The sequence below is a fragment of the Lonchura striata genome, chromosome 28 (assembly GCF_050655825.1).
Source record: "Lonchura striata isolate lonStrDom1 chromosome 28, ASM5065582v1, whole genome shotgun sequence".
NCBI classification, from domain to species: Eukaryota; Metazoa; Chordata; class Aves; order Passeriformes; family Estrildidae; genus Lonchura; species Lonchura striata.
The window spans coordinates 3,954,903-4,095,294 of NC_140730.1; the positions used below are offsets into that span (position 1 = coordinate 3,954,903).

Genomic DNA, 140,392 nt, shown 5'->3' on the forward strand with positions numbered 1-140,392 from the left:
TGCCTCATGGCTTTATGTCCAGCACTGAGCAGATCTAGCCAAGCCTAGCCAGAGCTTAGAGCCTGCTTTAAACCTGAATTGTGATTTTTTTTCCTACACTTTTCATTTTCATACAGCCTTGCCTCATGGCTTTATGTCCAGAGTCCTCCTGAGCAGCTCTCTGAGCCCTTGCTAACGAGCTCAGGGCTAGACCAAGGCTTCAGTTAACCCATTTTTCCAATTTTTTCTCCTTTTATTCCCCACATTAGTATCTCATTAGTCTATGGGTTGTTCTCCTCACTCCCACATCTGCCTTGTGTCCCTGGCTCTTCTTGATCCAAGCACATCTGTACACATCAATCCAAAAACATCATCCGTTGCATTCCCACCACTTGACATTTGCTTTTAAAAGCACTAAAATAATTTCAAATAATCCAGACTCTTCCATAGCACCACATTCTCCAATTTGCTATCAGCAAAGACTTTCTATTTAATTTTTTTTTTAACTTTTTTCACAGTGGAATATTTTAATTCAAACCACCCAGCGTTTCCTGCACACACCCTGGGAGGCAGAGCAGGAAAACAGTGGGAAAGGTCTCAAATTAACAGCATTAAAAGGGATTGATAGAAGAACAGCACTGGGTCAGGAAGTCTTGTTCTAGGCATCCATATCCCAAAGAATAAGCATGGAATTTTAGAAAAATCTATTTTTTTAATTTTTTGTTTGTTTTTTTTTTTAATTTTTTTTTTTTTTTTTTAGGAAATAATATGTTTCCTGCATTAACTACTCCCCTGGTCAAGAAGCTTCATTCCTAGCTGTTTCATTTTTTCATTTTCTTGCCCCTGACCCTCAGCTCAGGTATATCAGGATCTTTTTTACAGAAGACAATAGAGATGCATCTGCTTATGTGAGCTAAAAATCTGTCCCAAACCTCAGTCTATATTACAAACAACATTCAAAGAGATTCTTGGCAAACGAAGAAGGGAAAATAAAAGTCTTTTTGTACTGTGAAATTTCCCAGGAATAAAACAAATGCACAGTCAAAACTATTCAAATGGCATTTCGGGAGATCAGTCACAGAATGCAATAATGCATTTCTTTTTAACAAATGGAGTTTGCAAATTTTCTCTGGGTTTACAGGCTAACCTGTTCCATTGCCATCATGGGCAAACCTGATTTTGAAATTCAGTGCTGTAAGAGCCAGCTCAGTGTTCACAGAGTCCCTGGGAGGAAAGGGACAGAATTTCTCCCAGCACAACAGGGGTTAATTAGAATAATGACTTAAATAAGAATCTTACTAAGGTTCTATCAGCTCTTGAAGGCATGTTGCATGCATATGCAAGTAAGTCAGGCATACACCCACCAAAAATAATTTGATTTTTCAGAACATAAGATCAGAATCAAGTGTAGGGTCTCACAACCTTACTGGAATAAAGCAGTGCCATCCCCTGGGGAAAGCAGTCCTGAAATCAATGTGACTCAGTAAATTCCTGTACAGCACAGCCAGTCCACAGCACTTATAGCTAAATCTTGTAGCTACAAGCTTGGGCCTGATTCCCCACTGCATGGTGTGAGCAGTAAATTATAATTATTCCCACTTTTAAGGTCCTTGCCTAAAGAGTTTTACTCCTATAAATACAAAAACCTGCCCCCCATCTTCTTGTATTGCTGGAGCAGAAAATGTCTCTGCAATTGTGATTCTCTCTTGACTCTGTTTGGTGGCCCCATTACATCCACCTCAATATCAGCTTTATTCTGGTGTGCACTTGGATCATTTGCAGGCAGTGAGTAAAGACCAGTGATGCAGCTGAGACCCTCCAAAGAGGCTGGAAAATTGACTTTAGCTAGTTCCCCGGGATGATGGATATTGGCAAAGCCCTCTGGAGCAGAGGCCGAGGGGAGGCAGAGGGGCAGGGGCTGAGCTCTGCTCTGGGACAGCTCCTGGAGCCCAGCGAGGGCTGGAGCTGTGCCAGGCCTTGGCATGGAGCTCAGGGAAAGGTTCTTTCCCCCGAGGGTGCTGGCACTGCCCAGGCTCCCAGGGAATGGTGCCGGCCCTGTCAGAGCTCCAGGGATGCTCAGGGTGGGGGTGCTGGGGGTCTGTGACGGGACAGTCCCAGGGTGGGGGTGCTGGGGGTCTGTGCAGGGTCAGGAGCTGCACTGATGATCCCCGAGGGTCCCTCCCAGCTCAGGACGTTCCATGGTTCCATTCTGACTGCAAGTGGTGCAGTCCTTCAGAGAGCTGGGACTGGGCTCAGACCCAGCTGCTTCTCACTAAAGCTCTGTCTGCTTCCAAGTTCAGCCATGCCAGCTTCCCTGGCATGGATGGAATGAGGCTGTGGCACAAAGCAAACAGAGTTAGAGAGGTTGTGCTAATGAGTAAGCTGCTGTTTGTGCATCAACACCACCACTGGCAGGTGCCTCCTGGCTGTGGGGATTTATTCCAGGTGATGCTGTGAAGGACAGAACCAAGGCAGCACAGACACTGCATCCCACACAGGGCCTGCAGCAGCGAGAAAGGTCTCACAAATTAGGCAGAGCTCACCTGCAGGAATCATAGAATCACAGAATGGTTTGGGTTTGAAGGGACCTTAAAGAGCATTCAGTGCCCAGCACCTGCCATGGGCAGGGATGCCACTGACCCGAGCAGCTGCTCACACCCGTCCAACCTGGCCTAGAGCACAGGCTTGGGAATAAGCCTAAGCAAAATTAAGCCATAATAATCACAGGTGTGTCATTAGAGAGCCTTCAATAGCTTTATAAAATCAGGAAAGGATGTATTTTATCAATTTACAGATGTGTAAGCAAGGACTCTGAGAGGGAGTGGCTGGCACATTCAGACCCACACAAGCTCTGTTGCTCATGGTGCAGCAAAGGGTGATCAGGCACATTACTGGAAATGCAGGTGAAGCCAGAGGGAAGAAATGCTGATGTCTGACTCCAGTTCAGAAGTCTGAATGATTTCTTTATTATAATTATATTATAATACATTAATATGCTATTTAAAGGAGATACTAAAACTACAAACCTACTTTTTCTAACTCCCATATCTAACTCACTCACAACTTGTGACCCTCTCTGAGAGTCCAGCTCCAGGTGGGTTGGATTGGCCACCAGGCTCAAACAATCCTCACCAGAATCCAACCAAGCACTCACCCCAGGTAAACAATTCTCCAAACACGTTCCACATAGGAAAAACAAGGAGCAGAAATAGAAATTGTTTTCTCTTTCATTTCTCTCTGTGCACCTCTATGAAAAAATCCTGAGAGAGAGGAGAATGTGCCCGCCACAGAACATCTCAGGTTGAACATCTACACATCACAGCAACCACAGACAGGGGCTGCTTGTGAAAACCCTGCCCAGTTAATTTCCTGAGGATCACACAGAAAATCAGTGACAGAGAAACAGAAAAACAAAGGCTGCTGACCACAGAGCTCTCCCAGCTCTTCTCCCCATGAGGCTGATTTCAGGTCAGGCTCTGTGCTACTCTAGCAGGCTCTAGCCAGTCCCTTTTTTCAGGCAAAGTCACCCAATTTTGAGAAAACTCTTTACCTTTGATACACTCTCCATAACTGTTATTACCATGTTTGCCTCAAGATTTCTATTTGAATACTGGCTTTGCCCCTCCCTGAATCCAATTGACTTAGAGCTTTCATTTGTTTGTCTTCTTCTCCTCCTCTTGTTTTAATTAAGATGCATTTTACTAATGATCTGAAGTGAAACATGAGCACAGATTAAAAACTGGGTTAAGTAAGAAGCTGGGGTACACAAGAATCAAGGCAAGGGCTGACGTGGCTGTGCTCTTGCTCAGATATTGTGTTTTTTCCACAATAACTCAGGGTTATTTCACTAAGGGAGTCAAATTTGTTGCTCAGGCATTAATTAACCCTCTTGCTTTCCCATGAAAAGAAGCCACAGGTTCCCATGTTCCCCTTGCCTGTGGAAGCAGAGTGTGACATAATTCCCTAATAAATTCATTAGATTGCCTATTAGGTCCATCAGGGATGGGGTTGGCTCCATTCTGACCATCTGCCTGGAGACAGAAAGAGTGAAAGAATGACAATATTTTGCTGATCTACTGAAGGGTGAATCCTGTGCATCCTGGGAAGCTGCTGGAGAGAGGGCAATGGATTTGCCTTTGGGATTTCCCTCCTTTGGGGAAATCAAAATGGTTTTGTCAAGATCTGTCCCCCCTCCGTGAGCTCAATCCTGCTGCTCTAAAGTGTGAGCACAGAGGAGCAGCAGCAAGTTTAAGTGACTCTCAACCCAAGCTCAGCACTTCATATTCATCATTAAGATTCTGCAAATGCTTGTGAGAGCAAGGCTTATTTGTTGATGCCTGCTTGCAGGGGTTTATTTGTTTGAAAAGCCTAATCAGCCAACTGCTTAAATATAAAGGAAAAGGGAGAAAATATTCCAAGCTATTCAGATGAGGTGCCATGGTTTGAGTTTTGATGTCGGTGTGCAGCCAAGTGACAAATGCTGAGCCACAGTCTGGTGTAAATCCCGATGAATTCCACTAGAATCAACAGACTTCCTTCCAATTTATTCTGATGTAACAGAGAGCATGATATTTCCATTCAGATTTACATTAGATTTGTTTCCTGTTTTCCATAATTCAGTCAGTTTCCATTGTGTACAAAAGCAGCCTGGGCCAGATCTTGATCTTATTTGCATCAGATGAAAACAGTTGTTTCAAATGGAGCTCCACTGAATTTATAATTGCATAAATAAGAGCAGAATCTGATCTATTCCAAGAGAGAATTTCCCAGGGCGTTGCTGTGGGAGAACACTCCTGCTGTGGTGATCAGGTGCTTCGCCAGTGATTTCAATGGAGAAATTTCATCTCGATCCTGCAGTGAAGCCCTGAGCTTGAGCTGCTTTGCACACCCAAGGTGTAGAAGCCCCTCTTTCCTCCAGAAGATCAGCCAATATGCCAACACTTCCATCACCACCTCATGACCTGACTCACAAACCTGGATGGCCTGGGGAAAGCATCAGGATGGAGAGAGCTCAGCCTTGCTTGGCAGAAATCCTCCTCCAAAGATAGATTTCATTTGTCACACACGTTCTTTATAACCCAAGTGCTCCATGTTGACTTTGCTTCCCCCTGAGTTTCCTCCCTTGAGGCCCTTCTGAGTCCCCTTGTTCCATTGTAATTGGAATTTCAGGAGCAGTGCAGTTATTCCCTGGCAGAGCTGCCTGTTTCAGCAGCCACACTGCCACTAATAGATTGGGTTATTAGTAATAACCAGTAAGAGTGTTATTCCCAGCAACATGTCTAATCAAGTGGATTTACTCCTCCCCATTGAAGCTGCTTATTCCACTGCTAGCAGGAAAATAAGGCCATTTCAAGTCATTTATGGTGGTTGCAAAGGCCTTTTCTGAGTAGATACACAAGTTATGTTGCCATAGCTTCTAGGACTGTGAACTCAGCTCATCCATCCAGCTCACTCCTGTTCCTTGCTGTCCCCTGGGAGCCAGGATCTCCATGAGATGTGGACAGGCACTGCACTCACTGTGGGTCTCAGGTAACCCTCACAGCACTGACCTCCAGCTCGAACACTTTATGAACACAGATATTCCACCTCACTTCTCCAGGATGAGAAAACTTCATTCAGCTTCATTCTTTGTTACCCATGGCCTGGGGAAATGCAAAGCAGATCTGCAGTAAAAGCAGCTGTATCAACAAAATATCACTTTACATGGCTATGACTTGCCATTTTAAATGAAAACACACTTCTTCCATTTGACTTTTCAGGCTCCTGTGTGTTTAATTCCACAGTAAATTTAGATTCCTTTACAAATCTAAATATTTCTCTTCATTTACATTATTTAGCACATGGAAAACAGTGAGAAGAACAACTGCAATGCCACCAGTGACAGCATCACAATTACAAGGCCATCAGGATTAGGAGCCCATGATGTGGCAGACTGAAATTTCAGCATCTCTGTGCTCCTCTCTCATCACATCATCCCAGCCCCTGTGCAAAGACTGGCAATTACCCCATGGGTATGGCCTGTAGTATATAAAACAGAGCCTCAAAAAACAAGGCAATCATCAAATTTCCAGTGTGGGTGGAATGTGTCTGTTAGCTTTGCACACACACACACACACACACACACTATCAGGGCTGCCAGTGCCTAAAGGCAGCCTTACATCGAGCTGGTGCCTATAAAACACAAAGGCACAACAGATTCTCTGCCCCTGATCCTTCACAGAGCAGGAGCAGAAGCCATCACACCATAACAAAGGCTGGCATAACTACTTACTGGGGATTTTGTTCCCCACAGCTTTTATTCCACTGTGTGATTTGCATTACAACTGGAACCTAATTGTCCATTTTAGCAGGCAAAGAGCAATCTGGTACAGATTATAACATGTGAGGAAAAGCAGTGGTGTCACCAAATAGGTACCACCAGGCAAAGGCAGCCTTTGACACCAGCTGATTAAATAATTCCACTGCTGCAATTAACAGCAGCCCAAAAAAAAAAAAAAACCAGTACAGAGAGAGGAAGTCTGCTTAAACAAAAAGTGCCAGAAATCCTTTCACTGGAGTTTCCTGACAGCCCTGAGGTAGTGCTTGACAGGGACACCTGGAAGTTATCACAGCAGCCAGGTAATCACTTCTATAGGCTTTATGTATTACAGGAGGTTGAATAATATATTTTTACTAAGAAACCCGTTGCTCTTTTATAGACTAGTTAGCTACAGATTGAATTAATTGGGTTTTTTACTTAAAACACTATTACTATTGGTTAATTAAGAAAGTGCTTTTTGGTGAACAAATCTTTCTAACACATTTTGCATGTTTCCAGCACTAGGTGTAGCAAGGTGAGATAAGAATTGTTTCTCCTTCTTTTCTCTGATCTTCTCACAGACTTTTCCCAGATGGATGCCTGGGAAAGTTGTGTTTCTCTCTGCTGGCACACAAGTGACACACTCAGGGGCTGAAGGGGAGAAAGGAGCCCCTGCCAGGCTCTGCTGGTCCCACTGGGAGCCCTGGGAGGTGAAATGGCCCCAGCAGCGTGTCTGACACAGCACAGCCCAGCAGAAAGTGTTATAGAGTGTGAAAAAAGCAAAGCCTGGGGCTGAAACCCTTGAAGGAGAGCACTTCCAGGAGGGAATGTCACCCAGGCTGAGCGGGGACAATGGGACAGAGCTGCCCTGCAAGGAAATGAGGAGCAGCTGCCGTGGGCTGGAGAGTGTCTGCAAGGGTTCTGGGGAGGGAAATCCACAATGAAGTGTGTTGGAACTCAAAATGTCTCTCAGACATTTTTAGAGGTTCCAGGCCTTGGTCAGAAGCATTTGAGACCCTGGCAGGCAGCTGCAAACAGCTGTGATTTTGGGTTTGAGCCATGGAATGAGTTACCAACTTTGGAGGTGGAACAAGCAGTCACAAAGGGTTAGATAGGATAGTAAAAGTAGTTACAAAACAGAGGGGAATTTTTTTTAGTATTGTACAGGGGGGTTTTAGCACCTGTCCAGGGGGGTTTTTACTTTGTACATGGGAGTCAGAAGTTCTAAGATGGAGGAAAGTGGGCTGATCCTGTTCTTCCTCCTTCTTCTTCCTTGCCTCCATGTTCTTGGTGATGTTGGCACTCACAGGTTGGTTTAGAGTAGAAAAGCACCATTTAATATAGGTAATAGGCATTGGGAAAGAACTGTAACCATGTAACACGTAATGTACCATATAAAAGATAGAAAAGCACCATTTAATATAGGTAATAGGCATTGGGGAAAAACTGTAACCATGTAACACGTAATGTCCCATATAAGAGATATCAGCAGCCCTGGCGGGGAGAGAAGAAGCAGTTGGGGTCAGAGAGGATGTCAGGGTGTGTGTGTGCCTCTGCCTGAGCTGTGAGCAAACCACAGCAGCCCAAGGAGAAGATCTATTAGATAACTTGCAATAAACTGCCTTGAGACCCAACAACAGAGACTGCTGAGTTTTCTTTGGAAGCTTGGGCTGGACGACCAAGCCTGGTGTTCTCACAGAAGTGGCCTCAAAAGAAAGTGCCAGCCTGCTTGAGAGCCTGGGAGTTCAGGCACTGGGTTGAATTCTCCTGGATGTGGAAAAGCCGTGGTACTCCCACAGCTCTAGTGCAGACTCATTGATTAGTAGGCAGGGCAGGGAATTAAATGAGGCGGGTGAATTAAAGCCAGACTTCACAAGCTGCATCTGTTCCTCCATCCCCTCTGGAGACAACACTGATGGAGCTTTAAAAAGTGAATTTAGTGAGGAAAGCTGCCAGGGTGATGGCCCTGTGAACTGAAACATTTGATGCATGCATGTCTCAGGTACAGGAGGAGCACAGAGCAGCCACTGGGACGTGCCCCAGCCTGAGCTGCCTGACTGGAACACAGCTCCTGCTGGAGGTGACCTGCCTGGGCTTGTCTTCTGCTCCTGAAGCTCAGGAGAAGGAGCTGCTGGAAAGGCCTGGCTGCAGCTCCAAGGAGGAGGCAAACAGCAGTGCTTTGGATAATCCTGTGTGTGATGCTCCAGCAGTAGCAGGATCCCAAAGATAATCAGTCCCAACAAACAGTCCCATCCACAGAGCAGCAGGGTGAAGTTTCAAACTTCTCCATCTTGCAGGACACTCAGGACCTACCACACCTTCCAGTGCTGCTCCTTGGTCTTGTCCACACCTGTGTTCACAGACAAGGAAAACATCCATTTCACAGTAGTTCTTACTGTCAGCATCTTTTCTGGTATCCAGGCAGCTCCCCACACCAGCACAGTTAATTCAGTCATTACAGATACCCCCCTGAGCTGCAAAAAGCTTTACAGAGCTGACCAGAGCTGCCAGCTACAGGCAGGAGGTGTCAGAGTAGATCCTGGACCTAATCCAGCTAGGTCAGTCTGCCTTTTGCAGAAAAGCATAACTCCAAAGAGTCTGGCTGGTTTTGAAGGACCTAGGAAAGCAAGGAGAGACAGGACATCTGAAATAAAAGACTTATTTTTCCCCTAGGTGTGTCCAGAAGAGGATTGGAAGCATCCCTCTGCCCATTTGGTGATGCAGCATTCTTGGCCAGACTCAGGTAAACCCCCAGGGTCTCAATTCCACTCTAAAAAGTGGCTTCCACCTATTCTGACAGCAGCTGAGAGGTGTGATCCCACCCCTCAGCAAACAGAAGGATAACTGCAACCAGGAGTAAGAGGCTGCATGGGGAAAAGAGAAGAGGCAGTGTAAAACCACAGAGTAAAAAGAGATAATCCCTCTGTCTTCCCAGCACTGGGACTGGAAATGTTGGGGAGCAGCTGGAGCTGTGTCAGGGGGGTTTAATTGGATGCTGGGGAAAGTTCTTCCCCCTGAGGGTGCTGGCACTGCCCAGGCTCCCCAGGGAGCTCTCAGGGATGCTCAGGGTGGGGTTTTTGGGGTGTCTGTGCAGGGCTGATGATCCCAGTGGGTCCCTCCCAGCTCAGGGTATTTCATGATTCATCACTAAAGAGTTGCACAGTTCTATTAGCAAAGCATTAAACAAATCTCTTGCAGGGAAAAACAACACAATAAACAGGCAAGCAAAGAAAAAAACCAGTCAGTTCTTGTTCCTCAGAGCACAGCCCTTGTTCTCAAGTGTCTGGCATTGGATTGTGGCATAGAGGGAAAAAAAAGCAGAAATACCTCAAATAGATCCAGTTATTTTACCTCTTTTTCTGCTGGTCCTGTGGCTCTTTCTAGGTGGTTTGTGGTTTTTTTCCTACTCTTTGCCATGTGATGAGATGCATCATTTGAAGGACAGCAACCAAACCAGCTCTTCCTGCTCTGAAGAAAGGCAGCAGCTGCACTTAGAATAAAAGATTGTCAGGCAGATTTGAAGTGTCAATCAAAGCCTATCTCTGGAAAAAAAAAAAAAAAAAAAAAAAACACACATTAGTCCAGGCAGCTCCCCACACCACCACAGTTAATTTAGTCTTTCCAGATATCCCCCTGAGCTGCAAAAAGCCTTCCAGAGCTGACCAGAGCTGCCAGCTACAGGCAGGAGGTGTTAGAGTAGATCCTGGACCTAATTCAGCTCAGGTCAGTCTGCCTTTTGCAGAGCAAAAGACTGTGATTATCAAGCCCAGGGAAGCAAATCCTGTCTCTCAGGCTTTGTGAAGCAAACTGTACCTTTTACTAAACGAGGGGGCATGGATTTAGAACTCAGTGTGTCCCATCTCCAGTGGCACACATCCACTTTAATATCATTATTCTAATTTTAATTATTATTTATGACTACACCCAGGCACCAAGTGTGTGAGGCACTTTCCAAGCACTCAGGAAAGTACTGGCTCTGCTCCAAGAAATTCATTATTTCAGGACAGACACACAGAGGCACTGCATGGAGTGGCAGAACTGCTGACCCAACAGCACCAGGACCTGCCTTGTTGGTTGACCTTGGAAAATTCACATTTCTTCTTCCCACACATAGTCCCACCCCATTCTTTGTCCACCCCGGTTGCTTGAAAGATGTTCAGCTGTGACCTTGTTCAGGTTTTTGTCTCAGAATCTCTTTTTGTGCAAAATCCAAGCATGTTCCTGGGGGGAATGTTTTTGTTCTTTGGGAAAAAGAAAATGAAAAATTCTATTTTCCATGACATTTTTTCAGATGCTTGTGTCGGAAAAAAAAAAAGAATCAAATGTTTTCTCATGGCCAAAAAAACCCAGCAAATTCAGATTTATGGTGTTTAGTAAGAGCTGCCAGTCACTGGAATTTTCTGGGGAAAATACTGTAGAGATTAGTCAAACATCCATTTTGTTTTCCTGAAAATAAGTTTGAACCTAAAAATCAAGTTGTTCTGTGAGTAAGGAACTGGTGAAACCCGTTCTTCCTCTGATTTGTATTACAACTGCTTTTTATTTCTTCCTTTCCTGGTGCTCCCAGCTTACTGCAATATCCTCAAGGGCACCTGATGCCCCCCAGACCTTCCCAGCAAAATCCTTGGCTGCTCCAGCAGCTTTTTTGCTTTGCAGGGAAGGGGCAGCAAGTGCAGGGGTTGGTTTGAAGCTGGGCAGGAACTGATTGACCACTCATATCTAAATGCCAGCTGGTCACCTGGCTGCTGCATCCCAAAATAGGCAGGGAGCAAGAGGTGTCATTACCTTTCCTTCAATAGAATATTAACTGAAATGGCTCTCTTCTACCCAGCTGCTGTTTGTTCATGAAAATTGCAGGAATGCTGGGTCTGTGAGACCTCTCTTTTTCCATCAGATTGGGTTGAATCAGGTCAGCTGGTTCAGAAGTTATTGGAGCAGGGGGAAGTGAGGGACCAGCTGCAGATAGAAGAACACAAGGAGGCTCATTGCTGTATAAACCCTGGCTCCAAAATGAGGCAGTTTTGGTGTATCTGTGGCTCCCTGAGATCTGCTGAGCTGGTGGCTGTACCAGAGGCCAACCAGTTCCTGTCCTTTGCACACAGAGAGGCTGTCAAGCTCCAGGATTGTCTCTGGGGCACTGATCACTTTTTGCTGCACAAAGCCTGCAACCTGGAAATGGGGCTGCACTGTACAGAAAGAATTCTGGAGCCCAGACAGTCCATGACCTGAGTCATTTACACCTGGATGCACAGGCTGAAAGGGAAAAAATAATTATTTCACATGTAGGAAAACAAAAGCCAAGACCAGCAACTTACTGCAGAATCCTGAGAAGGAGTCAGAAGAGGCTCAGATGTCCCATGTCCCCATCTAGGGCCCTCCTCAGCTCCTTTTTGCTCCTCTGCCCACACAGAAATCCCCATTCCTGGGCATTTCAGGGATTCATTGCTCTCAGGAGCTGAGTCAGTCTCACCACACTCCTCTGTTGGCAGCTGGGTCCACATGGCATGCTGATGAGGAAACACTGTTTGTTGTTTTGTTTGGGTTAATTATTCATGGGCACCATGCTGGAAACGCTTGGAGCTGCTTTCTGAACTGTCCTTGAGCTGCTGTGCAGGGAGGGACTCACCAAGGCCAGGCTGCCTTTCCATGGGCAAGCTCTCTTCCATCTGCTTCCCCTCAGCCCTTGTCACACTCCCCGTCCCTCATGGCTCTGGCTGTGCTCTTTGGCATTATCTGAATAAAAAAAAAGAGGCAAACACTTGGAGCACTACAGAGATGCAATCAAAAATGGCATTTGACCAAGCAGGCACTGACCCTGACATGTGGAGAATGCAAAACTCATCCTCTGGCTGGTTTTGTTCTTCAATCCCACTATGTAACTCAGAATAAGCCACTTGCAGCGTTTCAAACCTGTTTATCCTCCCACAGAAGATGCCTTCACCCTCCTTCAGATAATCCACAACTGTCTGGGAGCCTTTTTCTCATAAGCAAGGCTCTTCCTCTTTAGTGCCTGCTCCTGGAAATCCATTTTTCATCTTCAAACAAAGGCAGTCTGTAGCTTTAGGAGCACTTTGAGAATGTTTGCAGTAAGACAGAGCTTGAGCTGCTCCCAACACATTTACCCTCAGGCATTAGTACTAAATGGTGGCTTTGTGGGGTTGTGGGTCTATCAACATCTTCTGACAGGGGTCCAGACCCTCCATAGAAGGCTGCAACTTAGCAAAGTAAAATTATTTTCTAAGTTACCCCTCTGAAACCCCTTAGGAATCACCCAGTGCTATCCCCTGGGGTCTCCAGAACAGAGCCTAAAGCTCTTTCAAGTTTGTAGGGCTACGTCTTCAGGGCTGGGATTTGCTAGAAGAGCTCATTAGTTGCACCTTGAACTGCAACTAAGAGCAGGGCTGAGTCTTTTGACTCCTGTGAATTACTGTTTGCAATTACTGTTTTCATTTTATGACAAGAAACTGAGCCTGTGCTGCAAATATTTCATCAGATCTTAGAGAATTTCAAAGTCTGTGGGGTGGGAGTTTTTGCCGTGTTCTAGCAAAGGATCAGTCTAGTGAGGCTGGTATCAGTCACTGGTTGGGTTTTCTGTAAAACCCAGAACATGATTCATATTTCAGCACTTGAAATTTCAGGGGATTTTGCTAGCCAAGGGTTTGCTGGTAGCAAACATCTGTAGCATATCTGTCCCATAAAATACCATGACACAGGAGGGAGGATTTATCCCAACTGAGCAAAATCCTCACCTGATAAAAATCAGCACAACTACAGGGAAGTCCAGTAAGCTGGGCCACATCACACCAGAAAGAAGTCTACATTAGGATGGAATTTCCCATTTCCCATTCATTAATTCTTTCCCTAGAACCAAGACAGACCCCTGGGGGGACACATCAGCTCCGTTTCATCTGCTGCAACCCCATGCAACTGCACAGGGAGGAACTCAAATCCTGTGGAGCACATTCCCTACCAATGTTTTGACAACAACTCCCTGTGTTTTTTGTCAAATTAGCTTATTGGGCTGAACAATAAGTAAATGAGCTAAATACAGGTGTGACTGTATGACCTGTGTGCTGTGAGGTGTCAGCAGAGGTAACTGCACTAATGCTTTCAGAACTTAAAAATCACTTAACTGAGGACACCAGAAGAGAGCTTGGCCCATGAATAATACACATAAATACCACCTTCAGCCACTGAGATGTAGTCAACCCCCCCAGCTGGCTGTTGCCTCAGTAACACATCTCCAGGAGGATATTTTTAAGCCAGTATTATTTATCTGGTAGGTGGAAGCAGACCTGTTAAGGCCATGCCAGGTCAGCATATGTCTAAGCATGTAGTGAAGAGCTTAATTAGCTCTCCCTGAGAAGAGAGACTCCCAGGGCTATTTAAAGGCTCGTTATCCCACCGTGAGGTGCCTCTGAGCCTGCTGCCAGGCCTCAGCTTAACAGGGCAAGGCTGGAAAAGTTGGATGGGGGTGAAAAGTCTCCCCTCCATGCTGAGGAGTAATTGCTGAGCAGCTGCAGGAGCAGGAGGGTCAATGCAAAGAGCAGGCATCACAAAACCACACTGAACCTCAGAGTAAAGAACTTACTTTGAGGTGTAACTGTGTAGATGCCATTACTTTGTTGTTGTTATTGCTAGAGGTCTAACATCATCTGCTGTGAAAAATGCATATTATATGGCTCTACACAGATAGTTACTATATGTATTATGTTATATTGATTTGTTGTGCTTTTGTAGTTAAAATGAAGACTTTAGTAGTTTAAAAAAAACATAGAGACTCTGTATGTGGGGGGGAAGTTTTTGGGTTTTTTTAGGATGAGATACTCGCTTCAAGGAACACCTAAATCTTCCAAAAGAGAGGAATTTATGGCTTCATATCAGAAGAAACTAATTTCTTCAGGCCTTGCTCAGACTCAGACCCCATGGGGATTAAAGGAAACAGTTCCCATATAACAGACAGAGTTTCTTGTTTAGAATAGAATGTATGCATAACCATGAAGGATTTATGAATATGTAACAAGTGTATTGGTTTAAGGGTGATTCCTTTGTTCACAAGGGATGCTTTTCCTGACTTAGTGTCTGAGAGCATCCAGACGTCCATAATTCTTTGCTTTTTATTGTCTTGTAATTGTCCTAACTCTAAACTTTATTACTCTAATTGTATTATTATTTTTATAACCATTTTTTTATTATTAAACTTGTAAAATTTTTTAAAAACCAGGTAATCGGTGTTTTTCACACCTGCTGTGCTTGGTGACTGCGTGCCAGGCAATGCCAGTGACAGTGAGCAGGGCTGATAGGGCAGTGATGTAGGTGTGGAGTGAGTGCCTGTCATTGGTCCTTAAGTCACCCCAAACCCAGGCAGGAGTTCAGCATCAGCCAAACTGGACCTTGTGCAAGTGGCTCACTCATAGTTTCCCTCTGCAGTTCCAAAAAAATCAGACATTTGAATGCCAAGAAGGGAATGCCACGGGCTCCCCAGGGATGGATGGGTTTGTTATTCTGACAGGAGGTAAAATATCAATCCTTGAGCAGATGGACCCTTGGAGAGCTCGACTGAGCAGCCTCTGAAGAATAAACCAGGTTCCCAAGCATGTCAAAGCTGCTGTAAGGACTGGCACTCACAGGGGGCACTGAAGCTGGATCGCAGGAGGGGGAAGAACCTGGACATGCTTATTTTAACCCAGGGGTGGCTACAATAGACAACGTGGGACCTTGGCCTGCTCTTGGAGCTGTCAGGAGCTTTTCCTAGATGAGTTGTTATGGTAACTGAGCTAATGCCCTGAGATAGATGCTTTCAGGTGGCTCCAGGCCAGAAAATCAACACCAATAGATTCCAGATAATAGACTTCTGCTGAACTCACTGCTGGCATCTACTTTATTTAACCTATTCACCAATGACCTCCTGACCTCCATTCTCCAGGCAAGCCACATATGATGAGAAAAGCTGCCTGGCCTCACTGAACCACAGCTTCCAAAAGGCTGAGGGGACCCATGTCCTGTGGCTGTAAATCAAATGTGCCTGGGACATGCTCCTGGGACATTTAGAGGACAGCTGGCCACACAATGGCCAAGGTTGTCCTGTTAAATTCTTACTCTCTAAACCTGTGTGGATACATCCAAGCATCACGTAAGGAACAGTCCCTGCCCCGTGCTGGCTCCTGAAATGCACCTGAGCCAAAAATTGCAGTGCAATGCTCCATCATTGTAACAGAGAGAAGTCCAGGCACTGCTTAATTTGTCAGCACAGACCTTGCCTGGTTGGCTGCTGGAGGAGACTGCAGGAGAGGAGCCTGGAACCCAGAACAAAGGTTCTGTCACTGTGCTTGTGCTTACACCACACACAGATCCAGCTGGAGCTGGGCAGCCACACGGGGCATGCCTAGGGATCACTCTGGATCAGCCACTGACACCCTCTGTTTGAAGAGTGAAAATGTAGGTGTTGAGTTCATGGGATGCTGCAGTACGGATGGGATTCACCAGCTCAAGGCAATATTCCTCCCACTGAACATGAAAACATGGACAATAAACAATCAGCAAGGAGCAGCTAATTCCATGTGCCACTACCCAGCCCTGCTGCTCACTGCCCCATTGTCACCATAAGGGTAAGGAATGGGTAATAAGTGACACAGACTCTAGGCCAGAAGGCTAAGAGGCTCACAGCCACCACTTCTTTTATACCCTGGTCTGATTCAGGTGGACCTGGCTGGTCATTTAATCAATACATTTCACATGATTGGCTAATTAACATGACACCTATTTGTAAGCAACCTTATGGGCAAAACAGCTTATTACCAAACACCAGGTGCAGATTGGTTAGAATTCTTGCTCTCCAGCTCCCTAAAGTCTCCCAGGCCGATTCATGGGAAAACTTATCTCGCTTTCCCTCTCTCTCTGACCAGACTACTGCATCCACATCCCAGGGGTGGTGTCCTAGGTTATAATATTGGGGTGTATTCCATTACCCCCTCGAGCTGAAATTCTTTTTTTTTTTTTTCCTTATCTTGTGACTCAGAGATAAGTCCCTCCAGGAAGACCTATTCTTTTAGCCACATGACTGATAAGATCACAGCATTCTGTTGTGAGATGCTCCGCCCAGAGGGAGGAGCCAAATGATGCCATCAAGGATATAAGCGGGTGTCAGAATCTGAGGTATTGAGATTGTAGAAAGTCTCTGTCTTTCAGCCCCATTTCCAAAGCAGAAGCCATAATTGGTCTGTGCTGGTTTCAAGGCTGTTTATTCTGTTTATCTCTCACATGTTCTGCTGCCCTGCCCAGCTCTGTCCTGCAGGGCAGCATGTGGGGCTCTGCCCTCAGTGGGATGTTACAAACATTAAATACCAGAAACTCCCTGGGCTGCATTTACAAGAACGTGCCAATATCTGTCACCTACGTTGGACAGTGTGTCCCCAGCCTGAACCAACAGAAAAATGCCAACACCACAGTGAGACATGGAGGGCATGAAGAAGGAGAAAAAGGACAAGGCACACCCAATTTCCTCCATCTTGTCCCCTTTGGACCCCTCATCTAGAATCCTAAAATTTTACTTTTGCACCCGTGCCACAATTAATTATTACTGATATCAAACGCTCAGAGCTGGTAATTCATCCTGTAAGATTGAAAACTCTTTTCCATGGACAGAGATCACAGCCAGTGTCTCTGGGGGCTCTGTCCAGGGGGGTTCCTGACCTCTGCCAGGGTCCCAAACCTGCCAGGGCAGCCAGAGGGAAGCTCTGGACTCCCACAAGCGGGGTTGTGCAGACAGCAAGGAGATCCTCTCTTCCAAGAGGAACAGCTGAGACCTTCTCTGCACTGGACCTCCAGAAGGAAACTACATCAGTATACAGGACCACTGCTTGGACAGAGCCATATCTGCTACCACTGCCCCAGCCAGCAATTGTCAGGTTGTATCTCTAACCCTGTCAGTGGTTCTTCTTTTGTGCTATTGTATGTATTTGGTTCTTTGTTCCCTTTTTTCCTAATAAATTGTATTTCTGACTTAAAGCCTCTTACTAGTTTTGCTTTTCAAACCAAGACAGGTTGCCCTGTTCATGGGTGCTCCATTGCAGCCAGCAAGGAGCTCCCAGCAGACAAAATTTGGGAAGAGTGGTGCCACTTTCAGAGCTCCCACGTCACCACCAGACCAGCTGAGCAGCTCCCTGGCTCTGGGGCCCTGCGCCGCCTCCGGAGCGAGCCAAACGGGTTCTGCCGTGGTGTGGTCCACGGTGCCAGCTCTGATCACGCCTTGGGCATTTGGGACAGCCCCTTGCATGCCCCTGGATGCTTTTACATCCATGCTGGGTGGCTGTTCTGCTCATGCCAAGACCCACTGCTGGTCTCCTGTTAGGCACTGATGGCTTCAACACCACATGCTGGCCCCTGGCCACCGAGCTGGGGCATTTCTCTGCTTGTTCATTCCCATTTCAACTGTTGCTTTGCTTGTTTTTCCCACTGGCAAACCATGTTATTGTAATATGTCACTCTCTAGGATAGAAACTGCTTTTCAGAGAGTTCTTTGCCCTGCCTCTACTGCAAGAGGATTGCAATTTCAGTCAGCACAGCAGTAATGTGATTAACAAGCTCTGCACAAAGGGGAATTGCATCCTAGGTGGATGTGATATTTGCAGTTCTGGCCAGCCCATGTGTTTTCCCAGGGTGAGAGGTCATGTTGACTGATCTCCAAAACAGCTCGCTCGAACCTTTAAACATGAAGGTCTAAATAAATGTTCAGCATTAGCTGGTATGCTGATCCCTTTCCTGCCAAGCTGCCGCCTTAAGTGCATTTTTATGACTAAGTTACAAACCCCAGAAAGTACGAGCAAGAAGTGGAAATGCTGACTTGGCCTTTGCTAAATGCCAATTATCTACAAAGGCATTAGGCAGGGAGGGGAGGATGAAAAGTAGGGTCATTTTCATGTTTTCTCTGGTTCAAAGCAAACTGTCCCGTGAGCCCATTGTAGGAACACACAGCATGCAGAGTGACCATTAATATTTATAGGCACGACACTGAGCTGCAGACCTTGGCAATCACAGCAACTCCACTTCTGGAATTAATAGAGCTCTGTTTGGCTGCCACCTTGGTACACAAGAGCAAGCAGGAGACATCAAGATTTTCAGGGAGAGCTGAAGAAGTAGCTGGGGAGGGAGCCATACTTCACCGAGTTGGTGAAACACTAAAACCAACCCTTCAATCCTCAGGACTGCTGGCCAAATGCAGCAGAATTTTCACTGTCCTCTCTGCTCCTGTGGCTCCCAGACAGTCCCAACAGTGCATGGGCTACCCCAGTTATAGTCCCCATGGTTATTCACTGTTGCCAGCTGATATAGACCAGTGTATTTCCAAAGACACTACTGGTACAACATGGATTTGTAATACCTAAAGATCTGCCTGAGTGATCTTAAGACTCAAACTGGTACTGTAATCTCAGGTACAATGGAGCCTTTTCCCACTCTGTACCCAGTGGCAGTGAGAGACAGGCATGTAAAATCCTCCAAGAGCTCTCTGTGCTGAAGACCTGGCAAGGTGCTGAGTCACAGCCTGCCTTCAGCCCAGGCCTGCCTGGCCACACATCTCAGCAATATCCAAGGGAACTATCCTACCATAGCTCAGTCATCCCATCAACCTTTAGAGAAACGTGTCCCCAGCATCTGGGCATTTACAAAAATGCCTTTGGGAGTGGGTGAGGTTGGCATAACCCAATAATCCTTTATGTCAAAAAAGAAAATCAAAGAGACATGACTACAGGTAGAGACTGGGCACTCCCCACGTTGCACCCAGCCCTGGAAAAAGCAATAGGAGGTTGGCCAAAGGTGCTAGTTTAGGAACCAGGAAGGTTTGCAGGAAATCCAAGGGGAAAAAATATTAGAAATCCCACTCCCTTTTTAATGTACTCACAAAAATTGAGCTGGGACTTTGAGCAACGGGCTCTAGATTTTCACAAATGGCCAGTGACTTCAGCTGGGCCCTCTGAACTCAGCACAGCAGGGCAGGATCTCCTGATGAGTTTTGCATTGCTGCAGTTACACCCTGCTTCTGCAGCATGTGGGAAGGAGCCCAGCACACTATGGAAACCAGGAATCTACCAACAAGCAGCAGTTTGTGCACTCCATCAGCTTAGACCCCTCCAAATCCTTTTTTACTTTCAAAAATTCAGACTGTAAAAATTAGGACAATAAATACTGGAAACAACAACAAATAGAAGTGCTTCTGCCATTAAAAACAGGTGAAAAGGAGGTGCTGAGCCAAGCTAATCACAGAACTGAAATGAGATGTTGGAGAAAAGGGCCGTGGGTGACTTGGGGTTTGCAGTTAGCTGAGTGATGTGAAATCTCTTGTGTCTGGCTGAGCTCTGAAAGGAAACGCTTTATTAAATCTTCTTTGTGTGAGATTTCAAGCTGCCTCTGGACTGGAAAATAGGACCATTCCAGTATGTGGGATATAATCAGGAACTGAAGTCTTTAGTGCAGGGTTTTCTGCAGAGGAAATTCTGATCGGCATCGACACATAACTCAGAGGGCTCAGGATTTAGAAAGATGAATTAGACACCACATACCCACAACATACCTCTTCTACCCAGTATCCCCAAAATGCTTCACAGAATTAATCATGCTGGCAGCAACAACCCAGCATTAGGAAAGACAGTGCAGGTGGGCATAAATTCACCACACTGAATCAAAAGTGTCCCGTGGGCCAGTGACTCCAAGGTCCATTATCTCAGCTTTCATCCCCACTAGAACACAGTGCTTGCCGTGATTGATCTCCCAAGCCCTGGCTCTCCTGAGAGTCTCTAGTCTCACTGTACTTTCTGCTGTGATTCAGACACATTTTGGGCAGCTGCGGCCTCTTGCCATCCCTGTCCACACTGCTTGTGCTTTGCTGTACTTCTCGTGTCACAGCAGGGCTCTGCCACCCCCAAACACCTGCAGAAAGCATTTGCTAAAAGCAGCAGGGAGACACGGGCACAACAGGACAAGTGAGAGGTTCAGAACACTCTCCCATGTCGCACAATCTCCCCTTGCCCTTTTTCTTGTCGTGTTTCTCTCTCTGTGTTTGGCCACATATCCAGGAAAATGAGACCTGACCAGAGACAGGGCAAGCAGCAACAACAAGAGTTCCTCCTCTAAACTGCTTATTTCACAGCACAGCATGTCTGGATATGAACAGCCTGGAGTCTTGATCCTGCTGGAAGCAGCAGGATTTGAGTTCCTGCCCTGCCTTCCACAAAGCCTGACAAGAAAGTGTCCCAAAGGGTTGACACACAGAGCATTCTCCTTCCTTTGCACCACCCCCACGGCAGACGAGCTCCTTGCCTACCTTTTATTGCTGACAAGGAGGAGGACAGAACCATTCTGGATATTGGCTTCTTTGAGGGTCTCGTGCTCCTCGAGCTGCCTGGAGTTGTAATAAAATGTCTTCTTCCAGGACGTGATGCCCTCCCGTACCAAGAGAGCCCGCAGGTCCATCACCGTGTCCCTGGGCCTGACTGTCAGGGGCATCATCAGGTCCTCATCAGCCAGGTGCACCTTGATGTGGTACCTCTTCCATCGAGACAGGCTCCTGCGCAGCGTGTCCATCCTCTGCAGCTCAGCAGGGCCAGCGTGGCAGAGCAGAGCATCCAGCTGGGAGACCAGCAAAGCAGGGACTGCCTCCGAAGAGGCTGGCTGCTGCAAACAGCTTAAAAAGTCCTGCCAAACCTGTTTCTCCCAGTTGCCACGCTGCATGCTTCGCATTCCAGGGAAGAGCTCACCTGGCTCCATGAGCCTGCTGGCTGGGAAACATCTCCATGAATCATTTCCACACACCCCTAAATCCCATAATAATTACAACGTCTTCAAAAGTGCTCTTCATTCCAAGGGCTGGCAGAGGACTTTTAAAGGCAGATCTCCACAGACATTAGGAACGTGGGTGCATGTGAGAAATGAATGGGTTTAGCAACCTCATGTCTCCTGCTCTGAAGAGATGCCAGCTGGGGAGAAGATCAGTTAGCAAAGCAGGCATTTAGCAACCTCACAGCTATTTAACATGGCCACTTTAATGAAGAGAAGCACAGCTGCATAGTGACAAATTCCTCACGGGGGAGAGCCAGGGCACCCTATAGAACCTGGCTGTGTGAACAACTCCCATCATTGCAGTGCAGATTCCCCCAGGAGATCTGCACTGTTACTGCTCACAAACAATCTGGGACCCTCCAGAAGGGCTGTAGGACTCATTCACTGCTCGTCATACATCTGATACTGACTCACATGAGCTCATGGTCTTGATTTCCTCTTCCTTTCAGACCGCTAATTGCAGGGATCCTGTGCAGCACACAGTGGCATCAGCACCGCTGGGCTGCAGGCACAAACAGCTGGCACAGAGGACTTCAAGTGCCAAGGGGAACCAGTCATACTTTGGAAATACAATGCCACCTCTGCGAGGAAGGAGTTGATGTCAGCCACAGGCTGTAATTGACTGATCCTGCAAGGCAGTCTGGCAGTCACAAGATGATACTTCAGAGCAAACACCATGAAGATAAGGAAGCCTTTTTTGCTCTTTTTCTCAAAAAGATCAAGTCACCCTCTTATCTTGTAGGTGACTTTTCTGCAGCCCATATTACAGGCTTTAATTCTCTCGCTCATTCTTCTCAACATAGGCCAGTATTTTCAGACCAAAGTACTGCAAGACTGTTGAGTTCAGGGTCTGCTCTTCACTAAAAAGGAGCTGCACTTGCCCAGCAGATAACAAAACAGTCTGATTTTAGATAAGGCAGCAGTCAGCTCCCACTGAGAATAAGAGGTGTCCACTCTCCCATGGGGGAACAAGGAGGATTCCACCTTTCTTCCACACCTCCCTTTTCCCTCCCCAGCACATTATGTCTCTGCCAAAACAGCAGCAAATATCTTCTTGTACCATGACCACGGGCTGTGGAGATTTCTCTGTGAGAATTGAGAAGAACTGAAGCTTCCATTGCAGCAGTTCTTTTCAGCTTGGGTCACTGTTGCAGAATTTCTGAGAGAGAGGGCATGATTTATGTCTGGAGTGAGAATTGAGCTGCCCCTCAGACCAGGCCCCTGATAAGCAGCCTTGGTGGGGCCCGGAAGCCTTTGATGCAGTGAGAATTCAGTTGTGGCACAGTTAGAAATTATGCTAAGGTGACTACAAAGTAATGAGCTATCCGAGTGTGAATTAGGGTAGAGCTGCAGTGTGAAAAGCCTGACCACCTTAAGGCAAAGGTAAACAATGTTGGTTTGCCAATGAGGGTGCCTTTGTAAACTGTAAACTGTGTAGAAGTGTATATAAACTGCCATCTTCTCTCGAATAAACGGAGAACATTGCATTAATCATATTGGTTCGAGGTGTGTTCTGTCCTGTCCAGCTTTCCTGTCTTACGAGGTTCCTAGGTCCAGGTCACTCCAAAGGTATGATTGCTTTGGTGGGGTCTGGGATGCTTGGGTCCTTGCTGTGCCACTGAGCTGCTGCAAAGGCGTGAGATGAATCATGTCATGCCTTGGTGTTTGTGTTTGCTCACCCCATGACTGCAGTGTGGTGTAACACGTGTTCCTGAAGCACCTTGTGGGAAACAGGATCTGCGTTTAGCAACAGTCATGGTTTGGGAGCATTTGAGGATGCTTGTGATGGTAAAAGGGTTTTAAAATCATGGGGATTTAAGGTTAAAAGGAAAATTAAGCTTAGTAGGCCCTGAAAAAAATAAATACCTTAGGTACATGAAGGCCTCGTACTTTGCTAGAACTGCACCTGTGTAGCTAGCGCATGATAAATGATATAATTGTTGGATGTGATGATTGTTTAGTAATTAAATATAATTACTGTTTAATCATAAGAATAATCATGAGAAACTGTGGTCAGGGACCTAAGAAAGATAATGAGAAATGCATGTCAATATATACAATAGAACAATATAAGTTTAATAATTAATATATAAGTTATATAATCATAGAATATAAAATACTTTCAGCCCGAAAGTCGTGTCAGAGTCAGATTTGGGGCTGTAGCCCTGATTCCCAGAGCTCTCAATAAAAGCACCTGCATAGAATCATATCCCGTGATTATGTGTGTTCCTGAACGCTAACACTTGGATTTACAAAAATGCCAATAACCTTGAAGACAGAACAACATTACCCCTGTGAGAGATGGAGAAATTGAGGGATAAAGCTGTTAAAACCAAGAAAAGGCGAAAGGTCAGGCTGTGGTCCCCATATCCAGGTACCTCAGTGAGGGCTCTCATTCTCAGAGAAACCCTCAAGCCCAGGGCCTGGTGATTCCTTCTCCATTGGGGTGACATTCACTTAGGGAGCCAAATTTCCTCCCTGGTGTAAAGCCAGAGTCTCAGGGGTAAAGCAAGGGTCTGATCCAATTCCAGAGCCATCCAAGGGCAGCCAGAGCTGGAACAGGCCCCAGCCACACCGTGCTCTGATGGCTCTGGCCAACAGAATTTGCCCAGGGAGTGCCAAGGGGAGCATAAGGCATCCTCACTTCAGCAGAGCCTGTCTGGAGTCAGCAAGCCCATCAGCTCCATCCTTTAGCATACGTGACAGCCTGACAGTTGCCAAATACCTCCCTCAGACACCTTTCAGACAGATCCTGTTTATTTTTAGGACAGCTCTTTCCCATCAAGGCTCAGATGCAAATCATTACAGAGAAAAGGGGGGATGGTGGCAGGAAGAAAGCAGCTATTATTTTTATTTCTTTGCCTATCATGTGGTTGCAAACTTTCCTCTTGTACCCCCATCTGCCCACACTGGGACCCTTCATTTTATGAAAAGGGATGATATCCCAGACTATGAAAGCAGGATAAGGAGAAGCATAGCACTGAAGTCAGCTTATGAAATATTGAAGCAATGAAATCCTCACGGAACACGTGAATGCCTAATGCCAGTTTCAATTAATTCTGGATTTTTCATTAAACCACTATTAAAAGCAAAAGGACAGCAGAAATAAGGGAAATTGACTTGAGCAGTATATTAAATACCTTAGTTTTGCTTGAGCATACTTTATTATCTGTCCAAAGCAATTATTTCACCAGCTTCTGATGATTTGTAGGCTAAAGACAGGTATGAGGTAAAGTTCTAGATGGTCTTTCCTCAAAATTATTTTCATTTCTGTCCCCTAGCCTGCACCTGGCACCCTGTCTCTGGTATGTCATATCTGGAGGATAAGACATGGAGTCAGAGTTCTGGGAATCTGTAATAAAGTGTCACTCTGGCATTATTTACAAATCAAATAAAAACTTGTTGACTTAAGCTTTTCCCCATATTGAGGGCAAACAAAAGACATGCAAATATTCAGAGACATTCATTAGGAAATCCTGAAAAGCAATTTAAAACCCAGGTGGGCTGTGATTTTTTTTACAGACAGAAGAAATAAAGCAACAGCATTTATAAAATGTCTCCTCTTTTGTTCTCAGAGCTTCCTCACTCCATTGACTAGAGCAAAAGAGAAACACCTGCCTAAATTAGGTGCTCTGTTAAGATGTCTCAAGATGGTTGAGATGATCTTGGGCCTTATAACTTCTCATAATGACAGAATAGAGACATTCATTTCTTAGGCAGGTGGGTTTTTGGTGGGCTTGGTTGTTTGACAGTGGCTGTTCTGCTGTTTGCTGTGCTGCTCTCCTTGAAAAGGGCAATAGAGAAGTGGGATGCTGCTCAATAAGAAAATAAAGGTTTTGCTAAGGAAATAAAGGTTTCAATATGGAAATAAAGGTTTCTTTCTTTTCTGGCAGCAATCACAGGGAACCTGAAACATCTGGGAAGAATCTGATGCCAATTCCCCTGGCAGAACCTGTTAAATCTTTGAGGAAATCACTCCGCCAGTGCTGTCGTTCTGCCAAGGCAGACCCTTTGCTGCTCCCTGAAGCCCTCTGATCCCAGGGCTTGTGGTCAGTAGTGCTGAACACTAAGGACTTTCCTCTGATGGCTCTTTGGGGACACTTTGTGTTTGGAAGCAGAGAGCAAGGGATGAAGCATGAGAGCTGACCACCCTGCTCAGGCTGACCAGACTTTACACCTGCAGTCCTACAACACTGGGTACTAAAGAGGGGCTTTTTCTCAGAGTCCCAAAAAGGCTCATGTCAGTTGGTGGGCACATTCTCAGCCCAAAACACTGTTCTCCTACTCCTTTAGCCAAAGGTTCAGAGGAAAGGCTGCAGCATTGTGAGCTCTGACACCCAAATTAGGTGCTGGGGAAGCAGGAGGCTGGGAAAGGTTCATTCACAGAGTGAACAGCTGTGCAGGCTTAACAGTGATAAAAGAAGGTTATAATCTTCACTCCAATATGCAGCTGTCACCTAATTATTCAGTTCCTCAGGTGATGAAGCAGTTTAAGGTACTGGTATTTATATTTCTGAAGTACCAGAGGCCCCAACTAGAGCTGTACCACCACATGCCAAGATGAGTAAGGCCTTTCATATCACTCAGTGCTTCTCTCCTCCTGAGATGTGCTTGGTTATGAAATGACTGGGCTCACTTTATATGTCAACTTACATCTCCAGCAAATGGACAAAGAGATAATAAACGATTAATTAATGCTTTGAGAAATGAGTAATTAAATGCAACAGCTTTTTAAGAGTCCAACGGATAAGGACAAAATATGTAAGCCCAAGTGATAAAGCTTTCTCCTGATACAATTTATCTGCAGCACACTGCTCACATCTGCAAGAGGGCTTAGAACACTAGTAACTTCTTGTGCACCAGGAAAAAAGAGCCTTTCTGTGATAGAGGAGCACTTCTCCTGGGGATTAAGACCAAATCCTCTTTGTTTAGACATTTTAAATCCAGAAAAGCTGGAAGGTGCTTACTTTAATGTGTAGGAGATATGACTGTCAAGCAGAGCCCCAGCCTCTCATCCTTGCCTGGCATGGGGGAAAGTGTCAACATCTTCTTGCCCTGCTCTAAGCCACAATCAGGAGCTCTCCATCAGCTCCACCAGTATAATAGATTTTTTTTTTTAAAGATGGTACTGTCATTCTGTCTGCTACAAATGAGGATTTCTGCCAGTAACACAGCTGAAGCCACCAAGTAAAGCAGATCCTGCTGCAAGTATCCAAATCAGATTCCAAAAGGCCCCACCACTGCTCTGGCCAACTGCCCAGCAAAAATATTGCACTACTGGGAGTTGGTGGATTGTTTGGCATGGAATTGAACTTCAAACAGGCTACAGGTTAAAAAAAAAAAAAAAAAAAAAAGTATTTATATTTAGTTTTGAAGGAGCAAACCTGCCTGGGTTTGGAACACAAATGAACCTGCAAGTTTTCTGAGCAAAAGTTGGATGTGAGTTGGTGACATTTTCTGGTGGAAAAGGCAATGTGAAGGGGAAAAAAAAATAAAAAAACTGGTAATGCACATGTTAAATGAACCAGTCAAGTGCAGACAATGGAAAAGCTGAAAAATTGATATGGAGGAAAGCATTTTGTGGTGGTAGCTATTTCTCACTGCAGTTCTTTATAACATCCCAGATAGGAAATTCATGGCCCTCAGAAGAAGTTTGTATCCTTGGGCTTTGGCCAGAGAGGGTTGGCTATAAGCTGAGAAATAAGCAAGACAACAAAATGGTGGTGGAAACAGCAAAGCAAAAGATAAATCAGTTAACTGGTGGAAGAGTAAAAAAACCACAAAATCTGCACACAAAGGAGGGCCTGGATGGAGAGACAGAGAGAATGTTTGTGCCACTGAGGACTCAGGGATGGCAGCTCCACTTCTTTCAGGCGAAACAAATTCAGGTGCCTCAGTCTTCACAAGTGAAACGGGTGGAAATAGAAGATTTGAGGCTTTAAGAGCCATTCCAGCTGCAGCACCATCATTTTCCAGAGGCTCGAGGAAGAGAGACACAATCTGTGGATCTGCATTGCCATCTAACGGCAAGGCAGAGCTGGGAGCATTGGCTGGGGCCCAGCAATGGGCTGGAAGAGTGAAAAACAAGGAGGAGACGGCCAGCAGGGATAGTCCTGTGCTCTACATGCAAATCCTGAAAGGTCTCACTGACGAAGACCAGTCCAGAGAAAAGAAGGGCAGCCAAATTCTTCTCGTAGAGGCTGATTCCTTCTTTTCCAGGATCCTCTCCATTCTGTATTAGTCAGAAATACTAGCATGGATTCAGGGTGGCATTTGCTTTCTTCTGTTGTACCCTGTTCTTCTAATGCTGGCTTCCCAAGCAGGTGTGTGTTTCTGGTATCGAGGAATTCTGCCATCCTATTCAAAACAGTGTAAAATTAATCTTCTCAGGTGTTCAAAGATCCTGCTGGGAAATGCAAGTAACTGGGATTATTAAAGAAAAGAGGTAGATTTCCCTTGGATCGAGGCACAGGAAAAGCAGATCTACTATTTTCATCACACTCAGCCCAGTGTTCATCCCTGGTCAGTAATGGATACTTAATGAGAATGTATTTCAGGTTGGCACTGGCACACACACTGAAAAGGGTGGAGGGAGAACCCACAGAGCAAAAAATTCACTGAGATGTGAGGGTTTACACATCTTGTCATTTAAAAGGAAATTTCAGGAAGAGAGATAAGTTTGATGTTCACTCTAGTGTCACCTTTTCTACTGATCCACCATATTATATTATTTCTACAAGAGAAAATTTACAAGAGAGTGGATTGTTAGGAGTTACTTATTTTAGTAAAATTAAGGAAAATGGTAAAGGGTTGTCAAAAGCTTCTTTCTTTTGCTTTGAATTGCTTGAGCCTTGATACATGCAGCTTTGTATATGAGGGGAGCTCAATCAGTGTGGAAGAGAGGAAGAAGATCTTTTATGACCAAAGTTTGGAGCAGACAAGGAGCTGCAGGAGAAACTGGGGAATATAAAGTGTCTGTTTTTCACAGCTAGAGAAATGGGCCATGTTGTGTGTCTCAGCTAACTGCTGGGCCACAAAAAAAGGAGTAAGGATTGACAGCAGAGAAAATGTTGAGACCTGCCAGACTTCAGGCCACAGGTCTGACCACCCCCAGCCTGTTCAGATGCCTGCTGTGACAAGCTTCCCATGCAGCCTGCTGCCAAAGGAATGAGCACACTCTCCAACAATCCAACTTCATTTCCTTCTGGTATCCTCTCATATTTACACACCAACCTTGCCAAGCTTTGCTCAGCCCAAACAATTCCTCAGAAAGAAAAGGAAAAACAAAGGAACTCTTACAGCCTGTAAAGCACCTTCCTGCCTGCCTGAAACAAACAATCAGGAAAAAAAAAAAAAAAAAGAAAAAGAAATGGTTTAGAGTGCTCTTCTTTCTTGGTTGCTCACTGTTTCTCAAGCTAATGAAAACCAGAGGCTGTGGGACTGACAGGATTATCATCACTGAATTCTTCAGGTGCTTCTCTCCAGTTCGTGAAGCAGGGAAGGGAAGAAGGGCATGTACCTGGTTGAAGGGCTACAGAGGGTGACATGTTTCTTGATGTTCCTTTCTAAATGTGGCTCTGAGTCACGCAACAGCGTTGATTAGAAAAATTATCTTCCTCAGCTGAAGTAGAAAGGAAAAATAATTTTATTCGATGTTTGCTTCCCCAGCCCTGAATCCAAGCCTGCCCGAGGCTGTGGCAGGAAGGGGGCTGGTGAGCTGACTGGAAAACCACTTTTGCTTCTCTCTATCATAGAGATTATGATGAGGCTGTGAGGGCAGCCACAGGAACAGCTCAAAATGCACACCTAAGGGTACAAGCAGCTGTTGTCCCGAGGAGCAGCACGCACAGCCTCGCATCAGCCTCCATTCCACAAGTTCCTACATGTGCTGGGTCAAACGGGGCTAACACAGTCCTTCCCACTCCATTGCCCTCCCTTGTGTCTTCAAACTACACCCCAAAAGCTGCTCCTCTGAGTCAGAGAGCCTGTGGCACATCCAGCCTCGTGGCACGCTGAGCACGAGGTGGAACAGCTCTGACGGCAGGATGGCAGCGGCAGCATGGCTGAGGGAAGGAAGCCCTAAAAGAGCTGTTATAAATGAAAATTTGTCTAGCCAAATTTAAAATGAAAAAATAAAATATTTATTTGCAATCAAATTCTATCTAGCCAGCCACAAGGAAAGAACAGAGCCAAGCCTGGGGTCGGCCCTGGGTGTGCAACAAGGAGTCAGCCTCAGCACAGGTTTTCCTCTATGCCCACACACCTCCATCCTGGCACAGGCGGTTTTTATAGGGAAAATTCCGCCTGAGGCTAAGGTCTCGGCAGTCAGTCTTTTCTTCCATTCAGAGTCCATAGGTTAATAAGATTTTCTTTTTTGGTGATGAAGAACAATTCAGCATCCGGAGTTGTTGAATCTCTTGATGAAATTTACAGGAACCTGCATTTACATGTATCTGCCCAAAGATTTCTGTGACATCCATCTCGGGTCGTTCAGGCGATGATCAGTGCCTGGGTGTCCTGATTCTCTCCAGACATGGCCCATCTCCTGGTGTCCCCGTATCTGTCCAGACATGGCCCATCTCCTGGTCAAGACACATCCTTTTACTTGTAAATTTGGTTTAATATACACCAGGTTTTGAACAAGGGTTGGGGGGGGGGGGGGGGCTCCTAATACAAGCGTGTATACTCTAACAAATATTTAATATCACGTATAGCATACTAGAAATGGCGCGGATTATACCTATTACACATAACAGAGCCATAAAACACAGCCAGCTGCTTGGAACAGACAGCAGCGGTGTGAGCTGGACCACTCAGCCAGCTGAGAAAAATTATTAGAGATGTGTCTTGTCCCAAAGAAATCTGGTGGGGGTCCTGTGCTCACCCTGTGCTCACCTCACTCAGCCTCGCTCAGCTCCTTGTTTTCATCCCCAAACTCCTGCAGAGCCTCTGCTGACCTCCACCAGCAAACTCCCACGCCAGGAGGGCGAGGAGAAGTGCAAATTATTGTGATTAATGTGTTTTATTGGGCTGTAATATTTCTCAAGGATTGGAAACACTGATAACACAGTGCTTCACCCCTACACCTTAAACCCGCACCAGACTGAGGTCCTGTGTGATTTTACCTTCCACTGTTCAAATCACGGAATAGCTTAAAAGTCATTGGAATTAGACTTTAAAAAATGCTCAGGAAAAAAAAGTCATTGGAATTAAATTAGAAAGACCGCCTTCCTAGAGAGACACCCGGAAAAATCACACTTAATTTCGTGAGGCGTTCAGAGGGATACAGGCGCATACCAAGTGCCAGCACTAGTTTCTACGTAAACACTGAACTTAGAGCTGTTAAAAATTCCGATTTTTTTTTTTTAACATTAAAACAAATCAAACAGAGACGAAGAAGAAGAAAAAGAAGGGGTTAAAAGCACACAAATGAAGCAAACCCCCCCGCCGCCGCTGGCGGTGCCCGGGCGGGGCCGCCCCCGCAGCCCGCCGGGAGCCGCAGTCCGCGGCCGCCGCCATCTTGGCGCCGCCTCAGCGCCGCCCCTGAGGGCTCCCGGCAGCCATCTTGGGCTGCGGGGCGGGCTGGGGTTTGTAAAATTAATTCGTTTTGATTTAAACAGCTACGACAAAGTCGTTGTCGCGTTTTAACCCCAGCTGGCTGCCGAGCACCGCGTAGCCACTCTCTTGCTCGCCCACGAGCGGAATCAAGAGAGAATCAGAAGGGTAAAAGCTGGAGAACTGCTGGGTTGGAAGGAAGGCAGTTTAATAGGGAAAACAAAAGCTGTGCGCACAAGCGAAGGAAAATCGGGAATTAATTCACTGTTTCCCGTGGGTGCTGCGCACTGCAGGAGAACAGGACCACATCCCATGGAATGGTGACATGGGAAGACAAATGCCATCACTCCAAAAGTCCCCCATTTGTTCCTCCTTCTCCCCATTTATATCCTGAGTGGGATGTCAGATGCTCTGCAATATCCTGGCTTTGTCCCCTCCCAGTCTCTCAGGCACCCCAGCTTGGTCCTGTAAGTGGCAGGAAAGGCCTTGGCTCTGTGCAAGCTCAGCAATAACAAAAGCATCACTATATTCTCAACTCTGTGTTCAGAACAAATCCAAAACACAGCCCCGTACCAGCCGCTGGGAAGGAAATGAACTCCATCACAGCCGCAGGCATTGGGCTGGTGTTGGCTTTGTGTCCGCTCTACCATCATGTTTAGCTCAATAAAGGTCAGATTTTTCCCCTAAAAGTCTCTTCCAAAGGCCTTTCAGTGCTGTGCCAGCCCAGCCCCAGAGGATGGGGAAGTTCTGGGGCTTGTGCCGAGTGTCCTGTGCCCTCATGGCGTGTACAGAGGGGCTGTGCAGGGAGCTCGGGCTGGGACGGGGCTGCAGGGACCGGAGCACGGCAGAGCTGAGCAGGGAAAGGGCACCGAGTGGTCAACGGGACCTGGATCGGGGAAAGAACTGGGCAATGTGAAGGGTGGATATCAGGAAAAGGTTCTTCCCCCAGAGGGTGCTTGGGCACTGGAGGTATTGCCCAGGGGACAGCCCCAGGGGTACCAGAGCTCCAGGAGTGTTTGGGCAACGTTCTCAGGCACAGGGTGGAATTGTTGGGCTACCAGGAGTTGGATTTGATGACCCCCATGGGACCCATCTCAGTATATTCCATGGCTCTATGCAGGTGCCAGGGTAGCTAAGTCAGAAATGGCTCTGGAAGCTGCCTTGTATCAGAATATCAGAACATCAGAGCAGTCAGGACAAGGCTGTGTGGGGCTGGGAAGCTCAGCAAGAGCTTGTGAAGGGATGGAATGGTTTTGGGGACGTGTTTAATAGAGCTGCAAAAGGAAGCAGAGCTCGTCCTGGGGCTGTTGGAGGCTCTGCTTGGTGTCCTCTGTCAGTGGAGAAATTCCTGCCCGCCCCAGAGCCTGCTCTTCCCTGACAGAGTGAAGGTGACTGCTTCATACAGCAGAAGGAGTAATTTATGGTGCTCATCAGACTGCAACTTCAAGTGTTGTTCAGTTCCCCAAGTATTTATTGAGGGAAATTTCAAGGACAGGCATTCAAACTCACTGAGTTTACCTTGAGCCTGAAGTTGACATCTAAATTTGAGCTCTGTTATGCGTTATACTATCACACATTATAGCTAGTTCCTTAACACCAGTGCTTATTTTTACAGTAAAAACCTCTGCTGTCTCATATCCTGCATATTTTTATAACTTAAATTTAGCTACCGCTTAAACATAGATTTTTTTAAAAAATTGAATTATTTATTTTATGTCTGGATTTATTTTGGAGTAACGTAAAGAGATCCTTCCCTTCATTAGCTTCATGCCTTTATTCCAGGAAGGCAGGCCATCCCCAAGATCTGCTGGGTTGGTTAATTGCTGTGCACACACAAAGGGGAGCTAATCAGCTTTTCTTCAAGCATGTGTTCATATGTCAACACTCTTGCTTCTGTCAGAAGCTTAAAAATGGAAACAGTTTTCTCTTTAAGAAAACAGGACCCAAATAAGGAGATGGAGTGGTGAAGATTCCTCTAGTGAGTCTGTTCCAGCTCATTCCTTAGAAAGGCTGTGGATGGAGCACCAGAGAAGAGGCCAATAGATCTGGGTTTTGTCCAGGGGGCTCTGGGTTTAAAGCTCTCGAAAACCACTTGTAGCTCATTTTCCCCTGTGACTTGCCTGGGTACAACTTCTTTCTCTGCCCAAGCTGTTAAAAATCTAAAATTGTAGATTCTTTTAGCTGTGTGACAGATCCAGCCTGCCCTTGAGCAAAAATGGAAGCTATCAAGAAAAAGATGCAGATGTTGAAGTTAGACAAGGAGAATGCCATTGACAGAGCAGAGCAGGCTGAGACGGATAAGAAGGCAGCTGAGGACAAATGCAAGCAGGTAAGTGGAAATAAAATCACTGGCTGTGTGTGTGCTGTGGAAATAAGTGTGACAAAATACTGTGTGGCAATGTTCTGATTCAGAAAGCAAAATAATTGGAAGTCAGTTTTCTGTTAATCTTCTTTTGAAGTTTTTTGCCTTTTTGTTATGGTTCTAGCCAGGACTGGGCTGTAACTTCTCAGCCATCTCAGTCTTTCCAAAATTAACATCATCCACAGATTATTAACAGTACTTTGTCTAAGTTTTCTTAAATCTTACATAATTGTCCTAAATTTCTCATGCTTTGATTCCATGCAAGAGGCCTTTACATATTTAAAATCAAAGCTGTAAACCCTGACACCTGTAGGACTAGTGCTAATAGAGTCGGCTGTGTCTAAACATTAATTAAGCCTCTCCTTGAAATGAATTAATAAAGTTCTTGGTGCAGAGAGTGCCCCTTAGAGGTACCAGCTGAGACTCAACAGGAGATATATGCTCTTATTTTTTGTGTTAAGAATAATGGAAAATATCTTAATTTGAATGCTGTTCTTTTATCTGAATTCTAACAATAATGTTTTCGTATTCTTTTGCTTTTTAATGTCTTTATTCTGGGTGTCTGTCTCCTATTTGAGCTTTAATATTTCCAGAATGATCTTGAAATGTTAGCTGAGTACATTCAAGTTTTTATAGCACTTCTAGAAGTGCCACATCTTTCCCATTCTTTAAATTTGGCTGCTTCTACATCTTCCACACTACTCTAATACGCTATAAGCATTCATCTGGCCTAATATTTCTTCTTCTTTAGAAAAAATAAATCTTTGATCTTACTCTCTTTTCTGAATTGTCTCAAAACTTTCAGCTTCTTTTTTAATGTGGGCACAGTACTCAAATAATTACTTTAATATTCATACACAAAGCCAACATCTGCTTCATGCTGCTCACTGTCCCTCTGTCAGAACATCCAAGCAAAGTTTGCAGTTCTCTCACACTGTCTGGTTATTCTCTGCAACACAACAGCATTCCAGAACAGCACACTACCAAAACTGTCTTTAAAACTCTTAGTGAAACTAAAATGAAGGAAGTACACCAAAACACAAACTATTTTGATAGAGTAAATTTCTGTGAAGGTGGAGCTAAATGGGTAAATCACTGTCTCAACAGACTGAGCTGTTTTGTGTTGCAAATGAAAGGATGAAGCAGATGGGTTTGCAGGCCCGCCCTTATCAGCAGCAGGCCTTTGATAAGGTGAATTCTTCACCTTATCACTCATGCACAAGGGAGCATGAGACTGTCACTAAACACCCTCCCAGCAGGTTATAAATAGCACCATTCTAGTGAAAAATATGGATTTATATGGTATGGAGGATTCTGAGCCTCATCGTATGGTGAAACCTATAATGTTGGGCCACAGAGAATATTCCAAGTTGGAAGGGACCTCTTGAGGTGCCACCTAGAGAAAAGCCAGCCCCGTTCCCTCCCACATCCACAGCATCTCATTTGGGCTGAAGTGTCCTGAAGCACACACAAAGATCATTAAGGAAGGACTGCTAATTTTTTTCAGCTGTACAGGAATTGAATAGTTTCCAAAAAAATCACCAGGCAATAGTGTTAGAAGAAACAGTAAAAGGACATAATTTAAAAACATCTATAATTATGCTTCAGGGTGTCAAAAAAAAAAAAACCTAAGTGAAGTGAAAAAGGGCTTATACCAAGATCCTGTGCGTGTGGTGGCAGGCAGTGTTGCTCAAGGATGACATGTTTTTAATGATCCCTCCCTGGCAACTGCTACTAGTCATTCTCAGACTACTATCACTAGCAGAACTTTGATCTGGTCTAATACTAATAGTAAAGACTGGTTTTACCATAGTAAACTAACTGATACTACATCAGTATGTTCACATTGTGGATTTTTTTCTCTTGAAAGGTAGAAGATGAGCTGGTGGCTCTGCAGAAGAAGCTGAAAGGAACTGAAGATGAGCTGGATAAATACTCAGAGGCTCTTAAAGATGCCCAGGAAAAACTGGAGCAGGCTGAGAAGAAAGCCACTGATGTATGTATCCATGGCTAACACTTGCTCTATTTGTATGCACTTCAGTGGCTGTAGGCATTTCTGCCGAGGCAGAAAGGCGGGGTTAGGGGATTTTAAGAGTGCAAGGTTTTAATCGCCTCTCCCCTCTGCTGGAGGGAGCGGGGCTGTTCTGCACCGAGACCATGGCACCCGCAGCTGCCCCCGGGAGCTCGATGGGTACCCTGAGGGGACCCCGGGGGACCTGCCGGGTGTTCTTTAGGAAAGGAGAAATCCCCTTTAATAGAACTAAACAACATGCTGCCTTTGGAAGGAAAATGGCACGGCAGCAGGGCTATGGATGCCCTTTGCCTTCATCCCCGCAACAGGGCTAAAGGCCAGTCCAGGCTCCCTGCCACGCCCGCCTCGTCGTGGCAGTGGCGCGAAAGCTCCACTTTTGTGGGGCCGGGGAGCGCGGCTGCGGGGGCAGCATCCCCGAGGGCAGCATCCTCGGGGGGTCAAAATCCTCCGGGGACATCATCCCGCGGAGGCAAAATCCTCTGGGGGCAGCATCCCGCGGGGGCAAAATCCTCCCGGACAGCATCCCGCGGGGACAGCATCCCGCGGGGGCAAAATCCTCCCGGACAGCATCCCGCGGGGACAGCATCCCCGGGGGCAAAATCCTCCCGGGGCAGAATTCCGCGGGAGCAGCATCCTCGGGGGTAGCATCCCGGGGGGCAGAATCCCGCAAGGGCAGCATCCCCGGGGGGGAAAATCCTCCCGGGGCATCATCCCGCGGGGGCAAAATCCTCTGGGGGCAAAATCCCACGGGGGCAGCATCTCGTGGGGGCAAAATCCTCTGGGGGCAGCATCCCGCGGGGGCAAAATCCTCCCGGACAGCATCCCCGGGGGGACAAAATCCCGCGGGGATAGCATCTCGTGGGGGCAAAATCCTCCGGGAAAAGTATCCCCGGGGGGCAGCATCCCGTGGGGGCAAAATCCTCTCGGGGCAAAATCCCGCGGGGTCAGCATCCCCGGGGGGCAGCATCCCGCGGGGGCAAAATCCTCCGGGGACAGCATCCCCGGGGGCAGCATCCCCGGGGGCAAAATCTTCCCGGGGCATCATCCCGCGGGGGTCAAAATCCTCTGGGGGCAAAATCCCGCGCGGGCAGCATCTCGTGGAGGAAAAATCCTCTGGGGGCAGCATCCCGCGGGGGCAAAATGCCGCGGGGGCAGCATCCCCGGGGTCAAATTGCCGCGGGGGCAGCATCCCCGGGGGCAGCATCCCCCGGGCCGGGCCGGGCCGGGCCGTGCCGGGCGGGGCGGCCCGGGCGCTACGTCACCACCTCCACCTCCAGCCGCGTGACGTCAGCGGGCCATTGAAAGGCGCGGGCCCGCCACGTGCAGCAGCTCCGCGCCCAGCCCGTCCGCCGCGCCCATGGCCGCGCCGAGCTCCCTGGAAGCCGTCAAGAGGAAGATCCAGTGCCTGCAGCAACAGGCGGATGAGGCGGAGGACCGCGCGCAGGTCCTCCAGCGGGAGCTGGACCTGGAACGGGACCTGCGGGAGAAAGTGAGACCGCCCGGGCTGCCTGCTCGCCTCTCTCGGTCGCTCTCTCCCGGGCTGCTCCTTCCTTCCTGTCTCTGGCTCTCTCTCGCTGCGGCGCGCCCGGCTCTTCCCCGCTGCGGGAGGACGGCTTGGCCGCCGGCTGCCTCCATCCCCGGGCTGTCCCCGCGCTGCTCCGCTCCGCTCCGCACTCACCGCCCGCGGGCGCCGCCGCAGCGCCGCGCCCGCACCGGCCCGGCCCGCGGGAGCACCGGGCGCGGCGGCGGCTCGCCCGCCGCTTATCGCGCTTTGGGGCCCATCCTGCGGAAAAGGCGTTCGAGCACCCCTCGGCACTGGGGAGCGGTTGAGAGTTTAATAGGAAATGGCTGTTTAATTAGGCAAAAGCGCTGCATGACACGGAGCGGGGAGTTCCCGCCTCTCGGCGCCGCACCGCTGGCTTCAGCACAGCTGGGAAATGTCCGAACTGCTGAAAAATAACTTTCCGTCCTGGTTTTCACAGAGAAACGCGAATTCTCCGCTAGCGTGCGGCTCTCCCGGGGTTGGACAGCTGGTTTCACTTAGATTTGTGTGCGATCAGCCTTCCCGGCATCTTCCTGCTATTTTATCACATGTCAGCGAGTTAGTTTTACCGTATAAGGACTGCGGGCTGCTGCTGGGAGAGGTGGAGCCAGGCTCACCCCAGATTCCCAGTGGCCCCGACTCCATAACTTTGGAATCTTGCTGAATTAAAATGTGACTTAAAAGTGCCCTGTCTAGTGGAAGGAGTTGCTGCCACAGAACAGATGCCAGTTTTGTACATGATCGATGCCTTGCGTATAAATCGGGAAGTTAAACGCTGCACTGGTTTAAAACAGATTAAATGTTGGATAATTTCTGACTAGAGGAATCCTGGGTCAGCTTCCATTTGGATCAGCCGCTGAACTCCTTTCCAAGATGGCTCAGAAGTGAATGGAAACCACTTCCTCCAGCTTAGGAGTGGTCAGTGACCAAATTTGCTAAGCTGCAGCAAAACGCTTTTTTTTTTTCCAAAGTGTTTTAACATAAAGCATAAAACAGTTGCCCCTCCAGAGTCTGTATTCCACAAAAGTGTTTGGGAAAAAAAAAGTTAATCCTGTATATGGCAATCCTCCTTAGACTGGGGGACAATATAGTGCACAAGCCTGGCAGTTACTAAAGCAGGGCTCTATTTTCCTTCAAAAACAAGCAATTAAAGGAGTTGAATCTTAATAAACACATATTTATGGACACCAGTTTGTCCATGTTGTCTGTATCGCATTTCTCCCAGCAGTATCTTCCTTTTATTAACTAGTCTATTTCTTATACACATTAGTGGTGTTCCAATTACTGTGCAGTTTATTCAGCAATACACAAACAGATCTTATTACTGAGAAATGCGCCCTGCCTAATCCCTTATGTACCACAGGAAGCAAAGTTATATCAGCAAAAATCAGATATATTTTAAGAATATATCTGATTTTGTCCCAAAAAAGCCTGAGGTCAGTGTCTGTGCCCAGCTGACCACGTAGATTCTCCGGCAGCCAGGATGGATCAGGAACTGGCTCCAGCTTCACAGCGAGCTGTGACAGGGCGCCACTGAAACCAAGGGCAGAGAAACCAACGGTGAAGGTTTTGGAACTAAGCCATCGTGGAAACAGTTCATTTTTTGAATTTGAATAGATGCAGCCCTGTGAAGTGCTCCAAAAATACCCCGATCCTTTTGCAATCCTGTAGATTTCCTTTTTGTGTGGCAGGAATGATAAGTGCCATTAAAAAAAGAAAGGACAAGCACACACTCCATACCTTGACATTCCTGAGATGCCAGAGTTTAAGCAAACAAAAAAGCAGAGGCAGAAGGGCCCCTGAGCTGCCCTGCATGTCCCAGGGAGATGCTGCTGAAGTTGTAGGGAAACTGATTCACTGGGGGCATGTGCCAGCAGCAAGTGCCCTGTGTGACCCTGCTCTGGTTCCACGCAGGCTGAAGGGGAGGTGGCAGCTCTGAACAGACGCATCCAGCTCGTGGAAGAGGAGTTGGATCGTGCCCAGGAACGACTGGCCACAGCCCTGCAGAAACTGGAGGAGGCTGAGAAAGCAGCAGATGAGAGCGAGAGGTACGCTCCTTTTTTATTTTCTGTTGTTAAAAGAATGAAGACGTGAATAAAATATTCCTGTGTCATTAAGTATCTGCATGTGCTACTGCAGGGCAGAGACTTGAAACTTTTTTACAAGCTTGATTGGGTAATTCTGTTAGCCTTGATGAACACGATGGGTCACTTTTAGGCTACAAATCTCAAATTCCACTTTGTGAAGTTGAGATACAAGTGCCAAAATACTTCTCAGTTAAACATGCTTTGATTTCTGCAGAGGAATGAAGGTTATTGAGAACAGAGCAATGAAAGATGAAGAGAAAATGGAAATTCAGGAAATGCAGTTGAAGGAGGCCAAGCACATTGCTGAAGAAGCCGACCGCAAGTATGAGGAGGTAAAAGGGAGAAGGAAATGGTGAAAGCTGTGGGAGAGCCATGAACAGTAACACTGCTCTTCAGTCTAGTCCCTCTGTTCAGTTGGCACTGGGCGATGCTTCAACCTTGCAACATTGCCAGCAAGGAGGAATTTTAATAGTGATTTGCACTCCTTAGGTACCTAATGCAAAAAATACTGCAAAATCTAACTAATTGGGGAGGGCTGTTACCTCTGTGGGTGCATGCTTTAACCTAATTTCCTTACTCCAGAGGAAGCAGGAACAGAGTACTTCTGAGTGCTTTCTGAAATCTGCAAGGAAGTTGTCCCAGGCTGTGGCAGGGGGTGGAACTAGATGATTTTTGAGGTCCCTCCCAACCCAGGCCGTGCTGTGATTTTGCAAATTGCACACTGGCCTGACAACTGGCTGTTGTCTTTTTACAGGTTGCCCGTAAACTGGTTATTTTGGAGGGTGAACTGGAAAGAGCTGAGGAGCGTGCAGAGGTGTCTGAAGTGTGAGTAACTTTCTAGAATATAGGAAATACCAACACTATATTTCAATAAAAATAATCTGGTAGGCAGGCATGTAGTTAGTACTTGCAGAAAAGTCTGTTTGCACACTGCATACCTGGTTTTCTTCTTTCACACTTAATTACTTCCTCCCTTGTATTTCTTAGACTCCTCCAAATCATAACAGGAACACCAGTAATTCATACTTCTATTTTCTCCTTCTAGTAAATGCAGTGACCTCGAAGAGGAGTTAAAGAACGTCACAAACAACCTGAAATCTTTGGAAGCTCAATCTGAAAAGGTTGGTTCTTTCAGTAAACTAAAGGATATGGGCAAAGCCTAAACTTGTAAATAGAATTCACAGAAATAAACCAGAAATAAAAAGCAGATGAGAGGTTTACCTGCCTGCCTGTGGATACCACTCCAAACAATCCTGAAGGTCTGCAGGAGAGCAGAAAAGCACGGAAATGGTGTTTGCAGCTGTTGTAAAAGGAAGAGTGCTTATAAATAGGTCACAGTTTCATAAACATTTATTATTGTTGCTACAATTTCCCTTAAAGAGTGTTTATTGTTTTCACAGTACTCGGAAAAAGAAGATAAATATGAAGAAGAAATCAAGATTCTCTCTGACAAGCTGAAAGAAGTAAGTTTGGCCATCCCCATGCTGGATGCATCTTAGGGCATAATCTTTCTAGGAGCATCCAGTGATGCTGTTTCAACTTTTTTAGGCTGAAACTCGTGCAGAATTTGCAGAGAGAACTGTTGCCAAACTGGAAAAGTCTATTGATGACCTGGAAGGTATGGAATGAGTCAAGTTTCTTTAAAGGTGGTCAGTTTAAAATCAGAAAACAAATTCTAGGAGTTGGGTGGTGGATGTAACGGGAAAGAACAGCAGCATTGGTCAGGCATATTGGTGGATGGGTGTGATGTGTCCACTGGGCACCTGCCCTGTGTGGTGAAAGTTCTCCTGAAAAAGGTTTTCTTTCATAAAGTTGGTAACAATGACCTGATTTTGGCCAACTAACAGATGGAGGGACTCAAGGGCTCACGATCCCCACCCTACTTAATCTGAAAACAATAATGAGATTACAAAAAGACAAAAAGTTCACATAGGTGAAACTTCTGACCAGGCAGCTTGGCGGGTGTTTTGCTTTCCTTCTGATACTCAACTACGCTTCTGTTTTCTTCTTTTGTTTTCCTCCCCAACTGCTTTGGCTGCTGTTGCCTTTTGCCTGTCTCCGTTCTCCTCCTGTGGCCTCTTCTCTTGCCTGCATTTCTTGCTGCCTGTTCCTGCTGCCCTGGTGCTGACAGACGAGCTCTATGCTCAGAAGCTGAAGTACAAAGCCATCAGTGAGGAGCTGGACCATGCCCTCAACGACATGACCTCTTTGTGACCCGCCCCTGCGTGGGGACACGGCCTTCCGCTCACTGTGTTTTCTCAAGCTTTTCTTGCCTGTAATCCCTGTCACTCCTGTGCCACTTCCACCTCTGGGAACTGAGCTCAATAAAACATGATACCTCTACTTTTCATCTTGCAGGGTTTACTTCTGTGTAGATCACCTCAAATACAGTGGTGGCAACACCAAAAACACATTCAGCTGTATTGTTAATGTAGGCGAACCCAATGGGAAGAAATTACAATGTCTGACTCAATTTAGAAGGCTGAATGATTTCTTTATTATAACTATGTTAAAATACATTAATATGCTATATAAAAGCAGGATACTAAAACTCCATACTACTTTCTCTGACTCTAACTCTCTCACAACTCGTGACCCTCTCTGAGAGTGCAGCCCCAGGTGGGTTGGATTGGCCATCAGGCTCAAACAATCCTCACAGAATCCAACCAAGAACTCACCCCAGGTAAACAATTCTCCAAACACGTTCCAAATAGGAAAAACAAGGAGCAGAAATAGAAATTGTTTTCTCTTTCATTTCTCTCTGTGCACCTCTATGAAAAATCCTGAGAGGGAGAGAAATGTGCTCGCCACACAGCTGCTCGTGTGGGGTTGGGCAAGACATGGTCAGGATGGGGCAAACACTTGAATTTTGGTGTTCCCTTTAGTCAGTGAAAAGCTTTGAGTGCACTCAGTGTCTGCTCGTACTCCACCAGCCTGGTTAAAAACCTCTCACTCCAAGGAAAAGCCAGCAGGATGTGGCCTATAAATGACACAGTGACACATTAAAACACAGGTCTGACATGTTCCATGAGATGGGTCCAAAAAACTCCCTTAGGGACAGCAATTACAAAAAAAATGGCCCTGTTTTGATGATATAAAAGTGTCTTAAATATGAAGGTAAGTTACCCCAGGTTTTATTTAAAGCAAAAAGGCTAGAAAATAACATTATTTAAATCTTGTGCTTTTCTCCTTTCTCACCAGAAAAACTTGCTCAAGCCAAAGAGGAGAACCTGGGCTTGCACCAGACACTGGACCAGACACTAAATGAACTGAACTGTATATGAGTGGCTCAGCGCTGCCAGCAGGCGCCACCTGCCCCTGCCTCGCTCCTTCCCCTCTCTCTCTGTATCCCGGACAAGCCACTTAAGTTATGCCCGGCACAGCCGCACCGCGGGCCCCGGGCATCCCTGGGGGCCGGGGAGCCGCGCGGCCGTGCCGGGGCCGTGGCTGCTCTCACGGTTCCTCTGTCCTTTGGTGTAAGCCCCGGTGGGAGCTGCACCCGAGCGGCGCCGCCCCCGCTGCCGTTTCTTATTAAACAATTTCTCACAGTACCGCGGCTTCTTGAGGATTCTTGTACCGCTGGGGGTGTGACGTCACGGTGCGGGCAGGTACGGGATGACGTCATTGTGTTACCGCCGGGAAATGACGGGACACCGGAGGGGGGGGTCGATAGCCAATCGCAGCGCCGCTTACATCCGTCTCAGGTCCGCCAGCCAATGGCGGGCCGGCTCCGTGCGCTCTCCGCCGGGCTGGGCCAATGAGCGCGTGGCGGGCGGGGCCCACCAACATGGCGAAGACCTACGATTACCTGTTCAAGCTGCTGCTGATCGGCGACTCGGGCGTGGGCAAGACCTGCGCGCTCTTCCGCTTCTCCGAGGACGCCTTCAACGCCACCTTCATCTCCACCATCGGTGAGCGCCGCCCGGCCGCCATCCCCGCCGGGCCGCGTCCCGCTCGGGGCTCGGGCCGCGGGAGCCGCGGGCGGGCCCGGGGCTCGGGGCTCTCCGCCGGGCTCGGGGCTCCGCCGGGCTCGGTGCTCTCCGCCGGGCTCGGGGCTCTCCGCCGGGCTCGGGGCTCTCCGCCGGGCTCGGGGCTCCGCCGGGCTCGGTGCTCTCCGCCGGGCTCGGGGCTCTCCGCCGGGCTCGGGGCTCTCCGCCGGGCTCGGGGCTCCGCCGGGCTCGGTGCTCTCCGCCGGGCTCGGGGCTTGCTGCCGGACTCGCAGCCGTGGCGGGACACTCCAGACCGGGCCGGCGCCAGACCTCCCCGGAGCGGCCGGTGCCGGGAGGGAGCACTGAGGGACGCCACACCGAGCAGCGGGATTGAGGGCAAAGCCTTGGATTTGGCCGTTGGGCGGGAGCTGGGAGTAAAGAAATTGGTTTTCCTTTCAGGAATCGACTTTAAAATTAGAACGATAGAGCTCGATGGCAAGAGAATCAAGCTGCAGATCTGGTAAGGCTCCTGTGCTGCAGTCAGCGTCTGATCGCTGGGGCTGTGTGCTGTGCGTGGGGAGGTTCGGTTCGGTTCCTATGCGGTTGTGCTGCTCTGTGGTTTATGGTGTTTTAGAAGCCAAAAGGCAGCTCTGAAGAGTGCTTCAAATTAACTGAAGGCTTTTGTGGTGTTAACTGGAACTGAGCCCCGTGTTGTGTCTGTTGCAGGGACACGGCTGGGCAGGAGCGGTTCCGGACCATCACCACCGCCTACTACAGGGGAGCCATGGTAGGGGCAGCTCGGGGACAGGGGGGACAAACCCAGCTGGCTCTGACACAGAACACTCACAGCTCTGCTCCAAGTGCTGCTGGAGCTGTGCTGGGATGTTGGATAATACCATTTTCTTGACTTAGAGATGGGGTAACTGAGCGGTGTTTCAAAAACTTTCATTTCATTTTCAGTCTCATGAGAAGGGTGAGACAATACAGATGTTATAATTCACACCATCACAATCAGAAGCCAACTATTTCCTCATTACAATGCACTATAAGTGTTTCTTGGCTTCCCAACTTTTTACCACACCGTGTTGTAGATACATTAAAACCAATCATCTAAAACTACCTCTCATAGGTCCCACTACAATATATTTTCTTTAATTCTATTTCTCCAAAGTATCTAGTCTTATTTACAAAACCATATTTTGAAACTTTTTTCTAGCTCAATTTCTCTCTTAACAATATTCTATTCTATAGTATTTCTAAGTCAGCATTTCTTATCTCAAAGTTTGCATTATGTGTGAGCTTTCTGTCAGGCCTTGAGAACTCTCTACGAATCCATTTCCCACACTGGGATGATCTGGGACTTTGGAAAGGCAGCTTCCTCCATGTTTCACTCTATAAATACATGTCCTGCACACCTTATCTCACTGCCATTAGCTGGGAACCAGTTATTAAAAATAGCCACTGTTGAGTTGCTCCTCTCTGCTGTGGATAAACCTTTAACTCCTGCTGAAACAGTCTTTCTTTACCTTTAGGGCATTATGCTAGTGTACGACATCACCAATGAAAAATCTTTTGAAAATATTCGGAACTGGGTGAGGAATATTGAAGAGGTAATTTCTCTCTTTACTTATTACTGACTGTTAAAGGTATCATTTGTTCCCATGAAAATAATTGCTTCAGAAGCATTAAATTTTCTCATGTGCTGCAGGGAACTTGGAAGATAAGTGGGATGGAAATCAGTAAAAGCTTTTGGAATGCCTTGGCTGACAGTGCTTTGTTGTGAGGGCTGTAGCCCCTGTACTTCTGAGGGCACCTAATGTGACAATTTCCTACCACAACAATTGATCCAAGAATTGCCATGGTGCAGGTTACATCCTGGGAAGAAGGGTTGGGGGAGCCTGGAAATCTGGGGAAGATTCTCAGGACTGGCATCTCTGTGTTGGGTACTCAGTGGGTGCCTCACCTGTCTGACAATGTTTGTCTACAAAAGCCAAGCCTGAGTTTCTGGTCTGTGTTTGTCTCAGCACGCTTCTCCAGACGTTGAAAAAATGATCCTGGGGAACAAATGTGATGCAAATGACAAAAGACAAGTCTCTAGAGAGCAAGGGGAGAAGGTAAGTGCCGTGGCTTTGATGTATTTTGACTTAGGCTTTTCAGAGTCCAAAACCTGGCCTGCTGATTGTCTGCACGTGCCATGGTACCCCTGTGGTGTTCCTGAGTGCAGTGCCTGAGCATTCCTCAAGCTGCCATGGCAATGCTTTCCCCCACTGGCATCAACAGCAGAACCTGTGTTAAGTATTCTTATCAATTATCTAACAGATGCAAGGCAACCAGCAGGACTTCTCTAAAAGGATGCTAGAGTTGGACATGGATAAATGTCTGTTTTGGCTGAAAGCCACTGAGACAAGATAGATGGGATTGTCTTTTCTGATGTCAGATGTTACTTAGGCGAGGCAGAGATTTTTTCTGCACTGTGGTTGTTACAAGACTGACAAGGTATCTATGCAAGAAACGAAAAAGAGCAACCTAAAAAGTGTGCAGAGTGTAAAAGAGCAGAGCAAAGACAGTGAGAACAGATGCCAACTGCAGTGGGATTTAGTTCCTAATTTTTGTTCTGCATGAGTAAATCCCCAACTCCACTGCTGGTGGCAGCAGGGACAGATGCTGTGCCCAGGACTGTGTTTGGAGCTGTTCCTGCAATTGTTCAATAATATGCAATATGCTTTTGTTCAGCTTGCTGCAAGTTTCGGGATTAAATTCATGGAGACCAGTGCAAAAGCAAATATAAACATAGAGAATGTAAGTACTGCTGCCTTTCTCTTGTATTTCTTGTCCTCTTTGTGCAAACCAGCAGTGTGGGATGCAGAACTCCATGGTTGGGTTGTTGAGCACTTTCCTGCAGCAGAGACCCTGGCTGGGGGTGGCAGTGTGGCTTTGGGGCTCAGAAAGAAGGTTGTGGAGCTAGAGAAGGAGCATTGAAACCTGGAGCAGAGAGGAAAATACTGAGAGCTTAACGTTTCTTGTATAGTATATCAAAACTTGGGAAGGCAGCTTATTGCTATACAAAAGTGTTAGAAGACATTTTATACCCTGTAACACTGAACTGTTTGACTTGTCACAGGCATTTTTCACTCTTGCAAGAGATATCAAAGCAAAAATGGACAAGAAGTTGGTGAGTAACTTTGATTTCTCCATGCTGGATTTAAATTGGAAAAAAAAAGCAAATCAAAAGCCACATTGCAAGGACTGTTTCACAGTGTATAAAAAAATGTGTCAGTCTCTTTCATGAAGGATCCCTGAAAGTTCTAGAAATGTATTTTTAGTTTGTCAAGCTGTGCTCTGACATTGGCTGTCTCTTCATTTCAGGAATTAGCTGTAATGGTTGATATTTTCTAAATAAAATTATCTGTTACTTGTTTTATCAAAAGTCAGGTGAAAGGTGGAGCAGTTTAATGATACTTCTCACTCTTGCAGTCTGAAAATCATATAAATTAGAGATAGAGGAGGCAGACATCATACTTCAGGGTAGAAACTTCAAACCCTTTAAGAATAGGTAAAGAATGAATGGGTTTGGATAATCTTTGCACGAATATCCTGAGCAACAATTGGGTTGTGTTTTTACAGCAAATAAATGCACAGTGATGTTGGATTGTTCCTTAAGGAATATGAAATGAAGCTAATGAAGGCTCTTTCTGCTCTTACTAATATTTCCACCTTCATGTGACCAGACAGTGGGATATTTTGGGTCTTGCTGATGATTCCTTGGCCTTTCAACAACATGCCCTGTAGTTTATTGGTTTTTAGTCTCAGCTGTCTTTGAGTTGATGGAAGCTGAGGCATAGGCACAGTGTGAGCTGGCTGAAGACAAAAGCTGCAGATGCAGTTCTCCAGTTTTTGGTTGTGGCTGGTGTAAGACTCAGATAAATGAGTGAAGCCTCTTACTGATTGTGGGAAAGGTTCTTGAGTGTCTCAGGCATGGTTAAGAGTGGCCAGATGAAGTATGGATGGAAGAATCTGTTAAGGATAAATAAGTAACTGGATATTCTTTCCATCTTCAGGAAGGCAATAGCCCTCAAGGCAGCAACCAGGGAGTCAAAATCACACAAGACCAGCAAAAGAAAAGCAGCTTTTTCCGATGTGTTCTTCTGTGAGGGACACGGCCTTAATCTGAGCTGGACTGTGCCTGTGCTAAGTGAGGTTTCCTCTTTCTGTGGACTTAGTGCTCCCAACATACCTTGTCACTCTGTGACCATCTGAATAAGATATGGCTTATTTTGGTAATTGTCTGACTCTTCAATTTTGGAGATGAAACAAGTTTATTTTTGTCGGATTGCCACCGAGCATGTGTATTGTCTAGCAGAGGACGAGCTGAGCACATGTGACCTGGGATGCAGCACCGTTGCTTCAGTCTTCATTCGTATCTGTCACGTATCCAGTTTAGAAAGATGAAGTTGTGATCAAAATGAGAAACTTAAATGCCACTGTTAGTGAAGTACCTGTGTGCATGCATAGTACTTGTGCATATCCATTGTGTAGCTGCACATGGAACAGTGGCATGAGACCATCCCAGAAATGCACCAAGGTGAACAGTGCAGGCTGATGCCTTCCCAGGAGGTACAAGGGAGCTTTCTGCAGCTCCACCTCTTTACTACTACAGAGAAACTCCTTCATCTGCCTGTCTCTTACTCAGCTGTGTTACTCTAGACAATCCACAAGTACAATTGAAGTTTTAAAAAAATTCTCCTTAAAGGAATCTATTTTTTTAAAAAAAGAATGTGTGTTGTACATAGAATGGGTCCTTACCATTGGTCATTAATCCGTGTTAGACTTGACTGTGCTTAATTAAGTACTGGAGACATTCAGACACGTTTAACAGGATCTGATGGTTACACTGAGTCCTGTACAGATGATCTGTCATCAGTTCTTGGAGAACCGGGGTCAGGCAGGGACACTTACACAAAATCTGTCACCTTGCAATGGGTGGCTTTACCACTCTCCAGCTGGGAATGACTCCAGACCTATCATGACAGAGTAGGCAGTTTTAAATCATGACAAGGAAACGTATTGCACTGCTCCCAGTCGTGTGTTCCCAAGCACACTTGCTCACATATGCAAATAAATGTTGCGCATCAGAACACTTAGAAAAGAGACTCTCTTGGACTGAGCCTGGCCTTGCTGCTGGGTGTGGATCACTGCAGCCATCAGCCTGCTCACAGCCTGTGTCAGTGAGCAGCCTGTTACTATTCCCACAAACCCAGCCCAGTACATTCCCCTGTGTGGAAGGCCAGAGCCAAGTACATCTCCTCAGTGGGTGCTGCTCACAGGGCAGGGGCTGCAAGCCTGACTCTGATTAGACTTACAGGAGCCAGTAAGAGCATCACCCTCCAAGGCTGCTGCCCAGGGCTTGCAGTGATGGTGTACCTGCCCCAGTGAACACACCACCTGGGTCTTGCAGCTCGCTGGAATTGAAACATACTTTGTTTACATTGGCAACTGCACTTAAGGGTGAAATTAAAGTTGATTTTTGAAGTTGTGGAATTTACTCACCGGTTTTGTTCTCTTCAAGTTTGTGGTATTGAACTCTGGGCCTCAGAGTAGCGCTAATAAGTGTTGCTGTGGTTACACACAATTAAACTATAAATCTGCAGCATGCAATTGGGCCCAACAGGAATACTGCCTGTTCTAAAGTGGAGAAAGATTTCACTCTGTAAGTTGCTGGTTTATAGAAATGCATTTTAGGTGCATTTAGATTATCTCTGTCCTGATTAAAGCTTTCCTCTAACCATAACCTTATGATGGTTTGGTTATTTGTTTACTTGTGGCTTTTTAGCATGAGGACTTGATGAACATGCCCTGTAGTGGATTTACACATAGATGTATTTGTAGGATAAAAACCATGTTAAGTTACTGAGGAGGCTGCTAGACAGAGTGTAGTTAACACAGACCTGTAGACTGGACAAGCAGCACCTCTTGTCTTTAGCTAAGGATGGTTTTAAAGAATTTGTGTGTGCTTCAAGAAATGTTTGAGGCACAACTGGGGTGGTGATAAGACAGGTTGAATTTCCTACATAACTCTGTAAAAATTTTCTTCTGGCTTAGTAATAACTGTGTATTCTTGCATCTGTATTGTGCTTTATACAGTCAGATGCTGAGCCAGATTTATTTTTCAGAGTGACTGGAAAAATTGGTGTTTATCTGACTTGATACCATGGGTCTACCATGATGCTGGTTCTTGCCTGTGGACTGTATCAATAACTCATCCCAAGATGGGAAAGCAAACCATATTCATTTACAAGTGGGTAAAATGTGAAGGATGGTATTGTGATTTTTCTCTCATTTTCAAAATCTGAAGTTACTCTTGAATACAGAATTCTTTGTATGTGAATACCTTCTGTTTAAACTTACACTGGTTGTTGCATGTGTTTATGTACCTAATTATAACATTATTTCCTTTGAAATGGTTGTGTTTATGAAAAACAACATTATTGCTTGATCTCAGGAAGTCTCATGCAGTTACTGTGACTACAGTCATCACTGTACTTGTGGGTAGGAAGGCTCTACACAGACATGAAATCTGTGTAAGCAACATGAAACCTAAAATGCAAGTGTAAGAGAGGAAAAGGTTAAAGACATTGCACTGCACGTGGGCTTAACTGTGTGTCACTAAACACAAGCATCAAATCTAGGAGAAATACAGTAGGTTTCCTTCACATCCTTCAATTACTGTGTTTATTAAGTATGAATGTAATGGAAAATGCAATTGTCAGAGAGGTACTCTGTAAATACATACATAATCTCTATGTGTCTAAGCTTTCTTCAACTAAGGAGGAAAAAATCAGAAATTGGGTACAAAACCTGTAAAACTGAGGAATTGAAGTAGGTCTGCAAAACTAACTGCTTACTACCACATTCTCAGTGTCTAAATACCACTAAAATGTCAGGTAATTGATTAACATTTGTTTTGTAGAGAAACAAACCCACTTTTGAGCATGTCCTCAAATTCCCTTTTTTTAGTATCATGGAATTCTGTGGTTGACCTTATTTTTGAGGCTGGTTGCAGTACATTGCACAGTCATCACTCCTTGGGGTGGAGACTGTCAGCCTGTCAATAAATGGTGGAGCTGCTGTTCTGTCACTGATTTCACACCTGTGTTATCTTTGTCCTGTGCTGACAGGCACAGCTCATGTTTCCTGACATCAGAACCTTATCCCAGCATCAGACTTCCAGCCTCAGATTTATAAATCCTATGGATTATTGTAAGTCTCTTTACTGCTGCTGAAAATTATTTTGTCTCTCCCTTCCTGTGAGATGCTGATCATCTCCCTGATGATTGCTAAGGGGTTATTGTGGTGGTGTGTTTGGCTGATGATCATGCTCAAAACTGCCATGATTTCTTGTTCTCTTGGACTTGCCAGGGGAATGCACAAAGAGCTGTGTGAGGACGTGCTCCTTTGTACTTGTAGAAGTTGTAGGGCTTGGGGAAGAATGATGACTAACTTGTGTCCTCATTTCTAGCCTAACTAAAGATCTATTCAAAGGACTGTGAATGGTAACTGCAGTCTGAGTGTTCCAGGCTGCCTTATTCCCGACCCATCCTTCCCTGATCCCTGGAGTTTCTGTGGTTAATAAAGGTAACTGGCTGGTTAACTGGTCTCTCCAGCCTTTCTGCAGGAATCACCTGCTCTACATTGAGTGTGAGTTGGGACTTAGGACTTCGTTTTGAAGGGAATTTAATGCATCCCAAAATTTGTAAAAAATAACTGTAAATTGTATTTTTCAAATGATCACTTTTGGCTGCCACCCTTCCCACATTACAAATGCTTTCTTAAACACTTCTCATTGATTTTCATGTTTGTATTAAAACAAAACTGTTTATTACAGTATGTCTGTTTTTACTCTCTTGTACAGGACCCTAAGAACTGCATAAATAAACTTCTTATGAAAAGAGAATTTTAATAACTTAAGTTTTCAGTCCTTTTCATCATTTGTGTGTAGGGACCCTGGTGGGTGTGGAAAATAGGGGATTTCTGAAAATGGAGAAGAGGGACAGGACCTGGGGTGGACTCTTGTTTCTAAACTATGCTGACTTTTTCATTGTACTTTTTCATCCTGTACTGTGGGAGAATACTTCGGGAATTGATTCATTGGACCATTTATTAAGACTATAAATAATCAGAGGAGTCATGGTTTTGTAACTAAAGGGATTTTTTTACTGGTTAAGGCATTTTTGGGTGAATTTTTAGAGGTTATAGTTTGATACAAGTTTCTTTACTTCCTGGTGGTATTTGAACTTTAAAAAAATACTTCCCTTCTGACTGTCCAGGCCAGGTTTGCTCTAGCTGAGGCTGGGGAGTAGACATTTTGCTAAATTACAGGGAAATCCTGATGAAGAGCTTAATGAATTGTTCCTTTTAAAGAGAGAAATGAAAGACAGTTCTCTGAGTGGTTCAGTTACCAGCAGTTGTCCTCTTTGCCCCTCTCAGCTTGTGCTCTCATGGCTGGTAATCTCAGGTGTAGTAACAGTTGCTGAAAGCACGCCCGTCCCTACAGTTGACTAGATTCAGATTCGAATATGAAAAGTGCTGTTAAAAAAAGGAAGTCAGGATCACTTATTTATCACTGTTTAAAGGATTTACTACTGTGATAAACTGGAAACTTTATTTTTCAAAGCATTTGCAAAGATGAAGTACATGAAATAAATGCAAGATTTGAGTGTTGGTTTGTTTAAGATGTGCATCAGAAACCACATTAACACTATGTTAAGCACTGAGTGAGTAAATTTCATACATTTATCAATGCAGCCTAAGTGCTAATACTAACTTTTAAAGTTACAAGGACCTTGTGTCATGTAAAAATTACTTTGGAAGTTCAAAAGCAAGTCAAGAAGCCTCCAGTCTTTTTCAAGCATCTATTTTTGCAGTGTTTGCAGTGGGTAGCTCTACTAGAACCTGCCACAGAAGAGTGGTGATCTGCAAACGCTGAGGAGATGTAAACACACACTTCAGAGCCTTCTGACAAGGAACTTAAGAGAATTTCGGGTTAGAAATTAAAAGCAAATATTACCTGAGGAAATCTGGAGCTCGTACAATCATATGCTGAAATTCTGCCAAGGACAGCTTGCCATCATTGTCCACATCAGCCTCGTAAATCACCTTATCACACACGAGGCTGACTTCTTCTGGGGTCAGTTCATTCCGGGTTAATTTGTTAACAGTTTTCTCTAGATCTGATTTGCATATGTAATCATCATTGTTGAAGTCTGACAAAGGAGACAAAAGTTAATTCAAAGCAACAAAAGTCAGCATTTTACATGGTTGTTTGCCAAGGCCCAATAGAGGGGTTTGGTTCCCAGGCTGTGATGGATTTTTATCAGTAGAATTCTCAAATCAGAAGTGAAGTTACCTCTATCTATTTGTAAAAGAAATCAATTACAAAATAAAAATCTCTTAATTTCTTCTTTTCATTCAAAGGGTAACAACTGTAAGTAGTTTAATGGCTAAACATAATAGCCTAGGAGTCATTAAATCATTCCAGCAAAATTGTGTTGGTTTGAAATATTGTCTTTAGCTGATAATAAAGAAAGTAACTGTAAATATACATCTAAAAAAAAAATCTTTACATTTGTCCTTGGAGTAAAAAAGCCTGCAGTTTGCTTCCCTGCCTCCCCCTCCCAAATCCACCCTGCAGATTCATGGGCAGCCAAATCCCCTGTGCTGTACTTTTCCAAGCAGTCCCTCAGACAGAATTATTTCTTAATGATTATCAGCTTTTGAAAACTGCAGGTTATTTCAAGTTGCAAATTTGGTAGTAAATCTTAATACCAAATAAATTAGAGACAAAAGGATAAAGAAAACCAGTAGTTTTTAGAGAAGGGAGAAAAACATTCAAGTGGAATTAAAAGAAATGGTAACTAGAAATCTCTATGCTGACAAAGTGAGGATTTTGCAGCCATACATGAAGCTGCAGGACTTCCCCACTTATCTTTTATGCATGTCTCACTCACCATAAATTTTAAAAGCATAATAAGCTTTCAAGTCTCGTGGAGCCATTTCACTTAGCACAGAAAACATGTCCAGAAAATCATCCAAAGTCATATTGCCATCGCCGTGCTCTGAGAACACCTCTGCTATCCGCTGGCGGAATGGGTTGTCCTGGGAAACAGCACAGGAGCAAGGGAAGGTCATCCTTACTTGTGGCAAGCACATTTCTCTCCCTCTCAGGATATTTCATAGAGGTGCACAGAGAGAAATTAAAGAGAAAAAATTTCTATTTCTGCTCCTTGTTTTTCCTATGTGGAATGTGTTTGGAGAATTGTTTGCTTGATTGGATTCTGGTGAGGATTGCTTGAGCCTGGTGGCCAATCCAACCCACCTGGGGCTGGACTCTCAGAGAGAGTCACAAGTTGTGTGAGAGTTAGAGTCAGAGAAAGTAGTATGTAGTTTTAGTATAGTATATTAATGTATTTTAGCATAGTTATAATAAAGAAATAATTCAGCCTTCTGAATTGAGTCAGACATTGTCATTTATTCCCACTGGGTTCGCCTGCATTTACAATACTTACTAACATTGATTTCAGTGCAGGCAAGGCAAGTGGAGTGAGATTACTTTTGTTGAAACACCTTTTTGGCAATTTCTCCCTCTTCTGCCTTTAAATTCTTGTCTAATGCTGTATCAGAAGCACACACCGCCACACCCTATTTAACCTTTGTGTTGTTTCAGCGTGTTTTCTGGGAATTACTAGAAGCTTCCAGAAAGACTTTTTACTTTGATAGCCCAAATTTATTTTATGGCAGCCTCCCAGCAATTAGTCCTGGATGAATTATTCAAGAAGGGTAGATGAAGCTGAAATGTGTCACTCGAGTCGTGTGCTGGGTACCTTGAGCTCTGGCATGCTGCCGATGAGCTCGTAGGGGAGTGTCACGGCGGGTCTGTCCGAGTAGTCAAGGGGAACGAGCTGTGGGGCCAGATCTCGGTACCTGTGAAACAACCTGAGACAGAGAGAAAAGCGTGTTGGCTCTTTGGATTTCTGAGAACAAGGTGGTTTGCTTTTCCACCTCGTTTTGCACTCTTTGCATCCATTACCAGATGGAGATCGGTCACTAAGTAACAGTATGTTTTTGTTGGAACAACTGTTATTAGAACAAGCAACATCATGTAACTGGTGAAAAATACAGAGCTTCATTATAGAACTGTTAGGTGAAAATGCTTACACAGGACATGCAGCCAAACCCCTGTGAGAGGAGAATAAGTTCATGTTTTCAGAGAGGACTCTCAGTCCCACCCGATCCTGCCTTTTTCAGATCCTTTGGCCAGAGATTAAACAGGGAGTTCAGTGAGGCTCGGCAAAAACATGTCTTGGAGCAGCAGTGTAATCATTTACAAGAAAACATGAAGAAAACTTGACACAATCATTAAAGTTTTCATAAACCAGCAAAGTATTCCAGAGAATAACAGCACACTTTGAAGCATCTGTCGGAAAACCACGTGAAAAAAATATGGATGTCGCTGCCACTAAGATGTAATTAATTGTATTTATTTCTAATAAACAGAGGGACTAGTACGTTAATACAAAATTTAGAATTCTGACTCAGTTAAGGATAGGGTTTGTAAATTTAAAAAAAGCCAACAAAAATGTTCAGATTGCCCCAAAGTATCACTTTAAATTTTAGTAAATCCATTTAAAAATTATTTTTTAAATACCTTACTCCATATGTAACCTGCCTTTACAGCAATCTCTGCCCTTTATTCACAACATGCATACAGAAGACTCACCTGAGAATTTCTTTCCTTGTGAAAAATGTGCAGTCCTATGAAGTAAGAAAAGGTATAACACAAAATGACAGTTTTTAGCATGCATCGACCCAAACTTTTCCCATGCAGTGACTTAAATGAATTTATACTATAGTGTACATGTAAGCATTTAAAAATTCTTAATGGCATACATTTAGGCATATTTTATAATCTTTCCTTTTGATATAAAAACCAAACTATGTTACTAAAATCTTTGCTGCAATTCAGTATGTCTACTTATTAATTTTTAAAAGATGATGTTTTTAAAAACCCAACAATACCTTTGCCATTATTCAATGCCCTGTCCAAAGAGCCATTTAGTTTGCTTTATACCTGGTATGCATCCAGTTGCTCCTGAGTGAAAATGGTTTGCTTGTTGCCCATTTTGAGCAGGGAATACTGACTCCTGTCAGTTCTTTCCTCAAAGGCACCTTTATAGGTCCTCTGGATATTCAGTTATTAAAAGCTGCAACAATGAGGCTCAGGTACAGCAGAGGATCAGGTAACCAACTTGTACAGGCTGCAAAGTATCATAATAGGAGCATTTCATCAAATCTTTAGTCTAGCTGCTTGAGGCTCTTATCCAGCAGCATTCACCCGTCTCCTGTGTGCACCACGAAGACTCGGGTTACAGGATTTAGCCAAATAAGTAATAGCTGCTCATTAGTGCCCTTCAGTTGCAAGAAGACCCAGTGGACCCTGCTTTTTCATGCCTTCAGATATGGTGAATAAACTGAAAAGTGTTAGCAGCATTTTCCTCCTTTAAAATTTAACACCAAATGATGGAAATTTGGTAGCCCCTCCTCCTTTCCTTCTCATATTTTATAGGGTCAGAATTATAAAAGCCCTTGGAAAAGCCCTTTTAGATCATTAATGCAGCACTGCCAAGATCACCAATATTCCATGTCCTCAGGTGCCACATCCACATGTTTTTTTTGAACACTTCCAGGGATGGTGACTTCACCACTGTCCTGGGCAGCCTGTGCCAGTATTTTCCTTTAATGCACATTGTTAAAATACACTAATGCTGGTGGTAGCTTGTACTGGAGGTAATAACCATAAATTCCGCTCACTCCCTTCCTTCTGCATCATCTGCTGACGTATCTTACTACTAATTAATGGTGATTAGCATGACATCCATCCATACTGATTCATACACGGCCTTTGCACTGAAAAGATGTGTGAGTGTATAGTTCATACCTGTGAACAGAAATGTGATGCTATGAAAGATGAAAAACAAGGGGAAAAAAGGAGGAACTGGAACAGGCTGCTTTTTCATGGAGCTGTAAAGTTTCTATTTCTGGGTCACTGGTTCCCTCTGACTGGTGGAAGATCTCTTCCTGGGGCAGGCTTGCTCCTCAGGGTATCTTCCCATAGCAAAAACGATCTGGAATGGTTCTGTTCAGAGTGCAACAAGAAGTGTGGGGAGGGATGGGGCTGGTCCCTCCTAGTGTAGCCTAGATCTCCAGGTGTTCTCCTCAAGGCAATTCCATCCTGTTGTCCTCAAAATCAGATTTATTATGTGATGTGCAACAAGCCAATAATTACACAGTTGAGAGAGATATTATTTGCACAAGCCTGGATGCTTGGTGGGTTTCCACAAATCCAACACACCCCACTGGACTTTCCACGCCATTATTTACAGAAGTTCATTGTCTTTTTCCAAGGTCAGCCTCTCTATTAAGATTATTTAGTAATTTCCATACAAGTTAGACAATCCCCAGCTAACTTCTCCACATGCAATGGGGAAGGGTCTGCACCTGGGCAAGGTCTTTTTGACCCTTAGGCATGATCTTAAGTATTATAATGAAGATAGTTCAGCTAGTTCAGCTGTAGGATATACAGACCTTGAATCCTTTGCCAAATTATCAATGTATACACACACATACATCAACATTTTGATTTACTACATCCCTAAAGCTTGTTAATTCCCATATGTTGTTGACTAAGGGCTGCTAGCTGCTGTCTTCCCATTCATTACATCTCCTTTCTTGCTGAATAGGTTTGAACGTATAGAAAGAGTTTACATCAAAAAAACATTCTATTTTTAAATAATCTTGATATATTCCATATTTTGCAAGTCCTGCTTCGGTTCCCCTCACAGAGATACCCCCGGACTGGGCTCACTGCCCGCTCCCCTCACGGAGGTACTAAGGCGGCTCAATGTCCGCTTCGGTTCCCCTCACGGAGGGGCGGGCGGGGCTCGTTACCGGTTCCCCTCACGGAGGTGCTAAGGCAGCTCATGGCAGTCCCGGTTCCCCTCACGGAGAAACCGTGCAGGGGTCGTCCCCGGTCCCCCTCACGAAGATGCAAGGCAGCTCATGGCAGTGCCGGTTCCCCTCACGGAGAAGCCGGGCGGGCTCGTTCCCGGCTCCCCTCACGGAGAGGCCGGTCCCCTCACGAAGATGCAAGGCGGCTTTATGGCCGTCCCGGTTCCCCTCACTGAGAGGCCGGTCCCCTCACGGAGGTGCAAGGCACCTCATGGCCGCTTCGGTTCCCCTCACGGACGGGCCGGTTCCCTCACGGAGAAGCCGGGCGGGGCTCGTTCCCGATTCCCCTCACGGAGAAGGCGGGCGGGCTCGTTCCCGGTTCCCCTCACGGAGAAGCCCGGCGGGGCTCGTTCCCGGTCCCCCTCACGGAGAAGCCGGGCGGGCTCGTTCCCGGTTCCCCTCACGGAGAAGGCGGGCGGGCTCGTTCCCGGTTCCCCTCACGGAGAAGCCCGGCGGGGCTCGTTCCCGGTTCCCCTCACGGAGAAGCCGGGCGGGCTCGTTCCCGGTCCCCCTCACGGAGGTGCAAGGCGCCTCAGTTCCCCTCACGGACAGACCGGTTCCCCTCACGGAGAAGCCGGGTGGGCTCGTTCCTGGCTCCCCTCACAGAGGTGCAAGGCGCCTCAGTTCCCCTCACGGACGGGCCGGTTTCCCTCACGGAGAAGCCGGGCGGGCTCGTTCCCGGTTCCCCTCACGGAGAAGCCGGGCGGGCTCGTTCCCGGTCCCCTCACGGAGAAGCCGGGCGGGCTCGTTCCCGGTCCCCCACACGGAGAAGCCGGGCGGGCTCGTTCCCGGTCCCCCACACGGAGAAGCCGGGCGGGCTCGTTCCCGGTCCCCCTCACGGAGAAGCCGGGCGGGCTCGTTCCCGGTCCCCTCACGGAGAAGCCGGGCGGGCTCGTTCCCGGTCCCCTCACGGAGAAGCCGGGCGGGGCTCGCGCGCGGCTCCCGGCGCCGGCCGTGCCGTTGCGGCGGTGCCGGCAGGGGGCGCGGGCGCGGCCGTTCCGCCATGGCGGACTACGAGGCGGTGCAGCGCGGTCCGCTGCGGCTGAAGGGCAGCGGCGGGGCCCTGGGGGCCGGCAAGCGGTGAGGGGGGAACCGGGGGGAACCGGGGGAGAACGGGGAGCGGTGAGGAGGGGTCGGGAGAACCGTGAGCGAGGAGGGGACACACAGCGCCGGGGCTGAGCTCTGACCGGGCGCTTCCCGCAGGAAGAAGAAGAAGGCGAAAGACAAGGCCCAGATGCTGGAGCAGATCGTGAGCAGCAAGAAGCAGGAGGAGGAGAAGAAGCGCGGGCTGGACAAGCGGACCCCGGCGCAGGTGGCCTACGAGAAGATGCAGGAGAAGCGGGTAAGGGTTTAAAAGCCGCTGTCACCCCTGGGGTGCGGCCGCTGAGGGGGCTGCGAGTGCCGGGAGTAACCGGCCTTAATGTGTCTCCTACAGCAAATGGAACGGATCCTGAAGAAAGCGTCGAAAACCCACAAGCAGCGAGTGGAGGTGAGCAAAACCATCCCGAGTCCATCAGGCCAGCGTGTTTTGTTGGGCTGAAGGAACTGTTCCGCCTTGTGAAACACAAGCCGGGACGCAGGGGGGGCTTGTGGTTCAACTTGGTGATGTCAGCACCCTGTTTTCTTTCTCTTTGCCTCCCCCAGGACTTCAACAGGCACTTGGATACTCTGACTGAGCATTACGACATTCCCAAAGTCAGCTGGACTAAATGACCGGGCTGCTTTTCACGGCTCTGGAGCTGGAGTTGTGTTTTGTTTGTATCAAGCAGGGTTGCCATGTAAATCTGTCTTTTCTCTATATTGTCTAATACATCTTCTGAGCTTTTATGACTTCATACTGTCTTATTTTATAGACTTGTTATTTAAAACCAAACATCCAGCAATGTCTCCTGTGGGCTGAGGAGCTCTGGTTTACGTCGATGGAGAGGGCTGGTTTTTTTTAGTGTTTATAGTGAGATTAAGGCCAGAACGAATTGCTGTGAGCCAGATGGAAAACATTCCTTTTATTTTGTTAGTTCTAACAGTACTCCTTTTTTCAAGTGGAGTCTGACAGTCTCATTAAGTTTCTCTTGTAAGTTATGTGAATTGTATAATTACTTTCTATCAAGTTCTGTCAGAGGCCATGTTGCAAAACATGAAATATGTAAAATTGTTTTAGGAAAGGATATTCTTTGGTATTTGATCTTTGTATACTTTCAAGCCTAACCAGCAAGAAGGGAGGTTTAATCCATAAAATAGAGAGCAGCCAACAAGCTCTGAGTGATGTCCAAGTTTTGATAGCTGGATTTCTGGGATCCCACCGAGCATCGAGGCTTGTGCAGCTCTGAAATAAATAATCAGCGTGTCTCTCGAGTGTGTAATTGTGGCAAACAGTTATCATTTCTATCTTGAGTATCAACAGTATCATTTCTGTCTTCCAGAGGGGTCTGCTGCAAGTTGTAAATTCGATGTAATTTATTAAAACGCTGCTTCCACCCCTTTTTTGGGATGGAATGAAATGGGGCGTGTGGAGTTTGATTGTTACCCCCTCTGAGGGATGTATCACGATGTCGGAACTCCCAAACCGGGATGTTCTCAACCCGAATTACGCTCTCCGTGTGTCCGTGCCCAGCTCAGCCCGCGGACCGGCGCGCCGGGACTATTTAACGGCGCTGCCGCGGTGTCCTTCCGCCGCGCCGGCGTCACTTCCTGCGGAAGCGGAAGCGGCAGCGGCGGGCGGGACGGGCCCGGCCGGGGCGATGTCGGCCAGCGCCGTCTATGTGCTGGACCTGAAGGGGAAGGTGAGGCCCGGCGCGGAGCTGCGGGTTCCGCTGCCTTGGGACGGCTGCGGGGCCGCGTTCCGCTCCCCGGGCTGCCGGCCCCCGCTTAGCCCAGCGGGGACGGGGGAGTTGTGGCCTGCAGCCCCTCGCCGGTAAACGGGGACAGGGAGTTGTGGGCAGCCCCTCGCCGGTAGAGATGTTGGGTGAGGCGGCATCCCCGGGGTGATTAATCTCTGTGTTAGCGTTCAGGAGCACACATCATCGCGGGATATGACTATGTGCAGGTGCTTTTATTGAGAGCTTTGGGAATCAGGGGTACAGACCCAAATTGACTCCGACATGGCTTTCGAGCTGAACGTATTTTATATTATTATCGTTATATAACTTACATAAAAACTGGGGATGGGAATGGGGATTGGAAATTTGGAATGGAAAACTGAAACTGGGAGTGGGAAACTGGGAATGGAAAATTAGGAATGGAAATCTGGGAGTGGGCATGAGAATGGGGATGGAAAACTGGGAATGGAAAACTGACAATGGGGATGGGAACTTATTAAATTTATATTGTTCTATTGTATACATTGACAAGAGTTTCTCGTGATCTTCCTTAGGCCCCTGACCACAGTTTCTCATGATTATTCTTACAATTAAACAGTAATTAATTACTAAGCAATCATCACATCTAACAATTATATCATTTATCATGTACTAGGTACACAGGTGCAGTTCTAGCAAGGTACAAGTCTTCATGTACCTAGGGTATTTAATTTTTTCAGGGCCTACTAAGCTTAATTTTCCTTTTAACCCTAAATCCCCATGATTTTAAAACCCTTTTCTTGTCATCTGCCGGTATCCTAGCTGCTTTGCTCAGAAGAATTGTGCATTTTCCTATCCTAAAACCATTCTTAGAGCCTGAGCAGTAATAGAGGTCTGGAAAATATTAATAGATTTTGCAATTACATGTTGGTGTTTGCAAAGTGTTTCAGCATTGTGATTTGCACTTACAAATGCAGAGAGGCTTGAGGGAAGCTGGATGATTTTAGAGGGGTTTATCCAGCATTTGTGTGGCTTGCATGGTAACGTCCTTGTGAAAGAGAAGAAAGAAGGATTTGGTTGCTTTATGCAGAGAGGCTCGGGGGAACCTGGATGATTTTAGAGGGTTTTTTCCAGCATTTGTGTGGCTTGCATGGTAACGTCCTTGTGAAAGAGAAGAAAGAAGGATTTGGTTGCTTACAGGTTCTGATCTGTCGGAATTACCGTGGAGATGTGGACATGTCAGAGGTGGAACATTTTATGCCAATCCTTATGGAAAAGGAAGAAGAGGGGACGCTTTCTCCTATCTTAGCACATGGAGGAGTTCGTTTCATGTGGATTAAACATAACAACCTGTATCGTATCCTTTGTGCTGCAGATGTGCTGACCTGCCAAGGGTTGCTGCTGTGGTTTTAATGTCAGAATGCAAGTTGAAGTATGGGTGAAGTGGTATAAAGTGGCTATATTCAATAAAGTTGGTCATATTAAATAAGGGGTTTTTTGTGCTTTACATAGTGTCATATATACCAGCAGCATAAAGTCCAGAAAAGTGTTCTAATTTTACTCTAATTAATGTCTTCCTGAATGTTATCTTCATATCTCTTTAGATCATTAGTGCTGTTAAGTAGTTAATGCATAATTCTTCCAGGCAACTCTAAGTGCCTTAAATTAGGCTTTTTAAACTGCATTTAGTAAGTGTTTTTTTTTTAATGCATATTCCTGAACATCCTTTATCAGTTGTTGCAACTTCTAAGAAAAATGCTTGTGTATCACTGGTGTTTTCATTTTTATATAAAGTAGTTCAGGTGAGTATATTTCAGAAGTAACCTTTATGTTCTGTCTAAATAGAAGGGCATAGAGCTTTCACATTTTTTAAGAACTTCAACAATAGCGTTTTTACTTTATATTTGATTATTTTGTTGAACTATCTTCTTAACCACTAATAAGGGCACTGATATTTTGTAGCTGTGTGGGCAGAGTGCTCTAAGTAGTTACACAAGACCTGAGCACCTGGAGGAGATTGTGAACTGGTGCATGTGTTGTCATGCCTCATACAGATCCTGTGCTTGCTTCATATCCAGAAAGATATTTTTTCATAATAGTTTCTTCTATGATTCTCTGTATCTGTTTTAATTGTGTTGGCTTTCCTGGGGCTGATCTGAGCAGAATGCTGTTTGGGAAGTATGGGGTTGGGGTTGGAACTTTACAGGATTATTATTTTAGATGCAGGAATACCTTCTGTGTGTGCTGTGCTGCCTCAGTTAATGGCCTTCTCCCTCCCCCTCCTCTTGTTGCATTTCAGGTTTTTTCTGAATATTTCAAGGAGTTGGAAGAAGAGAGCATTAGGGATAATTTTGTTATTATTTATGAGTTGTTAGATGAGCTTATGGATTTCGGTTATCCACAAACCACTGATAGTAAAATTTTACAAGAGTAAGTATCACTCAACAGTGACAAAGCCCTTGGAATGTTTTGAGCCTTTTCCCATAGGCAAATAAATGTTTGGGTGTGTTCTAATTATCAAAAGTATTAATTTTATTTTTTTTCTGTGCCAATTTTCTGGTTGTGAAGGTACATCACTCAGGAAGGCCACAAACTTGAAACTGGAGCCCCACGCCCACCTGCCACTGTTACAAATGCTGTTTCATGGAGATCAGAAGGGATAAAATACAGGAAAAACGAGGTGTTCCTGGATGTCATAGAGTCTGTTAACCTTTTGGTGGGTACCTTGGACTTCAACTTTTATGTAAGAATTGTAGTAAAAAGTGTTAAAAAGGGCTTTTTGTATGAGAACCTGCAACAAAAAGTCTGATTGTGGATGGTGTGCTGTGACACTCAAAGCAATGTTATCATTAAGTTCCCATGTAATCATTAATTAAGTAATGTAATAATAATTAAGTAACATAATCATTAAGGAAATCCAGTACAAACAATGCTTTAATTGTGTGTATTGCTGATTTTTGGATATGTTCTTTGATCCTCTCTACTGGATTAATTCCTGATAAGAAACACATCCAAGAAAGCCCAGGGCATGGGGATAGGGTGTGAGTGTTTCTTGATGTCACAACATACCACATCAGAGATGTCTTACCTCCCTCTTCATCTCTGTTCAGGTCAGTGCCAACGGGAATGTGTTACGGAGTGAGATAGTTGGATCCATTAAAATGAGAGTTTTCCTCTCAGGAATGCCAGAGCTGCGCCTTGGGTTGAATGACAAAGTTCTCTTTGATAACACAGGCCGTGAGTGTTGCACTAGCATGACAGTCACCACAGATGCTCTCTGGAGTTTTGGGATGCCTGGGTAGCATGGTAATCACAGAATCATGAAGGCTGGAAAAGCCCTCTAAAACCATGAGGTCCAACTGCTGAGCTGCACCACCGTGTTCACCACTAAGCCATGTCCCCAGGTGCCACATCCACAGGCCTCCTAAACACTTCCAGGGCTGGTGACCCCCCAGTGCCCTGGGCAGCCTGTCCCAATGCATGACCATCTTTTCAGTGAAGAAATTTTCCCAGAATAGAACCTAAACCTCCAGTGGCACAACTTGAGGCCATTTCCTCTTGTCCCATCCTGTGTTGCCTGGGAGCACAGCCTGACCCCACGTGGCTCCATCCTCCTGGCAGGGAGTTGTGGAGATCTTTTCTCCAGGCTGAGTCCCCCCAACTCCCTCAGCTGCTCCTTGTGCTCCTCAGCTCTGTTTCCTTTCTGGACACACTTCAACCCCTCAATGTTTTCCTTGTTGTGAGGAGTCCAAAACTGATGGCACGATTGGAGGTGCCTCAGCAGTGCCAGCACAGGGGGATGGTCACTGCCCTGATCCTAGAAAGTTGGCTAAAAGGAAGGAATGTCAGCAGGCAGCAGCTGTGCTGCAGTGAGATTTGGGCCATGCTTTGTGTGACCTGTGTGTTTCCTGCTAGGTGGGAAAAGTAAATCAGTGGAGCTGGAAGATGTGAAGTTCCACCAGTGTGTTCGTCTCTCTCGCTTCGAAAACGACAGGACAATCTCCTTCATTCCACCTGATGGAGAGTTTGAGCTCATGTCATATCGCCTCAATACCCACGTGAGTCTGGATGTTTGCCTTTTAATATGAGAATGGTTTCAATTGTAGCCACAATATCTTTCCCTTCTTTTTTTTTTTTCTTAAAACATGGGCAGCACATGGATTTTTGAATCAACTGTTAATAGCAAAACTTGGTGCTCACTCCTGGAGGAATAAGAAGGTTTAGACTAAACTTAGCAATAAGTCTGTATAGTTTTAGCTGCTGTTGAAACTGTTTCTGGAATACTGTTTTTAATCTAACTACATAATGTCAGTGTAACAATTCATTGTACTTGTTTACAGCAGTATTTATGTCACTTTGTTTTATTGGAGTATGCCAGCCACAGTGACAAAGGTGGCCTTTGTTTCAGAAAAGTAAAAAAATTCCATCTAGAAAAGGTATATAGCAAAGAAATAGTTCAGTCCCTAGTATGTAAAACTATCAAACATTTTCCAATGCAAGTGTTTGTTATTAGGGATTAATCTGAGACATACATTTTTAAGCCTATAATTCTTGTACATTTGCTCATTGGTCTATCAGTGCTTGCTCATTTGTATAATTATTTCCTAAAAACCACAGTTCTGTCATTTTGAACACCCCAGGCTGCATTTTCTGTGTGGTTCACATACTGAGTGTAGTTTTAAGGGAAAGCAACATTTTAGTGACTCTGTCAGAGTAAAACTCAGAGCTGTGATGTGTTTTTTTACCATCAGGTAAAGCCCCTGATCTGGATTGAGTCTGTGATTGAGAAACATTCCCACAGCCGCATCGAGTACATGATCAAGGTCAGACATCCTTAAATAATGACTAATTTTAGTCTTCTTTTGTTTGTTTTCAAAGCTTGATGAGCAGTATATGCATTTTTGTGCAAATATTCAGGATTTCTGTGGGACTTAGATACCTTTGAAGACTTCATTTGTCAGTTATGATCTCAGTTCTGGTTCCCAGGATATAAGTTGGGATGGAAGGAGCTGTGTGTCTCACAGCTCTCTGAGCTCACCAGCATCATGGAAATACTTAGACCCTGCTTTTCTGCTTTCTTGTTTTTCTTCTTTAGGCAAAGAGTCAATTTAAGCGTAGATCAACTGCCAACAATGTGGAGATTCACATCCCAGTTCCAAATGATGCCGATTCGCCAAAGTTTAAAACCACTGTTGGAAGTGTCAAATGGGTTCCAGAGAACAGTGAAATTGTCTGGTCCATTAAATCTTTTCCAGTAAGTGTTGTTTCTTACTCTTACCACCAAAGAGTGTAATAATTACTTAACACTAATACTTCCTTCATGTTTAGACTCTGCCTAAAGCAAATCCTGTCAGTATCAGACAAGTAGCAGTGGCCTCTTCCTCTTTTTCCATGGCTGAGAGATTGGAACTTGCTAATAGATGTCGTTTATATTTGTTTCACTTGGATATTTTTTGAGAACCCAGGCAGAGAGCAAATTTTTGAGTGATGTCTCTGGGTGGTGTAATCCTTGGCCTGGCTTTAGCAGCAGCTGTTAGAGTTTGGTCAGGCTCTACTTCTTGGGTGGTTCCATGAGCATGAGCTCTGTCCAGTGCTAATGGTGTGATAGTGCAGCTGTGTGTCACTATTTAATCTGAATTTATGAGGCTGGAAAAAAATCAGTTATGCCTCAGGCTGGATCTGCATTTTTTTTTTAAAAAAAGAGGACTTTTAAAATAAAAATACATGTCACTTTGAGGCCCTGGAGAAGAGCTGCAATACATAGTGGAGTTCAGCAGTTTGATGTTAAGAAAGCTACTTGTATCATTGCAAGTTTTTTATTATTTCTTTTGTTTCAAGAAAAAAAAATTGTCCCTTTTGGATAGGGTGGAAAAGAATACCTGATGAGAGCTCACTTTGGACTACCAAGTGTTGAAGCTGAAGACAAGGAAGGAAAACCTCCCATCAGTGTAAAGTTTGAGATTCCCTATTTCACCACTTCAGGAATCCAGGTCAGTGACTGAAAACAGAAAACAGATAAACGCTGCCCTGTAACACGCGGGGTGTTTCTCATCTTGGTAATTCCTGTTCAGTTTTATCCACAAGACAGATTTTTACCCATAAAAGGGTTGGGTTTTTTGCTAAATGCTGCTTTGTCAGCAGGGGAGGCTTTATATCTTACAGATCTTTCTCTCCAGGTTCGTTACTTAAAGATAATTGAGAAGAGTGGCTACCAGGCCTTGCCCTGGGTCCGGTACATCACCCAGAATGGAGGTGAGAGGAAGGGAATATTTTGTTTCTCCAGAATAAACCTAAAAATTGCAGCTCCTATTTTGAGTATGAAACTATCTGGTTTAGATACACAGTAAATTAAACTACACTATTTCTTTTCCAGTTCCCTTTTTGGTGTAGTAATGAAAGACCCAATGGGGTAGAGTGGTAATGCTGTTCAAACATTTTCTAATTGAGCTGGAATTTGGTACATTAAAAAAAAAATACATCATTAGCAGTATGCTCACACATATCATTCTGCCAGCTTTAAAATGTAGAAGACACTGTCTAGTACAAAATACTAGATTTTTAGCAAGCAAAAATGGTGAGGTTTGGTTTTGTTGGGTTTTTTTTGTTGCTGTGGTAGTATTGTTGTCATTTTGGAGCTTTTTTTGTTTAGTTAGTTTTTCACTTTTGTTTCTGTTTTTCTAAGTAATCTTTTTTCTGGCATTTAAGCATGACTGCTCACAATTGCCTTGCTTCTCACGGCCATTCTAAGCAAAGATTTGAGTTTATTTTATAGAATTGTTGAATCCCAGACTGGTTTGGGTGGGAAGGGATCTTAAAGCTCATCTTGTTCCACCCCTGCCATTGGCCAGGGACACCTTCACTGTCCCAGCTGCTCCAAGCCCTGCCCAGCCTGGCCTTGGGCACTGCCAGGGATCCAGGGGCAGCCACAGCTGCTCTGGGCACCTGTGCCAGGACCTCGCCCCCACACAGGAAAGAATTTATTCCTAATAAATTTAACCCTTCCCTCCTTCAGTTGAAGGCTATTCCCCCTCTCAGAGTTTTATTAATATTTGCACATTACTTATTAATATAAATACAAGAATGTGCAGATTTTATCACTTTATCCCAGCTTGCTGCTCTCTTTACTCCTTTGAAAAATAACTAAAATTGGGTTTTTGTTGTTTTTTTTCCCCTTTACAGACTACCAGCTCCGAACACAGTAAAACACCTCACAGGCACCACAGACAACAAACCTTCAGGCCTAGAATTCATTTGCAGAAGCTTCTGTGGTCCTGAGAGCTGTGAATGTTGTTGCCAAGGGTCTCGTTTCTGCAATCTTGGATTGACAGAAGATTGGAAATTTATTGATTTCAATAATGTGTTTGAGCTTTTGAACCATTAGTATTGATTGTGTGGATATTTATTTCATTCTTAGAACATGCTGATCTTGCTGCTAAATGCTGAATTACATTAGGAGTAGCAGTTATATTGAGGAGCCAGGAATCCAGAATGAACCTTGGGAATGTCTTGTTGATGCCTTGTCCATTACAGTCACAGAGTTTCTAGTATTTGTATTTTAGCATCCCTAAAGACATTGGCAGCATTATGCTACAAATTAGGGAGATGATTGTGCAATTAAATGACTGCTGAACACTTCATTGTATTTAGCCCAAGGTATTTATTTTTTTTTCTGGGCATTTGGGTGCCTTAACTCATTCATAGCTCTGTTAACTTAAAAAAAAAAATTGAAGAATATGAGTTGAAATTATCTGAAGTAAAAAAAATACGGTTAGTTTTTTTGTGCATGGTTTCAAAGGAATTAATCTGACAGAACAGCTTCAAGTGAAAGGTGTGGAAACAAAAATGGGATTTGTTAAAGACTTAAGTTAACTGAGAACAAGAGATGACAGCAGTAAATGCCTGTGGGAGAATCTCTGGAAGCAAGATTGCTGGCTCCAGTCAGTCAAAATGCAGATGAAAAAGTTCCAACCTTGGGACACCCCAGAGCCTGGAAACCCTCTGCCAGCTGACCAATATTTGCTTTTTCAAATTTCTGTTCATCAAACATGTTCCCAGTTGTCATATGTAGGTATGAAGCCTTAGATTAGGGATTCAAAGACCAAAACACTTCTAGAGGTAATGTAATTTGGTAGGAAGATTGGGTGCTTATGATTATTTTTCCAGATAATAGTAATATACTCCAAACTCTACCTGGAAGTTACTGTGTAAGAGGCCGACAAAAATACAGTTGCCATCTTTCTTCCAGCTTGCCTTTTGTGTTAATTTAGGGCAAATACTTCCCCTTTTTGCTGTAGTTTGCTAGAATTGTTTAACTTCATTTGCCCTAAGGAGGGATGTTTTCTTTCTCAGTCTTTTCTGTTTGTAAGCAGCTATTACTGTATCTTCCTGGCAGAATGAATAACAGTTTGCAATGTTATTCTTAAAGGTGTTATTTTTTTTACATGCCATTTCATTTTTTTCTGAGAAGCTACAATTGGCATGGGTGTACATAGTTACTTTAGGTTTTGGTGAGGTTTTTTTTTGTCAGGAAAATTGTGACGGTTATCAGTATTTTCTTTACACAACTTTTAGGGTGTTTTAGGTTGAATTTAGTGCTCCTAAGAGGTGCTAAACTTACAGCATCAAACTCTAAATATCTATGTCTGCAGATGTGATGTGATAATACACTGTGTGCACAATTCTCCACTGGTGGGAGAGTCCAGGAGTGTCCACAAAGAGTGAGAAGGAATTTCAGTCACTGTCCTCACTGAATCCTTGTAGTCTGTACATAGATACACCTGGGTGTACAATTAGCCAAAAATCAGCTAAACTCCCCCCAGGCTGCAGCTGCTGTGACATCACAGAAGATATGCCTCAGGAAATCTAATGTCTGGCGGTGTTTGGCAACAACCACACACCCAGTTTTTGGCATCCATGGGTGTGGACAAGTGTATTCTGACTCTGTTTGTCACCCAAAAAACTTGATGTTGAAATAGAATCATCTTGTTCAAATTTCAGTTCCACTACTCATTTTCATTTGAACAATTGAGCTTATGACTGGACTAGAACTTTTTATATTAAAACTGTAACTGGTTGACAAATCACTTTCTGCTGACTTTATTTTTCCAAGTGTTTGCTCTAATTATGCCTGTAAAATGTGACTCTCCATAGCTTTGTTTTCCTCTTGGAATTTGGATCTTGTGGACCAGAACTATGTTTTTCTCCTATTTTGTTGCAGTTTGACTGTTCTGATGATGGGGCATCAGCCATGCTTGTCCAGAAGGTAATAAAGGGCAGAAAGTCCTCTTTGACTCAGCTGTACTTTGCTTGATTCTTTTCAGTTTGATCTACACCAGGTAGTAGCCTCTAATCTCAGAGTATGCTCACCTCTTATAATGTGAGGCCTGAATAAGTGAAGCAGAACTTTATAAATGCAAAAAGTACTGATATTCCTGATTTATTTACCAAATTCTGAAAAAATTTTCACTTTCCTGTTCTCAATAAAATCCACCCATGCACAATAAAATTGGTGATCAGAAAACAAAATTCCCTTCCACTCCTTTTCATGGCCACCTCCTGAAATTCTGAAAGGCACAGGATGTAACCCAGACCCAACCTGAACTTTGCTGCCCTGACAGTCCTGAGCACACTCTGAACCTGACATCAGGGACCCAGGCTGGGGAGTTTTCTTTCCCAGGGAGCAGGGCTGGTGTTTGTGTTCAGGGCCCTGCAGCCCTGAGTGGTTGGCTGCTTCCTGAAATTCCGAGTTGTGCAGGATGGAGCCCATAAAAAACCTGCCACCACTTCGAATTTGAGCTTCCTTGACAGTCCCAAGCTCATCCTGCAAACACATCAGGAACCTGGAGTGTGGTGATACTGGTACTGGGATCCCCGAGTCCTGGGAAGAATGATGCCTCAACTCCAATGATTTCAGAAGGCTAATTAATTATTATACTATATTACACTATACTACACTAAAAATAACTAACTGACTAGAAAACCCCTGACTCTCTCCTCAGAGTCCCACCACACACGTGGATCCAACTGCTCAATGAATCCAAACAGCATCACCAGAATCCAGTCAAGCAATCACCTCGGGTAAACAATGTCCATACCACATTCCACATGGGCACAAATGGGAGCAGAGAATGAGATAAGAATTGGTTTGATTCTCTTTTCTCAGCTTCTCTAGGAGAAATCCTGAGAAAGCCAAGTCTCCCTCTGTTCAGAGGCATGTGAATACCACAATGTGAGTTTTGTTTCACAAGGAAAAGGGCCGGTGTTTGTGTTCAGGGGCCTGTGGCCCTGAGTGAGTAGCCACCTCCTGAAATTCCAAACTATTGTAAATGCAGGCAAACCCAATGGGAAGAAATTACAATGTCTGACTCAATTCAGAAGGCTGAATGATTTCTTTATTATAACTATGCTAAAATACATTAATATACTATACAAAAGGAGGATACTAAAACTACATACTAGTTTCTCTGACTCTCTCACACAACTTGTGACCCTCTCTGAGAGCCCAGCCCCAGGTGGGTTGGATTGGCCACCAGGCTCAAGCAATCCTCACCAGAATCCAACCAAGCAAACAATTCTCCAAACACATTCCACATAGGAAAAACAAGGAGCAGAAATAGAAATTGTTTTCTCTTTCATTTCTCTCTGTGCACCTCTATGAAATATCCTGAGAGGCAGAGAAATGTGTTTGCCACACCAAACAGTGCAGGATGTGTTCCAGACCCAACCTGCCACCATCTCGAACTTGAGGTGCCCTGACAGTCCCAAGTGCACCCTGCAGAATCCCATCAGGAGCCTGGCCTGGGGAGTTTTGTTTCACAGGGAAAAGGGCCAAACTTTGTGTTCAGGGGCCTGCGGCCCTCAGTGTCACCACTCATTGTTACACTCTGGGTGCCTGTGTAGCTGCACTGGCAAAAAGAAACAAGGGATGTTATTTCAGCACTTGATCTCCTACAAGGAGGGCAGGTTTGGGTGAGACACTGAGATGAAACTTTCTTGGGAGGGTGGAGAGACCCCTGGATCCCTGGAAGTGTCCAAGGCCAGGCTGGACAGGTCTTGGAGCAACCTGGGAATGTGGAAGGTGTCCCATTGAGAATGAGATGGGCTCTAATATCTCTTCCAACACAAACTACTCTCTGATCCTACGAGTAATTTTTTTCCCAAAAGTTTTATTCTTACCTGTCAAATCCTTATCTCACGGAACTTCATTCTCTGCTTTATGTGGTAAAATGTAAATACCTTGGTTTGCCACCATGTTATAGGTAAGTGCCTGATACAAAAGACTTTTAAAAGAGGATTTGCATGTTTGAAGTGCCTGACCTGTGTTTTCATAGCTGTGTTGGCACCTGGCAGCAGAACCATTCCCTGTCCCTCCCCAGGCGCGCAGACCTGGCACTTCATTATGCACCATTTAATTGCTCCTGGATTAGATAATTGTCTCTGCAGGTGCGGCAGCGGCGCTCCCTGTCCGAGCCGTTTCATTTCCTGCAGTAGCGCGTGTGGAAGTGAATGAGAGAAGCTACAAACTCGATTTAGTGCCGCTGCCCCGGCCGGCTCTGCCAGCAGATGGCATTCCCAGCTCGCAGCTCCCAGTACAGCCCAGTGAGAGCCGTGCCAACGCTATGTACCCAGCGGGCCTTGATTTTGGGAGGCACAGCTATTTTAGTGACTCTTGAGTGCATTAAAAAACACCCAAAACATCATGTAATTAAATTATTTTTTTAGCCTTACGCAGTGTGATTTTTTTTTTTTTTTTTTTTTTTTTTTGAGTTGAGCAACTTTGCAATTTAGCTGGATAGTTTTATAGTTTTAACATTCTTATTTCTTGCTTTTTTTTTCTCTCGTGTGGCTGATGCTGGTACTCCCTCAACGTGCAGTAGGGGGATTGGTGCCAAGGGAAGGGATGACCCAGTACAGCATCACAGGAGCAGCTACTCGGGGCTCTGCATTGGTGCTGGGTCACAAATTAAACCTTAGCTGCTGGTTTGAAAGCTCCTGTGTGATATAATATTATAACAAAATAAAATTTAAAAATTAAAAAAAAAAGGAGGACCTTTTCACCCACACACACTTGATTAGCTCTGGAGAAAACTGGTTTTGTCTTGAGAAATTAGTCCGAACCTACTTCCCAATCAAGTAAAATTAGTGCCTTAGAAAAGCTTAATCCCACCTTAGTCTTGCAGCTGAAAAGTCTTTTCTTATATGTTTTTAAGGTTTTCTTACTCTTCCTTCTCTCTTGGCAACTTTTTTCTGCTGGAATACTGTTTGGACTGCATATATTTGCTTCCTAATTCTGAGCTGGTTTTGTCTATAAAACATCCTTACACATAAAGAGAAATCATGAGACTTTATCTGGAGTGGATTTGCCTCTGGTTAGGAGATTGCACCTGTTTATTTCTGACTTAATTCTGTGAAAATAAAAAGGCTAAACCTTGGCACCTCTGTCTTTATCTTGTGCCAAATGCAGTGTTGCAATATGTTCAGTGCTTTTTTTTGCCTTTTTTTTCCCCTCTGTGGTTGACACCCACTGCTGTTTGTAATTTCAGCAGCCCTGGCAAGGTTGATGGCCTTGCAGAAAACAGAATGAGAGAGCAAAGTTAAGGGACAATATGAATAATCTTAATTACCACGGTAATTAACTATACGACAATGTTGTTTACGCTACAGGAGGAGTCAAAATGTAAACAAACAATTGTGAAACTTTTTTTCCCACAAAATTTTGTGCAATTCAGTGCGTCCTCTAAGTCATGCCCTCCCCACACACAGATAAAACTTGTTTCTCCTGTAGTTACAGCACGTTGCCTTGACTCAGCATTTGTGAAAGCACACACTGCAGGCAGATGCAGGAGATTTCCTCTTGTGGCTATTGCACATTAGGGAATTAGTGAAAAATTAGTGAAAAATTAGTGAAAAATATTGCACATCAGGGAATTAGTGAAAAATTAGTGAAAAATTAGTGAAAAATATTGCACATCAGGGAATTAGTGAAAAATTAGTGAAAAATATTGCACATCAGGGAATTAGTGAAAAATTAGTAAAAAATTAGTGAAAAATATTGCACATTAGGGAATTAATGAAAAATCAGTGGAAAATATTGCACATTAGGGAATTAGTGAAAAACTTTGGGGCTTTAGGAGCTCCAGCACAGGGAGGACATGGACCTGTTGGAACGAGTCCAGATGATCAAAGGGATGGAGCAGCTCTGCTGTGAGGAAAGGCTGGGAGAATCCCAATCCCAAATCTTTGGGTTGACCTGGAGTGACAGGACAAGGGGGGGATGGCATCACACTGACAGACAGAAGGTTTAGATTGGATATTAGGGGGAAAAAATTTGGTTTTGAGGCCCTGGCACAGGTTGTCCAGAGAATCTGTGGCTGCCCCATCCCTGGCAATATTCAAGATTAGGTGTGATGGGGCTTGGAGCAACTTGGTGAAGGTGTCCCTGCCCGTGGCAGGGGATAAAACAAGATGGTTTTAAGGTCCTTGTGCTTTTCCTGTGCTGTTCCTGTGACCTCCCAGGCTTTGGCAGTGCAGGGCTGTGTGGGGACTGAGGTGTGGGCTCTTCACAGGCCACCACTGCTCTGGGCTGAAATAGAGTAAAATTGAACAGAGTAAAAATCCGTTTAAATGTAGGTCAAATGTGCCACTTTAAGCTTGCTGAATATGCTGTTTAGTCTAGTTGATATACAACCCTAGCAAAACTACCCCAGCTAAAAAAAAAATACTACAAATTTCCACATTAAAAGATAAAAAATAAAAAAGACTCCTCAAACCTTAAAACAAACAAGACAAAGTAACCCAAGGGTTCTTTCTATACTTTCTAACAAAAACTAAGTACAACTAGCTATAAATATAATGTAAAATCAACTAAATAAATATGCATTAACCTATTGTAAAATTCTATGCATATAGAAATTAGTAAGAGTTCTCAGAGGTACACATGTCCATTAAAAAGCAAGAAGTCCCTACATACATCCACAGCACTATAAATAAACATAACCATTCCCTACAAATCTCTATTGAAATTGTAAAGTTTAATTTTTCATCCACATTTCAGGGCAGCAGCACATCTGGCTCTGCTCCTTCACACCAGCTCCCAAAGAGAAATATGTAGGATTTTTTTAAGGCATAGGAGTTGTAGCCAAACTCAGATCTGTATTTGTTCTCCTGAAAATGAAGGAGTGCTGTTTTATCAGGATGCATCCTGGACTGAGTTCCCAAGAATTGGTGCAAACATCCATCTAAAACTGAGACCTTCCACAGCCCTGCCAAAGCCATGGCATTTCACTGCAGGATTAAAGCCACTTCTCCCACTTCAACTGTTCTGCTGCTCTGCAATTATTGATAAACTCATTAAACCAGGGGATGTGGATAATTCTGAGTTCAAGATCAGAAATTATGCCCAGTTTATAACCTCTCCTCATCTCTTTCCTCCAACTCTGCATCTCTTTTTGTCCATCTGGTTTTGAGCCCTGCCCTGACAGCTGCAGCATGGCATCAATGAAACTTCATTTTGCTGGAGGTGGAATTACTCTGAGTTACTCTCAACAAATTGTTGGACTCGATCACGGAGCCTCCAAGTTTTATTTGTGGGCTAATGGTCAAATAAATAAACAGAAACAGACCTGAATCAAATGATCAGCAACGTGAAGAACAAGATGCTCCCAGAGTCAGCCTGCTGGGCTTCAGCCCATTCTGGAGAAAGTTTTGTAGGCTTAGTTCAAATCTTGGCTGTGGATTTGTACCTTGGATCAAAGTTTTGTTGCAGGCCCTTCTCCAATATAAAGCAAAGAAACATAAAACAACAAATATCTAGTCCAAACACAATCTGCTCGATGTTATGCTACAAAAATGAATGAACTCTGCCTCCCACCCACTCCCACTGTGACTTGCTGTGAATAAGCACCACTCAAAGGAAACCACTGCAAGAAGTTCTGCCTCTTTCCAGCAGGAATAACAATGGAGCAAGGAGGAATGCTGACTAGCTTTACCTCTGCTATTCCAGTTGGGCAGGTGTAGCTGCAGAGCAACGGGGTGTTTAAAAACCATTGAAAGGACTCAATCTTCACACTGAATGAAAGCCCAAATATTCACTATATAGGCTTTATATTCAATTATAATGCTTTAAAAATATTTTTTTTCCTAGTAAGTTATGAAGAGCTACCTTTTCCATCCTTCTCAAGGAATGTCCTATTCTCACCTGAGAATTCCTTAGACCATCTGAGGCAGCATGGTGGTTGCACCACAGATTTTGAGGGGTGGAAGAGTATCTAGGGGAATCAGGCACATAGGGTAAATCCATCCATTTGTTATTTATGGATCTTCAAGCCCCTGGGTTCCAGGTCACTGTTGTACCTGTTGGATTTCAGGGAAATCTTTGCACAGGGATTCTTCGTGGGCACACTGGATTGCACTGATGAGAACTGGGTGTTGCTCCAAATCAGAAAAAGGGCAAATCTTGATCTGAGTTTTTCCACTTTAAGTAGTTAAAGAGGTCACAGAAGCTGCTCCCCAGCAGAGAAGGAAGAATTCACTATCCCACCAAGTTCAGAAGCAAGTAGGGGCACTGAGTTTCCTGTAGTATCAAGATTTAGGGGGCTTTTACATAAATACCTATTGGGTGGTGGGTGTAGGAGACCTCAAATGTGTGTTAGAAACAGCCAGTTATTGAGGGGTAATGCAACACCCAAATTCAGGTGCTGTTTTATGTTTTCAAGGAGCCCTTTCTTAAAACTCCTGGAATGCTGCTCCAAGCTGTACCTGTCACTGCTGCTGTCTGGCCAAGGAAATGGGACAAAACTGCACAGACAGGAAGGGTTTGAAGACATTTCAGTGTAAAAGCTGAAGGAAAATTTGAGGGAAGGGATAATGAAAGAGGATTTTTTCAGAAATTCTGACATTATAAACAAATTAAATCTGCTTTTTCATCTTCAAACACAAAAAAGCAGCCTATAAAGCTGAAAAGGAGCACGTTTTAAACGAACAAAACATATTATTAGTGTAGAATTCCACCTTTGCACTGTATTTGTTTAGAAAAGGACTAATCAGTCAAGCACTGCCCTGCACCAGAGGTAGGAACCTGTTGCTCCTTGAGCCAAGCTGTGTTTCAGTCTCTAATTACTCTGCCCAATAACGAGCACATGGCAGCAGAACAAGTGTTTATTTTCTCCCTTGCTTATTTATTCAAACAAAAGCACAAGAAGAGAGGCTTCTGCGTGTGGTGGGCTCTACAATTGTTAAAGTTTCCAAGAGGTCACAAGGGTGCCAGATAACATTAGCAGCTAAGTGCTGTGTTGTCCTGTTGTGTTATCAACAGGAAACATCTTTACCAGCACAGGAACTGCAGCTTTGTAATTGGCCTGGTGCAAGAACATGACAGGATTTTCTCATCCTATCAGGACTCGGATATTTTGGGAACTGGTATATAAAGCTTGCAGCACACAGTGTCTCTTGGACATTAGGAACAGGTTCATGGCAGAAATCAGTGTGCTTTGCTATTTTAGTAGTTGCTATAGTTGCAGCATGAATTTTCTTGCCCCTGCGTGGTTCAGGATGGTATTTCATTACAGACCATATGTGTATTTTTATTATTTGAGTGCAGATGGACATGTTTAAAGGAATTAATATGGTGATATAAGCCTTGTAAAGAAGCCTTTAGCATATAAACAACAAATCCATAAATCATATCAATGCAGGCCATGTTTAGCTTTCATTAAATACTCATAGACTTCTATGGTGAAAGATTGAGCTCTCTCCAAGCAAATTTCAGATTCACTGGATGATAAAATGTTATATTTGGGCTCTGAAATGAGCAGCGTTCTGCATGATCCATGTGTTGAACAGAACAGCCCTTCTGCCTCACACAGTTAATGGCAAAAAAAGTGCAGTAACATCTCTAACTAGCGTTAGATCAGAGCAAAGAGTGTTTCAATGGAGCTGTAAAGAGCTCTTCTGGAAGGGGGCCAACGTTGCAATTAATATTCTGTATGGAATTACACCACTTGTTGATTATAGCAAGCCTCACTTGGCCCATTTGATAAAGCTGGAGTGGGTTTTTCCACAGCTGTCGTCGCTGTTTTCGTCCAAAGTAACTTTAACTACCAAGAAGGAAAAACTACACCACCAAACACGCAGCCTGAGGACTGCCCAAATTTTTCCAAAAAGTGCATAATGAGACATTCTAATAACTTGAGGGTGATTTTGATCCTTCAGAATAATCAATGCTACACAACCTTTATGCACGACTGCATGTTGCCCTTGGAGACCTCACAAAGCCAGATTTTCTAACTTCCACTCTTATTACAAATTTTCTTAAATGTCTCTTGACACCAGAGATCAAAGATATCTTTTATATAGCAAATTTTTTTTGTAAATATGGACAAAAGGATCATTTTGTTACCAATAAAACAGGTTTCTACAATGAGAAAAGTCAGGGTTTTCTTTCTATTTTATTCTATATAGTACACACTAAAAAAAACCAACCCAAATTAGAAGTCTGCAAGCCCATTTGAGCACTTTACTGGTCACAGAAGATTCATCTGGTCGCTTTTGCCTGTCTCAAAACATCCTGACATCTCAAAGGCAGGAGCTGCAGCTCAGGATTGCAGTGCAAAATTATGTCCCCAAACTTATCTCCCGTGTATTGTGTCAAATACCCAAAATATCAGAGGCTGATGATGACAGGTGTTATTTTGGGGGGGTGACACAGTCATAGATGGGGAACTGAGAGCTTTTTTCCTCCCTCTTGCTCACTCTTGAAACATGCTGGTGGAGGTGGTGGGAAGGAGGAAACATTTTGGTTTTCCTGACTGAGGTGTTGGAGTGCCCAAACTCTCTGAGGCAGCAGCACTGGAGCAGTTTTCTCTTTTCCAAGCAGGATTTTGTGACAGCAAAGCCAGAGGGGTTCAGATTAATGAAGTGACTTTTTTTTTTTTTTTTTTTTTTTGTAGCAAATACAAGAATATTTTTTTAATTGGGCTGAGAATGTGAATTCAGCAGAGAAAAGAAACAGCAGCTGCAATGCCTGGAAGTTAAAGCAGAGTCAAGCTAGGGGAGTTTGCTTCCAGGAGAGCATTTGTGTGCAAGCATTTGCTGATGGAATTGATGCAGGGAAGAGCTCTGTGTGAAGATGGGGGTGAACCTCCACCAAAAAACAACACACTACTTCCAAAAATTGCAGCCCCAGAACTGCTGCCACAGGTGTGGACCCTGTAGGTGATGCTCTCAAGGAATGTAGAAGCTCCTCACCCCAAAACATCCGTGTAATCCTTCCTAGAGGATTCCTGAGGACAGGTCCTGTCCTCAGGTGTGGACTCTGCAGGTGATGCTCTCAAGGAATGTAGAAGCTCCTCACCTCCAAAACATCCGTGTAATCCTTCCTAGAGGCTTCTCCCCGTGCTGAGCTCATCAAAGCTCTTGCCCTCACACCACCACCACCTCCACACTCAGCTCAGGTTTCCTGCAGGTGCCCTGGGACATCCCCAGCTGTGACTCCCCAGCGCTGAGTCAAGGCTCAGCAGAGCTGGGCTGGGTGCAGGATCATTTCTGCTCTCGGGGAACCTCTCACCCACGTTTCCTGCATGAATCCTGGGTGAGAGTGATGTCTCTGCGAGGGCAGGGGAAAGCCACGGGTGGGAAAGTACAGTGGCACTTGGTGTGTCCCATTCTGCCTCGCTGGGCAGCTTTTCCAGAAATGTTCTGCTCCTGGCCCTCCATCCACAGCCACAGCTGTGAATTTTGAGCACCAGGTATTTTTCCTTTCCCCCTCCAGGTTGGTTCCCCTGTCCTTTTCAGCTTCTAACCTGCTGGCTTGGTGCTTGTGTAGGGGATGTTGGCCTCACATCTCCTGGCTTCTGACCATCTCCTCTCCCCATAGCCACAGAGCGAGAGGGAAAATAAATATTACAGCTGCTTTTCCCTGCATCCATAGTGCAGCTCTGAGGGGAGGCTCTCAGCCTGCTCTTTGTGGCCCAGCATTTAATGGTGCCCCATGTCAGATCCCATCAGCAAAAACCTTTGGTTCAGAGCCATTAAACAGCTCCATCAACAGAGGAAAGGTTTAAAAAGCACATTGTGGGTTCAGGAGCATCTCGGGGCACAGGAAGAATTAAGAGGTCAGTCATGATGAATTACAATTGTCAGTCACAATGAACCTCCTCTAAGATCTTATTCCTGGCAGTGTCCAGGTGTTCCAGAAGGTAATTTGGACAGCAGGGCACTGCCCTAAGCCCCTGTCCTACAAAGCCCATGTCCTACAAACCCCTGTCCTACAAAGCAGAGCTTAAATTACTTGGGATACACCTGCTGGAGCCTGGGGAAAAGGCCACGACTGAGCTGTGCCAAGCAAAGATCCATGCCTTGGTGGAGCCAGGCAGAAGGGGCTGCTGGTTCCTGGAGGTGCCAGTGAGGTGTCTGATGCCTCAGGTTTGAGCTTTTGTATTTTTCACATTCTGTGCTGCTTTAGTGTGTGGGTCTGGACTTCACATTAGGGGGTGCTGAGCTCTCTGCACAGGGCAGGGAGACAAAACAATTCCTTCTCCAGCTGGGAACCCAAGAGCACAAACAACGTGGAATGAAGAGAGAAGAACAAGCAGGATGGGACTGCCTGGGCTGGAGCTGGAATTGGACAATGAACTCCAAGGTGCAAACGGAGCAGAACTGATCAAAGTGAGAGACCCTGTGAGCAGTTGTGCATTTTGTGACCACAGAATCACCGAATCACAGAATAATGAGTTTGGAAGAGACCTCTAAGACCATCAAGTCCAACCCATGCCCTAACACCACAACTAGACTATAGCACCAAGTGCCAAGTCCAGTCTTTTTTGAAACACATCCAGAGATGGTGATTCCACCACCTCCCTAGGAAGACAACTCCAGTGTTTTATTATTCTTCCAGTGAATTTTTTTTTTCCTAATATCCAACCTAAACCTTCCCTGACGTAGCTGAGGCTGTGTCCTCTTGTTCTGCAGTTGCTGCCTGTTGGAAGAGATTGACCCCACCTGTCTGCAACCTCCCTTCAGGAGCTGTGGAGAGCAATGAGGGCACCTCTGAGCCCATTTTGGTTCATCTTGGGTGCAGCCCTGGCTGGGCTCTTGTGCTGCCCAAGGTGATCCATTGAGGCCTTTCAATAAATCCCTGCTTGATTCTTCAGCTCAGTCTGCTCCCTGCTCTAGCTCAGGCTGCACAAGGCATCAGTTCAGAGCTGCTGGTGAAGGAAGTGTGAGCACAGCTGCCCTTGGCTGGTGAGCAGGGTGAGGCATCCTCCCCAGAGTGAGCAAACCAAACCTTCTGCAGGGCTTGGAGAGGCTGCAAAGCGCCGTGTGGGCAGCACCCTCAGGGTGCTGAGGTGCCTGAGGCTGTGACTTTTTGCTTCTCTGGTTTTTTTGGGTGGCTCCACCACCGCTTTTATCTTGGTCTGCGACAGGGGAAGGACAGTTGTAGCTAATTCCCACGGGCCTGAAAGAGCAGCAGTGAAATAAATTGGAAAGGCTCCTCAGAGAAAGGCAGAGAACGAGTGCTACCAGCGTGGCTGAAAGTGAAAGGGCTGAAGGAGCCTTTGGCCCACATAGGGAGGGAACCATCTTCTTGTTTTTCTGATACTCTTGAAAAGAAAGAAACAGCTGCTTTTCATTTTCTGTGTAAAACAGCACCCGTCAGTGCCAGGGCTGCTGTAACAGCCATGCCATGCTGCATGGAGCTGAGCCCCTCTCTCAGGGGTACTGGGGGCACCACTCAGCAAGAGCAAGTACATTGATGGGAAAATGGCCTGAATTTTAGTTTTTATTAAAAAAAACCCCACCATATATTCAGCTTGTTTCGAGCCTCTTGCCTTTTTGGCCATTGTTAGAATGAAAGCAATTGGGCACATAATAATTCCCACACTGGAACATTGAACCTCTGCCCTAACAAAGAGCCATCACTGAGCATGGTGCAAAGGATAAATTAACTTTTTCTATTATTCCCTTGCAAAAAAAAAAAATACACTCTTGCAGTCTTCTGTAAAGATACCTTCGGGCAAAACAGATTATTTTGACTTTGGACAACATCATTCACGAAACGCTACACCACAAGTTTGGTCTGAAAGAAACCACACATGATTTGACTCTTTTTATCTCAAATCGGCGGCGGAGAGCTCGGTGCGGTTACAGTTCTCCTCATTTCTCAGAAGAGATGATCATATTTAATCATTGTGTCAGTTGGCACAAACACCATGTTTGTAGTGAAATGCTAAAAAACAGCACATTTATCTTGCCCTCGATCAAGATTTGTACGATAGAAGCTCTTAACGTTAAAACTCATCAGTAAAGAAATGTTTGAAGGGCTCAGCTACCCAGCTTGTTTACTGTAGCTTATTTTAAAGAATGGTCTGATCTCCCCCTGCCTAATATAACAAATACAGCATCAGTAATCTCCACCCAAGGGCATTCATTCCTTGGCAGGCTTCGCTCTGGCTCTAAGATATTATTTCTGGACTTTTTTGAGGGAATGACAACTACTAACTTGCTTCACTGAGCAGCACATTTGGGAATCCAGAGTGCCTGCAGGGGTTGCCTCACAGCATGTCCTTACCAGCTGCACCAGTGCAGGAGCCAAGAGTCCTTTGGAGGGGGAGAGAGAATTGGAAGAGGACTGTGATTCCCCCTCTGCCCCACACCAGAGGGCCCAGAGAGTTTCTCCTGTGTTTGAATCCTTATAAATGTGTATAAATAATTTTATAAATTATAATAATTTGTAAATAATTGAATTTTATAAATGTGTATAAATGCTGGGAGGGCTGCAGCCCTCAGTGGCACACACAGGGCAGCTCTGGGTGCTGTTACATCACCTGCTGACCTGCCCTGCTTCGTGTCATTTCACTGGCACCCGCTGCTGCTGTGGTATTGAGAAGTCCCAAGCACACAAAAACCTCCCCTGCACCACAGAATGAGCAAGAAAATCAGCCCTTGCCTAAAGAGCTCATTTGTCATTCATGTTTCAATCCGGTTGGGTTTGTCTCTCTCCTGTAGGACCAGGGGTCCTCTCCCACCCTGCCCACCACTGTCAGTGACAGCACAGGCTCCAGGAGCCAGGCAATGCCCCTGGTGAGATGCAGTGAGGTTTTTTTTGTGCTCAGGCTGCAGTTTCAAAGACGACAGTAAGTTTGAAACATGGCTTTTCTGTCAAAAAGGCAGTTTGAGCTCTCAGAAAACCACCAGGAGGAGGGGACAGCTCCAAGTCTCACTGCCTGGCACGCAGAGCTGCCCTGTCCTCCTCCAGGAGCATCCTCCCTGGCCATGGCAGCACCCTCCAAAGCAGCTCACAGGCAGAAAGGAGCACTGCTGATGGGCAGTGTAGCTGATAGAATGTCAGCTCAAACCCCACCTCGGGTGCTGCTCAGCAGCTCAGGGCTGTGGCACCATTGCTTTCGTAGAGCGTTGGGTTTCGGTGGTTTCCAACGACTCGTTGGGTTGATATGAAATCGTGGAGGAGTTGAAAACTCTGCTGTGCCCTAGGTCAAACAGCCCAGTGAGGAGCCACACAAAGCCTGCAGCTTGTCCCTGAACCAAGTGGCACACGCCCAAAGCTGCCAGTTTCCCTCCTGCCCACCGAAACCCCAGTGGCTGCTGGAGGCGTGCACTCACGTTCTGCAGGATCATCCATCTGCAGAAGCTTCTGGGATGAAAAATTAAGATGTTCCTCTGCTGCCACAAGCCCGTTCACTCAGGAAGTGCTGCCACACAGCCAGAGGCAGTGACCAGATGTGAAAAGCACAGCATTGGCATCACAATCACAACAACCCTTCCCACAGCCCAGCTGAGCCAAGGCATCATTGGAGGGGTGATGCTTGCAACAAAAGCCCCAGTGAGACACGACCTCCCAGCTGAGCTTGGTGAGATTCACGTCCATGGTGTAACTACATGGACCTTGCACTTTTTTCTTCCACCTCTTGAAGGCTGGAGCTTTGGGCAGGCTCTCTGGGGAGGTTTAACTGGGGTGTGCTTGTTTTGTGCCATTTGACACTGAGCTCGTGGTGGTTTCTGGTGTATTTATATGCACATGTGGCATGGATTTATTATATAACAAAAAAATATATGGAAACGATTTCAAAAACCTGCATTAAGCCTAAATAGCTTCTTTTTGCACAGATGACTCTAGTCCTTCTCCTCTTGTAGCCTTCCTTCAGTGCCCCTTTCAGATAAAATATTTAGATTTATATATATGTGTGTGTGTGCACATGTAAATACAGATTATACAGAGATGGCTTATATCTTTTAAATATATAAAATATATATAATTTAATCAGAATACAATGACTTCACTATGCTTGCTCTAAAACACAGCTAAAAATGAGTTATAACATAAAAAAAAAATAAAATTTCTGTAAATTTCTATCAGACAGGAAGCTGGATCTTTGCTAATATTAATGAATTCAGCACCTCATGCTTACCAGCCATGACACTATAGAAAACAGAGACATTCACATTTCACTATGGCATTTTACTGCAACTGGGAAGATTTTCTTTCTCTGGAGACTTTCCCCTCTCCTCTCAGTGGGAATTGAGTTTCCCACCAAATTAAGCAGAGAGCTAATGCTCATATGGCTGATTTTCTACTCTGCTGCTGCATTGATTGAACCCAGCTACAAATCCTAAAGACAAAGTTATACACCCTGAAGCATTAAAAAAAAATCCTTTATTTCTGTTGTCATCCTGTATTGACCTATTCTGGGTGCTTCAGGAAGGCTGAAGTTCTTTGGACATGCACATTTGGGCTGGATTGGGAAAGAAAGATAAATCTACACAAACACAAAAAAACTATTGCTGTGCTGTAGCCCTCAGTCTGGGAATATAGGGAAAGGGCAGATCAAGTAAATATTGGTTGAAAAAATTAAAAAAAAAAAAAAGAAAAATTAAAGGGAAAAAGAAAAGGAAAAAGAAAAGGAAAAAGAAAAGGAAAAAGAAAAGTAAACTTGGGGACGGAGTTGGTCATACACATATCTTGAATTTTTTCTGCAGGTAAAAAATTTTTCTTTCCGTTTCAAAGCTACTCATGTCCTTTACTACAGATGTGGCTGCCCACAGCCCCTTGAGGTTTTCTGATCAACTCTTGGGCTGCTGGAGGTAAGAGCAGGGATTTCCATGGAGGAGCCATGGAGAGAAGTGACAGTACAGACCTGCACACCAGCCTGGGTGAATTCCATCACAGCCTTGAGATGCAAGTGAAGCAACAGCAAAGTCACCCCAGCCTTTGAAATGCCAGTTTACAGCGTGAGCAGGGAAAAATAACACTTGGTTAACTTCTTGTTTAGGAAAAAACGCAGCAGAGCACTTCCTTGAATGACACATTAGCTGCCAGTGGTGCTTTTATGACTCCTTCCCAGTCACTGATGAATCACTGATGGAAGAGCAAGGACAGACTGTTCTCAATCCAAGGCTTTCGGTCCAGTGTCACCCAAAACAAGGTGCTTCTCTTGCTCTGCTCTCTGTCACGCCATTGCCATCAGCAATTCCTCCTGATCACCCCGGGCTCCGTGTGCCACCAGCAGCTCCATCCCCAGGCTCTCAGTGCCACCACAGCTCCTGCTGCCCACCCGACAAGCCAGGAGTGTCCAGACCCCACCAGGAAATTTCCCCTTGTGTTGCCTCCTAATGCTGTTCATATGTTTAGCAATTACCCTTCACAGACATCCATGCTTTCCAAGTTCCTTACATTTTAGATTATACACCCTTGGTTTTGATCCTTTTTGCATCAGAAAATTGGGTTTTTTTGAAGCTTAGTAGTGAGGGTTCAGTGCATCTGCCAGAGCTCCTGGCACAGCCAGCATCCTGCAGGAGCAATTACTTTCCAGCGAGTCTCTAAAATTGCTTATTTACTTCCACTTGTAGGCCAAAAATACTTTAAAATCAGGACAGTTTTTTCCAGTTACACAATCACCCGAAATATCTTGAACACATAGACTTCCACTGTGGTTCAATAGTCATTCTGAAAATAGCCAAAGCAGTTTGTAAAGCATGTTAAAAGTGTTCTCTCCCAGAATCCAGGCTTTAGAAGTGCAGCTCTATGGTCCAAGTCAACCAAAGGCTCAAAGCAAAATCAATTTCTCTGATTTTATAACAACCCAGGGAAAAAGAGGCAGCAGAGGAGAGGGCAGCCAGTCTGTGGTGCTTTTTAGCAGCTTCCTGGGCAGAATTATCACCAGCAGCCACTTCCAGAATGGCTTTTCATGTCTATTCCTGCTGGCTTTATTTACTACTCTTGGTAAAACAAAAACCAGAGCTGGTTTCTGACCAGCCATGAGATTTAGGATATTTTTCCATTAGAGCTTTTTAATTAATTATAGTGAGTTTAGAGCATTAAGTGTGGGGCATCTGATGCTGCTACCATTTTCATTTATCAAAATATAAAAATTTAGAAAAATAAATGAAACCTTTTCTGGACTAGAGTAGTTTAAGAATCAGAACCCTTCTCTCTCTGGAAGGTGCAGGTAACAAAGTGTGCAGGATCTTGTAAAGCTCTCCAGAAAATCTTCGGAAGATCTCAAGGCCCTCTGCAAAGTGAGGCTCCATTTGTTTTCCTTACTCATGCATATTTTAAACTCCCTTTTAAGTTTGAACGGTTTGCATGGGTGTAATTCAGAACAGACTGGGGCCTTACATATTTTGCATACCAACAAGTTATGCGAGTCCAATTTCTGACCAAAAAAAAAAAAAAAAAAATTATATGAGCATTATGATGCAGTTGTGGAGTAGCTCACTGGAAAAAAAAAATAATAACAGAATGAATCCTGAAGGATTCACTTTGTAATTTCAAGTGGATGTTCACAAATGAGAGCAAGCTTTGTGTCCATCAGCAATGTGCAGAAAGGAATCAGCCTTTCCCCAAACCCACTGAGGAATCATGATCTTAATTTGTAGGTTTAATTAATTTGTAGGCACCCATATATATATGTGTATATATATATATATATATATATATATATATATATATATATATATAAAATCTAGATTTTAAATTATATTGAAAAAGTAGAAATAGAATGATCAACCCATATAAATATATGTGTATCTAGACTTTAAATTATATTAAACGATATTGAAAAAGTTGAAATAGCATGATAAACCTATATAAATATATATGTATGTAATTAAGATTTTAAATGATATTAAAAAAGTAGAAAGAGCATGATAAACTTCTATAAATATATATATATATCTACACTTTAAATGATATTGAAAAAGTACAAATAGTATGATAAACCTATATTAATATATATATCTACACTTTAAATGATATGTCATCTAGACTTTAAATGATATTGAAAAAGTAGAAATAGCATGATATACCTACATAAATATATATATATGTATCTAGACTTTAATTGAACAAGTAGAAAGAGAATTATAAACCTATATAAATATATATATAGATTTTAAATTATGTCATCTAGACTTTAAATGATATTGAACAAGTAGAAATAGAATGATGAACCTATATAAATATATATATCTAGAGTTTAAATGATATGTCATCTAGACTTTAAATGGTATTGAAAAAGTAGAAATAGCACGATCAACCTATATATATTTTTTTATATGTCATCTAGACCTTAAATGCTATCGAAAAAGTAGAAATAGCATGATAAACCTATATATATATATTTATAATGCCATCTAGACTTTAAATGCTCTCGAACAAGTGGGAATAGCATGATAACCCTTCAAAGCTGGGAGAAAAAAGAACCTGTGTTTTAAGTTAGCGCTGAGTATTTGCACAGCCGGCACCGTTCAGTCCGGCGTGCTCGAGCCTGTGGTTGCATTGGGTATAAAAATACTGCAGCCTGCTCCTGCTTTGGGAGCTAAACTCCAGCTCCCAACGGCTCCCTCTGTAATTCTCTTTCCAAATAAAAGGAGGAACTATTCCTGGCTCGTAACGGTGTATTTCTGTGGCTTCTTGGACTATCATGAAGGCAGTCTGGAATGTTAAAAATTACATACTCCACGCCAGTTCTGAAGCCACGGTAATTTAGGCTTGAAATGTTTTGAAGTTTACATTTTGAGTCTGTTATTGTACAACTTTTTAATTAAAATGTTGCCCTAGTCCAGATCACTAATGCTTCTTGCTCAAAGATCCATTAACATCCATCTTAAAACCACTACGTAGGGAACTTGATAATTTTGGTATTGAGGGCTAAGGCCATCTGCTTGGAAAATTATTTGGTTTTTATTTGGCTCCTTCTAATTGTAGAAATTCAAAGACATCTTTGATATCCACTGGAGTCCAACAATGGAAACATCAGCTCTCTTTCTGTAAACGCTTCAGATCCATCTCTGCTGCAGATTTAATCTTGATGCAGTTCAAGCAGTAACCTGCCAAGCTTGTCACCAAGGAACCAGGGCTGGATTTTCCTGCAGAGCCAATATGTACCACTGATGCACGTTACAATCTCTATGCTTTCCCATTGGAATGCTACTAAATAAATCAGAAAAATGTGACATGCTCACTTGTAGATGTCCTCGTAGCCCAGTAACAGCTATTTTTAGGATTAATAGCTCCGGGGACTCTCCTTGTTATCATCTGTAGCAGAGAGTTTGTAGACATTTGTGCTTGAAATATGCCTTCACATTTAAATCCTGTGTACAATGAAGTGAGACTTAAACCTGACCTTCACTCTCGAGTTAAAATTCCTCTCATACCCTTGGCTTGGTGAAAATTCCACATGTTGAGGGGGAAGTCGGAGCTTTCCAGGTGTTCCTTGTGCCAAAAAACTCAGAAATCTATTTACATTAATTCAGGTTTAGATAGTTTTGGTATTGAGGGCTAAGGCCATATGCTTATAAATCTGTCTGGTTTTTATTTGGCTCCTCCTAATTGTAATTCCTGTACCATGTAAAACTATAAGCTGTTATTATATTTGCATTTACTAATCACTGTGCAATAATAATAACTTCCAGTGTAGCATCCATGGGATTCTTGCAGGACTGCAAATGTTGCCTAAATGCTTAGAGAGAGAAAGAGAGCTCTGGGCAGCTCTAAGGTAGTAAGGAAACAAAATCATTTTCCTATCTGAAACAGCCACTCAAACAAAAGGTAAAAAGTATTTGAAAAATTCAAAAATTCAAAAATAAATTGAAAAATAGAAAAATAGAAAAATTGAAAAATTGAAAAATAGAAAAATTGAAAAATTGAAAAATAAATAGAAAAACAGATAAATTGAAAAACTGAAAAATAAATTGAAAAATTGAAAAATTGAAAAATTGAAAAATTGAAAAATTGAAAAATTGAAAAATTGAAAAATTGAAAAATTGAAAAATTGAAAAATTGAGTGGACCTCACTAGTCTCTGTCTGTGAAGGCTTCAGACTTTGATTTTTGTCATCCCACACCTCACTATTATGTACGAAGAGAAGCAAATCCCCTCTGACATGACCACTGGCATGAGCTATCTTCACATGCTCTGGCACCCAGTACATCTCCTGCTGGGACATGGAATCCTGCATTGCACCTGATTTTTGGCCATGAATTTAGGTTTTCAGGTGTAAGCAAAATGAGGTGTTATTATTTCCACCTAATCAAGGCAAAACCAGTTTCACTTTCTTTGAAGCTTTTTTATCTCCCTACAACTGGATTTGAATCTCTGACTTCACCACCACAACCCCAGAGCCATAACCACAAGGCCACATGGTTGCAGAGCTGTTTTTGGAGGTGGTAGTGATGTGAGTTATTTTAGAAGCTGCTAGTTATACATTTCAGCTATATTTGAAGGAGGATAAGTGAGCTTTGAAAATCCTTGGTGAGTCTGTCCTTCAGTGACTAGCAGGCAATTATTGAGGCTGCTGGCTGGGGTGGGAATGGAAGGGTCATCCTGCAGCTTCTCCCAAAAAACCACCGAGTACAAACAAGCAGCAATTGTGAGCAGAGTTCAGCTGATCATCCTTGTTGGTATGGCTGTCCCAAGATGGGCTGTGACGCAGAAAAAAGTCACTTTTTCATTATAGTGAGCTCCAAATAGCAGCAAAACAAGTCGTTTTTAGACCTCTGGGCTGTGCATGATCAACGCAGCCCAACCACCTCGGTTCTTTTTTAAAAAGGTTTCACCCTGACCCTTCAGCTCATGAGGCATTTTTGCACTCCTGGCTCCCTGCCTGAAAATAAACGTGAATCTGCTATTCCATACCACTTGTTCCATAAACTACAAGGGCAAATGCTGGGAGCTATGACTGGAACCAGTTCGTATTTGCAAAATAAGGATGGCTTGCCAAAATGATATGCAGGATTTAAAAGCCTCACTTGCCAAGATCCATTCAAAAGAGCAGCCTTGGCACAGCCGAAACCTCATTGTTGGGTATAGATGTGAGATAAAAGCCCCAAAAAGCAACAACTTGAAGTGCACAACGAGTTCTTAAAAGCTTAAAAAAAAAAAAAAAAAAAAAAAAAGTGGAGTTCAACTATTTTTTCAATTCTTTTTCTTTGACTTGTAGGGATTGTTTACACTTCTCTGTTCTCATAAGAGTAATTTTCAGCTGCACAAGTAAGCCACATCTGTGTGAAATGTAGATAAATCAGGGAGTAGAGTGATTTCAATCAGAATAAGGGTCATAGCAGAGATGGTGGCTGAGAGATTCTGGGAGTTACTCGAGATCATGTTTGATACCCTCAGCTCCCTGCTGAGTGTTTCCTTGTGTCTGGTGCAGCAAAGCAGAGCTGTTGGAGCAGATAACTGAGACACTCATCATCAGATGAGCTTCCCCACTGGAGATGCTCTCACCCAGCAGCCAAGCTCCAAAGGAAAGGCAGAGGGCAAAAATGCTGCTGCCACACAAACCCAAAACCATCAAAAACAGAGTAATAGAAATAATCTAGTGGTTCAGGGCACAACTAAAGGAGTGGAGATCATCTTTAAGAAGAAAATAGAAGAGAATTCCTTGGATTTGTAGGGTTGCAATAGAATTATCTACAGTTGCCTTTAGCTGGGTGAGAACTGGCCTCATCATCCAGGGAGGGATGAATTCTCCATTCTTTTCTCCTTCAAGTACAGAGACTTCTCTGAGCTATTTCTGAACCTGTACACTCAAGCTGGGGATGATTAAAATTGGGAGGAGAGAACAAAAACATCTTACTGAGGTGGTTTTGACTGCCCAGAAAACGGGCAAGTTGGGGAAATCCTCCTGTCCAGTGAAGTTGTTGCTCCCACCAACCACCCTGAGACAAACACTGGGACCACAAAGGACATGGAGAAGTTACTGATGGCTCCTGTTCGTGCCCAGGGCAATAAATAACCTTTAAGGTGATGCTGATGCAGAAAAAAATGTGAAATACTTGAAATACTCCTAGAAAATCAGTAAATCCCACCAGCCTAATGATGTGGATTTATCATCTATGATTCCAGGTCATTTTTACTCAGGGATAAAAGAAGTCACTTAACATTAAGATTTCTTAGGATGCTGTACAATGGCAACTCGGGAATAAAACAACATTCTCAGCCATGAAATCACATCTATTTTGATACTTGAAAGCAATTTTGGAAGAAGTCCCTTTGGAATTGGAGTGAAAAAAAAAATTCAATACACTTTAGGTTACATGCTAAAGGCATGTGGGAAGTCAGCGATGAAGTGCAGCTGACCTCTCCTGTTGTCTCTCAGGAAATCAGAACTCAGTCGTGCCTGTTATAACTATTATTTAATATTTGGGGAAAGGCAGCATTTAGTTGTGGACAGAGGTCTTTCAGTGAAGAACTCACAACAGCCATTTTGTCCTGGTTTCCAGGAAGAAAAGGTTGCTCCTGGAGCCTAAGAAAACTGTCACGAAATTCTCGAAGGGAAAAAAAAAAAAAAACCAAAAACATAAAAAATCCAAACAAACAAAGAAAACATTTCACTAGAACCCATCTTTGGAAAAATATAAAAATATTTTTCCACCCAGAGAAATAACTATAAATAATGTTTGAACTATTAAAAGAGTGAACGCAGGGAAAAAAAAGGCTATTTACATAGGAGTGTTTTGTGCTGTTTCAGTCTAATTTGTCACTGATGTAGGAGCCTCATACGTTAGCTGGAGGAAATCCAGAGTTTTCAAAGGTTTTCTGTCAGGGCTTGAAAAGCTGCCAGCTTTTTTAATGGAGCCGAGCAGTCTCAGGCCTGTTGTTCTCAAAGATTTTGTGAGCCAGGGCTGAATGTTAGCAGGAAACAGAGCCAAGTGGGCTTCCTGAGCGTCTGAGAGAGGAAATACTGTAATAAGCATGGAGGCTGTGGTTAAAAATAACTCGGGTATATAAAGGCTGCAAGGATCCCCTCTCGCTCACACTCGCCGCTGCCTCTTGGCTGCAGCTTCCCGCTGACTCCATGTGAATGAGATGCTTTGCCATCCCCTCGGAGCAGGTGGTTCTGAAGCAGGAAAAAAGGCAGAAAACAGCCCACGGAGAAGCTGAGCACAAGGCAGCTCTTATTGAGGTTGCAGCAAGCAGGATTCGGGTTTTATTCCGAGAGCCTCGTCAGGCTGAAGTTGAGCCACGGGCACGGAGAGTTTCGGCGGCGAACTTTAGGCTGGAGTGAAAGTTGTGTTGAAAAAAATAAAAATTAAAAAAAAAAAAAAACCAAACAAATAAACAAACAAAAAAGCAAATAAAAAACCAAAACAAGAAAAACCAACTCGTTTTTTTCTGTGCTATGAAACCCGGAAAGGGGAACAAGGCGAATCGTGGAAGGTTCTTGAGCAATGGGTGAAAGGGCCCCCCTAAATTGTTACCATCAGGCCCAGTGTGGCTTGGAGCACTTCTGCTGGAGAAGGTTCAGTCCCAGCCCGTGCCCCCTCGCCCAGCTGGGGGAGATGCTTGTGGCAGCCACAAGCTGGAGGATTGGCCACCCACCATCAATCACAGCCCTGCAGTCCCCCTGCCTCGCTTTCCCACCCTGCTTCTCCTCACCAAATCCATTTTGCATGGGATTAGGCCCATCTTTTCTCTCAAATAAATGATTTTCCTTGCAAATAACCCACGCTGGTTATTTGGTAAATTAAGGCACCTTTTTCCCTGCTGTAACCTGACACTAACAGCCCCATGCAGGCCATGCTGAACACTTCTTTGTAGCTCACGTTGTGCTGTAATTGGCAAAACACATTCTTCCCAGGCTTGTGTTTTTATTGCAAACATTTTTTTGGCACTTTATGTGGCAAATGAAAAGAGAATTTCACAACTCATTCTACAAAGTTGCATTGTATCAGGCTGTCCCTTGAAAAAAGCATTTTATTGCTCAAGAATGGCTGTAACCGTTCAAGGGGTTTCAACAGCGTTGTTCTCTTCAGCTACAATTGCTTTATATACTACAGCACCAAATATTCATAATTTTGATCAGTGTTAATCCTGACAACTGGCACTTGATTCAGCAGTAAGTGTGACATTCCTAACAGGCATCAGCTTTACAATTTGGAGTAAAAATTCAGGTGTGTGGAACAAAATAAGCTGAAGTTTTGTTTCTGAATAGCATTTTCTATGAAACATTTTCTATGAAAGCACTGTTCCTAGGCTCAGACATAGCCAGGAATTTAAATATATAAATATCCTAAAATGTAGGCATTAATAGCTCAAGGAAAAAAAAAAATTATCACAACAAAGCACACAAGCATCTGGAAAAAAGTCTATCCCAAAATATCCCACTGAAGTTTCAAAGCTGAACCATAATTATATAAATAATTGTGATCATGGAAAAAAAAATTCTATACCATATTGAATATTTCAGTGATCTAAGTCTGCAAGGACTTGAGGGGCCAGGAAGACAAATGAAATCAGCTGCTCTGTGTGTGCTGCCTGTCTTCCTCTCACCAGCCAGTTCATGCCTCTGATTCACACTTCCATGTATTCAATCAGGGAAAGTCATTCCAGGCAGCCAGCAATACCAATTAGCAGCGTCACAGTTAATGAAAGGCTTGCTCCAATGTTTCCCATTACTTTACTCTGGGACATATGACTAATAAATCACCCAGGTGCAGTACAAAGATGGTTTTTTATAAAGGAGAACCAAACCCCACACGCTTTGCAGCCCTCCGTGAGCTCCTACTTTGGTTATTTGGTGAATAAAGCTCCACTTTTCAGATCCAACCATAACCTATAACCATGTTTTACTGGCCAACAAGGGAAACAAAAAAGCCTTCCTCACCCCTCAGTAATTCTCTTCTTTTTAAGCTTTGTCCACTCTTCTCATGTAAACTTCAAAGTGGCAAAAAGCTCTGCTAAGAATGCCACCTGCATCTGTGCTGACTCAGACTGCAACAGATCTCACAAATTAAAAAGAGGAAAAAAAGCAGCTGATTAGGGCTTTGATGTCCCCTCAAACAGATTTTTTTTTTTCCCTGCATTTATTAAACCGTAAACTCAGTTCTCACTTCTAAACCCAGCCAGTTTGGCACATCTGACAACATTTGCTGTCCTGAGTGGACACAATAGATAAGACAGTATTTTTCCCTTTTCCTGCTGTCATCTCCAACCAATTATACAAATTTTCTATTAAAAATGGAGGCCAGGAAGGACACGAGCAGTATGAACACTCAAAGTGTAACACTCCTGTCTTCCAGAATTAAATTAGTTTCATCTTCTTGTGTTCCTGATGTTGTAGAACTCATTAAATACTTGTCAACCATAAAAGTAATTTTTTTCTGAATGAAATCACACAGGTGCTTCTGCCCTGTGCTCCTGTTATTCCATGCCCCAATTGGCCAAATATTTGCTTCTGTAATCTAAAGTATTTGGCAGCAACTGAAAACTACTTGTCATGATCAGTGACTGACATTGCAAGCACTTTTGTTAATATGATTCAACATGCCTGCCAAGTTTTGGAAACCGTGGTATCATTTCACAGTTCTGTAAAAAAAAAAATAATTCTCAAATGTGTTTTTAATTGACAGCTGAAAGGGACATCTGCAGAAGAACATATGGGCATTCAGCACACGTCAGTAAAAGCTGGCAGAAACACAGCTACATACCTCATCAAAGCTGATCATTTCAAAAGTGGCATACGTTATTTAGGTTTGAAGAGTCCCCAGATCAAAAATCACAAAAAAAATCATTTACAGCTGAATGCTATCATTCTTCACACAGCAAATTCAAGTAGCAATACATCATTACCTCAATTATGTTCACTAAATAGATGAATTTTTGCATGGTTTATTCAACCGTGAACATATTTTCTCGCATATTTCTGAGAAAAGTTTTATTTATATGGTTTGACTTACATATTTAAATGGAATTTAAGCTGGTTTCCCTCTGCATTGATGGGAGTCTGCCTTGCTGAAGCAGGTTGGAACTATTAGAACTTGACTTTTGCTAATCTTTTGGGAGCTAAGATAATAAGGTTTTCACATAGATTGCCATCACAAGGAATGGAAGGGATAGAACTGCCAATAATCACGTTGAGAAAGCAGAAGTGCTAAAGAATATTTCTGTTCTCTCTTTGGGAAAAAGCCAGCTGCTGTATCGAGATCAGACAATAATGATGTTGAAATACTTTCCATTACAGTAACTAAGGAGGATGTTAAAACAACTGCTACTCATCTCAAACAGTATTAAGTTGCCAGGTCTGGGTAATTTAGAAGTGAAGGTTTCCAAAGAACCAACTAAGGACATATCCAGATGGTTAATGTTTATTATCAATTGGTTTCAGAGCAGTGGGGAAGCCCCAGGTGACTTGGAGAATGTTAATATTATGTCAGTATTGCAACAGGCTAAACAGAATGACCCAGATATGCCTGTCAGTGTTACATAAACCTGGGCAGAGACAGGCAGGACTTAAGACATAAAAAGAATTCTAAATAAAGATGGTTTGGTTACTGACATTTGTGTTTTGAATAAGTAGGTGCCTGGGTGCAGTGTGATTTTCACAGCAAGAGAGAAGCACATGACAAATTAACATGGGGTGCACATGCAGACTGCTCCAGCCACAGGCCAGTACAGCTGGAAATGGAATTTAGATTTTAATCAGGCAGGTTTATTGGTTCTTGATCTTTTTTATCGTTACTTACCATTCAATGTTGTTAACAATAACCTGGAAGAAAACAGAAATTGTTTCTGATAAAGCCCTAGATGACAAGGATCACAGAAGTGCGACATAATTTGAAGAACATGTCATTGTTAAAAGATTATTTTAACTATCCAGGAAGACACAAACCCCACTCGTGGCAATACAGAGAAGCTGGAGGTCACAGTTCTAGGAATGGAACATGCAAACTGCTTTTTTGGCATGGCCAAAACCAGGTTCCTACATAGGCCAGCAGGGAATTATTCAGAAAAACTGGGACACCAAAATGGCTCTGCTCTCAGACATCTTCTTTGATGGAGTCTTTCACAGCCTCTACCCTCCTGTGCAACCCCAGACCAGTTGGCTTTCTCCCACTGGTTCCAGTTGTCTCCTGATGCTTCCCAGCCCTGCCACCAGCATTCCCAGCAGGTCTCCAGGGCTTTGCTCCACCTTCAGGCTTCCCCATAGCCCAGGAGCTCTGCTCTCAACACTCTCACAAATTCCACCTTCCCGAGAAGCCTGGCAGCCAACTCTGAGTGCAGAGGGTGCTGCTGGCCTGGACTGGGGAGCTGAGAGAGCATCATGGAATCCCAGCATGGTTTGGATTTGGAGAAATTAAATCCCACCCGGTGCCACCCCTGCCATGGCAGGGACACCTCCCACTGTCCCAGGAGCTCCCAGCCCTGTCCAGCCTGGCCTGGGACACTGCCAGGGATCCAGGGGCAGCCCCAGCTGCTCTGGGAAATCCATTCCAGGGTCTCCTCACCCTCCCAGGGAACAATTCCTGACCAAAATCCCATCCAAGCCTGCCCTCAGGGAACAATTCCTGCCCAAAATCCCATCCATCCCTGCCCTCAGGGAACAATTCCTGCCCAAAATCCCATCCATGCCTGGCCTCAGGGAATAATTCCTGCCCAAAATCCCAGTGGGAAGCCATTCCTTGTGTCCTGGTTCTCTCACAGAGCTGGGGGACAGGAGACCTTTGCCATCTTTGCCAAGCAGCTACCTAGCAGAAGCCCATGACAAAGAGCACAAGTCAAATCCTTAAAGAGAAGTGACTCATATTTTGTCTGCTACTCCACTTTTCCAGTGCTCAAACCTCAAGAAAGGCTATGGAAATAGCTCAGAGGAGAATCATTAAGAGGAAAAAAAAAAAAAAAAAAAAAGAAAATAGGTTTTACTAAAAGCTTAATGAGCCACTTAAGCTCATCAAAGAGATGGCTCACCTTCATCTCTCAGTCCCTGCATGGGAATCAGCTCCACTCATGAGAAGTCTGGTCAAAAAGGCTCCTTTCTGCAATTCATTCCTGATGTAACATTATTCAGACAAAAGACCTACAGGATTAAATCACTCTCCCCAAATTAAGATGCCTGTCTCTGACACATACCTGTATATTTCATTTTATGTGGTTGTTTACATCATTTTATCAACTTCCTTGGCAGCAGATTCTAAAATGTGCCTACTCAGACCCTGCAGTTTAAAATAGAAAAAAGAAAAAAGCAGTATAGTCAACAGAACTGTGACAATTTGAGGCGCAGGCAGGGAAATCCTCGGTGTCATTTCAGTGTGAGGGGTTGCTCACGGTGTTACCTGTGCTGTGTACTCTTGGTGCTACGAGGTGTCATTTTCGGGTCGTTTATCCCGGTATTACTGTTATTACTAGTTTGCTCTGCGTGCAATCAGGACTTTCTGAGAACAATCCCTGAGAAAGGAGCTTTTTGTTTGAGTTCTGTAATGACTCAGAGCTGGGGCAGCCAGGTGACGTTGGTATTGCACCAACCCATCCAGCACCGAGCTTCAGTGGGCACAGCCCGAGCTTGGGTTCTTCTATGAACGTGCAAAATCTTGATTGCAATTCCTTTAAAAGTTTCTCCTTGATCTAAAAGCAACAGGAGGCAGCAGCAGCAACACCTAGGAAAATGAACTTTGCCATATAAAAAATGGCTGAGTCCGTGTTTACTTTGGCTGGGAGACAAATCACACATCATTTAGCTCTCCTACAGAAGATTAACAAATACTTTCTAATCTCACATTCTTCACATTTATACATCAGTGGCATCACTCCTGATCTATGCTAAGTGAGATCACTGCCAGGATCTTGCGTTTAGGTATTTAAAATAAGAGTTGTGAGCAGCAAAAAGCCAGAAAATGTCAGCACAACTGTCACAGACCGAGTGGAAGGTCATGACAAAGTTGTTCTCAATTTGCGCAGAACCAGTGACTCACAAGGTAAATAAATTCTCACATTTGTCTCCCCACGTTTAGTGCAGATCTCAATTTTTAGCCTCGCTGCTTTTCTTAAAAACAAAAAGCAACTAAAGGCAGTGTATTTATAATTTTGTGTGCTTGGCTTTCATCCTCTCTGCCCACTAAATTATTCCTTAGCACGAAGAAAATGCAGAGTTTGGTGATGGAGCCACAAACAAAATCCTTCCAGTGTCTGCTGGAAGGCAGCACCCGATTGGAGCTCCTCAGCGAAACCTACACGTCCAGTTGTATATCCTAGAAACAAAATATTTTGTTATAGCTGTTGCTGAAATCACAAGCACATAAACTGACACAGACATTCAGGGTGTGTTATCAAGGGAGTATTCACATTCATTCTGAATTCATCAGAGTGTATTTTCTTGGCTGACTCACAGCCCCATATATACGTATCATTCACTTAAGGACGTTTTATTAGAGGAAAAGAGTTTACATTGAAAGATTACACAAGTGTGACATTACAGAGCCATGAGTCACACATCTTTGTGTACAGCGTTACCATGCATTCAGAGCATTGATTCTGCTCCAGTCACAGAAGTTTGGCTGCTCCTTCTGGCCAACCTGTGAACTTTTAGAATGAAAACTATAGAAAGTTAAACAAGAGGTATTCCTGATTTTAAAACACGTGTAGCTATTGAAACGATCATTTACTCACCCTAGCAACTGAGTTTTCCCGAGGTGGTTAAACACAGCCACAAGCCTGGGATGGGCTCTGCTGAACAGGCTCAAAGTGCTTGGGAGAACCAGAGCCCATCAAGGATTCCTTCCCCTAAATGTGAGAAATGTTCTCCTGCACCCTCCTGATTTCCAGCTCACTCAGAAACCCCTCTAAAAGGGATTGCAAAGGAAATATGGAGGAGGAAAGGAGAAAGCATAGCTCTTTCTTTGAACAGGATCTCAAAGAATCAGTCTGTCCCTTGACAGATCGTAGTTTTTCCCCTTTTCAGATCTGTCACTTTTGCTCCTGGATGATGGCCAAGCAGCCATGATCCTCAGAAACAGGAGTCTGGAGCACGTTATCAGAAGTTATTGGAGAATTGCTCCTTCAGAGTCAGCATCTGAGCTAGAGGCCAAGGTAAGGGAGAAGAACAATCTTCCCTTCTGAAAAACCAAGACCATAAATTGCCTGCAACCAGAGGAGATCACAGAAGCTACGTGCATTTTTTCTCTCATAATGTCACATTGCAACATTGATTTTGGCAATCTTTGTGCAGCAAATGGAAATTCTGCTACAGATCTGGACTTCCATTAAATGCAAAACTCCAGTGAAGACCATACAAGAGTGGCATCAAACACCTTTCTGCCAGCACCAAGATGCATCTGGGACCTTTAGGGTGACCAGTGCCAAGAGACCCCATCACCAGCTCAGCAGTTTACCCACGGGAGCAGGGCATGGCTCTCTCCCCCACTGTGCTCCTGGCACCTTCCACTCTTTTTCCGAGTCTGATTGCACCAGGGATGAGGCTGGGTTGTGGGGCAGCTGCTCTGAGGTGTTGGGTGGGATCAAACCCCTAATTCATGGTGTTTTTCTCAGTGTCCCCAGGGCAAGGAGCCCTCAGTGCTCCCCATCCACAGCACAGTCCCTGGAGAAGCTTTAGCTGTCAGCATCCCCTCGTGCCACAGGTGGTCCCTCGGTGTTTCCAGGTCAGGGAGCCCTTGCTGCCCCCCACCCCCACAGCTCAGGGTCCCCTCGTGTCACCCAGGACGGGTCCTGGAGGTGTTTCCAGGGCAGGGTCCCCTGCAGCCCCTCACCCCACACGGCGCCTCTCAGCACAGCACAGGCTGCCTCAGTTTCCCTGCAGCAGGGACTCGGAGATCCCTCGGCGTTCCCCCAGCTCGCCGAGGCAGAGACCCCTCAGTGTCCCCTCGCTGCCCCAACCGGGCCGGGGGTCGCGGCTCCCGGACTACTGACAGAACTGGGGGTCGCGGCTTTCCGGCCACTGCCAGAACAGGGGATTGCGGCTCCCGAGCCACTGCCAGAACCGGGGGCCGCTTCTCTCCGGACACTGCCCCGACCGGGGGTCGCGGCTTCTGAGCCAGTGGCCGAGCAGGGGATCGCAACTCCCGGGCCATTGACAGAACCGGGGGTCGCGGCTCTCCGGCCACTGCCCGAACCGGGGGTCGCGGCTCTCCGGCCACTGACAGAACCGGGGGTCGCGGCTCCCGAGCCACTGCCCGAACCGGGGGTCGCGGCTCTCCGGCCACTGCCCGAACCGGGGGTCGCGGCTCTCCGGCCACTGACAGAACCGGGGGTCGCGGCTCTCCGGCCACTGCCCCAGCCGGGGGTCGCGGCTCCGGGCCGGCCCCGATCCCCGCGCCGAGGGGAGGGCGGCCAAGGGGGCCCGTCCCAGCTCCGCTCCGCCCCGCTCGGGCTGGGACCGCCGCTGCCGTGTCCTTTTATACCGGGGCTAAATTTAGGCTGCGCCCGAGCCGCTGCCTCCCTCCCGCCCCGTCCGGGACGGACGCGTTTCCTCCGCTCCTGCAATTGGCCTGAGGCCGCCCGCGCCCGCGTTATAAGGTGCGGAGGGCGGCCGGCCGCGCTCGTCCCGCACCATGGCGCTGAGCGACACCGCCCTGCCCTCCTTCGCCACCTTCGCCAGCCCCTGCCGCGAGAAAGCCGCGCACGAAGTGAGTGCCCGGCAGCGCCGGCTCCGCGCAGCGCCGGCCGAGCCCCGGCCCCCCTGCCTCGCTCCCCCGGGCGAACGGCGCCTCTAACCCTCTCCCTTTTCTCTCTCCCCAGAGGTGGAAGTGCGAGCAGGAGGCCAAGACCCCCGCCGGCACCTGGGGCGGCCTCTCCCCGCGCAAAGAGGATGAGGATCTCAACAACGTGCTGGATTTTATCCTTTCCATGGGCAGCGACGGCTACGGCCAGGGCGCTGCCGGCGGGGATTATCCCCCCGCCCAAGGAGACAGCGGTGGCTTTTACCAGACAAACCCGTCCCCGGGATGCTACAATGCCCTGGAGCAGGGCAGCCCCCCGCCCTACAACGCCGGCATCGTGCCGGAGATGATGCGTTCCGAGATGGACTCCAACTACTGCCCTCCTGGCAGCGTCCACGGCCGCTTCTTTGTGACGCCCACCTTCGGGGGCCCGCAGTTCGTTGAGAACATTAAGCCCGAGCCCGACATGGACAATTATGGACCGGTCCTGGGTCTGGTGCCCCAGGCTTGCCCGAAGATCAAGCAGGAGGGGAACGCGACCTGCATGATGGCCTACGAGCAGCCCCGGGTGGCCAGCTCCCCGCAGATCCCCGGGGCAGAGACGCCCCCGCTGAGCCCCGACGATCTCATGGTGACCGAGTGCCACACGCAGATGATGTGCCCCTCGTCTGTGCCCTACCAGCAGAGTTACCACCCGGCCTCCGGCTTCCACCACCCGCAGACCCACCTCCAGTACCAGAACACCTCCCAGTTTGGCCTTTTCGAGGACAGCCTGCCCTTACAGCCCTCGGCTCCCAGGGGGATGCTCACCCCTCCTTCATCCCCTCTGGAGCTGCTGGACTCCAAACCAAAGCGGGGACGCCGGTCGTGGCCGAGGAAGAGGACGGCCACTCACACGTGCAGCTACGCGGGCTGTGGGAAGACCTACACCAAGAGCTCCCACCTGAAGGCGCACCTCAGGACACACACAGGTAAATATTGCTGATGGTTTTCACGTGGAGATGTGCTCCGTGCTGGTTGGGATAGCCCCGTGTGAAAGAGTTTGTAGCCTGGGCTTTTTTTACCCTGTAATCTGTTAAATTCACAGCTGGTGGTCAGGGCCGTGACATCTAGGTGTTCACCTGTGCAGTCAAAGCTTTGCTAAGGGATTCTAAAGCCTTTTCTCGAAAGATTTGCACTGCGGGTATAGGTGAAAATCTTTGGAGAAAGGGTTTGAGAAGGGGCTTTGGAGAAGGCGCTTTGGGGAAGGGGCTTTGGGAAAAGGGTTTGAGAAGGGGCTTTGGAGAAGGGGCTTTGGAAAAAGGGTTTGAGAAAGGGCTTTGGAGAAGGGGCTTTGGAAAAAGGTTTGGAGAAAGGGCTTAATGGTAAATGAATTTCTAGTAATTTAGCTTAAAAGCACTTGGACCTTGCTGTGGAAGGTCTCGGTAGCGAATCAAGGGATATGCTACAACCAAACTGGGCAGGTTGCCTGGCGCGTGGTGCCACGCTGAGTCACGCTCTCCCGTTTTCCCAACCAGGTGAAAAGCCCTACCACTGCAACTGGGAAGGCTGCGGCTGGAAGTTCGCACGCTCCGACGAGCTCACCCGCCACTACCGCAAGCACACGGGCCACCGGCCCTTCCAGTGCCACCTGTGCGACAGAGCCTTCTCCAGGTCAGACCACCTGGCTCTGCACATGAAGAGGCACATGTAGCCCCAGGGAGCCTGCCCTGCCCGCTGGGGACTTGACTGAACTGCTCAGGTGCAGAAGAGTTCCAAAATCTGTAGCTGGTACTACATAAGGGAGGCACCGACCGACCGAGCGACGCTCCAGGACGGACGCGCGGAGGATGAGACACGAGGAGGCTCAGCCAAAATTCCCGCAGGGAATTCCTGCCTGAGTCAGTGACCTGCCCGTCCCGGTCAGGAGAACAGGGGTTAATTTATGCAGCTTCTGTGAAGGGTAAACTCCATAAGACTCCATACAGATTGTATAGAAGAAGCTGTAAATATGTTTTTTAATTCTCCCCCCCCCCCCCCCAATTCTAACTGCCCATTCCTAAGCTTTACAAGACAATGTTTGTATGGAAACTGCCTGAAGTTGACCCTAGAAGAGGTAAAATGAATGTTACTGTAGCTAACGATGTTAGTTTAGATCTCAGTTGAAGGCATGGCTAAGAGAACACTCCTCTTGTTAGACTGTTTGGTTCACAGGTGCAATAGTATTCTTGTTTGCCATGATCTACACTAGAAGTACAGGGCTTGATGTCTTGTAAGAAAATAACCTATTTACTGTAATTTTTTATATATTGTAAATAATTTTATACAATGAGAAATATTGTATATGTAAATAGAAGACAAATAGGTATTTTGCCTATTTTCTGTTTTTATAAAAACATAATTTTTCAATGTTTGAAAACATTTCATCTTTTTAATAAAATAAGATTTTAATTGCTGTGACTTTTATTCTCCTTTGGGATGTCCCTGTTACTTTTTCCCTGATGGCTGGATCAGCAACCACCTGATTGTGTTTCAAATTCTCGACAACTGTAACAAGACACTTAAAAAAATCTGAGCCATGGATTTGTCTGAAATAGATAACAGAGCAAGTAAGGCACTCTCAGTGGTAAATAAGACATAGTACAGTGCTTTAGCAAAAAATCAAATAGGAAAGTAGATCATATTCAAAATATACTTCCTGAAAATGGTTAAGTAAGCAACACTGTAATTTCAGTCTCATTTCTAGTTTATGCTAGACTATTTTAATAGCATTCTTAATGTTTTCCAGATGCAGTTATAGCTTTGCCAGCAGTGTGTGGGTTTTTACTATAAATTTAAACACTGCATTTTTGTAATTATGGGGGCTTATTTTAAGGCATTCTTGTACATAAATTATCCTTGTTCTCAAGAGCTCAGTGCAGAATTCCAATAGAACAGTAGTGGAATTCAAGCATGAATTCACAACACAGGTTAAAATACTTTCATAACTCATTCCCCAAAACTTAAATTCACTTAATAATTTGTAGTGCCACCTAGATTTCAGGAGTTAAGACAGTTTTTAACTATTTGGGGGGGAAATCAGTCAGGAATCGAGATTCTGAAAACTAATTGCAAGTAAACTGGATACTGCAACATCTAGAGCAGTAAAGACAGCTACAAAAGTCAAATTGAGCCCCCCAAAATTCCTCACAGCTGTAAAGAGCTCAGAAGGCCAGGCAGTAAATCCAAGCAGTTGTTCTACACTCGGATGGGCGTCCTCTGTCTTTAGAGCTCCTGTGTTTTGGTGAGTTTTGATACTTGAGTATTATTAATCAAATAAGCAGATTCAGCTTAATACTGCTGCATTTTTTTCCCTTAACATATGGATTCTTTGAACTTGGTTTCGATCAAGATTGTGACTTTTTTTCTGACTTTACGTGTTAGAATACACAAGAATGAAATCAACAGGAATACATTTAGAGTAAGTACAAATATAGCTGCTCTTCTGTGAAAGCAAAGGCTGGAGTTGTTCATGTGGAACAGATGTATTTTGGGCTTCTAATCACTGGCATGGAAGAACGAGTTCCACATTTCACTTTTGTAGCTCTTTCAAAGTGAAATATAAGGGAGCCTTAGTGTTTCCTCATCAAAAACAAAACTCATTTATTTGCTAGAAAAAATAAATTGCACAATCTAATTCCAGAAAGTGGGGATGACTTAAAGATGTTCTAAACTTGGCACATTCATTGTTGCAACAGTTCTAGGTATTTCCTTCTCTTTCCCCACAGCTGAATATTTTCATATTTCAGCATGTCCTTTGGTGTTTATAACTTCAAGAAGACAACTTTTAAAATTCTTACCCTCATCTCTTCATACTCCCCTGGCTTTCCCTTGCTCTTTCTGAAGAACTGGAAATGCTTGTAGTCGTTCCCAGTTTTCAGCATTCCCAGTTTTTGTTATAACCCAGGTTTCAGTAATACGATGCAAGCTTGATTCCCTTTTTTGTGATGCAATTTAAAAGACAAAGAGGTGTGACACCTCAGCCCCAAATCTGCCTTGGGAAGAGCTTTCCAGTGAGGGAGATCTTGGAAGCATCCCAACATCACAGCACAACTTATCTGGCTCTGCTTGTCCCCAGCCCTCTCCTGACCTCTGGCTGCTCTAAGCAGTTCCCTTCCCTTCCAAATCCTCAGCCTGGGGAAGAAAAGGCTCCAAGGAGAGCTCAGAGCTTCTCCCAGTGCCTAAAGGGGCTCCAGGAGAGCTGGAGAGGGACCTTAGACTCAGGTGGCAGGACACAGGGAATGTCTTCTTCACACAGCAGAGAGCAGGGCTGGATGGAATTGGGAAAAAAATCTTCCCTGTGAGGGTGGTGAGGGACTGGAATAGAATCCCCAGAGAAATTGTGATTGCTGCATCCCTGGAAATGCTCAAAGCCAGCTTGGGTGGGGCTTGGAGCAACCAGATCTAGTGGAAGGTGTCCCTGCCATGGCAGGGGTGGAACAGGATGGATTTTAAGCTCCCTTCCAAGCCAAACCATTCTGGGATTTTGTGATTCCGGACAGAATCGCTGTGCCACTGAATGGCACGAAGGCACTGTGTGCTGCTCAGGGCCTTTGTGCAGAAATAAATGTCACCACAGTCACCAACCCATAAAAAACCCTCATGTGGCTGCTCTGCAGCACCCCCACCCTGGGTGCTTCTCCTCCTCCTCCTCCTCCAGCACCTCAGCACGGGAGCATCCAAATCTGCCTTTGCTCCAGGTGAGTCTGGCCGTGAGGGTTCTCACCTCTGCTGCTTCTGCTCCTGCTCACTAGAAGTCTTCAGCTAAGACAGCTGATATCTGCCATCAGGCAGACATTTGTGTTACCACATAATGCTCAGACCCTGACGAGCAGTGGAGATGTGCAAAGAGAAGCAGGTGGTGCTCTCTGAGTCTTCAGATTTGTGACTCAACTGAAAATAGAGCACAGGAATCCCCATACAGAAATATAAAAGACCTCGTATAAAAATTATATAGTCAGTCCTCTGAATGTGGGAAGGGATGGGGGGACAAAGCACTCATAAAAGTTCACAAGAAACTTTCTTGTCATTGTTTAAGGGAGGGCATCTGTGATAATAGATGTGTGGTCTTTACAGGAAACTGCACGTTCTTGAATCTTGAGATCATCTCATAGCAGAAAGAAAAAGAGATGCTGATCTCATTCTTCTCACATTCTATTATGAGTAATTGTCAACTTTCTTTCCCCCCCCCCCCCAACTTTATTTAATTGTTTTAAATGAGTACATCCAAAGATACTCTGCAATTCCAGTGATCTACCCAGCCTCTCCTAGTCAGCAGGAAACCACTAATGTTCCACATCTTCTAATAACTGACCATCAGGTTGTCATCTCTTAATTTTGTTCTAATTAACCATCTGCCTCCCAGGGAGCATCCACAACCTGCAGCTATCGTGGATTTGATTTTGACATACCAGGGAAAGGAAAAAACTACAGAAGTTGTAATTAAACCTGATGGGAGGAAATGTAGAGTCCATTGAAAACAAGATTTTCACACATATTAATATAAGATACCACAGCTATGGGCTCCCTATTGTTTTAAGATAGATTGTGAGGTGGCTTAGAGCAGTTTAAGTGTAGAAACGAGCAAATTCTGCAAAATGATCCTTTAGTAAATACTGCAAAACTCAGGTACCATCCAGAGCACTCACTGCTCAAAGTCGGATCATTCCACGTGGAGTTTCAGAGCGTTTCACTCTGCTGAAAATGGTTTTTCCTCACCCACTGACTCGAGCAGAGTGAGTTAAACTCCTGTGAGCTGGGACCTCTGTCAGAACACGCTGCGATTCTGACACGGCCCAGAGCAGGGCCAGGTCCAGCCGCTGCAGGGCTCAGCGTGGCTCGGTCACCTCTTGGCTCTTGAAGGTGACACCGCGCCCCGTGCTCCCCCAGCAGCAATCCAGAACCACTCCAGAACCAATCCAGAACCAATCCAGAACCAATCCAGCACCCTGTGCTCCCCCAGCAGCACCCCAGCACCAATCCAGAACCACTCCAGAACCACTCCAGAACCAATCCAGCGCCCCATGCTCCCCCAGCAGCACCCCAGCAGCAATCCAGTAGCAATCCAGCACCAATCCAGAACCACTCCAGAACCAATCCAGAACAAATCCAGCACCAATCCAGAACCACTCCAGAACCAATCCAGAACCAATCCAGCACCCTGTGCTCCCCCAGCAGCACCCCAGCACCAATCCAGAACCACTCCAGAACCAATCCAGCGCCCCATGCTCCCCCAGCAGCACCCCAGCAGCAATCCAGTAGCAATCCAGCACCAATCCAGAACCACTCCAGAACCAATCCAGCACCCCGTGCTCCCCCAGCAGCACCCCAGCAGCACCCCAGCAGCAATCCAGCACCAATCCAGAATCAATCCAGAACCAATCCAGAACCACCCCAGTGCCCTGTGCTCCCCCAGCAGCACCCCAGCAGCAATCCAGCACCAATCCAGAACCACTCCAGAACCAATCCAGCACCACTCCAGAACCACTCCAGCACCCTGTGCTCACCCAGCACCACCCCAGCACCAATCCAGAACTACACCAGTACTGGTGAAACAGCCCAGCACCATCCCAGCACCACCCCAGGACCACCCCAGCACCCTGTGCATACTCAGCACCACCCCAGCACCAATCCAGAACCAATCCAGCACTGGTGAAACAGCCCAGCACCATCCCAGCACCAATCCAGCACCACACCAGCACTGGTGAAACAGCCCAGCACCATCCCAGCACACTGTGAGAGTCCAGCAGCACCACCCCACCACGTTGTGCATACCCAGCACCACATCAGCACCCTATGAAACAGCCCAGAACCAATCCAGCACCATTCCAGCACCACACCAGCACTGGTGAAACAGTCCAACACCACCACCCCAGCACATTTTGCACACCCAGCACCAGTCCAGCACCACACCAGCACTGGTGAAACAGCCCAGCACCATCCCAGCACCCTGTACACAGCCAGCACCCAGCAAGCCAGAAGGCAGGACACTTTCAAATCTCTTTTTTTTTAACCCTAAGTGGAAGGCTGGACTAGAAACCCCCTGGCTTTTCTGGAAGTTTAATTTAGATTCAGTATTGTAGCTAATCACATGTGGGAGAGCTGAAGCTTTAGTGCTGGACATGGCTCACCTCATGCAGGATGGGGCATTTCAACCTGTGTAAGGCCTTGGTTACTCACAGCCATTTACAAACTGCCTGAAAACATTGCCTGGCTCTAAACTTTGGTCTTCCATCCACAAGAATGCCAAAATAAGTTTGTCCACTCTTCAAATTATAGGATTGTGTGGTTCTGTGGTTTTCTGTGGTAGAAGCTCTGTGGTTTCTTAAGCTATTTTGTGCACCTCTAACACAGAGTAGCTGTTAGGCTTTGCTTAAATTGAATTTTTGAAGCCAGAACCCCAAGCTCCAGCAATTTTCTTTTGCTATATTTAGAAAAAACAACTACAACAAAGTCATGTAGCCATCGCTATGGTAACTAGCAAAAAATTCATCCCAAACCCTGTGGAATTTAACAGGGAGAAAGCCATCCCCATTGCTAGCATCAAAACCTTCTTGGTGGCATTTACAAACAAGCTCTGCATCATTTGATCCCAAACCCATTGGGAGCAGCCCCTGCCACAAACCAGCACCTTCCACTTGCACCACACAAAGGATGCACAGATTCATCCTGAGCTCGTTAGGTAGGAAATATATTTGATTTACTCTTTTGAGGTCTGATTTTTCAGCCACAATTATCTGATCTAACAAAATTTACTGCAGACACTAAAGAGGAACTATAAGGACTGTTTTATAGAATGAAGAAGGGTTAACTTTACCAAAACCTCCTCTCTCTCAAGGAGAGCAGAAGCAACCAAGTTTTCATTTGCTCTGTAACCACTGTTAGCATTAGTTACCTGCTTTTTTACCTGTTCCCATTGTAAATCCTTTCAGCAAATCAGAATTTTTCTGTCTGCTGTCGTGAGCATAAATTCAGCAAGACAGAAACTGCAGGTGAACTTACCTGGTACAGGTTTATAACTAAATAGGGTATTGCTTTAAACCACTTTTACTTCCGTTTCTTCTTACAGCTCAGAGTATACCTGGAGTTCTGACTCATTATGTCATTAAGAAATATCTGGAATATCATTTTGGATATGATTTTCTGTGATATTTAATATGTCAGGTGAATAACTACATAGCCTGAGGCTTAAACACAAAACAAAAAACACACAAAAATATCCTCATATCCCATCAACCACTTTTTTACAGCCTGTGTGCAATGACAGCATGAGTTTTGTTATCTTAATGATTTTATATTATGTTTGCAAAATAAGGGATATGAAGTGCCTGGATGTCCTTTCTGTGGAAGCAAGGGATAGGCAGAGAGCACAGGGCTTTTTCATTCTGAAAATTGTGATCAAGGACCTTAATGGGAAGTTAAACAGCAAAAAATATATTATGTAAGGTGCTGGCAGAGCCCTGTGAGATTTCATCAATTAGGAAGGCTACAGTAATTCTATGAGATGCTGCATCAGCACCAGTAAAAAGTTTTAATTGTGGTCATAACATTAAAAAAACAAAACAAAAAAAAAAAAACCAACCAGACAGGAGGGACTCAGAGTGACTACACTGATAGTCACATACAGCAGATGGAGATTCAGCAGTTCCAGAGATAAACCTGAAAGCAGTTCCAGCGTGGGAGCTCAGAATTCCAAGAGTAGAGCTGGGTCTGGGACACTTTGAAGTTCAGTCAATAAATGCTACAGTCGTGCTTGAGTTTAACAGTTGGGCTCAGACTTTGCACAGCTTTTGGAGTGAAATTTCCACATCCTGAACAGAATGGTGATGCTGTTATCCCTCCCAGTGAAGGGGACACTTTGAGGTTCAGTCAATAAATGCTACAGTCGTGTTTGAGCTGGGCTCAGACCTTGGACAGCCTTTAGGGTGAAATTTCCACATCCTGAACAGAATGGTGATGCATTTATCCCTTCCCAGTGAAGGAGCTCTCAGGCCATGCTGGGTACAGGGGGGGTCCTTTCAGATTAAGATTTCAGATTTCAGATTAAGATTTCAGATTTCAGATTAAGCCCAGACAATGTGGATGAGGAAAGCATTTGGGGAAGCACAGGGATGAGAATGCTGAGTATGTCAGACCCCAGAAACTCAAGTGGGAGCAACACATGGAGGGCTGGGTCATGGTTTTATGAGAGACGAAAAGCATGACACAATGAGAATTGGGGAGGGATTGTGCCCCTCTGTAGTCAAATCCTCCAAAATGGGAATGAACCAAAAATAACTGAGGGAAACCTGCCTTGGCAAGATGCTCACTGTGGCCAGGTGAGGAGGAGCAGGCAGGGAACAGCCGGGAGAAGAATGAGTCCAAGTGAGTACATGGAACAGCCCAGCAGTGAGGTGTGTTTTTCCAGGCAGCCAAAGGTTGTCTCCAGCGATCTCCCCAGCCACTCCCAGCGTGAATTGCCAGGACAGCCACACTGATTGCTTGGGAAGGGTGTGGTGCTGCATCTGGGACTGGTCTGCTCAGCCCAAATCTGCCTGGGACAAGGAAGAAAGGGAAGGACAGGAGGGAAAACCATCCAGAAGGTACCAGCCAACAATAAAAAATTTCAGTGCACAGAATAGAGCTGTTCTTCAAAGCCAGAGTTACAAATTTAACATAAAATCTTGTGAAATTGTGGACCAAAAAAAAAAAAAAAAAAAAAAGAGTGCCGAAATCTCAGAGCTCCAAAAAGTAACTTTCATTTATTATATTAAACAATAACATTTCTCTTATTATATTAAACAATAAACACATGAGATGGGTTAAAATTAAAATACCTTACAATTTGTTATAACATTTGAAAGATAAATATAACCACAATAATGTACATATTTGGAGATATTAGTCAGATTTAGGTCAACATTGCAGTTTCCACTTTGTGTTTCCACCTTTTCAGGTCAGACTGAAGAATCATATATTAAAAGGGACACCAGAAGAGCACTCTGTACTTGCAACAGCAGAAGGAACCACAGTCACTAGGAGTTTTCCTTTGAAACTTAAAGGGAGAGGCAGAAGTTGGAAAAAATGAAAATTCCATTTTATAACAAATTAGCCTTTATTTATAAAACTTTCAAGTAAAAAGAGCAGTATATCAACTGATCAAACAGGTGTGTCAATGAATTATAGTTAACATATTTACTCTAAAAATAAATCTTCTATGATTCCATCATACTCCAAGCAAAATTCCTTTCTAAGAAAAGATGGTTGTTGTGAAGTCTACATGTATAACCAAATATATAACCAAAAACTTGGCTGTTCCACTAGTATAGGAAGATAATTGAATTAGATCATTAACAGCAGAGATCAATTCACATCAACAGAGTTCCAGCTCTAAATGAGGATTAAGCAGAAATGAAATTCCTGAGAAGGAGGAATAAAATGCAGAAGAAAGGAGAAATCAAACTCTTACACAAGGGAAAGCCACAATTCTACTTGGACCAAAACTCCTTGGGCCATGGTTCTACAGAACAAATATTCTTCTCAATGGAGAAACACTAAAGAAGAAATAGTAACCCCAAAAGGATTATAAGAAGAATTCAAGAAAAGTGCGTTATCCTTGAGCATAAGATGACAAAATAATTTCTACAAGAGTGCCAACAGATTTCACAGATGGGAATTAAAATTAAAAAGGCTTACATAGACACAGCTTGGAATTTCTTACACTTTGAGAGCACAGTACATGGAACAAGGTACAGGAAGGAGTGATGACCCTCACAGGGCAGAGGTTCCATGAAGAAAAAGTTGCCTATATAGAAATATTTCCTACAGCATTATTGTGGGAGTATGAATTTATGAGCATCTGGTTTTATTGCAGGGGGACTGGGAGGTTTTACAGCGAGACAATTTGAAGGTAACTGAGGGAAAGTTAAAAATGGGAACACACAGTTCTGTGAGGGGCAATGTGGTAATTCCATATCTGTGCCCTCTGTGCACTGTCTGCACATGCAGGTTGGATGTGAATAATTGTCTGTCTGTTCTGTTTAACTGCTGTGCCTCAGTGCCCTGTGCAATCCATGAGTCATTCCAGTATTGTATATTCCATATAAAACATGTGTGCCACCATAAAACCCTGCCAAACTCTGATTGCTCAAGGTAGCACAGAGTCTAATCATTTATCTAAGCAGAAAGAAGAATCACCCCCACTCTTTCCTCTAAGCCAAATATGCAATGGATATTTGTTCCTCCTGAAGTAAAAGCTTAGGTGGAAATGGAGGAAGACCAGAACTGGAATCCAGATGACAATTATGTGCAACTAATCTAACTGGAATGAAGCAAGAAAAACATGTTTTCCACCTTTGCCTGTGACTGTTTGGGGTGTGTGTATGAGAACAGCTCCCCACAAATAATTTTTAAAAAAGGAAAATTAAAAAAAAGGAAAGAGGGAAGAGGGAAACTATGAGCAAACATAGGAGAAAATTCACTGCCTCAGCCCAGAGAAGAAAGATGACATGCAAGATCAGCAGTTGGGCCTACATTCCAAACAGATACTTGGAAAGCTACAAAGAATGTGAAATGACATCCAGTGCAGATAATTACTTCCTTCTGCCAGGGTTCTCTTACACCTGGAACAGCTAATGAACACAGTTTTTCATGTCAATGAAAGAAATCTCGATACAAATTGATTAGAAATAATTTCTCCTCTTTTCTTTAACCAGGACTTTGAAACTCTCAGAGCCAGGAGCTAATCTGAATTTCTGTAAAGACTCCAATTCTGTATCCCTCTGTGGTTACAGAATTCATACATACACACAAGCTTTAATATATAGAATATATATGCATATTCTACATATTCATTGTATATACACATTTTATGTACAGCACAAGGAACTATATACTGGACATAGCATGTGGACATGTATATACACACACTATGATTACATTATACAATACTCTATATATATATATATATATATTTGTATATATACACATACACACAAATAATATGGATCTCACTGTACACTGTATATGCACTGGGGGTATTCACATTTTCCATATCTTACAGTGTATGTATTTGCTCTGCCCAAATAGCAACAGGTCTGTTTGTGCTTTAAATTTCACTGTCTGGAGGAAGAAGAGCAATGTCTTGCAAAGTTTTGCCTCAAAGAGCAAGTGCAGGTATTGTACAAACACTGAGTTACAGTGTGGGGAAAGAATGTGGGGAATCTTCCTTTTTATATGGAAAACTGTATTAAATACAAAGTGAGAAATCACAGCTAGGTTTTCTTCTACTGCAGTGACAACATTTTGAATCAAGAGTGTTTCAGTAAATTTAAGGTTCCTAAATCTAACACTGTGCATAGACAACATGTTGTGTTCTGTCCCTGTTCATTTGTTGATCTGCAGTTACTGTCCAAGCAACTATGAGGAAGAGTCAATAAGGAAATAGAAAAACAAGCCCTAACACTCTACAGAATGCTGGATTAATTCACATTTCTGCCTCTCTGCTGGACATCTTGAAAACATCATCTCATTGGCCTAGAAGCATTATAAAATCAGTGTTTTTGGGCCCTGACAAAGCAACAGAAAGTCTTGTTATGGTACAGAACTTCAAAAATGCATCGAGCTATTTAGTCATGCACCTAAATACTAAGTTATTAGTATTTATTACTCTCGAGATTTTATTGTAGCAGAAGAGACACCAGAAGGACTCAGGTCCAACTGAACAGGAGGATTTCACACATGGATACAGATTATATAACTGTACAGTTATATAGTTATACAGTTTGTATAACTGCACTGAGAATCCTGCAGCCACTTGCTTTTGAAAATTGCTTTCACAGCAAAAGTTTTATCATGTTACCTTAAAGACAGACACAGGTTAGCTCTCAGAGATTTAAAGTTCTGTACACCAAAGAAGAGAGAAATTTTTGTCTTTTAGTATGTTTGATCATGTAATCAAACATCTATTAGAGAAAAATTATTGCAATGGGAAGGGACTTCAAATCAGGTTCTTCAAAATTAGAAAGAGCTTCTATTGCATCCCAAAGGGCTCATTAAAGGACAGTATTAAAGAGCATGATATGGTTGGTTTTGGAATTAGAAATAAATCTTCTCTCCTTCTGAGGAGAATAAAAGGTTTACATTATCTGTAGTACCATAACACAGGAGACACACAGTAAAGGGGAGTTGTGACTCCTAAAAATAACACCCTAAACACAAATAGATGTGTGTGTCTGCACACCCACCCATGCACCTACCTCCCTACAAAAGCCTGAGACTACAAATGCCACGTCCTGGCTGCATTTCAGAGCTGAAAGCCACCAAGATGCTAAAAATGATCCAATCTGTGTCAGGAAAGCATCCAGGATAAGGCAATCCCAACAGAACAGGGAAAGATTGCTTTCAGTCACTGAGCAGGCACTGTCATTGTAGTATGAAAATAAAAGTAAGGAAGCAAGGACATAAAAAATAGAAATGCATTATAGATGATGAAGGAATATCACATTAAAAAAAAAAAAAAGAGAAAATTAAGTAAGATAAGGGCCACATCAGTAAGAACACAGAATGTAAAGCTTTTGTATTCCCAGAGAACAAAGGGCAGGAAAGAAGACTGAGGACATTTAAAAATGCTGTGCTAGATCCCTACTCCACGAGACAGAAAACTCCAAGGCAAACACAACTGAAGTTTTAGAATTCCTGTAATCAGAAAAGGCATTTCTAGTAAGCAAATTAAATTCACAGACTTATTTTTTCTATGACATGTCAAACACATTCTGTGTTGTCTTTCCCAGGTGGAAACACTCAGTGCATATAAAACCTGTTCCTACCTGGTCTGAGTCCTGCAAACTGGATTTTAGAGCCAACCCAGACAGTTCTGCCAGAACTGATGTGTGAATGTGCATTTGGCAACTAAAATCTGATTCAACTTGGCTTCATTTCAGCTACAGCTGCTTGATCTGTAACCCCAAGGAGGTGGAATTGAAGAAGCAGAGGTAGAGACTGTCCCAGAGTCACTTGGCTAACATGACCCAGTCTGTGCTGGCAGCTGGAGAAAATGAGGGTACAGTGAGTGGTAGGGGTGAGCACTCCTCAAACATTGGCAATTTTTCCACCACTTCATTTCTTGATGTCACATTAAAGCAGCACCCAAATGTGTATCACCACCCTGAAAACTCATTTGCTTACAATAAAGGAAATTCTTACTTTCATGATTTAACTGCTAAATTATTTATCCCATTTACTGTAACTGAATTAATTCCCACTTTTAGTCTTATATAATTATTAAAAATCAATGCAAACAAATGTTGAAATTAGAAGGGCTACTAATTTTTAGAGTCTTCAAATTTATATTGTTTTATAGAGTTCACTGTATCCATCATATATAAATTGTCAGATTCTTTTGTAAAAGCCACAACTTCTGGATAAAAAGGGATCATCTACTAATGAATTTAGGCTTTGACACAGATGATGCAGAAGAAGTACTAATTAGCCTACCATGAATTATTAAATAAATGCAACAAGTGAAAGCTAATTCTATAAATATTCTCTTTTTATGACATTTTCTTTGAAATCCTTCCTGCAGCCTCAAAAACCCAGCGGAATTCAGGTTATTAAAAAACAAAAAACCAAATTCACAAGCTGCAGTTTGCTCTATGCAACATTTGTGTTTCAGATAAACTTTCAGTACCTCAGGATTACACATTAGATTTCTTACAAGCAATAAATTTGATCTAGAACATATCATACAGCTTATACAGTGTTTCCCTGCAGATGATGCACTCGAGAATCCACACAGAGCCTGGTCAGACACAACCAGCCAGTCTTGTTTAGGTCTGAAGGTGACTAAAATTATTCTCACAAATATAAACCAAGGATTTTGTATTTTTATAAAAGCTTTGCTCCAAGGTTTCTCTTGAACAGGGTAAAGGCCAAGACCCTCTTTAAGAGTTTGGCATGTCAGCCTTACTGAGAGCAATGGCCAACTCAAGGTCTTCTTGTTCTTGTCTCCTCAACCGAGCCAGTCTTTCCTGCTCTGCTTTTTCACTCTCTCTCTTCGCCCAGGCCAGCTGCTGTTCCTCATTTCCAAACTAAAAAATGAAAATGGAAAACGAATTAATGGAGTTACCAACCAGCTCAAAGAAATTATGAAAAAAAAAAAAACAAAAAAACCCCAAAGAATCAGACTTATTAAATATACAGCTGAAGCACACCAGGCTGTCTTAGGGCAGTTTTAGATTGACATAGAAATTCACTCACTGGTTTCCTCACTTCATCCTTTATTTCCTTAATTTCTTCCTCCTTCACTTCCTCCCTTGATTTATTTCCTTAATTCCTCCTTCCTTTACCTCTTACTTAATTTCCTTAGTTTCTTCCTCCTCCCACCTGGAAATTAACCCACATGGGATGCAAGTTCCTGCATCTGTGGCTCAGTTGGATTATGAAAACTGCCAAAAAAAAATCCTCTACAAGCACAAAAAAAGGAAGTTAATGGTTATGGTTTGGAAGCACAGCAACTACAACCATTTTTAAGAATAAATAGCTGGTAATGGTAATAGTTATTTATTCTTATGCAACTGCACAACCGAGTTTTATTGTGGGAGTTCCTGCTAAGGGTGAGGGGTTTGAGAAGTGATTTTGGACACTGCTGACATGTGGGAAGTTTCATCACCAAATCAAGTTACCCAAAGTGCTTCTGTTGCTGTTCATAAAATACACACGGAGTTTCACCAGTAAGAAATAATGTGAGAGAATCCAATTTACTTCAGCAGAGAACACTAAGAAAATATCACACTTTCTAACATTCAGCTCCTGAACCTGGTTGGGCTCCCCAAAACACAAACACGGTGCAACAAAACCTGTCCAAAATTATATTCTACAATTTACCAGTGAAGGATGCAAAAGTTTGCTCATTTAAACATTTAGAACAAAACCTGAAACTGTTTTATTGAAATCATAGCAATTTCAAACTCAAATATAATCTGTTCCCAGCTAATTTTAACATTTGCTGAGGTGGAGGATGGGAACAGCTGTATGCAAATGTTTGCATTAAAACCCACTTCTAAAATCTGCTTTTTGGTTTTTGTTTTGTTTGTTTGTTTTTGGGTTTTTTTGTTGTTGTTTTGTGGGGTGTTTTTTTTTGTTTTTGTTTTTTTTTTGAGGATTTTTTTTTTCTGTCTGTGTGCAGGAGAACATATTATTTGAGGAGAAAAATTTCAGCTGGATGTATACTGCAAAAATTCCTTGTGGCCCAGGACACTGAGCTGTGCCATGACACAAACTAACACAGCGACACCTGCCCATACCAGCCTGAAATATTGAACTGAATGTTAAAATGAGTGCTAAACCCTTCCTGGCTGCATCAACATTTGTGATGGTCCCACCCCAGCCTCCTCTTCCACTCTGCAGCCCACCTGTAATTTTTATTTTTTACGTATTTTGAAATAAATCTGTCTAATTGAATTTCTTTTAACCCAAGCCCTCATTTACTCATAATTTAATCATGCCTCTGGATGCTCATCATTCCCCTTTTTTTTTCTTCCAGTATGACTTTAGAGATGGTTTGATGCAAAAAAACCTTTTCTTCATGCAATATCTCTGCTTACATTGCTATAAAAATTTAGATGAGAATCTTTGCATTTGATGCTACTGAAATACAATAGAAGTGTAACACCTTTTGATATTGTAAATTAAAATGGAGAAACCCTACTACATTCCTCATTTAAATAATGTCAGCTGCTAGGTAAGATTGAAAAGCTCGTTAAGATTTTAAATAGATTATTTTTTTCAAGGTAAAGACAGATACAAAAGGAAGAAGGAATTCTCTGCTTAGTCCAGGAATTTAGGCAGATCCAATAGTTAGGATGGAAAATGAATGGTTACTATTCTCAGAAATACAAGATGGTCAAACTATTTGGGATATTTTTTTAATGTTGAGAATTCCTTATGAAAATCTAATGTTGAGAATAATGTTTTACTTCTATGGCTTCCATTCTAGGATAAGACTTCCAAAGTTTAGGAGAGTCCCAATTATAACTTGTTTATAGGACACAAGTTATATTTTTGCAGTTAAAAGTGCTGAGTGGAACAAAAAAAAAAGGAAAACTAATCAAGTGATTCATTGGAAACAAATCTGGATGTGCCTGGTTACAAGTGGTTGGCACAAAGTGCAATTTTCAGGAGATAACTCTCACCATTGAGTAGTGAAATAAATACAGAAAAATTCATTAATGCCACAGATTCTTGCACAGATTGTATATCAAAAGGTAATTTACAGGTAATTTAATAAAACAATAATTTTTTGCATATGTCCAGATTTCAACAAGTCTACAAATATGTGTGACAAGTGTAATTGCATGAAACCTTTCCTTTTTCAGAAGTACAGCCAGACCCAAGGCAGAGATGAAACCAGCAGATTGCAGCAAGACTAATCAAATCACAAAAAGCTCCACTAATTTGTGTGTACTGAATTTCCAACTTGTACTGAGACAAAAAGCTTAGTGCTCAGTGTTCTGTTTCTTGGCAGAAAAATGGATTTTCTTGTTCTGTAAACTGCAGCTGGAACCCAGAAATACCTGAAATCTGAGCTACCAAAAGACTCTTTTGTTCCAATGAATCATATTTAATGACAGCAACAAAGTTAAGGATGCAATGAAAATATACACAAACTCTGGGTGCATGAATTTGCCAGTGTGTCAAAAAAACCACCAGATTTTCCTACTAAAATATAATGAAGGTTCTCATGTTCTTTCTTGCAACAGTCAAGGATTTCAATTAAAAATCAGGTTGTTTGATTATTCAGTTCTACATGATTCAGTTCTCAGACTCCATGGATTCAAAGTAGACATCAAAAACCTCCTGTAAGTAAAACTGATTTTCATTTCCATTTTGAACAAAGTTTCCCAACCATGAGGCAAGGAGAAGCACAATATTCTCAATCATTTCAAAGTAACTGGCACATTTAAAACATGGTGCAGAAGGATTAGAAATTGTCAAGTGTAGCAGCATGATTGTGTCATAGAAAAGGAAAAAAACCCATGAACTGAGGAGAAAAGGGATCAAATCTGTCTTTTCAGCCAAATTCAGTCAACATCTCTTTTTTTTTCCTACAGGAGGAGGAATTAATTCAGAAAACTGATTTTTAAATGGATTTAATTTTATGAAATACCATTTAACACGAATTATTAAGTGGCTACTGCTCATTATCTCATTTTTTTCTACTTGTTCCTTATCTTCTAAAGTTAATCTGAGCTGAGAACCTGATGGCACAGCAAATTTAACCCAGGAGCACCCACTAGGATTGGGATCAGAGATTTTGGTCAATCATTTGATACAATCAATCAGAGTAAACCACATTTTAACTTAAGAAATACAGTCTGGAAAGTAAGATGACAACTGGGTAACAGTCATTCCATTCCATCATTTGTCTTTCATTGCAGGAAGAAATTAGATGTTGTTGAAGAAACTTCAGATAAAGCAAGTTTTGTGTCTTATTTTTATTAAGAATGTCACCAGTTTGTATACAATCAGAATTTAACTGTGCAAATCCAACTAGCTGTGGTCAAACATACAACAAATCTTGAACTTGGATGTTTCAGAAGTGATAAATTAAAGCCCTGAGGCCAACTAAAGTCTGTACAGATGACCTCAGCTAACAATATCACATAAGAAAGTGATACACATTTAATATTAAATAATAACTAGGAGAGGAAAAAAAACCCAAAACACTAGAAAGAAACAAAGAAAGATTCAGCTTAAATATCTCCCCTTGCTGAACACTGACCTGTGTCCAGCAGGGTTAGGGAACAGAGTAAGTTTGCAATTTTACTACGTGGCAACATGAGAAAACAAAAACATGTGAAAGGAGGAAGAAGCCTGAGGCTGTGGATGGAACAGATTCTATCCACTTATGGAAGCAATAAGAACCACACCACCATTGCATTTATAATGGTTCCCAATTCCAGCACTAAAACCAAAGCCAGGCTGTGGAAACCCCAATACTTTTAATTGAATGGGGACCTGGCTTTGTTTCCAAACCTCCTGGGACTGTTTTCTGGAATGAAGTGTGGACCTTTCTATCTTGGTTCTACAAAACCATTTTGTTTTCTCTGTCTTTTCTACAACATCAGTAGCAGGAACAAAATTCAACAGCTAAATTTTCAATTTCTGTCTCAATTTCTGTGTCTCTCTATGAGCAAAATCCATCATATACAGCAAATGTCAGATTTTTTTCCACAAACAGTTACAGGTACTTATTAGAAACTTTCCCTTCAAGGATTTCCTTCTCAGGATATGGTGAAATTGCTAGAGAAATGTTCAATATCAATTGTTTTTGAGTCTTTACATCATTGGCTCCCAAAAATCCATTTACAAAATAGCCTCCATGCAACAAAAACAATACACAGATTCTTCTACAAAGAATTTGAGAGTAAAGGCACACTGTACTAAAATAATTTAAATGCACGTAAACCCTTGAAAATTTAGTACGAAACTTCTTTTTTATTGAAATAACGCCTTTTTATTACAGAAATATTAATACAAAAACAATGAGGACAGCATGAAGGTACTGAGAGACAGAAGCCAGGGAACAGTAGGTTTGCAGGTAAGACAAAAAAAAAAAAACCCAACAGAGATTGCTGCAAGCAGAGCAGAAAGTGGTTTGCTCAGAGACAAGGAACTTAACTTACAGAGCTGAAGTCTGCAAACCCCAAGGAAGAGTCTTTAGAAGTTTTACTTGAAGAGGAGGGAGCAAATGGATCTTTTCCACTAAATGGGTCCCCAAACCCCTTTTTACTTTGAAACAGGTCACTGCTGTCAGCCCCAAATGGCTGGAATGGATCATGGGGCTTGGGAAAATCTGCAGACCCAAGGTGGCTTACAGGAGTACTTTTACCTGGAAAGTTTAGGAAAAAAAAAACAAAAAAACAAAACAAAAAAAACAAAAGGAAAAAAAGAGAAGTTACTTACCATGGACAATGCAAAGCCCTGAAATAGGAAATTGTGCTGATACACTTAAGCATCATCCATCCTTCCTGGGGTGGGTGAAAATTTAACCACATATAATGGTATTCATTTCTCAATGCAAACCATCTAAAACAGTTGTTTTATTTAAATGGATTTATTATCTTATACATACCAAAATATTAATACCATCAAGATTTTAAATGATGAAACCCATTATAAAGACATTTGGTCAGGAAAAAATTGACAAGTATGACTTTGATTTTCCAGGATTAGAGATAATTCAAGTTTAAGTTTGGTATTGTATAGAAAACAAAATAAAAAACAATGTATCACTAACAATAAGTCATGCTAAATAGGATTAATTGACAGAATGCCTACATTCTGATTTTTTCCTGGAACTGGTTTATCCTTCTACCACCACATACACAAGAAAAAAGAGGCTGATTAAGAAATCACCTCTCTCTGGGGTGTTTGCTCCACAACCCACCTTTTGTAGGTGACTGTTCTTATATTCCATCCCAACAACAAATGACATCACAGGAATTACTGTGCATGCTCATAAATATGATGTGTATATTTCATTTGTTGCAATTAAAGCCTCAGTGGTTGATGATTAATTCCCCTTGCCAAAAGACTACTTTGTGAGGTCAAGTAACTAAACAGATAGATATATTTCTTCTCCTCCTGCCCCACCTTAAAAAAATTGTTCCTGAGAAGTGTTAGTCCAGCATCCAGGGAAAATATTCCTTGGATGAACATTCTTGATTGCAATATGTACTTGATAAAGGAAAACCTAGAAATATTCTTAAACAAATACTTACAACTCTCTGCACATTAACCTGAATTTCATATATTATTTGTAGCAATAGAGCTGTTTTGAAATATCCAATTATTTGAACTATAATTTAATAGAAATCTTATTATTCATTCCCATTATGATATACATACTAGGAAAGGACAGAGAAATTCAATAAAAGCCCAAATTTCAGAGTGTACTTGGCACACCTGAGTCATAGCCTGTGAGCTTTTCAGAAAGTACTTTGGTATATGCTCATGAACTTCACAGTATGTGCTCAGATCTGTGGAAATACCTTTATCAAAGGGAAATAAAGATCAGCAAACTTGCACTGAATAAATGACCTATCCAGTAACTTCCAGTAAATCCCAGCTCAGCCTCTCCTACCCCAGGGCCAGCCAAAATCCATCCTCAGTTGGCTTCTGTTCCCCAGTGTATCCAGGGAGCTGAGAAAATGAGGTTTGCATGGAGCTGAGGGAATTGGGTATTCAGGGAAGTGAGAAAATCAGGTTTACATGGAACTGAGGAAACTGGGTATTCAGGGAACTGAGAAAATCAGGTTTACATGGAACTCAGGGAATTGGGTATCCAGGGAACTGAGGGAATCAGGTTTGCATGGAGCTGAGGGAATTGGATATTTAGGGAGCTGAAGAAATCAGGTTTACATGGAGCTGAGGGAATTTGGTATCCAGGAAACTGAGGGAATGAGGTTTACATGGAACTGAAGGAATTGGGTATCCAGGGAACTGAGGGAATCAGGTTTACATGGAACTGAGGGAATTGGGTATTCAGGGAAGTGAGGGAATCAGGTTTACATGGAACTGAGGAAATCAGATTTGCATGGAGCTGAAGGAATCACACAGACTCTCGGGTGCAATATTGGCACCACTGGCAGACATCGAGCTGCATGCAAAGTGGGAAGCAAGCAAGTCCCCAGCTGAACAAGCAGACAGAGAGAGACATGGAATATAAGACATGTGCAGAAGGAGATAGAACTGGATTTCTTTAGTCCTGACAGTGTTTGAAGGGAACTTGATCATAGTCCTGCAAGTCTTTCCATCAGAAAAAAGCTGAATGGATTTAAACTGGGCCAAAAGAGATTCACATCAGAAAATCCACAACATTTTTAAAACTTAAGGATACTCCAGACTGCCTAAGGAACTTACAACATTCATAGAGTCAGAGAACATCCTGAGCTGGAAGGGACCCACAGGGATCACCCAGTCCAACCCCTGACAGGCACCACAACAATCCCACCCTGTGCCTGGGAGCATTGTCCAAATGTTCCTTGAGCCCTGGCAGTCCTGGGGCCATGACCATTGCTCTGGGGAGACATCCTATCAACACATCCATGAGGTTTGAGAAGGTTTCTAGAAATAACACTGGTTCAGCTGCCTTGAAGCTGGAAGACAAAGGAGATCTCCTAAAGCTCACCCCTGCACTTTTTTCCATGGTTCAGTACGTGCTCCATCCTGGATAACACATGTGACACAGATACACAGGTCCCCATGGCAGCAACCACCTGTGTGACTTCTAAAGAGAGGCAGATCAGGCCAGGGACTTGTCCTTCATGGAAGGAAGTGACAGATTAATCAGGAAATTGTTCCCCTCACCAGCACAGACCCTCCCTCACCACACCTGCCCCTCCACAGGGCACCTTTTGCTCTGTGGAATGGAGGGTTGCACTTCCATCCTGCCCATCCTGGTGGCCTCCAGATCCCACCACTGCCACAGCCATCCCATGCCAGGGGACATGCAAGCCTGGCAAGGGATGAGCAACTCAGCATTTTGTATGTAATGCTCCACTGAAAAGAGCAACTTATTTTAACTTGTTTTAAATTAGAGTCCTAGAATTCCAGAATGGTTTGGGTTGGAAGGTACCTTAAAGCTCATCCAGTGTGGACAGGGACACCTTCCACTAGATTGGGTTGCTCCAAGCTCCATCCAAACTGGCCTTGGAGAATTACAAAGAGAATTAAAGTATCTGCATTTCCAGCTTCTGGTCAAGGCAAAACAAGAACCCTCTAAGTTATTTCCCTCTCCTCTATTGCCAGTTACCAGCAAGGAAATTGCCCCTCATGCTTCACCCTGTAGTGCCCAAAACCAATTTGGATTGATGGAGGTAAAACTGACCCATTTTAAGCTGCTTTTTTTCTTAGGTTAAATCTTCTGCTAACGAAACCACTTTGTGGAATTGGTGACTGTTAAAACAAATGCTGTGTTTGCAACGTATTTGTTCAGCAAGACTGGTTTTTCTGGGTGGCCTGTTTAAGGGTTTTGCACAAAGCCCTGGGTGGTTTTGAACCTGCACAGAGCATCAGGGTTTCTTGTGCTTCATCTTCATAGAAGATCACAAAGAATCACTTTTGTTGTAGAGGAAATGTTACCATGTAATGAGAGTTACTGCTAATGATATAGAAAGCTTTCATTTTACACACTGAGTGCCATTTTCTCCAGATTTTTAGATGTTAAAGAATAGAATAGGGTGGTAATTTTTCTATTTTGGAAAAAACAAATAAAAAAGTGAGAGGGAAAACCCTTATGCAATGAAGTTTATCTTTTGCAAAGCAATTGCAAATTGAATACATCAACCACGAGTTTGATGATCCACAAGGACCATCAGGTCCAAGTCCAAATCTCTCTCTGTTTTAGTGCCCTCTGTACGTTGTTCACAGTTTGCTTTATCTGCCACACTCTGCAAACATGGTTTTGAGGTCTGGCAGAAGTTTGTTTGGTTCAGTTAGATGTTCAAATTTACTCAATTACTGGCTACAAATTAGTAAGAACAACACCAGCATTATCTTTCTGATGTCTTTGCTGATTTACAGCAAGTGTAAGTCTCCCATTGTAGTGTGTGTACACTTAATTACACAAAGATTTTGTAGTCCCATGTTTAGTGTGTCAAGAATGTGGGTATGAAATTTCTACAACATAAAGCAAAAGTACCCAAACAGTAAAAGGTTATCAATTGTACTGATGGACATTGGTAAAATTGCAATACTGCAAAATATAGTTATAACTGAGATTGCATTAATCTTCCATTTGCTGGAAAATGTTGTATTTGTACATGACTCTGCTCATCGTTCTGAGGTATGGCACGCAAACAGTTGTAACCCTTATTTGATTTTTCTGCTAATAGTTTCAGGAGAAAGAAGTTCAGAAAAAAGCAAAACAGGTCCTATTCTGAAACCACAGCAGTTTCAGCAGTTACCCAAGTGGTGCACCCAAACCACACCGAGGACTCACTTCAGCAAAAAGAGATGATGAACAAAATGGTTTACCACAGCAAGTGCTGTTACTTACAGTGAACTCCACCCATACAAAGGGCTTATCTAATTTCATACCCCACAGCTAACTTGAGTTTGGAGGCCTGAGATCTATATTTCAAAGCAAATATAACCTCACTGGTAGGATGCAAACACAAAATTTGTCTTATTGAATTACAAGATATTGACAATGAAGTGAAATATTTAGAATTGTCTCAATATTCTATGTTTCAATGCTGGGTCTGACTTTCTGCTTAGAAGATCTTGTTAAATGATGAGAAGCGGCATTTTTCCTGCCTTTGAAGCCTGGATGGATCATGCTCATGGGCAAACAGGAGAAAGTGGAAATGACACAACTTTAAACTTTCACTAAACAAGGGCTCATTTCCAGGATACTTTCTAAACTGAAAAATAGCCTTTAAGGAGTCAGAGTTGTGCTGCAGAGGATAAGGAGTGATAAGGTGAATTAAGTCCATACCTGTGATTATACCTGAGCATACAATCTCCTGTTTTTCCACATGGCAGAAGAAGCCTCAGGTGCCTCTCAGCACATCTTTATCTCATTCCCAACTTACTTAGCATGTTTTCCACCATCCTGTTAAGATTATCCAGCTCCTCCAGTGATGCAGAGTAACACCTTCATAAACTGAACTCACAGAAAAAATTACTAGTTTCAAACTTTGCCTGAAGGTTAATTACACTAAACTAAATTTTCTCCAGAATACTTGGGAGGTCTTTGTCTTCAACAGGAGCTATTTCAAACTCAACTATCTGATAATGTTCTTTGCAAAACATCACAACATGTTTTTTGCAACAGAAGGGAGAAGTTTTCCATTGGCAAACCCCCTCAGAACTGTTTTTTGCCTAATATTTGCAAAGTCTGCACCTTGAGTTCACCGAAAGCTTCTGCTTAAGAGAAACAATCTGACAATCTACAAACTTCTTGAAAGGTGAGAAATCGTTACACATTCAGCCCAACAAACTGCTCTGAAACAGCTTCTGGACAACTTCTTTCAACCATCAGTACTGAAATATCTTGACTCTCAGAGGCCAGCATAAACAAGAGAATCAAAGCGTGAATGGAATTTTTAGCTTGTGGCCAGGCAGGTGCTCCACCCATGAGTCATTTATCCTACACAACAAGGGATGCCTGTGCTCTAATGCAACTGTCAGGTCTTCTAGAAGGCATGAAAAATAAAAAAAACTTTTCCTGTCAGTCACAACTTTCAGGCTGATTTTCTCACTCTTGGCTACAGATAAGCAGAAAAAATAAAGGTAAACAGACACCAGGGTACCTGTGAATAACTCTGGGTGATGAAAAAGTTCTAAGGAAACAGGTGTGTGGTATCTTGCACAAATAAACATCCCAACACTCCTGTCATCTCACAATGAGTGAAGAACAGAACTCAATATACCCTGCTCTAGATCAAATGACTGATTACCCCTAACTTCCATAAATCCACATAATTTAGAGTTATATCTAAATTAAGTCAAGGGAATTATATTACATTATTTTTCTCTCTTTAACACAATCCTTTCTTTTGTTCCTAACTCCTGATTACCTCCATTATACCTAACATGGCTTCTTCCTTTTAAAATTCATCTGACTAAATACACAGAGTGAATTTCTACATTGGGACACTGTATGTGGTGCAAGTAAAAAAAAAAAAAAAAAAAAAAAAAAAGGTCCACAAAAATGTGATGTGTTGTGTTTAAACACTAAGTATTCACAAGACATCATTTTCTTTCAAGAACTGAACTCAGTAAATGCACAAAACAAAGCATTCAGACTTTGGCCTGCATTTACAAGGAAGATACTGAACAAATTATAGTCTTAATTTTGATCTAGTTGAGACAAACTCACATCTTAGGCAAACACACTACTAAAACCCATTTATATGTGCAACTCAAAAAGTAGCAAAGATCTAAGCTTTCTTTACCACACTGAAAAGTGTCAACATGAGGTCAATGTGCACTGCCAGTGCTCTTGGGCTGCCTTAAAGATGAGAAATAAGTCTCAATTTGCAAAAACAGTCAAACCATAAAATGCCTTAAATTTAGAGAAGTGACACATACAAAAATGAACTATATTTATCGTTGGCATGAAGGAGGAGGAAGCATCAAACACAAAGGAAGGGAGCAGCAGAAGCTGCACAAACATTGCCTGCACTGCCCTGAGCTGAGCCAGCAGCTGGTTACACACAGAAGGAGCAAGAGGCTTCTGCAATGGTCCCAGGGGTACAAAAGACACCCCAAAAGAGTGAATATAAAACTTTCAGTTGCATAATCCTGGTCCAAAGAAGCCTGGAACACGTCTGCATGGGTGTGATTATCTGGGTATCTAATCAGTAAAGCTTTGAGGTCAAAGTGCCTCTTTCAGGATGCCTCCATAACCGTGAGCACTCGAGTGGGCAAATCCACCTGCAATTTCCCCTGCAAGCTCCCTGCACCACAGAACAGAACAAAAAGATGCTCTGCTGGTAATTTGTCTTGCACTTCTAGCTTCTCTGGGGCTGGCAACAGCCTTCTGCAACCACACTTCAAAGGATAGGCAAAGGATGGTCACCCCAAGTTAGGGAATTAGTGTTTCTGTAGGTGATGGATTACAACATTCAGCACAAGTAAATTTGCAGATTGGTTCAATAAACACAATATTAAGATCCTGAAGACCTCATAAGATCTTAAACCCCTGACCCATTTTCATGTTTTTAAGCTACCAACAGGTTCAGATATCATTTATCAGCCAACTTGCAAGATGAAAAAACAGGAGTTTATCAGTCAGATTATGCTTGAGTCAGCCTTTTCTGTCTTTTTTGGTGGAACAGCAAAATACATCTAGCAGTCTTGTAATTAGTGATTTGGTGAAATACTGAACCCTAACACCTTGATTGATTGAATTCATCAGTAACATCATTAGTATTAGTTTGTAATAATTTCTAGTCACTCAAACACTCTGCAAACCTTTGTGTTTGCACTGAGGTCTGGAGCTCCAGAGAGCCAGGCTCCTCTGAGGGATCAGGGTCATGCTTCCTAAACCAAGGCATGCTACTGTCCCCTTTATTTTTTCAGTATTTTAACATTTCAAAACCGTAACAAGTAATAAAAACACTGTGAGAACAACACTGAAGCCCTAAACTCAAAAAGGTTAATACAGAGGTGTTAACCACTAACCTCTGAAAAGTCAATATTCAGTTGCCATCATAGACCATATCTACAAAATATAAATGGATCACTAAACAAAGCTGAAGTTTTTTGACAAATTCCCCATGTGCAGTGTGGAATAGTAATTTACCAATGGAATTTATTTTAACACCTGCATTTCAAATAGCAGCTAAGTAATCCCACTAATTTATTTCTTATATAGGTTGAATTCAATATGTTTAAATTTACTCAAGATGGGCTGTAGACTCCTCATCCCTGGTCTAATGGAAGGTGTTCCTGCCGAAAGTAGGGGGGTTGTAACTGGATCTTCAATGTCCCTTCCAACACCTATCAGTCTGAGATTCTCTGATTCTATACATTCCAAGTTACATTGTATTTTTCTGCTATTTAAACATTGGCACCCCAATGAAAAACTCAATTTTTTAAGTGCACTAGCATTTTAAAAGTTCATTAACATAATATTCACTACCTCTATTAATCACTAATATACAGTAACATAAATGATAACATTTATACAAGCTAAAATTATTTTAACAATAAAAATTATTAAAATAATTGTGTTTCTTAAATAATCATTGCAAGAAAGCAGCACACTGAAACTGAAAAGTGTATTTTCTTCCTGTGTTTTAAGGACTTTTATTCTTTCAAGGTTAGAAAGGTGAAAACCACTATAAGCAAGCAATAAAAATTTAGGAAAGGTTGAAGGTTCTTCCATTAATATCACAGAACCCCGGAATGGTTTGAATGGGAAGGATCTTAAAGCTGAAAGGTAAGAGTGCTGCCAGCACAAGTCATGGAAACACTGAGGGTGCCAGTTTGGAGGCTTCAGGGTGACTTTTTCATGAGAAGCCCTTTTGAACCTACTTCCAGTTCTAGGGTTCTCCATGCATCCTGAAATTTGGGTACTTCATCCATCACTCTTGGAATCAGGATTAAGCCACAATCACATTCATCCAAGAATTTGCTGATGGCCAAAAATGTTGTCTCTGAGCTTCCCCAGCAACCTGGACCATCAGAAGTTGAGCAGGGCCAGTAACATTTGTTTGGAGGATGCCAACTAGTGACACTGACTATATCCTGTCATTTCAGCACCATGCAGGAATACGGAGTGGTGGCTATGGAGCATGGGTCACTGAATGCACCAGCAGCCCTAAAGGCACTAAACTATCTCTCTGATACTTGTGTGGGTTACCTCTCCCATCCCTAAGGAGGCCTAGAGGAACAGTCAGTGCTAAAACCCAAGACAATGCAAGGTATCATTTTCAATGAGAACTGATTGCATCCTACAACTTGGTGTGCCTTGTCCCCTTGGAAGCCAGGTCACACACACTCCTGTTGTGGCTGATGGGGAAGGAACTTTCATGTCTGAAAGGGTGCACAAAAGGCAAACACAGCATCACACCTGTGTCTTCTCCTCCCATCCTTCACAAACAGCATCACTACGGCATCACTACGGCAGGGCACGACCTGCTGCAGCAGCAGGGGTCAAGTGTTGCTCATCCTCCCTGGATATTGAGAGGCTTCCTTCAGGAACTCCAGGGCCTGACAAGCAGTCCAGAGCATAGAGAGTAATGTGTCAGATGCTTGTCAGTAGTGGTTAATCTCACTGGTTAACAGCGCTGCTATAACCGCAATGTGGAATGCATGGGGCTGCGCCGAAGGGAAGTGGTAAGGGTGGGGCATGAGCACTAGCTCCCACGATCAAAGCACTACTTTACTTATAACCCAATCACTGACACCCACACAGCAACTTCCTGTACTTTAAAAAAAAAAAAAAAAGAAAAAAAGAAAAAAAAAATCTGTTTCTCTCTTTCTGTAATCAACAACTTTTACCTAGAAACTAGTAAGCGGCGAACTCTGACTGATTTCAATCTGCAGCTCACAGCAGAAAACATAATTTTTAATCTGTGAGAACCTATGAGAGCCATTTTAACTGACAGGTTTCAGTCTACCAGTTCTTTCATATTTTTTTATCCTTAATTACACCGATGTCCCATAATGGTTGAGAACTTCCATAAGAAATACAAAGCAACCAGAAGTTTGGTGGTGCTGAACAGCACAGGCAGTCTTCTGCCAGCAAATAAAATGTACTTCTACAAAACTCAGCAATGGTTTAGGGGAGTTTGAGAAAATAATGTGCAGTGGAACGTAGATCCTTGTCACAGGGCACCTTTTTTTAAGAATGCTGAGATACTTTACTATTATTTTCTTTCTGTTTATCCCAGCTCGTTACACAAAGCACTGGCATTTCTTCGATGCTTTTTTGTGTTGTTCAAGATATAACATCAATAAATTTACAAAACGTTCCACTCCTCTCCAAAGAACCTGCAAGTTCTCCAGTAGCACCTGATGAACATCAAATTACTCCAGCCAAGTCCTAGGGGAGCTCTATGAAACCTAATGTCCCTTAGGACTTTCATGGAGATGAATACCTTCCTGAAGAACATGCACACACTCTCTTGGGGATTTTCGTTGGAAGAGTCTTGTCAGAAGAGCTAAAGAACTTTTTCTTGGCTGATCTTCCTCAACCTAAAGAGAATCTTAAGCCATGTATGGGACAGAGATAGCAATGTTCCAAATCTTTTAATGAGACAGTAAATTAGAGCTTTGAGGTACACTAGTATCTAGATTTGCTCCTTCTGAAACACCTTCTCCTTGCTATTCTCTACTGGGATTCACTGAGTTATTAACCTTCCTCCAATTCTCTTTAAAGATTCTGCACTTAACCTCCAAGCAGTTATACTGAATAAATATTCAATAGAGTATTTTACCCTAAAAACAAGATGAGATTTCTCTTGGACCAAGCAAGGATCAGATTAGGACTTTGAAGCATCTAAAAGATCTTGACAGACTGGTCAACAATAGAGTAAGAAAGAAGGAAAATTATTTATGATGAACAAAACTAGCATAAAGCTGAGATTCTATCCAAGATACAAATCTAATTAAATAATCTCATGATTGTCAGACTCTCTCTTAATCTTAGTATTCAAGAAAGGAAAGATATGGATCTGAAGGGTGCCTAATCCATGCCACACAATAAGGGTTTACCTATCCCTGCCTGATAGTACCAACCAGAGAGAGCTGTGAACTGAACTATCTGCTAATACACTCAGATCACAGCTGCTCCTCCATGTTCCAGCTGTGAAAAAACCCAAATATCAACTAAAACCAAACTAACCAACGAAAACAACCAACCCATTTTCACTTTACAAGCAGAACAGGTCAGGATGTGTAGAACCAGACCTGATGACCCACTGCAATCATGCTACTGATAACTGCAGCAGCAGCAGAGAAGTTTCTCTACACGCTGTGCAAAGACTGTGTCCAGATATAAGAGCAGCTCCCCTGAACCACAAGCTCTTTTTAGAGGCTTTTCCAGGTGCATCTGAAGGCCTTTTGCTCTGACCATCACTATATGGTAAACACAGGTTGTGTCCAAAAGGCTCCATTCCAGGACCTGTGCTCTGCAAGTTCCTCATGAAGGACTTGGATGTGGGACTGGAAGGCAGACTTAAGTAAGTTTGATGACACGCAGTTGGGAGGAGCTGTTGACTCCCTTGAAGGCAGAGATGTGCTGCACAGAGATCTTGACAAAGGAAAGGGCTGGGCAATCCCCAACTTAACATGTCAAGTGCCAGATCCTGCCCCTGTGCCAGGGCAGCCCTGGATGCATGGACAGACTGGGGAACAAGAGGCTGTGAACCAGCCATGTGGAAAGGGACCTGGGAGTCCTTGGCTGGTGGCAAGTTTGATCTGAGGCACCAGTGTGCCCGAGCAGCTCAAAGTATCACCATGTTCTGGAGGGCACCAGGCCTGGCATCACCAGCCTGGTAAGGGAAGGGATTCTCCTGCTCTGCTCTGTGGTGGCCACACCTCCAGTGCTGGGGGCACAGAAGGAGCCAAAGCTGTTGGAGAGTATCCCAAGGAGGGACACGGAGCTGGGGAAGGTCTGAGGAGCGGCTGAGGGCACTTGGCTCGTTCAGCTGGAGCACAGGAGATGAGGGGAGGCTCCTCGGGGGCTGCAGCTCCTCCCGAGGGGAGGCAGAGGGGCAGGGGCTGAGCTCTGCTCTGGGACAGCTCCTGGAGCCCAGCGAGGGCTGGAGCTGTGCCAGGCCTTGGCATGGAGCTCAGGGAAAGGTTCTTCCCCCCGAGGGTGCTGGCACTGCCCAGGCTCCCCATGGCAGGGGTCACAGCCTAAGGGCTGTCAGAGCTCAACAGAAGTGCTTGGACAATGCATTCAGCCTTTTAGAGGGTGAGATTGTTGGGGTAGCCTGTGCAGGGCCAGCAGTTTGGCTCCATGATCTTTATGGGTGCCTTCCAACTCAGGACATGCCATGATTTTAAGTGTTTCCCTAATCCTGTGCTCAGCTCCAAGGGTTTGCTCTGTTTGCTCTTTGTTTTCATGCAGGAATGAGACTTGATGCCAAACTCCTTGTTCATCTGGACAAAACAGAGACGTGTGGGCAAGGTGAGAACTGTGGCACACTTTGGTCCAGGATGTTGTGCAATCCCTCAGTGGGATATCAGACAATGTCTGCATGTCACATGCAAAAGCTTCACATAAAGAAAAACACCAAATTAGGACTAATCAGGAACAATCCCTGGTGGATCCTGTTTAGTTTCCACTATCAACTGCCTGGGAAATCAGACAGCTTCCAATGCTCTGCAAAAGTATTTCTATTTTCTACTTGACTGCAGAGGTTTGGGGACAAGTAAAGTTTCCTTTTAGAGCTTTTTTTGCACCTGCCTACCAAAATGCAATCAAACCACAAAAGTGTTTTTCATATTAAACCCCCCCTCAACAGAAAGAACAGTTTTACTAAAAAGAGTACGAGCATTGAACAGAAAGGCAAATTACATGTTTGTCTGGTAATAATGAGCATTTATTTATCCTTCAGCAAGATCTTTATCACTTACTTGTTTTTTAATTAAAGAGACCAATAAGAAAGGTAAGAAACAACGGAAGCTTCTTTCTGTTGTTTGGTTGCTGAGCCCATTCTAACGCACATTTTATGTCTGTATCTCTTGCTACAATCACACTATATTACTATATAATTTCTCATGCTTTAAGTAACCACTGAAGATTGTCTTAGTTGTGGAAGGAAGGGAGGAGTAGAACTGCATAAACACACAAGGCTCATTTGCTTTAAAAAAACCCCTGTTGTTTCCTCCTTAGCCTATTTTATCATAACAACATTTGCTTTTGGTAGAGCAGCGGAACCTCACAAATATTGTATCTCCCTAGAAGTGGGGGAAGAAACACACTTAAACCATCTTTAACCAACTGATTAAAGGCTGAGTGCACATGTCTAAGTTAAAAACATATTGATACAGCTGAATATTCCTCAAATTCCTCAAACTGTACAAAAAACAGAATGAGGACACAGAAATTCAAAAACCCTCAAGTAGGTGAGTCAGTACTCACCTTTCCTGCTACTATTACACTGCATTTGCTAAAAGTAATCATGTTTCTAACAAGAAGTAGAAAGAAACCACATATAAGAGATTACATGGGTATACCTGGTATTTATTTGAATCATCCAACTTTATATAGGCCCCATTAACTTTAAAATATTTTATGCAGACTTTTTTGGAAGATGGCCACTTACATTCTTTTCTTGAAAACCAAATAAAGAAAAATAACATCATTCACAATGTGAAATAAGATTCCCTTCAGCTTTTCTATTTCTCCTTTTATTCATGTCTGTCCTAGTAATTAATATTTGTCAATATGATATGTTATGTGGGCTTTTTTTTAAATTACAGAAAACTCATAAGTAGAATAATAGAAAATATTAGAAAATACACAAAGCAAAACTAGAACAAACTACTTCAAGGATTTTTCCACAGTCCTAGAGCATTTCCTGACAAGTTTGCATCCCTACTCACCTACAAAAAAACTCTTATTTGTTGCTTTCAGGGTTTTAGGGTGCACCATCATCTCTTAAGCAATAAAATCACAGCAACAGGAACAAAGTAATGCTGCTGCAATGGACTGCCTGTAAGTCTATTATGTGAAATGGTATCTTTCATATCTTGGATCAATTTATGGGATAAGTAATGACATTAAGGATACCCTGGTAATAAGCAAGCACTTTTCACATTATCCAAGGAGTTTGTTGTAGAATAACTGGTTTGCAAAACCAGCCAGATCAACAATACCTGTCACAAACAGGCTGCCTGTTCTGCTCCAAAATGCACCAGCACAAAGGCAGAGAACCCACTGCAGGAGACATTAATGATGGATCTGTTCTCTTTGTACTATGCTTCCTGATACAGTCTGGGGATATATAAATACATGATGATCAATGTGTTTAATGCAAAATTCTGTGCCTATCCATAAGCAGCATCTAGCTTCTGTTGTTTTTTTTTGAGCCAACTGAAAGTTCCCTCTTGCTATCAACTGAACTCTACCATTGTTGTTAAAAGGAGACTTGAAACTACATGGCTTCAGTTCTTTAAACAGTTTCACTGGTAGCTGAATATCTTGAAAACAACTGCAAGGAGAACAGAAATTGAAGCTCCACTAAGAGAAATCTTATTTTCAATCCATGATATTTTTATATCTCCCAGATCTCCATAAATAACGGACTTGAAGCAGGAACAAAGCCATATATATTCAGAAAGTGTCTTCTGTTTAATGTGCAAATGCAAGAATGATCCTAGCTGGACAGACAGATCAGGACAGGTCTAACTGTTCTTGTCAGTACCTAGTGGCAGATGCCTCAGGAACATCAAAACAAGACAAGGATGCAGCCATAGTCATACTGCCTTGCTACTCAGCTACAAAGAGGCTAAAGCCAGTATTTTGGCTTTTGGGACATCCCATTGCCTCTGTTTCTTCTGAAAATTATCTAGAGGTTTTTTTAAGACTATTTAAACTTTTTTGCATTCAGCATATTCTCTGGCAAACATAGAAATGAATCCTGAATTTAAATTTCCATATAAAAACAAACCTCTTTATTTTAAAGATGCCATTTACTAATCTTATATGTTGCCTACTTAGAAAATACAGGTTTTTTCCTCCTGCTTTTTCCTGCCACATGTGATTTTATAGATCTGTAATGGCACTCTCTCATCATCTGTTTTCCACTTTGAAGAGTTTCAGTCTGGTTTACTGATAATTTTGTCATTTTACCAATAACTTCAAATCTTCCTCCATGGTTGAAATACAAGTTAAACAGTAGACTGTCAACTTGTTCTTACATGCAGCAATACACTGTAAATTGAAAGAAACAGCTTTTAAAAGAAGAAAACCTCCTTACCACTGGGTGGCTTGGGTCGTGGAGGGACATTTTTCTTGGGTGGTAATGCTGGTGTGTCTGATTTGCTTTTGAAAGGGTCATCTGTGAATCCTGCCCCTCCAAAAGAGGAGGCAAAGGGGTCTGAAGCTACTGACTACATGAGAAAAAAGAAAAGAAAAGGGATGTAAGCACACTGGAGAACACCTGTGGTTTCATTAAGCTACAGGTTAAATAAAAGCATTAACTTCAAAACCTGAGGGCAGATGTACAGAATTGTCACTGGTGTAGGAGGCTCATGCCCAGTGACAGAGGTGCTAAGATTCCGTTAACATTTAAAAGACTTTATGCTCTTAATAATTTAAGTACTTCCAGAACTTTTAGTCCTAGCAAAAAAGCTGATGAGGAAATAAAAGGAAGTAAAACTTTACTTTTTACTATTTGGCAATGAACAGTCACACCACAGCCTGACCTTCACTCTAATAAACAGAACCATGACAGAACCTGGAAAAACACTGTAGAACGGATAACTTTAATCCAAACTTTTCTGAAGTTACACATAGGTATTTGACATTTTAGTCAAAACCTTAGGGAATATCCAAAAGCATGTGTTTAAATCTTACAATATTCACACAGCTTTTCTAAAGGACTCTCTTATTAATTAAGAAGCATGTAATTATTATGTTGTGCAGGGAAATTTATCACTGTGAAATGAAGAAAGAGGAATTTTGTGAGCAAAGGTGAAAACTGCAGTCAAGCGTTTGCTAAAATTTCTACCTCAACCCAGACATGTCTATTGGTAAAGGCTGTTGCCATCTAGTGGAGAGCTAAAACCCTCCCCAAAATAGTAAAAGTTAGGGAAGGAAAAAAAAATCCAAGAAATATAATTAGTCAAAGTGAAATGATAACCTATTTTATTTTTAACATTTACTCCACAGTGTTCAAGTGTTACTATAGAACTAATGTAAGGAGTTGGGCACTGATGTTAACTGTAAATTCCAAACTCCACCTCAGGAAAGCAGACCAAGACCTTTCCAATTATCTATATTTTTCATGTGTGTCCTGAACCTTTTTCTTCATCTGCTATTTAAAATGAACAGAAATTGCACTTTTAAAACATGGCAGAGACTGACTGTTCAGAGTGGAGTAAGGTTAGGTTACATATATTTAGTAGCACAGTATTTTGTTAATAGTTGGACTCAATCTTAGAGGCCTTATCCAACCTTATTGATTTTATGGTAAGTTTAGAAACAAGTCAGGATACTTACTATGAAGTAACCAAGAAGCAAATTCCAGGGCTTAGACGAAGGCTGGATACTGAAATATATTAATATCTGCAACAACTACCTCTCCTTACAAGTTAAAATTACAAGTTAATTTATTTTCCTGATCTGGTATTTGAAAATATTTGTGAAAAGTCTATTTTTCCCTACTGAATCTACTAGTCTTAGTAAGACTTTGCCATATCTGACAGGGCTGGAAAATTCTTTGCTATATAGCTGGTGAGGCTGATCGGAAAAAAATGAACAAAACCAGATTGCCAGCTGGAAAGTTACAATCATATCACACTCTTTTAAAAAGTGTCTGTACATATATTTTTAAATGGACAGTTGCTCTCCTTTTAACATTTACCTTTGACATCTGACTGAAGTCTGCAAACCCCTCACCACCACTGAAAGCACCACTTCCAAATGGATCCAGTGTTCCAAATGGATCTGGAACAGATAAGCAGGAAAAAAAAGTTATTTTGAATAATACTTCAGAATTACAACAAATGCATGGTGGTGCCAATGCCAATGAAGCACAAAACTAGGCAAGTGGTTAAAAAACACCTGCATTTTAACCTGCCATGAGCTGTTCAAAGAGAATTCTATAAAACAATAGGTTTTCTGCCAGTTGTTTGGAGGGAAAATATGAGAAGAAACAAGTGACATATATAGTGCCACTCAGACAGCCTTTATGAACTGTAACAAGACCATGATGTTTTTTGACAATGGTTCACAAGACTCTTTACTCTCAACTCTTATATTTGATTCTTCTCTCATAAAAAGATATCTCATAATTCATCTTCATGTGAAAATGTTTACTGCTTACCTGGACCTTTTGAAGAGATACTGGAAGACGTAAAAGGATCAGTGCTTTCAAAAGGGTCAGGCTAAATAAGAACAGATATACATAATTATTTTTCTGCTGGATTGTGCACTTACCATTTCATGCCTATCAAAATCTCTTGCTTTAAGACAAATAGTTTCCAGTTTCAGACCACTCTATTCAGTGGACAGAGTAGGATAAAATCAACTGATTATATGGAATTTACATTATTAGTGCATTTGGCTATTGATAGCCTTGAACACAACACCAGGTACCCACAGGTGAGAAAAACATCCCACTGCAATATATGCAACATTAACTACCGGGGCAAAATATGAAAATACACCCAAAAGTGTTTAGCCTTTAAACAACAGAGAGAATATTCAGGTCATGCATTTATATTATTATTAATTTAGGGAGTCTGTACACTGCTTCTTTTTAAACAGATGGTTTTAGAGCTGCTCTTCAGTTTGACAAGTCAGCTTTTATTTAAGTACAACCCTATACTGCAAGACAAACTAACTTCCCACAGACTCAATCTGGTCTTGGGTAGCAACACTCAATGAACTGCATAAGAATGAGGGAAATACTAATAAAAACAAACCAAGAGATTCATACTCCCCCCCAGACAAGCACACACATGTACATCAGGACAGCTCAGAACTGAAAATATGGCTATAAAAAGTGTGTGTTCTGTGCAGTCTGTGCTGCTTCAGAGTCTGCTGCAGGCTTAGGAATCCTTTAGCCAGAGCAGCTCCTCCATCTCACTCCCTATGTGACTGCAGAAATCTATGGGATGGAGGAAATGGTGGGAATGAGTGAGTGCTGCTGGTTTAAAATTCCCAATAGAGAGGAAAGATATCCACCTAAAAGTACCTTCATGGTGAATGTATCTCATTATCATGGAACCAGAGAGAACACTGCTGATTGCCTAAACAATCTCCACTTACATTTTAAGAATACAATTAATGATATTTCATCATTTAGGAAAAAAAGCATTTTGTGTTATTTCACTCCTTTTAGCTTTCAGACAATAATAAGCCTGTCAACAGTAACGAAATCTATTAAGTGTACATTTTAAAATTACTGACCTTTGAGGGTAAAGTGGGGGTTTTTGTGAATGGATCTGAGGTAAATGGGTCACTCTTCACCTGTTTCTTGAAGAAATCCTCAGGGGCAGAACTACGAAATGGGTCACTTTCCTTAAATGGATCTCCTCCAAAAGGATCTAGAAGGAGCATGAAAAGGTAAATATAATGTAGCACTTGTGTGTCTATAAAGAACATTCTGTATTTGACCTCATACTCACTGATACAATTTTTCTTACATAAACACAGTGTTTTGATAAATCTGATAGACTTCCAGAGACCTCTCTAAAGAGGGTATTTACTAAGTTTGAGCAGTGTGTTTATATGAAGCTTTCAGACTTAATAAAAAGTTACACACTTCTCATTAAACATATTGATTCTGAATATATATATAAACCTGTTGGATTTCTATGTTCCCACATGCAAAACAAAAATCTGAAGCCAGGGAAACCTTTAGGCTTCCTTTGTGTTTGTAGATCTTTGTGCTTGGCTACAAATTGTTTATACCACATCTGTCCTGTCATTAAAAAGAGATATTACCTGCTGGAGCAGGTGGTTGTTCTGCAAAAGGATCATGCTGGAATGGGTCACCTATGCAGAAGAGAAAAACAATTTGTTTTATTTATTATTTAGCAAGATGATAAAAGTTTGTGAAAATATAATTTACTCAACAATTGATCTTCAAGGTCCTAGATAAGCATTTGTCACTTACTGCCTTTGAAGGGGTCTGCTCCCTTAAATGGATCAGATTTGAAAGGATCTTCTGACTGGAATGGGTCTGTATGCAATTCTTGTGTATTATTGGTAAACATCAAGGCTTTATTCTTAAATGGATCATCCTAAAAATGAAGAGGAGAAATATCAGAGGAGCTTATCATTATAAAAATAAAAATAAAACACCCAGTTACCCATTTAGAAGAAATTGTATGCTACCTAGGTTCCTGTTTAACAGTCTTTAAAATTCCTAAAGAACTTTCTGAATATGTGACTTCTAAGTAGAAGTAATTACACAGCAGAAGGAAATGTGTACCCCAAGGCTACACAGAACACCAAAAGATAACAATACATATAGCAATTAAATGTTAAACTGTTGCCCATATTAATATATTCAACTCTCAAACATTTAAATAACAAAAGCAAACCAACCTCAAACATCACAGTATCAAAAAATTCTTCTCCCCCCATTATAGTTCAGCTTCAGGTAACATACTTATTTAAAAGGAAAGGATATAAAAATAATCTGTGGACTAGAAATACAACAAATTACTACTGGGTAGTCAGATACTAGATTGCTTCTTGTTAACTCATCTTTGAGCTTAAAGCTCCCAACACTGATTTCCCATGAAGGAAGAGTCACCCCAACATTTTGATGACAGAGTTTTCTCAGCAGAGGCCAAAGCTACATTTGTCAAGTTACAGAAAATACCCTGCATGAACAAGCAGCAAACTGAAGTTATGAAACCCCTTCATGACAATCATTTTCATGATACCCCTGGCTTGGGTTTTGTTTGGAGGTCTCTGATGAAACCCCAAGTGCACAGCAAAATTCCAGGGATAATGGGAGCCATTCCATCCCAGCAAAAGGAATAGCCAGAAACAATTCCCCACTTACACTGCCCCCAACACCAGAAAGAGACAGGATTTATTTCATCCCTTTACAAGATGCAAATGAAAATGTCCTAATTAATACTTCTCAGAACAGCAGGAGGGAGGTGGGGAGAGAAGGAAGAGGAAGGAAGAATTGAGAAACAGGAAAGTGGCACAATGGTTTAAAAAATTGCTATGAATACAGACTGGTGTTTTCTGCCAGTAATTGGCTCCTAGGTTTTGCAAGAAAACATCTGGAAGTTTTCACTGGAAATTAAATATATTTATGCAAGCCATGCAAGCACAGAAACTAAGCACTAAGATACTCTAGTACAAGTTTCTCAATGTACTGTTCTTTTTAATCTACACTGTTCTTCTTTTGAGCAGTTTGTTTTTACAGAGCAAGTGTGAAGTGCTGCATAAAAGCAGCAATGCCTGATAAATACTTATTAACACATTACATATTCAACTTCATATTAAACCCCCAGCAAATACTGTGCTTACAACAGTAAACAAGTTTCCATAATGAAGAAGGGCCATATAGATGTGCAAGCAGAATCAAGCAAGGATGAAACTTTTCATCTTGTCATATTTAAGAGAATAAATAAGCTTAAAAAACAAAAGAAAATTTTTGTGTTTTAGAGGAATATTTAATACCCAAATCACCCAAAAGAAATTGACTCAAAAAATGTTTAAGAACTTGAAAGATTTTATGATTTGGGAAAAAATACTGATTAAATAAAAACATAATAAATGAGAAAGATGATGCTGAAATTATTTAAGCAAAAGAGAACCATCCTTTCAGAAAGGGAGCATGAGATATCTAATAAATATAGCTCATTATTAGTAAAGTAGAAATTTGTAGAGCTTCCTTTGGAAATAAGAAAGAAATACATGATAAACGAAAATTTACAGCAAAAGAAGGTTTCACCTTGGTGAAGTGGAGAAGAAAAAATGAAACACTAAACTGGAAATAAAGCCCCACCTCTGTCCTGAGACTGAACATGTGACAGATTACAAATCCACAAGACCATGTGCCAAATACCAGCTAAACAATACTTCAGATGAGGTGCAAGTCAGAAGCTTAATTAGTGTAAAATACACTAAATAACAGTATTTTTTTTACCATAGCTCCATAATTGCTTCTTTCTGTCTGCCCAAGGCCTTCACTCATGTCTGCTAAATTTGTCAGACTCCCACCATTAATCCCATTGAGAGCTTCATTGTATTCTTCAATGCTCTTATTCATTTCCTGGTGGCTCTCTTGCAGCTGAGAGAGTTTACTTCTTGCCTGAAAAGAAAAAATGCTTTAGCATGTTACACTCAAGAACACTGGCATTCTTACATTCTTACACTCTCCTTAAACACTGGTGCCTGACTGTGGCATTTTATTCCCAGAGGAATTGAATGCTTCCTGACTCAAACCAGGAATTTGCCTACTAAACACCAGTCAAAAAGCCTTATTTCATGAACCAGGATTTTTTCCTCCTCTGAAAAAATATTTTTTCAACTCATTTCAAAAGCAAAAATTGTATAAAGCACAGTGAATACCTGGTTTATTTCTTCCTGGGTTGATTTTAAAGATTTGATTATTGTTTCAAGCTGCACTTTTCCAGCCTGGATACTCTGCTCCAGCTGAGTCTCTTCTTGCTGGAGGCGATTCAGCTCTGCTTTTGCTCTATTAAGGTCATCTTCCTGTAATTTTAAATCTGATTCCTGAGACTGAATCTGCATTTTTAGTGATGAAATCTGAAAAAACACAGTAGAAAAATTAAGAGTGAAATTCAGAATTTATTAAATGGTGAATTTACAATAAGTAATAGAAAGTG

General features: G+C 43.5%; 8 protein-coding genes across 21 annotated transcripts in view; 5 read left to right on the forward strand and 3 right to left on the reverse strand.

Moving 5' to 3' along the window:
- Positions 1-2,337: 2,337 nt before the first annotated feature.
- On the reverse strand, positions 2,338-23,699 carry TINCR (TINCR ubiquitin domain containing). Of its 3 annotated transcripts, XM_085562420.1 has the most exons (4): positions 20,595-23,699; positions 11,593-12,010; positions 9,629-9,819; positions 2,354-8,627 (listed from the first exon to the last, which is right to left on the reverse strand). In XM_085562420.1, the coding sequence occupies exons 1-2, from the start codon at positions 21,035-21,037 to the stop codon at positions 12,007-12,009; spliced, it is 447 nt and encodes a 148-aa protein (XP_085418546.1). In that variant the 5' UTR covers positions 21,038-23,699; the 3' UTR covers positions 2,354-8,627; positions 9,629-9,819; positions 11,593-12,006. The 3 variants fall into 3 exon arrangements, 2 of the variants coding, with proteins under 2 accessions (XP_085418546.1, XP_085418545.1); XR_014950280.1 differs by lacking the exon at positions 20,595-23,699 and having other exon boundaries at positions 2,338-8,894; positions 11,593-12,008; XM_085562419.1 differs by having other exon boundaries at positions 2,354-9,819.
- Positions 23,700-32,660: 8,961 nt separating this feature from the next.
- On the forward strand, positions 32,661-42,239 carry TPM4 (tropomyosin 4). Of its 4 annotated transcripts, none has more exons than XM_021540080.3 (9): positions 32,661-32,993; positions 34,897-35,022; positions 38,516-38,649; positions 38,903-39,020; positions 39,443-39,513; positions 39,734-39,809; positions 40,089-40,151; positions 40,237-40,306; positions 41,890-42,239. In XM_021540080.3, the coding sequence occupies exons 1-9, from the start codon at positions 32,880-32,882 to the stop codon at positions 41,970-41,972; spliced, it is 855 nt and encodes a 284-aa protein (XP_021395755.1). In that variant the 5' UTR covers positions 32,661-32,879; the 3' UTR covers positions 41,973-42,239. The 4 variants fall into 4 exon arrangements, with proteins under 4 accessions (XP_021395755.1, XP_021395756.1, XP_021395757.1 ...); XM_021540081.4 differs by lacking the exon at positions 41,890-42,239 and adding an exon at positions 40,820-41,031; XM_021540082.4 differs by lacking the exons at positions 32,661-32,993; positions 34,897-35,022 and adding an exon at positions 36,342-36,547.
- Positions 42,240-42,430: 191 nt separating this feature from the next.
- Positions 42,431-50,568, forward strand: RAB8A (RAB8A, member RAS oncogene family). Its single transcript, XM_021540085.4, has 8 exons — positions 42,431-42,599; positions 43,077-43,137; positions 43,344-43,404; positions 44,150-44,227; positions 44,642-44,731; positions 45,351-45,416; positions 45,739-45,789; positions 46,676-50,568. The coding sequence occupies exons 1-8, from the start codon at positions 42,446-42,448 to the stop codon at positions 46,766-46,768; spliced, it is 654 nt and encodes a 217-aa protein (XP_021395760.2). The 5' UTR covers positions 42,431-42,445; the 3' UTR covers positions 46,769-50,568.
- Positions 50,569-50,674: 106 nt separating this feature from the next.
- CIB3 (calcium and integrin binding family member 3) lies at positions 50,675-57,415 on the reverse strand. 2 transcript variants are annotated; one of them, XM_021540072.3, is made up of 6 exons: positions 54,742-57,415; positions 54,391-54,425; positions 53,495-53,606; positions 52,622-52,769; positions 51,682-51,877; positions 50,675-51,200 (listed from the first exon to the last, which is right to left on the reverse strand). In XM_021540072.3, exons 1-6 carry the CDS (start codon positions 54,790-54,792, stop codon positions 51,179-51,181), a joined length of 564 nt encoding a protein of 187 aa, XP_021395747.1. In that variant the 5' UTR covers positions 54,793-57,415; the 3' UTR covers positions 50,675-51,178. The 2 variants fall into 2 exon arrangements, with proteins under 2 accessions (XP_021395747.1, XP_085418543.1); XM_085562417.1 differs by having other exon boundaries at positions 53,495-57,412.
- Positions 57,416-57,663: 248 nt separating this feature from the next.
- Positions 57,664-59,181, forward strand: FAM32A (family with sequence similarity 32 member A). Its single transcript, XM_021540074.4, has 4 exons — positions 57,664-57,758; positions 57,882-58,020; positions 58,114-58,167; positions 58,323-59,181. Exons 1-4 carry the CDS (start codon positions 57,682-57,684, stop codon positions 58,389-58,391), a joined length of 339 nt encoding a protein of 112 aa, XP_021395749.1. The 5' UTR covers positions 57,664-57,681; the 3' UTR covers positions 58,392-59,181.
- A 204-nt stretch (positions 59,182-59,385) lies between these two features.
- On the forward strand, positions 59,386-68,763 carry AP1M1 (adaptor related protein complex 1 subunit mu 1). Of its 2 annotated transcripts, none has more exons than XM_085562415.1 (12): positions 59,386-59,721; positions 60,674-60,830; positions 61,208-61,275; positions 61,773-61,903; positions 62,042-62,189; positions 62,584-62,710; positions 63,389-63,531; positions 64,225-64,296; positions 64,569-64,727; positions 65,338-65,463; positions 65,650-65,725; positions 66,653-68,763. In XM_085562415.1, exons 2-12 carry the CDS (start codon positions 60,710-60,712, stop codon positions 66,673-66,675), a joined length of 1,194 nt encoding a protein of 397 aa, XP_085418541.1. In that variant the 5' UTR covers positions 59,386-59,721; positions 60,674-60,709; the 3' UTR covers positions 66,676-68,763. The 2 variants fall into 2 exon arrangements, with proteins under 2 accessions (XP_085418541.1, XP_021395761.1); XM_021540086.3 differs by having other exon boundaries at positions 59,386-59,458.
- Positions 68,764-99,258: 30,495 nt separating this feature from the next.
- Positions 99,259-101,815, forward strand: KLF2 (KLF transcription factor 2). The gene is made up of 3 exons (XM_021540075.4): positions 99,259-99,343; positions 99,456-100,347; positions 100,894-101,815. Exons 1-3 carry the CDS (start codon positions 99,269-99,271, stop codon positions 101,067-101,069), a joined length of 1,143 nt encoding a protein of 380 aa, XP_021395750.1. The 5' UTR covers positions 99,259-99,268; the 3' UTR covers positions 101,070-101,815.
- The window catches only part of EPS15L1 (epidermal growth factor receptor pathway substrate 15 like 1), a 54,393-nt gene continuing 15,386 nt past the window's right edge, over positions 101,386-140,392 (reverse strand). For 3 of the 7 annotated variants that reach the window (XM_021540089.3, XM_021540087.3, XM_085562401.1), the window contains 10 exons: positions 140,115-140,312; positions 139,690-139,854; positions 137,689-137,815; positions 137,517-137,567; positions 136,980-137,116; positions 135,892-135,952; positions 135,430-135,512; positions 133,822-133,954; positions 119,056-119,261; positions 101,386-114,459 (listed from right to left, as the gene is read on the reverse strand). In XM_021540089.3, coding sequence (XP_021395764.1) covers positions 114,313-114,459; positions 119,056-119,261; positions 133,822-133,954; positions 135,430-135,512; positions 135,892-135,952; positions 136,980-137,116; positions 137,517-137,567; positions 137,689-137,815; positions 139,690-139,854; positions 140,115-140,312 — 1,308 coding nt within the window. In that variant the 3' untranslated portion in view covers positions 101,386-114,312. Of the gene's footprint in view, positions 114,460-117,849; positions 119,262-133,821; positions 133,955-135,429; positions 135,513-135,891; positions 135,953-136,979; positions 137,117-137,516; positions 137,568-137,688; positions 137,816-139,689; positions 139,855-140,114; positions 140,313-140,392 lie in introns of those variants that run through there. The other 4 variants (XM_021540088.3, XM_085562400.1, XM_085562399.1 and 1 more) reach the window with 4 other exon arrangements.

Excerpts from the sequence above, each read along its gene's own strand:
- TINCR (XM_085562420.1), bottom strand. The coding sequence starts at position 21,037 with ATGGAGCCAGGTGAGCTCTTCCCTGGAATGCGAAGCATGCAGCGTGGC.
- TPM4 (XM_021540080.3), top strand. The coding sequence starts at position 32,880 with ATGGAAGCTATCAAGAAAAAGATGCAGATGTTGAAGTTAGACAAGGAG. Across the intron at positions 39,514-39,733 it reads CGTGCAGAGGTGTCTGAAGT|TAAATGCAGTGACCTCGAAG; the intron begins GTGAGTAACTTT and ends TTCTCCTTCTAG. Across the intron at positions 40,152-40,236 it reads TCTCTGACAAGCTGAAAGAA|GCTGAAACTCGTGCAGAATT; the intron begins GTAAGTTTGGCC and ends CAACTTTTTTAG.
- RAB8A (XM_021540085.4), top strand. The coding sequence starts at position 42,446 with ATGAGCGCGTGGCGGGCGGGGCCCACCAACATGGCGAAGACCTACGAT. Across the intron at positions 42,600-43,076 it reads CACCTTCATCTCCACCATCG|GAATCGACTTTAAAATTAGA; the intron begins GTGAGCGCCGCC and ends TTTTCCTTTCAG. Across the intron at positions 45,790-46,675 it reads CAAAAATGGACAAGAAGTTG|GAAGGCAATAGCCCTCAAGG; the intron begins GTGAGTAACTTT and ends TTCCATCTTCAG.
- CIB3 (XM_085562417.1), bottom strand. The coding sequence starts at position 53,800 with ATGAAGCTCTGTATTTTTCACCAGTTACATGATGTTGCTTGTTCTAAT. Across the intron at positions 52,770-53,494 it reads GCAGCATGCCAGAGCTCAAG|GACAACCCATTCCGCCAGCG; the intron begins GTACCCAGCACA and ends GCTGTTTCCCAG. Across the intron at positions 51,201-51,681 it reads CGAGCTCCAGATTTCCTCAG|CACTTTTCATATTCGAATCT; the intron begins GTAATATTTGCT and ends TTTTTTTAACAG.
- FAM32A (XM_021540074.4), top strand. The coding sequence starts at position 57,682 with ATGGCGGACTACGAGGCGGTGCAGCGCGGTCCGCTGCGGCTGAAGGGC. Across the intron at positions 57,759-57,881 it reads GCCCTGGGGGCCGGCAAGCG|GAAGAAGAAGAAGGCGAAAG; the intron begins GTGAGGGGGGAA and ends CGCTTCCCGCAG. Across the intron at positions 58,021-58,113 it reads AGAAGATGCAGGAGAAGCGG|CAAATGGAACGGATCCTGAA; the intron begins GTAAGGGTTTAA and ends TGTCTCCTACAG.
- AP1M1 (XM_021540086.3), top strand. The coding sequence starts at position 59,417 with ATGTCGGCCAGCGCCGTCTATGTGCTGGACCTGAAGGGGAAG. Across the intron at positions 64,297-64,568 it reads GCATCGAGTACATGATCAAG|GCAAAGAGTCAATTTAAGCG; the intron begins GTCAGACATCCT and ends TTTCTTCTTTAG. Across the intron at positions 64,728-65,337 it reads GGTCCATTAAATCTTTTCCA|GGTGGAAAAGAATACCTGAT; the intron begins GTAAGTGTTGTT and ends CCTTTTGGATAG.
- KLF2 (XM_021540075.4), top strand. The coding sequence starts at position 99,269 with ATGGCGCTGAGCGACACCGCCCTGCCCTCCTTCGCCACCTTCGCCAGC. Across the intron at positions 99,344-99,455 it reads GCGAGAAAGCCGCGCACGAA|AGGTGGAAGTGCGAGCAGGA; the intron begins GTGAGTGCCCGG and ends CTCTCTCCCCAG. Across the intron at positions 100,348-100,893 it reads GCACCTCAGGACACACACAG|GTGAAAAGCCCTACCACTGC; the intron begins GTAAATATTGCT and ends TTTCCCAACCAG.